Here is a 107,063-nt window from a genome sequence, read left to right as displayed (position 1 = left end):
GCCCGAGAGGACGGCGAGAGGAACGGGGCACAGGGGCCCGATCCACAGCGAGAACGGCCTCTGTTGGCGTTTATCGAGGGCGCTGCCGCTTTCTAGTCGCGGCGTCAGATGCTTCGGTGCCTTAGAGGGTGAAGCCGCTCAGCGCTCGCGAGGACCCGACGGAGCGGGCTCTGCTGTCCCCGCATCTCTCAGCGCTGACCGCCCACCTGACCCCTTCGGAGCTGTTCCTTTCCCTGCGGATTCACTGCAACTCAGGGCTGCCTCGTGGGCTTGGGGAGAAAAGGGTGGCCAAGGGCAGCCGGGCATCTGCCAAACCGAAGACTCGTGGCCTGTGTGTGGACACAGCAGATGCCGTTGAACGGATGCACAGGACCAGGCAATGACGTCATCCGGGGCTCAGATGAAATATCGCCTCTTCAGAGAGCCCTTCCCTGACTCCCTGCCGCTCCCCCCACGTGGAGCGGCCCTGCAGCCCACCCCGTGCACCCAGGTCGTTCTCTCTCCAGCATGTATCCCTCCCGACATTTTTACTGTCGGTGTCCTGTCTCCTCCCCAGAACGCAGCCCTGCCGTCTTGCTCACTCCCAGAGCAGCCCCGGGCCAGCCACACAGCAGCTCCTTAAGTGCCGGTGTTTAAAAAGGGCAGAAGGGCGCACCTGTGGGCCTTGGCAGGCCCGGGCAGACCCAGGTTTTGGTCTGGTGCGCTGCAGCCCTGGATTGGTGGCCACCCTGGCCCTGCCCTAGGTCGATGTCATTCGTGGGTGCCAGCAGCATAACCACCCGACAAAACCTGCGAAGCAAGGCCTGGTGTCAGTACCAGGGATCTGGGTGTTCCTCCGGTCAGGGGGGCTCAGACTCAAATTCCACCAGCTTCGTACGAGACTCTCCTTGGCATCGTCTCTGACAGAGACCTGGCCCAGTGCCCCCAGCTTAAGTATGGTACGCCCTGTGGCAGGGAGCTCACCGCCTTCTGCTGTGAGGCTTCCCTAAAGGTTAAAAAGGTTTCCCTTAGACAGCCGGCACAGTGCCTTCCTGCAGCGCTCCCCCGCCACTCCGCAGCTCGCTCTTCTGGGAGAGCCACCTGCCCTCCTTTGCCAATGAAGATGTTTGGAGACAGCGATGTTCTCCTCACCCATTCCTGCCCCTTCGCATCCTGAATTCTCTTTTCAGAGTGTCGTTTAGCGTTTCTGTCCAGACACTGCTTACAATGTGGTGCTCAGTCCAGGGCCCAGGGATCCAGCAGGGAGTGAACTGCGCAGATCACAGAAGGATGGTCCCCTCTTTTTCTTTTCTTTTATGTATATGTATATATTGATTCCAGAGAGGGAGAGAGAGATAGAAACATCAATGATGAGAGAGAATCATTGACCAGCTGCCTCCTGCAGGCCCCCTACTAGGGATCAAGCCCGCAAACCCGGGCATGTGCCTTGACTGGAATTGGACCTGGGACTCTTCAGTCCGCAGGCCGACACTCTATCCACTAAGCCAGGCCAGCTAGGGCTGGTCCCCTCTTCATGAACCTGTCCACTGTGAAGCTACGAGTCAGGCTGACCTTGACAGCCACCACACCACATCTGCCGAGGGTAAGCTTGTCAGCTAAAACCCTAGATTGGGTGTGTCCCAGCTCTATCCAGTTTCCTCTCCCCAGTCCTGTGCTTCTGCCAATGATTTCCCCCAGTGATTTTGTTGTTGTTAATTCTCACCTGAAGATGCTTTTTTCATTTTTTTTTTTTTCTATAGAGTGGAAGGGACAGGAAGCCAGAAACATCAGTGTGAGAGAGACACATCAATAGGCTGTCTCCCACATGTGTCCCGACTGGGGCCCAGGGATTGAGCCTGCAACTAATGTAGGTGCCCTTGACCAGAATTGAACCCGAGATCCTTTTGTCTGAGGCAAACACTCTAACCACTAAACAACACAGGTCAGGGCCTCAGTTATTTTTAAAGCTAGTAATTAATATAGTCATCTAATGAAAAACTCAAAAGGCAGACACAAGTTACGATGAAATTAAGTTCTTTTTTTTTAATCCTCACCTGAGGGTATTTTTTCCATTGATTTTCAGAGAGTGGGAGAGGGAAAGACAGAAACACATCAATTAGTTGCCTCTTGCACTCGCCCTGACCAGGGCCCCAGGCCAGGGAGGAGCCTGCAACCTACGTACATGCCCTTGACCTTGACCGGAATCAAACCCAGGACCCTTCAGTCTGCAGGCCGACACTCTATCCACTGCGCCAAACCAGCTAGGGCTGAAGTTCTTTATTTTGACCACTGTCCTCAGCCATGCAGCTTCCCTGCCCAGAAGCACCTGCTGTTAGCAGTTTGTGCATCCATCAGTTGTTTGCAGAATTGTGTCTATCCTTGTCAATTTCCTTTGGTCAGTTCCTTCCGCGCTCTGAAGACAGGAGTCTTTGGCATTTGGGGTCTGCGGTCTTTCAGCCCTCACACTGGCCCCTCTCCCAGAGGCGCTCTGGCGCAGTGTGATAAGCCTGCCTCTGTTACGGAGGCCCCAAAGCCATGGCTGCACTCCCAGCTTGCCTACAAGTTCACAGGGAGGAAACAGAATCCGGAACCCAGGGCATCTTTGGTTCTTGACGAGGCTGGGTTTCAGAATCTCGTGAAGAAACTGTTAGAAGGCTCTCCTAGAGATGGGGATTTGGTGGTGCCAGGCCCTATTTTAAAACTTCAGAGGTGCCTGTGATGTGTACCCTAGGTTAAAAGCCTGTGCTTCATTTTATAAGGAAACAGGCCCAGAAGAAGGGAAAGCAGCTGCATGAGGTGAGAGAGTGATGTTCCCCGGAAGCTCAGTGATCCCTGTCCTTCCCTAATCTAGAGTCCAGGTCATTTTGTACCAGCGTGTGAGAGACAACACTGACCGCACGGAGTAGAGGTCCAGAGAACCGAGGTCAAGGTGCTTGTTCACACCTGCACAGAAGCACAGCTGCACACAGCCTCAGGCAGTTTCACCCAGAGGCACTGCGCCTGCGTGCCACACGCACACCTCCATGTTTGTGGGTTTCTAGGCACTCAAGGTGTCAACTACACATGGCCGAGTACAAACACATATCCACAAAACCTGCTTTCTTCCCTTGTGGGTTCTCTCTAATAAAGAAGCACTTTTTCTTTAATCATCTTTTTCCAGGTGGATGGAAAGAGCATTTTCTTTTTTTAAATATGTTTTTATTGATTTCAGAGAGGAAAGGAGAGGGACAGAGAGATAGGAACATCAATGATGAGAGAGAACCATTGATCGGAACCCGCAACCTGGGCATGTGCCCTTGACGAGGATCGAACCTGAGACTCTTCAGTCTGCAGGCCAACACTCTATCCACTGAGCCAAACCAGCTAGGGCTGGAAATGACTTTTGCTGGGCTCTTGTTCTGGCCTTCCCGCTAATTCCCTGCAGGCTTTGTGGTTTCTCTTGAGATTCTCTTTGGGCACCTGGCCCTGCTCCTCCCTGCCTGCCGGCTGGAAGGAAGGCTGGGCCAGCCCTGCCGGTTCTCAGCCTCTTATCTTGCTTTCAGTGCTTGACCTTGCATGTGTCCAAGCCTTTTCAACCCTCGGCTTTTTATCTTGTCCCTGAGGATTATACTGTGAATCTCGCACAGGAAGGGACTGTAACTTCATCTGCTCTGTTCTGCACACCCCTTCCTGCCTCCCCACTCCCCCGCCCCCCCCTCCGCCCCACCAGGCTGGTCCCCTGCCAGGCTGCTGATAGGTGCTCCGTTAGGGAGAGGAAAGGAAGGAGCCTATAGTCAGCGGTGATTCAGCTCCTTATGCCATTTTCCACAGAGCTCATCGGCTCACCCCACTGGTCCCAAGCCTGGGGAAGTCCTTCTTGCTACTTTTAATATTGTTTCCTCCCTGAAAATCCCTCCCTCTGCTTCCCCAGGGGAAGCCTTGGATTCTCAGAAGCACACACTTCACTGAAGTCTGCTTTCTTAAATGATTCTTTTCCCCTTGGCTAGCTTCATGCCTTTATTTTTTTTTAAATCCTCACCCGACGATATTTTTTAAAGAGAGGAGGAGGAGGAGGAGAGAGAGAGAAACATTGACACATCAATTAGTTGCCTCCTGCACATACCCTGACAGGGGCTGGGGACGAACCTGCAACTGAGGTATGTCCCCTTGGCAGGAATCGAACCATAGCCCCTTCTGTCCATGAGCTGACGCTCTAACCGCTGAGCAAAACTGGCCAGGCCACTCCTTTTTTTGAAGTGGCTGGGGTCATCCCCACCCTGAAACATCTGGGAGTCTCCTTAAAGTTCATGTGTCCCCACGGATTGCACATCTCACTGCTTCCTGAGGGGCCTGTGCCATTGTGAACACCTCTGGTTGTCAGTTTTTTCTGCTATTGAGTCTGCTCAGAGCTCCCCTGAGAGGCTCCTGGCTCCTGTCCTGGCAGCCACATGGTAAAGCTGCACCTCTCCTCCTGTGTCTCCCCCTGGACTAAAAGGGTCCCGCCTGCTCAGTGGGGTCAGATGTGCTACGTTCAAAGCCATGTTTCTCCACTTGCCAGCTGTGCAGACTTACCCACATTATTACTCTATGTTTCCTCATCTGTAGAATGAGGTTCCTAATCCCCGATCTACCTTGTTGAGTCCTCAAGAGAACAGTGGCTCAGAGGTTGAGCATCAACCTATGGACCAGGAGGTCACAGTTCAATTCCCAGTCGGGGCACATGCCCAAGTTGCAGGTCCGATCTCCAGTGTGGGGCATGCAGGAGGCAGCCGATCGATGATTCTGCCATCATTGATGTTTCTGTCTCTCTCCCTCTCCCTTCCTCTCTGAAGTCATAGAAATATATTTAAAAAAATAAAATTAAAAAAAGAATGGCATAAGTAGCAGAGTTCAGATATTTTTATGCTTTGTACCTAGCAGACACTATTCCTAATAGTTATTATCACCATCTGTTCAAGCTCACTACTGAACAGATCCGGTGCTAGTGAGTGGACAGTGGGGAGAAAAATATGAAATGGAAGGCAATCTCTGTGTACAGTGGTGTTGGAGAGAAAACACATTCAGAACGAGTGAGCAGCAGAGAGAAAACAAGTCTGAATATAAGTTTGGTGCTGGATGTAGGTGCCCTACATGGTCAAGATGGCGGGAGCTCAGCCTGGCGGGGGGCAATCTCACCTCTGCCCAAGGTCGGCTCTCCCACATGCCAAGGAAGCCCAGCTCTCCATCCAGCCCCGATCACTCCCCTGAGCTCCATCCAGACCTAGATATTCAACTCCAGTTGGATGCCCACCTGTGAATAGCACATCACCTCACCCCAAACCTCTCACCTCCCAGGATGTCCCACCATCTGCCCATTTGCTCGCGGCAGATGGTCAGTCCCCATCCTCGGCTCTTTGTCCTGTGATTCTATTTCTTAACCAGCTTGTTGATTCCACCTCTTAAATAAGGCTCAAGTCTCCTTTTCCCACCTCTTCTACCCTGCCTTCGCCTATGTCTTGGCCACATCTTTTCTGAATTGCTATCACTCCCTTCCAACTCTTCTGGTCTCCAGTCTCATTACCTTCCACTGTTGTAGCAGGTGATCTTTCTAAAGTCCATCGCCTTACCTTTCTGCCTAAAACCCTTTCTTGGCCCCGCACTGGTCTCAGGGTAAACTGCACAGTCTAAGCCATGCACAGAGCAGTAATGATCACAGCTACAAGGCTCCTCAGTGCCCTGGCTGCTTCCTGTCCCTCTGCCCTCTCACTATCCCCATTGCTTTTCAGCCACACTAACCACCTGTGGGTCTCAGAATGGGCCAGACTCTCTTATCTCTGGTTGTTGCAAATTTTATACCCAGAACATCCATCGTGTTGGGCATCTTTTGCTCAGGTGTCATTTCCTTTGAGACATCTTCCCGGACACCCCCTCCCAAGCTGCATTAGATGCCTCGCCCCTCCCCCCGCGGGCTGCTGTGCAACCTGCTGGCTGTGTGGCAATTGTCTATTTGTCTGTCTCCCCTGCTAGCCTCGGAGTTCTCCTAAAGGTAAGGACCCAACCCTGTGTCCATCCTGGTACCATCACACCTAGGACAGGAGTGGCCCACAGTAGGACTTCATACACATAGGACACAGGGATGGGTGGGAAGTTGGGATCTGAGTTGAGTCTTGAGAGGTGGTCTGGAATCTGATGAGCCATGTTAGAAACCTGGCTCCCTCTCCCCCAGTCTGTGTGCCTTGGACAAGTGACAGAACCCCGACACGTTCTTTTAGCAAGCTGAGTGTCTGCCAGGTCCAGAGTGATGGGTGCTGGAGATGCAGCAAGAGTCAGCCCAGTCCCTCCCCGCCTGGAATCCGCGTTCTAATGTGCTACAAAGACATTATGGCAGGTGACAGCTTTGGGCTGGGTGGTCGGGAAAGCCTTTCTGAGGAGGTGATGAGTAGGTGAAGGGGGTAAGTGTGGGGCAGTGAGAGCACGTTAAGGCCCGTGTGCAGGGAGCGGGGATCTGATTATTGAAATGTCAGTGTTGGCTGAAGGATGAAACATGCAACCCAGGGACATGCCCCTGACCAGGAATTGAGCCCGTGCATGCTGCTGACACTATACCACTGAGCCACACCACTGAGCCATACCAGCCAGGGCTGATTAACATTTTAAAAGGCTCTTGTGTGCAGAACAGACTCCTGGAAGAGCAGCTGGAAGCCAAGATAATGCGGAGCCTTTGCAGTTTCCGGACAAGAGGAAACAGCCACAGTGAAAGCAGTGAGGACCCGCTGGGTTCTGGATCTGCCTTAAGGAAAGGCCGATAGGATCTGCTTGGGGACTGGCTGTTGAGTATGAGAACAAGAGGAGTCAAGGACAATTTCAAAGTTTCTGGCCTCAGCAACTGAAGAACGGAGGGAGAAGCCTGTGCAGAGGGAGCCTTCACACCGCAGGGCTGGGAGGCCAGAGGTGAGAGCCCCGAGTTGTCCAGGGTTTCAAGGCCACTGGACAGAGCACCCTGCTAAGGGAGGCCGAGGGCGCAGCTGGCAAGTGGGAGGAGAGCAGTGCTGGCCATAGGTCAAGGAGAAAGTGATTCTAACAGGGAGAGTGCGCGTGGAATGCTACTGATGGGCCACACAAGAAAACAGACCCTTGATTTGGCAGACCAGGCCATCGGTGACCTTGGTAAGAGGACTTTTAGAAAACAGCCAGAAGGAGTGGGGGGTGGGGAGGTGGGGAGGGGAGTGTGGAGAAAGGGAGAGCGAACAAACTCTAGGGGAGCAGACATGGTGTGACAAACTGAAGGGTATCAAGAATCAGGGATGTAGCTCTGGCTAGTGTGGCTTGGAGCGTACACCAAAAAGGTTTTGGGTTTGGTTCCTGGTCAGGGTACATACCCAAGTTGTGGGTTCGATTCCTAGTCAGGATGCATATGGGAGGCAATCAATGTTTCTCTCTCACATCGATGTTTCTCTTTCCCTCTCCCTCTCCCTTCCTCTCTCTAAAATCAATGAAAACAAGCCCTAGCCAGGTAGCTCAGTTGGTTAGAACATCGTCCCAATATGCCCAGGTTGTGGGTTCAATCCCTGGCCAGGGCACATACAAGAAGCAACCTAATGGATGCATAAATAAGTGGAACAACAAAACCATGTTTCTCTCCAGGAAGAGTTTCCCTAGAATGAATAAAAATAAAAAATAAAATAAAATCAGTAAAAACATATCCTCAGGTAAAGATTAAAAAAAAAAAAAGAATCAGGGAAGTGGTTGCTGCCCTGTAAAGACACAGAACATGGCCCTGACTGGTCTGGCTCAGTGGATAGAGCGTCGGCCTGTGGACTGAAGGGTCCCAGGTTCGATTCCAGTCAAGGGCATGTACCTTGGTTGCAGGCACATCCCCAGTGTGGGGTGTGCAAGAGGCAGCTGATCGATGTTTCTCTCTCATCGATGTTTCTAACTCTCTATCCCTCTCCCTTCCTCTCGGAAAAAAATCAGTAAAATATGTTTTTAGAAAAAAAAAAAAAAAAAAAAGACACAGAACATGGTCATCTGTGACCGGAGAGAGCTGTCACCAGAACCCAACCTGCTGGCACCCTGATCTCAGACTTCCAGCCTTCTGAACTGTAAGAAATAAATACTTGTTTTTATAAGAAAAAAGAAAGAAAAATCAGAGAAGTTGTTTGTAACACGGGAGCTATTACTGTGTGTTTGTGAAAGAGCCACAGAGAATGGGAGGGGCTGGTGCATGAGTGAAGCCCTGGAGGTGGGAGCAGAGGCGGTTGATGGTCACAGGCAGAGGCGGAGGCCCTCGGTAGATGCAGGGAGGCCGCAGAAGTTCATGCCTCCTCCTTCCTCTCATCTCCCCATCACCCTCTTCTCAGCTCTGTGCTGGAACCTGAGAGGGTGAGGAGCTGGGACCCCAGTCCACCTGCCCCACACCCCTCCGGCGTGGGACTCCCATAGGGCTCCCAGGTGCCCACCGCCTCCACCCCGCCTGTGCCCTCCGCTGCCTGCTCCCAGGAAGGCCTCCCGCAGGCCTGTTCACGCTGCCTGAGGAACACTCATGTTCCCTCGTCACCTCAGACACATCTGTGGTGTTCCTCTCCCCGACCAGGTTGTACACCTTGTTTGACAACTAATGTGCAGGTTGCATTCTGGGACACTTCATAGACCTCACTTGGTTGTCCCCCTGGGGAGGCAGGACTAGTTCCATTTTCTTTTCTTAAAATATATTTTTATTGATTTCAGAGAGGAAGGGAGAGGGAAAGAGAGAGAAACACTTATTGGCTGCCTCCTGCACACCTGCCACTGGGGATGGAGCCTAAAACCTGGGCATGTGCCCTGACCGGGAATTGACCCGTGACCTCCTGGTTCATAGGTCGATGCTGAACCACTGAGCCATGCCAGTCGGGCCTAGTTCCATTTTCTAGGCTGAGTTTGCATAGGGCCAAACCCCTATTAAGTCATCTGGCCACAGGAGCTTGGGGAGCCAGTGACCGCCTACCCCACTTGGCCGCCCACCCCTCTCTGGTTGTGCTGCAGGGTGTGGATGCCAAGCCCCCCATCTGGACACTTGTTCACGAGAGGAGGCTTGGCGTGCAGGCCTGTCCTGGGAGCAGGGGCTAGGGCTGTTTGCCATGCTAAGGTTAAGGGCGGCAGGCGGGCCTCATTGATGGACCCCAGCCCCACCCCTCCACCTGCAGAGGCAGAGCCCTTTGACCTCAGACTTCACCAACAGCCAGAAACTAGGAGTCAGCCTGGTAGGGGAAGAAGCCAAGTGCTAATCTTCAATCAGAAGAGAACCCGCAACATGTTGCTATCTTGGGAGGTGGGTTTGGGAATGCTGAATCCCAGGGGAAAAGGGGACTTCAGTGGGAATGGTATTATTTCTGTTTCTGATTTCTGCTTGCCCCCTAATGACAAGACACCTTCCTGCCTGTTTTACAATGAAAAACATGGGATTTGCTTCTTTCCAAAGCCAGTTCCTGGTTGATTTTGAGCCAAGTTGGCTGAACTGTGCAGAGGGGTGGGGGTTGGACAGACTCTGTCTCACAGCGAGAGGCAAAGAAGTCCAAGGCTTGCTAGTTGGTAAGAAATCAATTTATTGAATGAAAAAGGCAGCGTCCACTCAGTCCCTCCCACTCCACCCTCTCGGGGCAGGACAGTGGCACAGCCCAGGAGATGCTCTGGGTAGCGGGGCTGAGCCGTGGGTAAGGGCTGGAGGAGTCTGAGGGTGGTATGGAGAATGAGAAAGACAGTTTTCAAAAGGAAGTTATGTGCAAACTTCTGGAAGGGGTGAGGGCAACAGTAAAGTTCTGGAGGTGCTGGTGGGGGATGGAGGGACTCAGTGTGCCTCAGCCTCTTTGGAGAAGGCTGATGGTCGAGGCTGAGGGGCTCAGACCCTGAGTCCCCAGTGAGGGAAGGTATGGAGCCTGCTGGAGGGACCCCGGGCTGGGAGGCTGGGGTTTCAGCCCAAACCAGGGGCCCAGGAGCGAGGCAGGAAGTACAGGACCAGAGAAAGGGAGACAAGTGGACATGAGTGGGAACGGGGTGAAGGGGCTGGGGCCACAGACAGCACACTGTGGGGGTCTGTCTCCCAGCTCTGCAGAGTCCAGCGTTTCAGGAAGAGGCAGAGCTGTGCTGGGTGAAGGGGCGGGAGCAGAGGGAGAGTCATCAACAAGGGAAGCCACAAGGCAGGGACCAGAGCCCAGGTGCGTCACATACGCTACCGAGACCGGCGTGCAGAGGACCAAAGAAATGCTCAGGACACAGGCCACAGCTACAGGGGACTTGGGGGTGGTGAGGCAATGTGTGTGGGCAGACCAGGAAGGCCACTCCGTCGTAGAAATACACAGCATCGCCATAGAAATGCTGTCCGGGGGTGAGGGAGGGGTGGGAGCTGCCCGTTACTGGAGGGAAGGATCCCGGCGGTCAGGCTGACAGCTGGGCTATAGAAAACAGGGGGACTGGACTCCCTGCTCAGGATTCCAGGTAGCCTGTTTCCAGGAAGGGGACCAGTGCCACTGGGGAAAAGAGGTTGGAAGTCAGATGAAGGCAGGCCAGGAGGACTCAATTCCAGGGGCTGGCACCAGAAAGCAAAACCAACATGCCTCGGGCCGGCGGGAGGAAGGAAGAGGTGGGAAAAGGAGGGAGGGCTCGCCCAGGAGGCGCCTGAGCAGTGGGATGGGGCAGCATCTCCGGTGGTAGTGTCCTTCAGGACTAGGCAAGGGAGATGCAGGCCCCAGGGCCAGGAAAGGGGGTGCTGGACCTGGGCCTGCTGGCCCCCCTGCCCGCTGGCAGTGAGGCGGGTGGCAGTGCCAGGAAACAGTGCCCTTAGGTGGTCTTGCTGCCACTGAACAGTCCCACTGGAAAGTGCTTGACATGGGTGGGCCACTGGGCCGCCAGCTGGAAGAACTTGATGTCACTCCACTCGACTCCGTCGATGGACACTGGGGTGACAGGAGAAGGGAGGTGTGACCAGGACCACTAAGCCATCTTCCTAGGGTCCCTGGGGGGGAGGGCAGCACCTCCCTGCCCCACAGTCCCTTGTCTCCCTGTCCCGGCTGCACCCACCTCTCAGCATGGTCTGCTGCTGCTTGGCAGAGCAAATGAGACGACTGATGCCTTCGATGACCTGGCTCTTAGAATCTACCTCCTTTTCTCGAGGTTTCTTGCTCAGGAAGATGGTGGGAACTGGAAAGCAAGCAGGAACCCATCTGTCACAGCCCCTGGTAAAGCAGCCAATCCTCTCCTCCCCCACTACTTCCCTTTCTTCTGTGGGAAGGGGAAGTGATTTGCAAAAAGCCAATCCTTCGTCCCAGGTTCCCAGGATCTTGGAGTTCCTGCCCTGTCCCAGCACGGGCCTCTCCCACACCCCAGGCTACAACATCGTCATGAGTAATGAGGAACTGGGCCCAGATGGCCTCTGAAGCCCCTTCCAGCTCCATATCCTAGGCAGCCTGGGGGGAGCTCGCAGGCCGTGCAGGGCTGGGCTTTCTACCAGTTCTGTCCGTGTTTGTACCAGCTCTGTCTGGGCTGTGGGCCTTGTTCCATTCCTGCTTGAGGAGTGGCAAGAACCGGAGGGCACTGCTGGGCCAACAGGCCTCCCGCCTCAGGCCAGTTTCGGGGGTGCAGATGCAGGTTTTGGCACAGCCCCTACCTACCGCCCCCTCAGGGATCTCTGTGGAACAGAGGTACGAACAGGCCTAGCTGCTTTGGGGTGGAGGGAGGGTCCAGCAGATGAAGGAAGCCTCTGTCCTGACTGCTGGGGAGGTGGGGTGCTAGGAGGGCCCTAGAGTCACCTGGCCACTGCAGGTACACAGCCAGACCTGCAGGTTTACAACCAAAACTGACAGCAGTGAGTGCTGCCCAGCACTGGCTTGGTTGTGTGGATTCCTGCCTGAGTCTCCCAGAGGGCAGTACCCAGGGCCACTCTAACTCTTCCACTGGTGCCTTAAGCCAGCCCTCTTATCTGGAATGGACTGTATTCTCCTTAAGTCTCCCCCCACACCCAGGACATGTTTTTATTGATTTTAGAGAGGGAGGGGAAGGGAGAGAGAGAGAAAGAAACATCAATGTGAGAGAGAACCCAGGGATTGAACCCACAACCCTCTGGTGTATGGGATGATGTTCCAACCAACTGGGCCACTTGGCCAGGGCTCCCCTTTACTGTAAGGCTTGAGCGGCCTCCAGGGTGTGGTGTTAATGTGCTGCTCCAAGGGGTCACGTGATCTTGGGGCTGTTGCATGGAGGTGTCCTCCTCTGTCACCCCATCTATCCCCGAGGGCAGTGGCCGAAAGGCTCCCTTCCTATGGCAGCACTAGCTGCCTTGGTCCCAGAGGTGCTGATGCTCAATAGACAGGGACCAATGACTCACTGGGGACCATTCCTTCGTTACAGAGGTGAGGCAGGACCCCTGGGGACCACATGATACTTGCACTGCTTCACCCTCATCCAAGGTCTCTCAGAAGCAGATTCCTGTCCAGACCCTGAGAGAGGAGACGAGTAGGTCTGGTGGCCCTGATCGTCCCTGGCCTCAGATGTCACTTGCCTTTCTTGTTCTTTTCTTTGGTGACCACGGTCATTGCCATGGTGCTGGAGAGCTGGGCCTCCCCACCATGGGGCAGGCGGGAAACCTGCACTGAGCGGAAGACACTCTTGAGGGTGTTCTTGGAGCTGGCATCTCTCTTGTCACCTTCCCTCCTCCGCTCACCGGGGTGGCCGAGCCAGTAGTCCACCTGGAGGCCAATCACGTCCCCATATGGGCTGCTGGGGCTCCTGGAGAAGGGAGCAATAATGGAGAGGAGGTTCTGCCCGCAGTTCCCAACTACATGGCCAGGTGGGGGTGGCGGGCTGAGTGGGGACCGCCAGGCTGTGGGAGGGGTGAGAGGTGGCTGACCAAGTGGCTCCAGGGTCCTCTAGTCTCACAGAAGTGGCTCATGAGGGAGTGAGAGGCTGATCTGAGGAGAAAGCCAGGAGAGGGCGAAGACTGGGATCACTGTGAGGGAAGCAATGAGGGAGGAGGAAACAGAAGATGCTTTATGGAGGAAAAAGGTGTGTGCATACACACACATGTGTGCACAGGCACCACACACCTGCACGTGCACACACACCAAGCAAAACCGGCCAGAGGTCAGAGGTTAGGTGGGGCAGAGGCGCAGCACGGCTGTAGCAGCCCTGGGAAGCGGATGGAGGCTGACCTGCAGCTCTCTTGCTCCTGGCACTTCTAGCACAGGGATAATTTTAGCTCCAAGGAGAAAAAGAGCTGATGTTTTCTTGAAAGGAGGCGTCAGACACAATAGGAACAGAGGCTACAAAGTCATCTGACATTTCTCTCTCTTTCTGCCTGGTTTCAGTGGTGCTCGGAAGTATAAGCTTAAACTGGCAGGGGCTGATCCAGGCCCCCCAGGAAGCCTGGAACCCGGATCACTGGGACCACATGTGGGATTTCCTCCTTTTCCTGCTCTGGCCCTTCACGGAGGGAAATGAAAGGGGGAGAGGGTGGAGAACAGGGTTAGGCAGGCTTCTCGCCATCTAAGAGCACTTCAGACTCCTCAGGGGCCACTGTCACTGGTGGTTCTGGAAAAGCCGCTGGCCAGGCCTACCCTCTCTGTTGCCACAAGGACCATCATCAGAGGGAAGAGAAAGAGGCGGAGGCTGAAGGAAGGGAAAAGGAGGGAGGAGCAGCAGCAGCACCTTTCTGTTCCTGACCCAGGCCAGCTCCTCCCCCACCTCAGAGCCTGTCCCCTCGCTCCCCGCTCCCCGACAGAGCTTGCGCCTGCTCCTCTGCCCTGAGGCTCTCGGGACAGCTGCCTGCAGGGGCCTCCCTGGCATGGGCTCTAAATTCTGGATCCTAAGAAATTCCTTCTCCTTCCTAACCAACCCCCTCACCCAACATACTTCCCACGGCAGCCCCTGCAGTCTGAATTTCTGTGTTGCTTTGACCTTGCCGGGGCCCAGGAGCCTGAGCTCCAGGACAGGGGACTGCCTGTCTCAGTCACAGCGACAGCTCCATTGCGCTGATGGACAGACTGTAAACATGAAGGACAGCAGCACCTCCCCTGTGCCAGGCACACACTGTGACCCGACTACTTCACTTCTCTCACAGGTCAGAAAGGAAGCTTAGCAACTTGTCCGAGGCACAAAGATTCTTTGCTTGACCCAACTTCAGTCAGGCTCCCGAATCTTCTCTAGATCCACCTGTGCACTTCCTTATAAAAGTTTTAGCAAAAACCTTGCTAAGTCACCTAGCAAGAACCTCCATCATCCATATCTGATCAGGTTCCCCGCCCCCGCCCCCCGGAGATGTCAGATGCCTTGACTTGTCTCCATCAAGAGTCCTATGAGGTCAGTTTAGCCAGAATCTCCCACCCCCGATGCTTCCTCTAGTAACTTTCCACTCACTGACCCCCACCGCTTCTTGGCTACAAATCCTCACTTGTTTATGCTGAATTTGAGATGAGCCCCATCTCTCTCCCCATCATAGTGATTCCTATCCCTACCAAGACAGCCCCCCTTTGAATAAAGTCATAAAGGCTCCCTTACGGTGCTATAAGTGTCACTGACTATAACGGAACCGCAGCTCAAACCCAGGTGGGTCCGACTCTCATGCTCACTCTTTCCACCACGCTGGGCAGAATCAAGACAAGACGTGCGCACAGCGCTTTACAGGCTACAAGGGGCCCCTCAGTCAACCCTGCAACTGTGAGGCAGACAGAGCTGTGTGATGAGTTGCCCAGCCAGTGACCTAAGTCTCTGCATTCTGATTAGTGTTCTCACCACCACACTACCCTCTAAACGCAGTGTGCTGCCACTGTGCCACGATGCCGCAGGGTAGGGAAGTCCTGGACCCTGAGGGAGGGGCACAGGAAAGACAGGTACAGGTGAGAGCCTTACCCCACGACAGCGAGGGCACTGCTCATGGACGGGGAGGAAGGAGGGGTGGCCGTGGCATCTCGACTCAGGCCTGAGCTGGAGGGTGGGGACGTGGAGGGCACAGTGAGGCTGACCACAGGTGCGTCGTCCCCTTCGCCTGCTGGGTGACAAAACACAGTTGGCCAGAGGAAGCCACTCCTGACCAGTTGGTGGCAGTGGGTGAGGTAGCCTCTGTCTCAGTGGCAGCCTGCTCTCCTTTGGGCCTTAGAAACCTGCCCTCCAGCCCCTGCCACTGCTTCACTGGGAGTGAGGATCCAGCGCTCCTGCTCAAACTCTGACACCCAAAGTCTGCACCTCTGGCCTGCTGGCCTCACTCCGTAGAAGCAGAGGGGTCCCAGCTCACCTGTAGCAGGAGAGTCTTCCACCAGCCCCACCTTCACCACCTGGGAGAGAAGGAGACACCAAAGCTGCACCCAACTAGAAGCAGATGGTTGAGAACAACAGCCATTACTATACACTATTTCCGTGGTCGGCAAACCGCGGCTCACCAGCCACATGCGGCTCTTTGGCCCCTTGAGTGTGGCTCTTCCACAAAATACCATGTGCGGGTGTGCACGTACAGTGCGACTGAAACTTCGTGGCCCATGCACAGAAGTCAGTATTTTGTGGAAGAGCCACACTCAAGGGGCCAAAGAGCCACATGTGGCTTGCGAGCCATGGTTTGCCGAGCCGCAGTTTGCCGACCACTGCACTATTTGATTGTGGGCTTTTAAAATCTTTGCAAATCCAGAGCAGCCCAGAGCTGTGAGATGTGAAAATACCCGTTCCAAAAAACGAGGTGGGGCCCCAGGAGACCTCACGCTCTTCACTAGGGATGAGGGCCAGCAGGAACCATTTCCATGTCCTGATCTCCTTTCGTCTAAGAAAGATCACAAGGGTGGGAGGCCATCTTCTCAAATCAGAGAGAGAAATGAAGAGCCACCCTGAGAAAGCGGGTAGACAGTGTGGCAGGGGAAGAGCTCTCTGTGCCTGCCTGTTGCAGCAAGCCAAGGGAAGACGCAGCCATGTGACACCTGCTCCCTCCTTTCCAGACTTCCTGGAATCTGGAGGAATACTAATGGGGGGGGGGGGGTCCCAGCTTCAACCCCCGGGAGGCAGTGGGGTCCACTCCAGCTTCCCAAATAATTTTAGATGGCGCATAGTGAATTCTGGGAAGGATAGAGGCCGCCCTCCAGTGGCCAGAAAAGAGCATAGCTAGAGACAGACCATTTGTCACAGCTGTGATATCAAGGGACTCAAGTCCTGTGTGCTGGCAGGCGGGGGGCCTACCACCTGGCAGAGGCTCAGCAGAACTGGGAGGCCACAGAAGGTGGACCCTGAGGACTGGCGTGAAGTGGAGATCATGCCCAGATGGTCCCCTTGAGGCTGGCTGCTTAGAACATAATGCTGCCATTCTTAGAATTTCCTATGCATTTAGACACAGTAAGTAACACATCGATACTCAGAGCTTCCTGGATATGACTCCTTTTGCTTCCCTGGCATTGAAAGATGCTGTCACCAACTTTGTTTGAATTTTAGATTTTTTTATATCTCTCTCTTGGCTGTGATGATGTGAGTCAGACCGTCACCCAGGCTACAGGCCACGGTCTGGGGCCTCCAACACGACTATTGGAGCAGCTCCAGTGGCAAATGGGGACTGACTGGACCAGCCAGAAGGGAGGCTGTGTAAGGTATGAGAAAGGGCCAGTGAATATGCCTAGGGTCAGCCATCTCCCAAGACCCCTCAAGACATCTAGAATCTGGGCCGAGCAGAAGCTAGGAGAGTCCTCAAGGAGACTATGCAAAAAGATACAAGCTGATCTGGAAGGGAAATGTGAACATCCCGTACATGGAAACCCGAGTTTCAGCCATGCTTCTGTGGTATGGCCTGGCGCCGGCAGATCAGTTCTGTCCCCTCGGGGCTCCCTCTCTTGGTAAGTCTGTCTTGTGGCCCAGTCACACCAAATGAACCAAAGATCAGTACCACTGACACCAAAGAAGTCCATGACGTGTTCTGCGTGTTTTCAAAGTCCAGTGGTATGGAGGTTCTCCCTTGACTACACAGGAAGGGACAGAAGAGACCCTTATCCTCAGTGGCCTATGTGACCCTAAGGATGGGAACAAGCTACTTCTCAGACTTCTCTTCAGAATATCATTTCTCATTCCTTGTATGGGGCTGTCCTGCACACTGTGGGATGTCAGCAGCATCCTGGTCTCTACCCACTAAATGCCAGTAGCACCCCCACTCCCAGCTGTGAGAACCTAAAATGTCTCAGACATTGCCAGATGTCTGGGGGAGAACCACCCCCAGATGGGAACCACTGTCTAGATGAGTCTGCTGTGTGTGCGCACGCGTGCATGTGTGTGGCGAGGATAGGCAGGCGTGGGGGATGGGTGGGGCAGAGAGGAGAGACAGTCAGTACTCACGCCAATGAAGGGGATAAACTTCTGATACGAGTCTTCATCAGGGCTGTTGGGAGAGACAAGAGAGCTCCACAGTTACTGCGTGGAGAGCTTTTCACGTTTTATGGCAGCGTTCAGGGATCCAGACACTACTACCTGACATCTTCCCATCAGGTTCCAGGATGGCACGAGGAGCCACAAAATGGAGGCAAAAGACCCGATTCTGCACCCTAGACCCCCTGCTCCCACTTCTGAGTGTCAGTCCCTGGGATGGGCTTCTCTGTACTGAGGATGCCCAGATGGGTGTGGAGGCCCAGGGCAAGGGAGCACGGGCCTGAATGGGAGGCAGCAAAAACACTGACTCTCTCTATCTTTCACATTTTCCTGGGTTTCTACACCGGGAAATGGTAGGAAGGAAAATGTGAAAAAGCAAAGAAGATTCAAGATTGACCTAAGCCACCCCACCTGTAAGAAATGCCCCAGAGAGAAACTTACAACTTATGCCTGCAGGTCAGCATGGCCTCAGCCACAGGAAGCTGGTGCGTCACACCCGCCCCGTTGATATACTGCATCACTCGCCCCACTACGTCCAGTTGCTCTGCAGAAAAGCCAGGAGATAACACCGATGGAGTTTAGCAGGCGGATCCGACAACCCGCTTAGAGAGACCCATGGGGAGACCTGGGAGTGGAGGCAGAAAAAGGGTTCCAAAGACCTGATTTTTTTTTTTTAATCTATATATATAAAAGGCTACTATGCAAAGTGTCCCCTTGGGAATTCAATCAGGAGCCTGTGAATTAGATAGCTCGCTATGACGTGTGCTGACCACCAGAGGGCAGTGCAGAATGAAGGAAGGCCCCAATCGGCCCTGATCACCCGACAGGTCTAGGGACCCTAAAGGTGCAAGATTTTGTGCACTGGGCCTCTAGTTAAATATATTTTAATTGATTTCAGAGAGGAAGAGAGAGGGAGAGGTAGAAACATCAATGATGAAAGAGAATCATGGATCAGCTGCCTCATGTACACCCCCTACTGGGGATTGAGCCTGCAACCCAGGCATGTGACCTTGACCAGAATCAAACCCAGGACACTTCAGTCCATAGGCTGACACTCTATCTGCTGAGCTAAACCGGCCGGGGCTGATGGTTCTGACTAAATGCACGATAGACCAAAGCACTGTCCTTTCTCTTCCAACCTGTCTTGCTCTTTCCCAGGCTAACCACACTCCAGCCTCCATCTTTGCTCATACCAACCTCGTAACCCAAAGAATCCCCTCTTCTCTAGTAATCTGTGCCCATCACTTCCTTCAAGGTCTGAGGAAGCATTTGCCACCTCAGCCTCGCAGACCTCCATCTCGCTCCAATCCCTGCCACCTTACTCTGCATTTCAGGATAATATGGCTGGTGTGTTATTCATGTATCAACAGATAGCTCAGGAGCTATTTTTTGCTTCTATCTCATCTGTACAACTAGCATGCACCCCCTCCCCCCCCAGTACCCCCATGGCCCTCCTTATTTTTAGATGTACAGGAGCAGAACAAATAAATGGCAGAGACTAAAATCATCCAGGGTGGAAGGGCTGCACTTAACAAGCCTCCTCTTAATATAACTAAAAAGACAAACCTGAAGTGAGTGGGAGAGTTAGAGCCACAGGGGTAGTAAAGCATACTCTCCAGCCTCCGTCAGCCAAGACCGGCCCTCTCTGAACCAGGCAGCATTCCGTCTCAATTCCTTACAGGGGGTTGTTACCTGACACTGGGGGCTCCGAGCGACTGAACAGGTCTCTCCAGCCAGAATCAAGGAAGGTGCTGCTATATCTACTGTCGACTGAGCCCAAGTATTTGGCCACAGGGTGAGAACCTGGTAGGTGGAGAGAAGGTGAACTGATTAGCGGACAGGATGTCGGCATGGCCTTTGGTCCCCGACTGTCCCTCCCTTGACCCAACCCACCACCCTGCTTCATGAGTGGGATCTGGCCTCTTTACCGAGGGGAATGATGAGAAAGCGCATGTAGCCAAGCCAATCGGAGGTCTTGCTGGCCAATGATTTGACGAAGAACCGGAGGATGGAGCTCAGGTAGGTCTGGCTGCCCAGTGCTGCCACCTTCACCGGCCGCGGCATGGAGGAGTTGCAGTTGCAGCTGGGGAGCAAGGGGATAGTCACCACCACTTTCCGGAGGTTCGCAGCAGCCTGCTCAGAGGAAGGCTCCAAGCTCAGACTTGACTGATCTCAACAACCCACAGGGGAGAAACAAACCAACAAACAAAATAGTACAGAGAGAGGCAATAAACCAGTGCTTTTGAAATTACGGAGACATCCCGGATCAGAGAGGATGGGCGTGACCCCAGATGTCGGATGCCCTAAGTCTCCTTCCCCCGACAGGGACCCTGAGCCCTTGGGAGATCCTAGGAGGGAAAGCTCTGACTCCAAATGCCAAGCAGCTCGGCACAGTTAGGGGTTGGAGTAAAGGGTCTCTGTAAAACCCTGGGTTGTCTCTTCCTGGCTTCTTCATCTTGGGTTTAAGAGGATGAGGCAGGTCAAGTGTGGCAGGCATCTAGGATGGGAGACAGGGAGGGCAGAGACATCAGAGCACCACGCCTGCCACTGCCTGACCATGCACCAATGTGGACTCTCGGTCTGACAAGGCCAGGAGGTACTGTCACCACTTGGGAGTCAGGGTGGGAGGATGAGGTCAGAGGCACCCCAAAAGGCAGGGGAGGAGCCATGCCCTTACTAGCGCTGGATACGGGTGAGCAGGGCAGACAGTACAGCCTGGACCTCCACGGTGGAGCAGGTGCACACGACAGGCTTCCGCTGGTCCTGGAGCAGCTCTGCCACATACTGGGGTGGAGGAAAGGGGCAGAGACACTGGTAAGGCCACAGGGCAGAGACTCTGCTCCCCCACAGGAGCCAAGCTGCAGGGTCCTGTCCTCTGTCCTTCAGACCACTGAGGAGGAGGGATCTGGGCACTGGGGTCTAACTGGTTGGGCAGGGGTGAGTGGGAGCAGGCAGGGTGGGGGGTGTCACTTTGCCCCTCTGAACCACCTTCACAGACTATGGCCAACCACTGGATTTTACAACACTTTGCACTCCTCAAGGTACCTTCCTTCGCGATGCTCTCTGACACACACAACCCCCCTGGAAGAAGGTAGGACAGGTGATATTGTTGCCTTTTTTACAGATGAGGAAGGTGAGGTACTGAAAGTTAGTACTTAAGGTCCCATAGGCTGGAAAAGGACAGAAATAGGACTAGAACCCAGAGCCTGGGCTTGGTTCAGGGTAGGAGGGGCCTGAGGTATGGGGGTTATTTTCCTATTCTTCCAAGCCCTGCCTCTCATACACACCCCTGGGTGTCTCTTGCTCTCCAGAACCTTCCCTCCCCAGACCTGTGGTCTTCAGTGCTGTACCTGGCCCTGCCAATCAGTGGTGTTCACAAGGATGACATTTTCTGGGAGGGCTGCGTCTGACACCAGGATCTGGTTCAGTTGGTCATATACCACCTTTCTTGGAATCTGCAGGGACAAAAGTGTCTGTGAGGCAGTCCCCAGGGAGCTGGAGAGTGGCGCTGGGTAGGCGAGTGAGAATCTGTGGAGCAGGGGTATTTGGAGACACTAGGACTTTATGGAGGAGACACAGTATCACACTGGCCAGACCAAAAAGGAAAGGAGGACAAAGAATAAGCAGAGTGCTCAGAGAACACTCGCATCCACAGGCACAGACCACAGCAGCCTCCTGACAGGGAGGGCAGGCCGCGAGAGGAGAGGGGATGGGGAGCAGGTGCTCAACAGGAGCGAAATGAGGGCACTGGGGAGAGGATTAATGAGTGGCAATGAGTGCTGTGCAGGGAGCCCTGCTGCCACAGGAACGAGGCATCTCAGGACCAGTGATTAACCAGAAAGACAACACGGCGCCCCAGGCGCTGGGCTATTCTAGTCTCTGGTTCCTTTCCAGCTAGGTAAAACGCCAAACGCAGGAAGCCTCACTGACGTGACTTTCATATTTACCTGGTAAATAAGCAGGCAGGCTGCTAACTCCAGAGCAGGAGCTGCATGAGGGGTCAGTTTAGAGCAAGTCCTTCCCAGCCCCTGGTACCACGGACCTTCCAAAGGAAAGCATGGTCCCCAAGGCCCAGTGCCTGTGCGCTTCCCAGTTTCGCTTAGGCCTTTCAATCAAAATGCTTCACTCCCATTGATTTGGCAGCTTGAAATTAGAATAAAGGGCCCACAACAGGACTGAAGGTATCGGAGTTCAGGTTGGTGACGTCCAGTGAGATTGTGATGGCTGCCATCTTCTAGAACCGAGTCACCGCACAAACTAACGTCTGACGGAGGCAGAGGAGGCCAAACAAACCAGAGGGGTGGGACTGCCACCTGGGGCTGAAGGCAGGCTGGGTCAATGCTGGCATTTCTTGCCCCATCCCCTGCTCCCTGAAAACAGCCTGGAAGCCAATTCCACACTAGTAGTAATACAAGTGTGCTAGACTTCTCTATTTAGGTCTGTTTTCAAGACTTTTATTTAGAACATTTCTAAGTAGTCCTCCTTTCCTCTCAGCTAACTGCCCAGGAAGACGACAAAACAGAAACCATGGCCCAGCGGTGCGCGGGGTACCTGTGTGCTGTGGCCCAGGTCCGGGGACCGCTCGCTGTCGGAGCTGTTGGTCCTCTCACTCAGGGGCTTGGAGAGCTGCCGCTCCTTCAGGGGTGTGCTCCTCTTCTGCCGGGGAGTGTGCCCCCCTTCCACTTTGCTGCCAGACATGTGACAAGGAGGAGGTGAGACAGCCCTCTGACCCCAAGCCATCGCCAGCCCACTCTTCCCGGCCCCGAGCCGCCGCTAAGTGCGGTCGCAGCCGCATCTGTTCGGCCTCCCGTTTTCAGAGGCTCTGCCCCTCACGAGTACCTGGGCGAGGCAGAGCCTTGGAGATCTGTTTTGCTGGACTTCATGGGAGTTTTGACTTTCTCTGGCACAATCAGGCTTGTACTCCCATCTCCAAACATGTCCTGGTCAGTGATCTCCTGCCATGGAGGAAAGGAAGCAGCGAGGGTTACTGCTCACTAGGAGCCTCTCGGGGTCCTGCCAGGGCCCATCACCTCCATGAGGAGAGTCAGTCATTCCCTCTTTCTCTAAAGCCCCCAGCTCAGCCGGTGAGGACACTGTGGCTGTATGACTGAGCGCACCCACTGTGCTGGACAGCCTTGCTATGCAGTCTGTCCCCTACAGTTATGAACTATTTGTCAACACGCAAACCTGAACTGAGGTTGCAGCTTCTCTAGGTGGGAAGGAGAGAGTTTTAATCAGGAAGTAACATTATTAAATTTCATTTTTAAATGACCACTGTGCAGTATGGGCCAAAGTGGACAAGAGTGAAAGCTGGGTTATTCAGATTACTGGTGAATACAAAGTGCATGTTGTATAGTAAGTTTTAAATTAATCCTGATGCCGAAACCGGTTTGGCTCAGTGGATAGAGCGTCGGCCTGCGGACTGAAGGGTCCCAGGTTCGATTCCGGTCAAGGGCATGTACCTGGGTTGTGGGCACATCCCCAGTAGGAGATGTGCAGGAGGCAGCTGATCGATGTTTCTCTCTCATCGATGTTTCTAACTCTCTAGCTCTCTCCCTTCCTCTCTGTAAAAAAAAAAAAACAATAAAATATATTTTAAAAAAATAAATAAATAAAAAAAAATAAATTAATCCTGAATCAAGCCTAATGTTTCACACACCAGGATCTTGAATGCAGTTTTAGTTACAAAAGGAAGCATAGCCTAAAACAATTCCTTCTTGGCCTCCACTAAACTATCAGGTCTCACTGTGCGGCTGATGCAAAGCACCCCCCAGATGCTATTTGGTAAAGTGCTCTGCTCCCTCCCACCAGGTCCAGCCTCCAGCCCCCCTGGATGAACTGCAGCTTATCCGGCGAGGCCCAGCTCAGATGTCCTCCCCCAGTTGGTGTCACTCTGTCCCTCAGCCTCTACATGGGGTATGCACGGGTTGGCTTTCCTCTTGCAGGGCTGCATCTCGAAGGCAGAGACATGTTCTCATATTTGCATCTTCAGTAGATGCTAAGCACAGATGCCCAATATATGTGTGTGGAATTCAATGTTTAATTGAATCGTGTACCCCAGCCAGTTCATTCCATTTCGTCAGGGCTTGGTCTGCTCTCCTGGACAGCTTTAGCATCTCTCAGAGCAAGGAGTTGACCAGAATTCCTTGGAGATTTAATGGCGTGGCTGCCTAGCCATACATAGTAAGAGCAACAGGGGAGGAAGATTTTTTTTTTAGGGGAAGATACTGGTCATCATCTCTCAGAAATAAATGAGGGCGACAGTGAGAAATTATCTAAATTAGCATTTGCTCAGCTATAATTAAAGGGCAAAATGGGGATATTTCTGGTTCACTAACTGGTGAAATAACCTGGTCTCCTGGTTACATTCCATGGGTAAGGATTTCAGGAGGAAGAAAGCACAGGACATTCACAAGTCCACAGATTTCGGTAAAATTCCCGTGGTGTTCCTCAGGGTCTTTTTGCCTTTGTTTCTAAAGATACAAAAACTATTTAAACAGCTGAAACGGGAGGCTGAGCCATACATACCAGGGTGTCTGTTTCAGTCAAGCTGTCATCTTGATTTTTAATCCAAGCAGATTTGACTTTTTCTAGAGCAGCCAATTCCATCTGTAAAAAAATATGATGATTAGTCATCACCAATCCAAATGATCACCAACAACTTGTTTCCTAGGTACCTTAGAAACGTAAACATTTCACTTAATCTAAAGATCTAATGCAACCTTTGGGATTTTCATCTTATAACCATCTTATGAAGAGGTTATTTTGGTGAGAACTAAGCCAGAGGTCATTTTTGTATCACTAAATCAACACAGTGAGACATGGAACCCAGAGTTTCTGACTCTCACAAGATGTCACTAAGGAAGAGAAGCTCGAAGTTAGGGGGCTTTGCTGTGGGGCCCATAAAGTCTTTCCCTGGACTCAGTAAAGCCCCTCGCCCAGGAGGAACATATGGGGCCCCTTCTGCTTGTCCGAAATTGCGAGAAGAAAGGAGGATCTTATAGTTCAGGTTCTTGATTTTGAGAGTGAAGACATCCATAGTAGCCAAATGCTTTTGCTTGGTGTTAAACATCTAGAAAACCCTCAAACAGAACATACCAAACAAAGACAACCAATGGTAAGCTTTTTAGGTGTGAACTAATTATCCATTTGTTCCCAACTCTTAGCATTTCTCATAAATACTAAAAATTTATTTTGCCAATACAGATACACTGCCAGGATTTTCATACTTGCTAATATTGCTTCTGGTTATGCATGTACCAATGTCAACGTCATGAGCAGTTAAGAGTTATGGGACTTAGACACAGAAAAGGTATTTAGAAAACAAAAAACAAAAACATCTGTTATTAGAGTTATTTGAGGCAAACTGATGACAATGCCGGGAGCAAGATCTCAAATGCTCCAGAAAAAAGGTATTGGCCTCAGTGAACCTCTGATTCTTGTGGGGAAGCAGGAAGTCAGAAAAGATCAAGGATACCCTACTTCCTCCTAATCACCTCAAGTCCTTCCTCTGAGTAAATTAGAATATTGAAAAATATCAGATTAATAGGCTCAAGGGGTCATTTGCCAAACTACTGAACAAGGATCACAGAAGTAGGCCCCTGTGCCCTGGCTGGAAGGCTCGCTTGGTTGGAGCATCGTCCTGTACACCATAAAGGTTGTGAGTTCAATTTCTAGTCAGGGCACATAACTACATTGTGGGTTTGATCCTCAGTTGGGGTGGGTATGGGAGGAAACCTATTGATGTTTCTCTCTCACATCAATGTTTCTCTCTTTCCCTTCCTTTCTATCTAAAAGAAAAAAAAATCAATAAAGACATCCTCAGGTGAGAATTAAAAATAAGAAGAGGGCGCCTGAGTCATACTCTGAACCAGGGTTTCTCCATCGGGTGCTGCTGACAATGGGGCAGATCTTCCCTGAGGCTGGGCTGTCCTGGGTGCTGCAGGCTGGCCCCTGCCCACTAGACCCCAGTAGCAGCGCCTTATCCCCACCTGCCTCCTGTTGTGACAACCAAAAATGTCTGCAGTCATTGCCAAATGTCCCTTGGGAGATAAAAGTCATCCCTGGTTGAGAACCATTGCACTAAGCCATCTGCAAGACTAACCCAACATACTTTAAACAGACCCTGTGACCCCAGATTTTGAGATGGTTTGGTTCAGAGCCATACACAATCAGCTGCCTCCAGATTGCACAGCTAGGTCATTTACACACTATGTAATAACCACTGTTAACAGAGTAGAATCATGGCAAAGTTCTGGTCAGACTTAAGACTGAAGAGGATTTCACTCAATTTTGGGTCTCAGTGTGACAAATGATGGGTGATAACACCATTCTGCTGGAAGGTTTTTTGTTTTTGTTTAATATATTTTTTAATAATTGATTTCAGAGAGGAAGGGAGAGGGAGAGAGAGATGGAAACATCAATGATGAGAGAGAATCACTGATCAGTTGCCTCCTGTACGCCCCCACCAGGGATCGAGCACACAACCCGGGCATGTGCCCTTGACCAGAATCAAACCTAGGACCCTTCAGTCCACAGGCTGTTGCTCTATCCATTGAGCCAAACCAGACAGGGCTGCTGGAAGGTTTTAAAGTAGCATGCCCTGCAGCCACAGCATGTTTCCACAGCAAAGCTGGCATACCCGACAACATCTTTAACTTGGTTTTGGGTTGGAGGGCACCTGTCAGCTATTTACTGACTCTCCTGGATGTCCCTGGCAACCCACTAGGAGCAAACTCCAACTTTCTGAGTTTCTATTCCTGCTCCTATAAATACTAAGGGTTTTTCTCTCCGCAGGACCCTGGGACCCTGGGACCCTGGCAGTGCAGGAGCCGTGTCTGTCTGATTGTGTGGCACTGGCGGCAGATGCTAGTAGTCTGAAGCACTGTGCCCGTGGGGCGATGCTGGCTGCTGCAGAGGTGCACAGGCTCCTGTGTGTGGTGGGAGGTGTACGGGGAAGGTTTTTGGCTATCACTGTGAGGAAGTACTAGTCTCCACCACCACCATGTACAGTGCATGGAAGCAGCAGTCTTTAGCAGCAGGCAGTCCTGGCTGGAGGGCTACATCTCCTGGCTGCCCTGGCGGCAGCAATGGCAGGGCCTATTGTCATCAGCTTGCACAGCAAATGTCGCTGCTGTGTGCGCAAGTCTTGGGAAAACTCAACAACTGTAATAATTTGTATTAGCAGAAATTCCTTCTGGTTCTAGTGATAAACGAAATCCTCTAAAATTTGGGGAACAAAAAGGAAGATTAAGAAAAATAAATGACAATGATAGGATATCAGGGAGCAAGGACAAAAGGGGCAGCATATGTAGTCCTGCCTACGGAGCACAAGCTCAATATTTTTTCCTAATACACTTACAAGTTCTCCGTGTAAGAGCACAGCCTCGCTCTGTCCTTCCTTACCAAAGTGCCTTTCATACAAAAGAATTCCAAAGTTCCACACCCACATCAAAACATATGGGACTCTTCAGAATAGAAACATCACAGAGAATCATCAAAGTGAGTTTGAAATCTAGCCAAGAAAACCAGAATTTGAAGGACTCACTAAGAAGACATATAGCTTCCATTAGTTGCAGTATATCAATCCGTCATCAACCAGACACCATGCTAGAGGTTCTACCTGCATCCTCTCACTGTATCTTCACACTGCCTTGTAAGGCAGGTGCTTTATATTTTATAGAGCTACACCAATGAGGAACGAAGGTGAGGCAACTGCCCGAGTAGTTAGGGGACTGGTGAAGTCAAGATTCAAACTCAGTCTGACTCCAGAGCACATGCTCTCAACCCAGCCCTATCCTGCCCCAAATAAACGTTTTGCTTAAACAGGGACCCTTAGGCCATTATATTGTAAACACTGCTACTCAATTGACTTTTGAGCAACCTAGACTCCTATGCCAGCACCTTTTCCTTAAGAATAAGGCACCCGTGGCTCAGCACTAAGGAGATTTTTCTCAATGTTGTAAGCCATATAACAAGACTAAAGGAAAGCCTATACACACATCCCAACAACCCAGAAACACTGTCATTAGTAGAAAAGAGTTCTCTTACTGACTTAATACCAACGGTCCTTAGCATTTACTGAGCGGTCACCCTTTAGGTGCTACGCAGTGCTCCAGGCACTGCCTCAGTTAATCATTTAATTGCATTTCGTTACAGCAGAGCCCCATTCTGCATTCCTAGGACACTGAAATGCCTTCCCTCGGCAGGTCCCAGGTTTCTCTCTTGAAGAGTCATCCCTTATATTTATATTTAAGATGGAATCTGGCTCTAGTGGCCAAGATCTGTCCATGTGGACAGTGACAGTTCAGGAGGGCCATCCAGCAGCCCCGGGAGAAAGAGCAGCCACCTCCTGAACAAAAACAAAAACAGTAAAGTGAGACCGCCTCAGCTCCAGATCACAGGAGCCTGGGCTGGAGAGTTGCTGAGGGCATAGTCTGCAAGTGGCAGGCCCGAAGTTTCTGTGGCGGGATTCTCAGTGATTCCCGGGCTGGCTGCTTTCCCTTCCCTCATCCCTAACGCCACCTGGTGTCACCATCTAGGGCCAGACTGCCTGCTGTGCCTGTACCAGGAAGAGGGATTAGGTGGAAGACAGCCCCACCTGGAGGCAGCAGGCAGTAAGGCAGCACACCAGCTGCCCCACTAGCTAGCTTTTCAGGGGATGGGGCACCGCACATGCTTCATATTATTTCCCCACAATTAATATCTATTTGCAGGATGAATTTTGTGTTCCTTCTCTTAAAGCAGCAAGAATAGGAAGACTTAGACGATTCAGTTTCTTTGACCTAAGACAAGACATTGGGCTTTCTTAAATCATGCACAACGTCTTCTTGCCTTTAGTTGTAAACGAAGGGGAGAACAGCTTCCCAGGACCTGAGAGAGATATAGCACCAACCTGGGTCCCTGCCTCTGTCCTCTACTGGGAGAACCTCCCCAAGCAGGAACAGAGCACAGTCCAGGGTGATGCTGGGCTCCTGGGGTGCTACAGCAGCCAGCACCTTTCTCCTCTTGTCATTAGGCAAAACGGGAAGCTGACCACTAAATTTTAAATTATTTGAAAGCACTGCCCCCTTTATAAATAAACCTACATATGTTCCGTGTCTCCTGAATAAACCTGTGGGCTTCCGGCCCACTTTGCACCTGTTCTTTCTCCAGCCTGGAATGCCGAATCGATTACCATTTGCCGGACGCCATGCTCCCAGCTACCATGCAACAGAAAATGAGGGAGAGGTTTTGAGGCGCTGTGTGCTCTGGGAGGGAAGGCTCCAAGTGAGGGTGGGATCAGACCAAAAAGAACACCCAACCGGCTCCAGCAATGCCCTCAGACAGCTAAGCTCCCAGCTAGGACTGAGATGACAACCGAGGTTGAAACAAGAGGAGATATTCTTCTGAGGTCACAAAATGAGCCAAGAGCAGAGGGCCCAGAGTGTTAAGCCCCAACACTCCCCAGGCCCCTCTCCCCTTCCCCACAGCCATTGGTCTTGCTCACAGGGCTGGTAGTGTCTTTGCCGAGACTCCCCTTGCTGTTGAGGCTGCCAATCTCCGTCTGCGAGCTGGACTGCGACATCCCCTCAAAGAAGGGCCTGTGGTGAGGAAGCACAGCCAGGTCAGTGGCCACCAGGGCCCAGAACAGCTGCTCCTGGGGAGCTGAGTAGAGTTGGTGCTCAAGAAAGATCAATGACCTGGCTTCAAGGACACCTGGTGAGCAGAGGCTGGACAAGTAGGGACCTGGACTGAAGGACTTTTGTCAGTTAGAAGCAAACACAATGATCTTTATCCAGATAGCTGGAGGTTCAACAAGAATGAAGAACCGAGATTGCCTGGTAATGGGGGGAAGTGGGTGAGGGTCTAGGAAGGAGAGGCACGGGGAGACAATTTGCTAGAGGAGGTGGGGCCTCACTTAAGCTTGGGCTTTGGAGTGCTAAGGATGCTCTCCGTCTCCTCCATTTCAGGGCCACTGTCGCTGGGGTTGTACATCTCCAGACTATCATACAGTTCATCCAAGTCCTCCTCCACCTCACGAATCTGCTCCCGGGATACGTGTTCCAGTCCAAAGCCCACCTGCAGGGAAAAAAGGTCTTTAGTTTAGAGTAACCCCTATTTACAATTATGGTGGACGTGCAACTCCTTCCTCCTAGACAGGTACCGCTGGCCTCCCTAGCTGGTCCCTATTAAGGGACTGGCCATAGCTCCACCCTCATCGGGGTAGTCTTAATGTCCTTGCTGTGATCCAACCCTGAGAGCAGGGTGTGGGGAGGCCACCTTCCCCCTTCAATGCTTCCAACACTCCGCACTGTGAACCTGGTGTCAGGAAAAGTGGCAGTGCTGGCATCTCTCTCCCAAGGAACGGGCACAAGAAAACCCAGAAGCCATCACCCAGTGACACCTGGTACCAGGCTGGCCAGAGCCCAGGGAGAGACTGTTTCCCTTTCAATGGCCAATTCTCGGTTACCCAAGGTTTGAGCACTGAGGACACCCCTGCCTCACAGCTATTGCTCAAGATGTCCCCCTTGGAATGGGCGGGAAAGGGGACCTACAACAACTGGATTTATTGGCTGATCCCCTGTACCAGAGGCTGGATATTAAGCAATGGCTGGGTGTAACCCTGCCGCCCCATCTCCAAATACCAACGAGCCTTCAGTGCTACATGTGAAGTCTTTCTCTTTTCAAGTAGCTTAAAGCCCTTCTTTAGCTACCTTCTGGCTTGGGGGTCCTGGAATCTTGACTCCCAGTGGCAATGAAGAGTGCACCCCAGGAATGACAGTGCAACTCAGGGAGATTTACTCACCATCAACCTTGAGAGTAAGGGGTCGTACCTCATCTGAAACTTTAAACCGCTTCAAGAGGGCCACAAACTTCTGTTTGATGTTAGGTTGCTGTAGGGGCAAATGGCACAACAGTTCTTAAACAATACCCACTTGCAATGAAGTCAACAGAGGGATCAAGAGCCCATTTTGTGAGAAACTGTGGGAGGACACAAATGTGGGAAGAGACAGCTTCTACCCTCTGGCACTTCAAACCTATGACTAATTCCAGGGCACAGCACTGGTCCCCGGTGCTGTGGGCACAGGTGCAAGGAGGAGGTCTCAGGGTCCCCAGGGCCCTGCACTACACTCGCGCTGGTACATCACATGTGCACCTGCACTCATTACTTTCTCTTGTCCTTCGGATCCATGGTGCCGACCACCTGCACGTACACAGGCACCTCAAACTCAGCATTTCCAAAACAGGAACTCACTGTCTTCTCCTTATATTCCCTACCCTGGTTACTGATGTCACCATTCATCCAACTGCCCGACTCTAAACCTGGAGTCTCTCCCCTCTCCTTTCTGCCCCCAGCCCTGTGTTCCTTATCTGCTACCCCGTCTCCATCTGCAACACACTGCTTTCCTCCAGGCCTTTCTCCTCGCCTCCCTGGGATCACTGCATCAGCCTTCAGCAGGCACCTGCCCATGTCCAGCCACTTTCCAGTCTGTCCCCTCCAAAATCCAGTGACCATTCCAAATGCAGATCTAATCATGTTACTCTCCAACCTGGAGGTCTTAGTGGGCCCGTACTGCCTAGGGGACAGAGATTAAGTGCCAAACCAATGTCTGCCCTGAGGGCTAGTTCTGTCTGTCTCTAGCCTCATGTCACCCTTCAACCCCTCAACCCCACATTCAAGTGGAAACTAACTGCTTACAGTTCTGTGAAGAGCTGGGCCTCTCTGATGGTATCTTCTGCCTTGACTGAACACCCAAATCCACTTGGCAAAGTTCTATTTATCCTGAGAAACCCACGTCTCAGCATCTCCTCCCTGGAGCCCTCCTACTCAGAGTTGGTCACATTTGCCTCTGGCCACCTCTATCCCTTACACAAAGCTCTATCCTCTGGCACCCATCCCACTGAGCAGTTTAGGTGTGTTTGTGTCACTAGACACTGTGAGCTCCTTGATGGCATGGACTGGCCCTCCTTATCTCTCTGTCCTCAACTCTGGGCACAATGCCTACCTTGTGGCCATAAGTACTTCCTGCCTGAATGACAGTCTCACTATTAGGGGATGGAAAAGACCAACTTGCAAATAAGACTGAGCTACGCCTTCAAGAAAGGGCAGGGCTTCCAAAGGAGGGAAGGTCATTCACAGCAGAGAAAAAACCTGAGTTCACAGTGACAGAAGTATAAGACACCTTAAGAGCACAGCAGGTCGATTAGTGTCTAGAACAAAATGTTCTTGGAAGGGAGAGAATCAAGCATGTGCATAAAAGGACACAGAAACTAAAGAACAATTACCACGCCTCTGGAAATCTGACTGAAGTGCCTGCAGCTGATAACAAAGGCCTGGGGGGAGTGGAGAGTGTTAAGAGGAGCACTGAACTCTGGCCCTGTAGCGGGGAAGCTATGGCGACCACAGGAAGAGGTGGTTTCTAAAGCTTCAGGGGGCACCCTGTGGGGAGAAAATAGGGCCTCTGTGGTTACAGAGCAGGAAAAGGGAAAGCCTAGCAGAAGGAACTACATCAGAGAGCCACCCTCTAGCCTCGCCCACTCTCAGAGGACAGTGGCTCTGGTGACGTGCTCCCTGCTACTTTGGGGAGCCAATCAAGGACCAGCCACGCGGACTATGAAACCGGTTCACTCTCTCTAGTCATTATTCTGCAGGGGAGCCAAGGCCACAGTCTTGAGGCCTCACATGGAAGTGGCACCTCAGGAGGATTGGAGATGACAGTGTCATTCTGGGTGGAATGCCAGGCTCTGATACAACAATCCATCTGGAAGGTCTGGCCCACATTATGTCACCCCTGAAGGGGATGGGAATTTGCATCCCTGCTCTTGGGATCCCTAGACTAGGTCTTCACTAAAGAGAATCAGGAAGCCTCTGGGGAAAAATGAAACAGAAATTCTCTTCTAACAAACTCCTAACACTTTTGCCGCTCCCACCTTTTCGCACAGGAACTCCATCATCAAAGTTAATCTAGAAATTCAGATATTAAGTGTTTCAGGACTCGAATTTCACCAAAAATAGTGACTCCTGAGGAAATCTTATGCAGGAGATACATAATTTGTCTCTAAGGTTATGGACCCATAAGGTATCTAATGTAATTAAACCTTTTCAAGTCCACAGTTCTAAGTACTAGCCGATTAGTTCTGGGTCAATCCAACAAATGACTAAAAACGGTGATCCTCCTAGAGAGGACTGGCTTGCTCCATGAAGTGGACAGTACATAAGTGAACCAGCCATCCCCTGGAGGGGAGGTGGGGTGTCTGCGATGTTCTGCTCCTGGAGGAAGCATTACCTGTTACATAATTTCAAACAACAGTTCTCAACCTTTTTTCTATCCTAAGACAACTGTTACAACCATGATTCTTACTTAGGTGGTGGAGGAGGCAGTGCACAGGGGTATATCAGAACCTTGAGCAGACCCTCTCAGCGCCCCCGCCATCAATTGAAAATCTCAGCTCAAACATTCCCCAGACCTTGGAGGCTCACCCTTGTGATGGCAGAGGTTGAGGTGAGTTTCCTCCGGGTCTTCTTTACTTTCCGTAGATCCTCATCTTCATAGAACAGGTCCTAGGTTGGGAGAGGATAAAATGAGGTTGGGAAGCCCCAGGAAGTCTGGCCTTGCTTCTCAGACACTGTGAGGGGCTGTGGGAAGTTACCTGCCCGTGCAGTGGGTCATCACTGCCTTCCTGTTCTGAAGAGAAACTCTCTTCCTCTTCCTCAGAATAATTGTCAATATCAGGAGAACGATCTGGAAACAGACACCTCAGTGAGAAAACCTCGCAATGGGAAGGTCTGTCCCATGAGACTGGCGGAATCCTGGCTCTCTGAGGATGGAATAAGGCAGGGGTGGAGGAGGGCCACAGCCATGGCAGGCCACGTCATATTTTCAGGGATCTCTAAACTTCTCCTTCGTAGGGACATTTCAGGCACTATCTCATTCAACTTCCCCACACGGAGATCAGGTGATGGGCTCCTTCTTGATCCACAGGGTCTCCAGACCCTGCAAGCATCTTACCAGACAGCTTGGATTTGATTCCTTCATGGTCAATGGGCTGGCTGGACAGGGAGTAGATCTTTATTTCTGCCACAGGCACCGAGACGTCCTTCACGTTGCTGTGCAGGCCCAGCACCAGCGCGCCTTCGTTAGGGTGCTGCATCACCTGAGGTCACAGCGGCAATGGAAACGCCTGACTGCGGAGGGGTCCCCAGAGGTGTCCATTTCCATAAACCCAAGTGGATATGCAAGCCAACGGGAATGGCATTCTGCTAATACATTTCCTTTCTCACTATCTTCCAATGCATGGCTACTCTCCTATTCCTGTCAAGGGCTTATTTTAAAACGGTCTCTGGAAGTGCCAACCACCAGTCAGACCATGTGCTTAAAGATAAAAATCAGGGCCTGAGATTGAAAATGGCTGCCAAAGTCTAGGACAACATTCTAGCTTAGGTTCTTCACAGAGAAACTAGTTCTCCAGGCTGGGTGGGGCCAGCCTGCAGGTGGTGGTCACCTCACAATGAGGAAAAGGACCTACAGTACAGGAGAAAACGAAAGGGCATGACACAGCTGGGAACGCGGCATCCAGATCCCTGCACTGCCCCCAGTCCCTCGTATTGATACCAAACCTGAAGAGGACAGAAAGCTGGGCGGGACTATCCCACATGTTCTATTTATTATGGCCACATTTCCCCCTATTTAATGCACTGAAGTACAGAAATAAGTTGGAGAACTGATTTGTGGCCTCTTCTGCTTCCCCTCTGCCAGAGCTGAGAGGACCTGCCTGGCATGGAGGGGAGCTGCACAAGTGAGCAGGCACACCAAGGATCACAGGGGCCTGTTTCTCACTGCTGGAGAGGTAATCAGAAATATGAAAAGGCTAGAATAAGCCCTATGGTGCTGGATTGGAATTGATTGGAATGTAGGCTTATGATCAGATAGGTAGGTGTAGATGGGGGATACATATGTGCATATGCATATATGTACATACATTTCCTGCCTCTGTTTAGAAGCGGTGATATCCCAGCTGGGAAAATGAGCACTCCCAGTACCCACATCTTGGTTTCTAAATGCCATATTCCACTAAAAGGAACCAGGCTCTTCAGAGGATCAGTTCATTCCAAGGCTGCTTCAGGAAAAGTATAAGATGAGCTTAATACTTTATATCAGAAAGTAAAGAAGTATGTGAAGAATAAAAAAGGATAGCCTGGCCAGCGTGGCTCAGGGGTTGAGCATTGACCTATGAACCAGGAGGTCACAGTTTGATTCCCAGTTGGGGCACATGCCCGGGTTGCCGGCTTGATCCCCAGTGTGGAGTGTGTAGGAAGTAGCTGATCGATGATTCTCATCATTGATGCTTCTATCTCTCCCTCCCTCTCCCTTCCTCTCTGAAATCAATACAAATATATATTTAAAAAAAAAAAAAAAGGATATAGGAGCTAGCCAGAAGGGGCTCTCACTGGTCAAATTTGAAATAATTTGAGCATCAAAGTAAATAATGATAGTAGCAGATTAGACTTCACCATAAAGCAGGAACCCATGTCCATTACGGATTCAAATAAATGAATCAATCAATAAAATGGGGAAGGAAGGAAAGCTCCATCTTATTAACAGAAAGCCAACTAATAATACAGAAGGAATGGTGGGGTTAGAAATTCACTCTCTGCAACTTTCAATGCAGTAACTGATTCAGGCAAGAATCACAGATGCTCAAACTAGTTGGTGAAAAAGATTGATCCATAGTCTCAAAATATTTCCCTATAAAATATTTTCTAAATTGGTAAATACGGAATACTTACTAGCTTTATATTGGAAATCTTGGCAGACACCATTTTAATCAAGCAATAAAAGTTAACATCACCAGTAATGGGACAAATCACTAGAAGAACATAGCATTAATTCTATGGTAATTCTGCCAAAAAATACATAATCTGAACCTAATCTTCAGAAAACATTAGACAAATCCAAACGAGGAGCATGAAATGCCCTTAAAAAATGTTAAGGGCATGAAAGACACGGCCTGTTGTAGTTGAAGGAGACTAAAGAGACATGACAACACATAATCCTAGGTTTAACCCTGGGCCTAGAAAGGATGTTACTGAAGCATCGGAATGGGGACTGTGAGTTAGATGATAACCTTGTATCAGTGACATTGTCCTGATCTTCATGAAGGTGTGGTGTTCACATAACTTAGGAAATTAACATAGAGCAATATTAATGTGCAATGGGGCATCATGTCTGCAACTTACTCTCAATAGTTCAGAAAAGAAAATATGCATAAATATATACATAGAGGAAAATAAGGCAAATGTGGTAATATGTTAACATTGGAGAATCTGGGTAAAGGGTATATGAGAATTCCTTTTATATTCTTACAACTTTTCTGTTAAGTCTGAAATTTTTTTAAGTTAAAGAAAGAACTTGATGTGTAGGAGAAAGTACTTGAAAAAAGAGGTATAGCCTGCATTTCCAATATAAGAATTAACTTATCAAATGAAACACCTGCCAGCAGGCTGGGAAAACCATTTGCTGGGCTTTCATGGCTGGGCCTGGTGTGTCTCTCAGACAATGGTTTAAAGGCTGACCGTCTCGAGACTGTGTTCCTCTCACCTCTGCCATATTGATGAGTCCCACGGCCAGGGTCTTATAGCCCAAGATAGTCCGGTTCTTGTAGCGCTTTCTCCTTTGCAGCATGATCTGCAGTTTGTTGGCATCTCGCTTCAGGAAGTGAGGGTACTGCCAAGTACAAAATAGAGTCAAGCATGATTAATGGGCAACTGGGTCCTTGGTGGGATCGGTCCGGCTAGAGGGCACACAATCTTTCTGTGCTTCCCCATCTCCTGTCTGTTCATGGGGAAGTGACAGGGTGAAGGAAGTGTCATTGAATTGTTGCTGGGGTCTGATTCTGCTTGGTGTCTGGCTTCCACTCTGCAGCTCTGTGGTCCAAAAGAACAAAAATAGACCAAAGACAAGACCACTTGATGAAAAAGGCGTCAATTCATTAAGAAGACTTACTCCCACATGTTTATATACCTAATAACAGAGCTTCAAAATGCATGACCATGCAAACCCTGTGCCTCACTTAGGGCCTTCACAGTTTGTACTTACAGTTCCTTCTGCCCCCATCATCCTGTGACTGGCGGTTTCCTAATATCCAGCTCTCAGCTCAAATACTTCCTCCTCCTCCTACCACCCAATCCTTCTCTAGCCCATTACCCAGTTTCCTCTCCTTCACTGTCCTCTCCTCATTGGAAATTATCTTGTTCTCTGATGACTATCTTGCCTGTCTTTTTCACTGCCGAGTCTCCACTGTCTACAGCAGTGCCTGACAGAGAGCACATATTCAGTAAACTGCCTCTTTCCTTGCCATAAGCTCAGGTGTTTTCTCCATGCATTCAATTTGGCCTACTGGGATTATGATGAAAGACAGACATAAGGAGGAGAAGGGAATGGATGGAGATTACAAGATGAGGGCAAAATGGTCGTGTGCTGTGGATCATTAAGAGGTGATGGGGCAGAGCGTGGTAGGACAGGAAAGAGAAGAATGAGACACGGTGTATTTTTCAGCAGCCCATCTGAGTTTTGGCATCTTTATTGTACGTGGCTGGCTAAGTGACTGCTTTGGCCCTCCAGGCTGGCCATGGGAGCTCTAGGTGACTTTAATCCATTCCTGCTGCGGCTAATTCACTGGGTGACTTTCATTCATGGGGCTATGTCTGCTCTTGGATAAAACGGTTTCCAGATTAGAGGGCTGTCTAGCGACTAGGACTGGACATGGCATATTAGTGAGCAGATTCTCACCTGAAGGGAGAAGGTTAACTGGAGTTCTGTTTCCACCAGTCCACTGGATGGAAGGATGATCTCATTGGAGCGAAGAATCCTTTTTGAACCCTGAAACCAAAAAAAAAACTAAGTCAAAGCCGTGTCACTAAAAATCGGACTAAAAGAAATACTATGTTTGCAAACAACTTCAAAAAACTCTACACTCTTATCAGTCTTTGTTGTATTAGAATTAAGGCACCACCACAGGCATACTGTATGTTGTTACTGTACTGTATGTTTACAAAGGGTTTTCACATTAAAATGGTTTGTTATTGCATTTGAGTTTTCCCAATACTCTGGAGGAAGAGGCGAGCAGGTACCAGTCTCCCAGGGTGTGGAGTGACCTCTCCACGCTCACCTTAGCCTGCCTCTTCCTCTCTAATTGCCACTTCAGCAGCACTGTCCTGTCTGTGCGATTTTTTTCTCTTCTCAGATGCTCTTTCAGGCTTCTGTACACAGCAAATCAACTTGTCTTTCAGGTCTCAGTCCACCTATACTTTTTTTTCCCAGGAAACTTTCCTTTTAGCCCTCCCTCCCCCTCCAACTTCAACTGTATTAGACACTGCAGTGTTTTTAGCTCTAAAAAAATAATATAGTTATGCAGGAGGATCTGAGGAATGCCAGTAAATTTCTATAAACGACTTTTTTTAAGTTGAGGTTTGATCTGAACACAGTGAAGTGCCCAGACTGATGAGTGGATAGATGCACACACTGTGTAACCCACATCCATATCAAGATGTAGAACACTTCTATTGCTCTGGAAAATCCATCTGAACCTTCCCAATCCTGCACCCCTCCCAGAGGCAGGTACTGCCCTGATTTCCTTCATAAAAGATTAGCTTGGTCTGCTCTAAAATGTCACAGAAATGCAACCATCAGTATACACTGTTCTGCAAGGGCTTCTTCTGCCCAACACAATGCATTTGAGGTCAATACAGGTTGTTGCGTGTACCATTCATTCTTTTTTATAACTAAGTAGAATTCTGTTCTAGGAACATGTGTACCACACCTTGTTTCCGCATTCTCCTGTTGCCGAATATTGACATTTGGGTTGTTTCTAGTTTGGGGTATTATGGCTAAAGCTACTGTGGGGACGTGTGTTTTGCTTTTTCTTGGGCAAACGCCTAAGAGAGGAATTGCTGGGTCTTAGGGAGATGCATGTTTAACTTTATGTGAAACCGCCAGACTGAGTTCCACTCCAGCAGCCCCACAGCTTCATTAGCACTCGGTAAAGGTGATTCGTGGATTCTAATGGATGCACTCAGTGGAATATCACGGGTTGGAATTTGCATTTCCCTGACAAGTAACAATATTGAGAACATTTTCATTAGTTTATTGCTCATTTGTAAATTTTCACTTATGAAGTATGTATTTCATCAAATGTCTTTGCCCAGGTTGCTTATCTTGTCATTAAGTTGTAAGTTTTTAAACTTATACATGACATTGTCAGATATACGTACTGTAAATATTTTGCCTATTCATTTTCTTAATAATAATTTGATGAATTATTTAATTCTGATCTAGTCAACTTTATTTTTTTTTCTCTTATGCTCAATGCATTCTGGGTCCCAGCTGAGAAATCTTTGCCTACTCCAAGGTTGTGAAGTTATTCTTCTGTATCGGAGCAGATATTCTGCTATTTTTTCCGTTAGAAATTAAAATTTTTATTTTTTATTTTTAGGTTTCTTATCCATTGCTAATTTTTAAAAATAAAATGCATTTTACAATGTTTTGTAATTAGAATAGCATTATACCAATTAAAATAATAAAGGAAACTGCTTTATCTGTTAGACCAGGGGTGGGCAAACTTTTTGACTCGAGGGCCACAATGGGTTCTTAAACTGGACCGGAGGGCCGGAACAAAAGCATGGATGGAGTGTTTGTGTGAACTAATACAAATTCAAAGTAAACATCATTACATAAAAGGGTATGGTCTTTTTTTTTTTTTAGTTTTATTCATTTCAAACGGGCCCCCGTGGGCCGTAGTTTGCCCACGGCTGTGTTAGACAATGCTTTTTGTAGAAACCTCTATTACAAACAAGAATCTTGACAAAGTTTCACCTGAGTTTATTTAGGTTTTTAAGAAATCTCTGTAAAATGAATTTCAGAAATGCTGAGATAACCCAAAATGTGGTTTATATATATTTCTGCCAGGGGTAGAAGACATCTGGCATGATCTGGAGGTATTTCTAGTTGTTAGAACTGGTGTGTGTGCGCCTGAAGACCCTGCTTCCTGGTAGCCCTCTCAGATGGTGGCTGCTCTTCTCCCACAGCCCACCTATCACTGGGCATGGGGGTGGCGCAGTTATCCTCTTGCTCATCACCAGCTACAGAATGTTCTCCCTTCCACCTCCCTAAAAACTCCCCCTTTGAACTGATGTCATAAGACTATATTATCCTCTATTCCTTGCTGTTGCTGTCACCTAGAACTGCCAGTCATTCCTGCTCATGTCGTGATTGTGGCTCCTCACTCACTGTTTCTCTCCCCAACACTACTCCAGTCATAACTCTATGATTTCAATATACATATGATCTTTCCAACAGCCTGACCTCTAAATCCCAAGTTCTTCTCTTCCACTGATCTTGTCCTCACAGTTGTCCTAGTCACTCACTCACTCACTCACTCACTCACATGATATTATAAGCAATACTTAATCTCAGTTTTATGCATCCCACTCACTCTCTATTGGCACTTCCTATCTTTTCAGCTCATTCTCTCTAGTTCGTCAACAATGATAATCCTTCAGACTCACCAAAGCCTACAATCCATTGATCCTCCCATCCTTTCATTCCCCGTCATGTCCCTGTTGTTCCTGCTTTCCTTGCTACCCAGCTTCAATGCCATCATCAATCTTTATAAGCATGCCCTTGTCCATGCCCTTAACTCCTTTGCCTGCTATTGTTCTGAGTACTCATTTGGTAAATTACAACCCTGTTTAATTCCAACTGCACCAGCTGAACATGCCTGGAGAGAATCCTATAATCAGGCTAACTGTTCTGACTTTAAATTTATGACCCCAAATCTTCATGCTGCCCAGCAATCACATTGCATTCTCCAAGTCCTTCCATTTTCTAAGCCAATAACCTTGATTCCTGAGAAAACTGAAAACCAGGAAAAGAGCTCCCACAGCTCCCGCCACACCCACCCACTTCCTGACCACCTTTGTACTCACACCCTCCTCCCTCCCGGGACACAGATGAACCCCTGCTCCTGTCCTGTCAATCGTCCTCCTTGGATCTCGTCCCTTCTCACCTACTCAGACTGTTCTAGCCATTCTTTCCTCGCCTACATAATCAACTTTCTTCTCTATTCTGAATCATTTCCCTTAACAATAACATGCCATTATTTCTTTTTTTTAAGTCCTCTCTTGTCCCCACATGCCCTGCTGACTACCACCCCTACCTCACTTTCCTTTTATAGCAAACTCAAGAGTTGTCTATTTTTGCTGTCTTGAAGTCTTCTCCCATTTCCTCTTGAATGCATCCCAGTCAGCCTTCCTATTCCACCATTCCACCAAAACTGCTACTGACAAGGTCTCGGCTACCCTCCACCTGGAGGAACTGACGATCTGTTCTCCCTTCCGGAACCTATCTGCGCTTTGTCAGAGCCCATCACCCTCTGCGTCAGCTACACTTCCTTCATTTGGCTTCCAGAACGCCACTCGCCTGGATTTCCTCTTACCCTCTTACTGCTCTTTCTTGGTTTCAGGTCCTTCTTCCCCATGACTTTTTAATATTGGGGTGCCTGGCACCTCAATCCTTAGACCTGTCCTCTCCTTTATATGCACTCCACTCCCGATGATCTCATCTAACTTATGGTCTCAAATATGTCGATGACTCTCCAAATGACTTCTCTCCCCATCTCTCTCCTGAACTCTAAACTCATACATTCGACTCTTTTCGATCTCTCCTCCTGGATGTTTAATAGGCATCTCAAACATAGTATGATAACCTGAAATTTGGACTTTCCCTCCAAACCGGTTTCACCACAGTCTTCCCCATCTCGCCTAGTGGCACTTTCACCCTACCAGTTGCTTACTCAAAAATTCTGCCACCTCTTCAGAATCACTGTTGTAGCCTATTAACTGGTCCTCCTGGCTCCTCTTTCAGTCTACTCTCCACACAGCAGCCAGAGTGGTCCTATCACTTTTCTGTTCAAGCGAATCGGTTCAAGCAAAACCCTCCAATTCACACAGAATGAAAGCCAGAGACCTTGCAATAATCTGCACACATCCTCTCCCCCTACCTGTTCAACCTCATCTCCTACAGCTCTCACTTCTCCCACCCTCACTGGCCTCCCCCTCCTTCTTCTTGATTCTGCCAGACATGCCAAACACAAGCATCCCAGACACATGCTGCCTTAGAGTCCTGTCATGGCGTTTGCCTGCTTGGAATGCTCTTCCTCCAGGTATCTGCATGATTCCCTTCCTCACTTCCTTCAAAGCCTTCTCAATGAGGCCTACCTTGACCAACACATATAAACTATAATTTGTACCCCCCCACTCTCACTCTGCATGCTCCATCCTCTTTCTCTTATATGATTTACTTATTTCCCCAATAGAACATATCACCTTCCAATAGCAGCAGTCCGCATTATCACTATCCAAATATGTGCTATAAATACCTGTAAACATTTCTATCCTAAATGCATTATCTGGATTGCAAACCTGTTAAAATGAATTGCATATGCAGGTAACAGGACGTAGGATACAGTGCAGTCATGGCTCTAGTACTTTTATTTTTTAAAAATATATTTTATTGATTTTTTACAGCGAGGAAGGGAGAGGGATAGAGAGTTAGAAACATCGATCAGCTGCCTCCTGCACACCCCCCACTGGGGATATGCCTGCAACCAAGGTACATGCCCTTGACTGGAATCGAACCCGGGACCCTTCAGTCCGCAGACCGACGCTCTATCCAATGAGCCAAACTGGTCAGGGCGGCTCTGGCACTTTTAAAGCGTGATGCATTTCTGCTTCCATCTTTCCCACCTTCTCCAAAGACTAAGCCCTTCATGGGTCCCAATACTCGCTTCTTCCAGGTGCCTGGGATACCAACTTGGGTCCAATTTAAAAATTATCTTTAGTATCTTTATGTCTCATTTAAAATCTATATAATAGTATACCTTCATCTGCAGTATAGAATCAAAACAATTTATATCTGATACTATAGGACCATTACTTACAGCACAGAAAAATACCCATTAATGAGTATTAATATATTAAAAATTAAGTCACTGGTGTTTTATTTTTATTTAATTTTTTAAAAATTTTATTGATTTTGGAGAGACAGACAAACATTAATTTGTTGTTCCACGTATTTATGCATTCATTGGTTGATTCTTGTATGTGTCCTTACTAGGGACTGAACCCACAATCTTGGCATAAGGGGATGACACTCTAACCAACTGAGTTACCCGACCAGGGCATCACTGGTGTTTTAAATTCTTCTTTTTTAAATAAAACTATTCTCAGTGGATTGTCATATAGATATTTAAGAGTGCTGTAATGGGGGAAAAAATGCTCTAGTGGTATTTCAGGAAGTAGGCTGAGGTTTTATTTTGTTTTAAAATATTTTATTGATTTTCCACAGAGAGGAAGGGAGAGGGATAGAGAGTTAGAAACATCGACGAGAGAGAAACATTGATTAGCTGCCTTCTGCACACTCCCTACTGGGGATGTGCCCGCAACCCAGGTACATGCCCTTGACCGGAATCGAACCTGGGACCTTTGAGTCCACAGGCCGACGCTCTATCCACTGAGCCAAACCGGTCAGGGCTAGGCTGAGGTATTAGATGTCTGAAAATGCATTGCTATTTTTCCCATTTAAATAATGGAAGATAGACTTCTACCATCCAAATGTTTTTAAGAATGGATTAAAGTTCAAGGAAAGCCTGGATATAAGTTTTTTATTTATTATGTTTATTGTCTCTTTCTTTCTACTACAATAATTTTAAACTCTTCAGTCTCAGTATCTTTTTAAACTCTTAAAAATTAGAGGACCCATCAGCAGATGAACGAATTAGAAAACTGTGGTACATCTACACAATGGAATACTATGCTGCTGTAAAAAAGAAGGAATTCTTACCATTTGCAACAGCATGGATGGAACTGGAGAGCATTATGCTCAGTGAAATAAGCCAGTCAATGAAAGAAAAATACCACATGATCTCACTCATTTATGGATAATAAAGACCATTATAAACTGATGAACAAAAATAGATACAGAGGCAGAGCAGCATTGAACAGACTGTCAAACTACAGTGGGAAGCCTAGGGAGGGTTGGTGGGGGGTAAGAGATCAACCGAAGGACTTGTATGCATGCATATAAGAATAACCAATGGACACAAGACACTGGGGGATATGGGAGGCCGGGGGAATGTCAAGCAGGGGGGGGGGGGCGGTGGGGGGAGGAGACATATGTAATACTCTTTGTAATACTTTAAGCAATAAAACAAAATTAAAAAAAAATTATTGAGGATCCAAAAAACTTTTGTTTATGTAGGTATTTCTATCCATACTTACCACATTAGGAATTAAAACTGAGATATTTAAAAAAACATATCAATTCATTTAAAATAACTATAATAAGCCTACTATATGTTTGCATAAAAATATTTTTATGAAAAATACCTTTTCCAAAACAAAAATAATTTATAAGATGGCATAAAAATATACTGGGATATAATCCAAATGACATCCAATTCACCCATTTAAAGTATACAATTCAATGGCTTTTAGTATATTTAGAGTTGTGCATAACACAATCAATTTTAGAACATTTATCACCCCCAAAAGAAACCCCATATTCTTTAGCTATTGCTCTACCAACTTAATCACCCCCGGTCCCTACCCCGAGGCAACCAGTCATTTACTTTCTGACACTGGATTTGTCTGTTCTGGACATTTCACATAAACGGAACCATAGACTACGTGGTCTTTTGTGACTGGCTTCTTCCATTTAGCAGAATGTTTTCAAGGTTCATCAACACAGCCTGCTGTTCAGTCGTCCCTCACTAACCCCCATGCTGGCCTGGTCGCCCCACACAGCTTGCTTGTTCAGTCGTTTGGTGGTCTCTCACTAAGCTCCCTGCCAGCCTGGTCGTAGGCAGCCATATTGTGAGGGCGTGAGGGTTAATTTGCATATTACCGATTTATTATATAGGATTATTACAAAATATTCTGTTATTTCCTTTGAAGTGACAGTTCAAGAAAATATATTCTCAATACCCAAGTCTGAATAACCAGTTAGTCTGTAAGCCCTTCTCTCAAAGTGAAAATGGTTCCATGAAAAAGCAGTGACTTTAACTCGTTGCACAAGCACTTGTCCCTGAGATGACAGCATTCTTCGCTATGAAGCAGAAGTGCTTCATGCATATTACCCATTTTATCACACAGAATATTAGAAAGGCACAGAGTGCAGGGTTGAGATATAGTAAATTAGCCATTTTTACTATTTCTTCAAGGACATTCTTAAGCAAAACTGGCCCTTTTTCGCTTCCTTTGAGTGTGATGGTAAACAATGCAATAACTACTGGTACAACCTGGGGCAACTGCCTTGCTGTGCACTGAGGACCTGCTGCTTTACCCACCATTGCCCACTTCAATGCAAATGTCACCACAAGTGGAAAGAGCAAATAAGGCCACAGTATTATCATGAAGATCACTTCAACCTTCTGTCTCTCCTGAAAGGGGTTTAGGGAGCCCAGAGTCTGCAGACCTCATTTGGAAAACTGCTACTCTACCAGAACGCAAAGGTCCTTCAGGCAGGGATTTTCGTCTGTTTTGTTCACTGCTGTATCTAGACCCTGGGCCTCGAACAATGCTTCGTGTGTAATAGATGCTTAATAAATATGTATTAAATGATAACATCTGTAATTACTTTCAACTGCTTAGAAATAAAGCAATAAAATTCAGAATATTTGCAGTTTTTTAGTATAATTTAAAATTTTATAGAATGTTAAATATTTAACCAGGAAATAAATTATTTCTTTTGGCAAAGGCATTTAACTGCAGGACAGTAAGAGCAGCAGGGAACTTTCAAAACCATACCAACAGTGTCTGCGCTAGAAAGCAACAGCTTTTAGCAAAGGAAACAAGCCCTGCCCATTCCCCCCAAAGTGGGACACTGCCTGTGACCTAGAAACGGGTGCAAAACCAGGAAAGGAGGGAAAGATACTTAAAGTTCCCACCTGCACGTACTTGCCCCACACTTTCTTTTCCGCCCCTCGTGTCTGCGTATGTTTCACAGAATTTGGAAGAATTATGCACAAAATGAACAGGGAGTAAGAGTATAAGGTGGGACACAAAGGAATTCATAATAAGTAATTTAAATGTTTTAACTTTTGAGATCTAAATGAAGAGACTTTTATCTCAGAAACAAAGCAAAGGACCTCAGTGCATGGTTTACATACATACTGTGAGTGCTATAGATGTGGATGTTAATGAAGCCAATGGTAGTACAAAAATTGCTGCATGATAGTTGTTCTAATAAAATATTCCGGTTAGTAGGGAGTTACCATATAGTACACTATTTTTTAATGACTAAGAATTAAATAAATACACCACTCTTAAGCTGAAGAATTCAATAACTATTTAATGACTCCAGAGGCATTTGAGAATCTCAGTAAACTCTAGGGAGTCGTCATTAGAGAAGACTTATCAGTTAAGAAGGTCTGGTAATGGTGTTTAGTGACCACGTAAATTACCAGCTCTTTAGTTTCTAGTCCCACTTCCGCCACTCAGTAATTAGCTGGCAACAGATAAATTCCTTAACTTCTTTTAGTTCACTTTTCCCTTTTTCCCAGAAATTCAGAAATGCTTAGAATATGAAGGTATGTGAAATATTTTGGGTCCTTTGAAGATACTGAGTCAAGAATAGGGAGTTAAATGTGAAGATTATCCAGAATATAAAATATCCCAATAAAATTTTAATCTCTAATTCTGAAATAATAACCTATAAATTTCTCCTACCCTATAAAAAACCTCCAAAGAAAACCCCAACCCTTGTATCTGCTTGGCCTATAAATCCTGAGATAAAGGCCGAAACTGATACAAGCCACCCTAGCAGTTTCTGAATGGTTTACCAACTATGTACTTTAGCATCTGCATCACTTGGCCTTCACAGTAACTTTGTTAGATAGGCAGGGCAGAAAGAGCCGTTTTATTCTCCAGATGAAGAAATTAAGGTTTAGAAAAATTTAGTGCTTTAACTTAAAGAGTCAGCACTGGGATTTGGGGAGGTCTCACAAGCTCAATTGTCTTTCCACGTTGCACTTACTTTTCTGAGCGAAGGGAGACAGGTGGTCCCCCCATCAGCATTTCTGAAGCCCTAACAGTGGGCAAAAGTTATCCAGCTTCTTCAAACCCTGAACAAACAATCCTGCTCGACTCACCTGTAGCTTCACAGCAATGACCACGGAGTTAAGATCTTTGTCCATTTCTTTGAGCATGACCAGCTTCTTCAGGGTCAAGCTGAATAGCCTAGACAAGTTTAGAGAAAGAAGATCCAGTCAGACGTAAGGAACTTATGAGAAAAGTTATTGACATTCTGTCGGGCAAACACTGCTTTATCTCAAGTAAAAATGTCAGAATGCCATTCTCAGTCCAAACTGTGTCTTCCTTTAGTAAATGAACACCCGCCCCTTTTATCTAACTGTTGTACTTGAGAAATGTCAAACAGGTACATTATACCATCAACCTCCGGGGTGCCCATACACATCAAGCCAAAACCAACATGTATGGTATTGAAAGAACAGAAAACAAGATCAATGGAACAGACCAGAGGAGGGGTCCTCAAACTTTCTAAACAGGGGGCCAGTTCACTGTCCCTCAGACTGTTGGAGGGCCAGACTATAGTTAAAAAACAAACAAAACTATGAACAAATTCCAATGCACACTGCACATATCTCATTTTGAAGTAAAAAAACAAAACGGGAACAAATACAATATTTGTATTCGCATGTGGCCCGTGGGCCACAATATTTGTATTTGCATGCGGCCCGTGGGCCATAGTTTGAGGACCCCTGGACCAGAGCATACAGAAACAATCCCACAATTACACAAAAACTTGATATAAGAAAGGGCAGTATTAAAATAACTGGGAAAAGAATAAACTCTGAAATAAGAAAATTTGGATCCTATCTCACACAATATATAAAAATAATCTCTTGGTGGATATTAAATATTTAATTGTAAAAGGCAAGATTTTAGGAAAAATATGGGCAATATCTTTCTGACTCTGAGGTAAGAATGGATTTCTTAAATAAGACACTGAAAACACTGAGAAATTCAATTATATTAAAGTTAGTGGCCCAGTGTACAAATTCATGCATACGGGAAGGAAATTAATTAGAAGAAATATTTTAATATCGCTATTTGCCCTTTCTCTATAATAGAAGTGTCAACCAAATTCACGATCGATAATGACAGACCGAAACACACGTGTGTGATTGGTGCCAGCGAGAGCTTTATATGTATCGTGCATGTGCGAGTCAACTTAGCTTTATATATATATATATATATATATATATATAAAATAAACTTGCTTAATTAGACCTGCTTTCTGATGTAACTAAACTTTTCCAGCTCAGTGAAGCACCCCAACTTCTCTTTCAGGTAATTGTCAGCAACACAGCAGTAAATATCAACAAGAAGCAGATTATTATTGTAGATCACGCAGGGAGAACAAAGGGTAAAATATTTAACTGCAGTAGTGTTTGACTATGTTCTGCACAGTGAGAAACCTGAAATCATTTTCAAGGTCCACCGTTTCTTACTTCTTTTCAGTTGGTCAAGTTCCTAAACTTTATAAATCTCGGTTTTCCGGCTAATGAAAAGAAAATAGGATTCTACCGAGTCTCCTATCTACCTACTCCAGGACTTCTGTGAGGATCAAATGAGAGGAGGCACAGGAAAACGCTTCACAGACATTTGGTTAAAGTGTGAAATGTTTGCACCTGGCTATAAAACAAGCTGTGTTCCTGGGCTGAAGAAACTGCAAGGAGGCTAGTCAGGGCTAGGGAGAGGAAGTCGGCACTGCTACGTGACATCATTACCCAGTGCCCACAGCGACTGTTTCCAGGCTAGGCTGGGCTGTGGGCTGTATTTTGCGCCTTGGGGTCTCAGCAGTGTCAGCTGCGATTTGGTGGGCTGTTGGCTCTGGGGTGATGGCGGGGCCTATGTCACACTTGGGGGAAGTTGAATGTTGCTTTGTGGGCGACAGGTCCGCGGTGCCATTTCTCTGTGCGTGTAACAGCAGCTTTTGCATTGAGTGTCTGCCCCCTGGTAGTCAGTGTGCATCACAGCAACTGGTCAGACGGTTGGACACTTAGCATATTATCCTTTTATATATATAGACTGGGAATTTCTCTTCATATGGAGACACCACAGGATTAGAACACAAATCATGAACTTGGAAAAGATATTTGAAACTCATAATACTGATAAAGGATCTAGTATATAAAAAATTCCTATAATTCAATAAGAAAAAGACTGGCAAACCAATAGAAAAGTGGGTAAAAAGATATAAACAGCCGAAACCGGTTTGGCTCAGTGGATAGAGCATCGGCCTGTGGACTGAGAGGTCCCAGGTTCGATTCCGGTCAAGGGCATGTACCTGGGTTGCGGGCACATCCCCAGTAGGAGATGTGCAGGAGGCAGCTGATCGATGTTTCTCTCTCATCGATGTTTCTAACTCTCTGTCTCTCTCCCTTTCTCTCTGTAAAAAATCAATAAAATATATTTCTAAAAATAAAAATAAAAACATAAAAAAAAAGATATAAACAGATGTTTCATGTTTCCAGAAACGTCTAGCCACTAATGGCTAATAAATACTAGTATACAAAAATATGCTCAAAAAAAAATATGCTCAACCTCATTAGGAATCAGGGAATGGCAAATTGAAATCAAAATATCATTTTACACCCACAAAATTGGCAAAACTAAGTGTGGGTGAAGATGTGGCGTAATGGGAACTCATATGCTGCTAGTGGGAGTATCAGCTGGACATTAGGCACTTAGGAAACTGTCAGGCATCATCTTGTGAGGCCATGTGTGAAATCCAGGATTCAGCGATTTCGCTTTTGGAGAATGCTTGCCCTGTGAACCAGGAGACATATACAAAAGTGTCCATAGTCTGCATGAGCTATATGACTGCGGGTAAGTGACATCATCTTCCCATGCCACTATTTCCTCATCTGTAAAATGAGGATTGTCATATCAACCCAGAGGGTTGTTGTGAGGATTCATATGTATAAAAGCACTGAGAATAGTACCTGTCCCACAGTAAGCTCTCAGTAAACTAGGTATTACTTGTGTTATGCGCATCAGAACCCAAATGTGCACTGTTAGAAGAGTGGGCGATAAACTGGGGTATATTCATACACTCAAGTGCTATCATCCTGCAGTGAAAATTCAACATGCATTAATCTCAAAACACAATACTTAGTGAAAACAAAGTTGCAGAAGACTACAAAGAGTACGATACTGTATCAAATTCAAAACCAAGCAAAAATAAACTACAAATTGTCTTGGGAAGTACATAGAGGGGAACCTGTAAAGAGCATGAGGATGAAACATAAGATGAGGTTGGCATGTGTGAAGGAAACAAAGAAGGTGAGTGTGTCTGCCCAGTGAATGGGGAGAGCAGTAAGATGCGAGGTTAGAAAGGCAAATGGAGGCTGGTTTTGATGGGAGGCCAGTGAAGAATTATAAACAAGTGAATGATATAAAATGATTTGTGCAAGCTCACTCTACTGCTGTGTGAATAATGGGCCATGGAAAGGAGAGGGTGGAAACAGGAGGACCTGTCGGAGGCTGTTGCTGGGGTCAGGTGAGAAGAAAGGAGGTTTGATCTGGGGCAGTAGCAGTGGAGATGAACAGAAGGGTGGAATTCAGGAACATTCTGGTAGAACTGATAGAACTTGCTGATAAACTGAATGAGGGTATGGGGAAAAAGAAAGCTCAGAGAGGTTTCTGAGTTTTTGGCTTGAGCAACTGAGTGGATGGATGGTGGTATTTATTGTTTACTGAAAGGAGGGAAACGGGGAAGTTTTTTGGTGATTAGGGCAGAAAGTCAGGTCATTATTAAGTTTGAGACAGCTTAAATATCCAACTGGGAAAATTAAAGTAGGCAGCTAGCTATGAGTCCTGAGATCTAGGGAAAGATTAGGCCAGGGACACAGTATAAAGATGTTTAAAGCAATGGAGATCGCTGAGGTCTTCACAGGAAAGTTCCAATTTAAAAAAAAAGCTAAGACCGGAACCCCAGGCGTGTCAATGCTGGCAGCAGAGAAAGGGCCAGCGAGAGACTGAGAAGCTTCCAGTGAAGCAGGGGAAGAATGTGCCCCAAGAACCTAGAGAAGAAAATGCTAAGATGTGTCAAATGCTCCTGAGAAGTAGCCAAGGTCAGAAAATAGATCATTGACTTGGCAAAATGGAGAATACTGGGGACCACAATAGGAGATGCTTCAGTGGAGTAGTAATAAACAAAAGCTTTGAAGTATCCCTTCCCCCTCGGAAATGTGAGCAGTTGCAGATGAAGGTGAGGACAGAGAACAAGATTCAAGCTGGCAAAAAAGAGCAGTGTGGTCCCGAGAGGGAGCTCTGTGGCCATGCTGACCAGCGTGAGTCTAACAACTCATGTTTTCTAGCATTTGGCTGCTTATTAAGATGTCAGGATCAAATGGTCTTATCAAAGACCACTGTGGTTCTCAGCATTCCCCAGGGAAGAGAGAAATTTTTATCTGAGAATGTAGGGAAGAGAGGTGACTGGGGACCTGGATGGGTTAAGTCAACAAATATGTATATATTTTAATTTAAGTACCTCTGGTGTCACTAGAATGATATACAAGGAAAATGAGCCATAGCGTACAATTACCCAGAGTTTCAATTATGCCCTACCATATCATTATCCCCGGGTCATTGTACTGTTTTTCTTAATCCTTACCCGAGGATATGTTTTTATTGATTTTAGAGAGAGGAGGAGGGGGAGAGAAACATCTATCAGCTGCCTCCCCAATGCACCCCGACTGGGCATTGAACCCAAAACCTTTTTAGTGTAGGGGATGATGCTCCAACCAACTGACCAACCCAGCTAGGGCTCCTTGTACGATTTTTATAATCACATAGATGAGGAGTTGATCCATTATCTCCTCCATAATGAGACTAGAATGATAAACTGAATAACACAAGGAAGAAATCTTTACTCTGCAAAGTTCAAAAAACGCACAGTCACAGCAAGAGGCTAGAACCAAAGATCTCTGATCTCATGTCCAATTGTGGAGGCATCACAGCCGTCCAGATCTTGGCGCTTCACAAAAACTGGAGGTTCAGGATGGAAACACTGAACTGCTGTCTGGCTCCCTTCCCTTTCTTATTTGCCTTCACTTTCCTTTATTCCCACCTCGCAACATCCAGCCTCTGGCAGATTTTAGAATGTTTACACAAACAAGAAAATTGGGTAATTTGGATTCAAGATGTCTTTCTATAGACAACATTTTAAAAAGTGGGACATGTTGGGGGCTGAAACAGCTTGTCATTTTACCTTTAAATTATACATTTTTAAGTATGGTATAACCACTGGCTTCTTTTTTTCTAGAGATAATTCCATCTTTCTCTGACCTCCCTATCCATCCCACTCCTCCAGACAGGACCCACATTTGCTTCCAGAAAAAAACACACACAGCTGCTATCAGGGTACAGGATAATCCCTGGGCATTCTTGATAAGGAACTTCAGAGAGAGGAACAAACGTCATGTTATTGTTTGAAACCACAAGGCTTCAAATAAGAATATGCTCCATACAGCTAGCTATTCAAAGACCTTCTACCTTAAAAAGGAGACCAGAATAAGAATGAACATTTTTCAAGTTCATTTCCTGGGACTGCAATGTATGAAGTACAAAATTTAGAACTATGATCTGAAAAGTAATTTAGCTGTAGATTAGAAATGTTAGAGACAATAGAATAAAAAATAAAATAAAATGAGCCTTATCTCAAAGTAATTATAAATGTTACATGGGCTTGAAATACTGGGATAAGAAGAACTTCAGGTCAGACTTTACCAATAACTATTTTCAAAGGAAGAAACACCATCATTTTTTGTATTAATTTGAAAGAAAACTAACTTATATCATTTTTAGTATGGTTTTTAAGTTATTCTCTAATGGCAAATTTAATGGATATGCTTATACATTTGCCTAATACAGACACACACACTCTGTATTTCTGTGTCTCCCTCTTCAACTTTTCCAAAGGCTCCAAATAAAAAGGGTCATTTTATTTTGCTTTTTGGGATTATCTTATATAATAAAAGAGCTAATATGCTAATTAGACTGGATGGCGGAACAACCTTCCGGAACGACCAGTGGGCAGGGCCGTGAGGCAGCCGGGGCTTCGAGGGCCAAGTCCCTTGCACAAATTTCATGCATTGGGCCTCTAGTATCTATATAAAATAGTATATTTGCCCTCCCCTCAATTGATTACCTATAAAATTTTAAGATTCCTTACATGGCTTCACACAATAGATGCACAAGTCTTACAAAATATATTTTTGTGAGTTTACATAACAACTTTCCCTCCGACAACTTCAAATATGTCTTATTTTCATCTCTGACTGTATTAACTTCTGAGGGCTGTCATTTGTTAATTACCACCAACTTGGTGACTTACAACAACAGGAGTTTTATTCTCTCATAGTTCTATTGACTGGAAGTCCAAAATGAAGGTGTCAGCAGGGCTGCATTCTACCTGAAGCCTCTAGAGGAGAATCCTTCCTTGCCTCTTACACTCGGTGGCTGGTAGTCCCTGGCATTCCTTGGCTTATAGACATATCAATCACTCCAATCTCTGCCTGTCTTCCCATAACCTTTCCTCTTGTGTCTCTGTGTGTCTCAAAACTCCCTCTACTTTCTCTTATAAGGACATCAGTCACTGGATTTAGGGTCTACCCTAAATTCAGGATGACCTCATCTTGAGATCCTTAAGATCCTTAATTATATATCTGCAAAGACCCTATTTCCAAATAAGGTCACATTCACAGGTATGAGGGTTAGAACTTAGACACATCTTTTCAGGGGGCCACTATTCAACCCACTATATGGATGAATGTTCATCTGATGGGGGTCCTAAAATAAAGTGTTTGCCTCTCATAGACACTCACCATATTCTTCCTAGAATCCAACTTGACTTGGGGAAAGCTATCATTTATAGGAAGTCAACAGTGAATTGATGCTCTGAATGCTCACTTCCTAACTTATTTATTTTTATGTCCAAATAAGGATTTTTTTCTTTGGGAAGAAAATAAAGCAAATTGGATCTCTTCTTTCTTATCTAGCTGAGATTTCAAGTGGGAATTCATCCATTGTCCAATGTAATTAAAGGATCATTTTATTACTATTACCCACACTACACCATTCCTATTTCAACTTGAGTTTAAAACCTGCCACCTTTTGGAAAGGAGAGGAAGAGAGGGATAGAAACATAAATGATGAGAGAGAATCATTGATTGGCTGCCTCCTGCACACCCCTTACTGAGGATAGAGCCTACAACCTGGGCATGTGCCCTGACCAGGAATTGAACTGTGACCTCCTGGTTCATAGGTTGATGCTCAACCACTGAGCCACACTGGCTGGACTTGGGCAGAGTTTTTACTCAGATGCTGGCCTCACCATTTCTGCAGTATTTTCTTGCTTCCAGGATTTCCATCTTAAATTTCCAGCCGTTCTTCTATCCCTGACCTCTCTTCTTTATCACCTCTTACCCATAAGGCTGCAGTTTTTCATTGTTATTTCATTCCACTAAAGCCACCATGGAGTCTGGAGGAAACTCTTTAACAAAAAAAGCCATAATCTTTCAAGTTTCGCTCCTTCCAATTACAATTTTTAGGAGTCAACTTTCCTCTGGCATCTATCTGTTTCTGAATGCTTTTAGTAGTTATATTTTTCCAGATTTTCTAATTTTTATCTGTGGGAGGATTTGAGCAACCACTTCAATCTACCTTCTTTACTGGGAACTTCCTCTAATTCAACTAGGAATAATTTACAATTAAATGTACTTTTAAGGTTTTTAAGAAATAATATCTTATCTTTAAAGCATAGTGCTATAAACAAAAGATTTATAAGTGAATGTTTTAAAGTAATGGATATTAACATTTCAATGGTAAAGTCTTCATTGTCCTTAGAAATTTATTAAGTCAAGCAGTCCATGTGCCACATGTAATAAAGTCAAAGGCAGAAAAGGCTTTGGTCTGTTTTTCTATTTTAATGAAAAGGAAACAACATAAAACAAAATAGCCCAGGTCCCAAATTAAAGAAGCTAGAAACTGGAATTCTGATCCTAGAAAATTGAATCTTTTTCTCGCCTAGGAGTCACCACAACTCAGTCTGTTCTATATTTAGTAACAGGAGGACATGGGAAATAGAGCTCTTATTTGTTTTGGGTTTTGTTTTGATAGCCACAATGGTTATTTTCGGGGGAGGAGAAAGAAAGAATGTGGATTGAGTAAACTGTACCACAGATTACAGTACTAAATTCCAACCTTCGTATGAAATAATTACTATTTATATGACTAATAAAGTGTAAATATTTACAAATGTGCAATGCATAATAGGAACAGAAAAATAGGATGGGGAGAACTGAATATGAATAAGATAAGTTTTGCTCCCAAATCCTATATAATAAAAGCCTAATATGCAAATTGTCCTCTCAACTGGGAGTTCAACCTGGAGTTCGACTGCTTGCTATGACATACACTGACCACCTGGGGGTGATGCAAAACATGGTGGGCTTCAGCGACATGGTGTTGGCAGTGAGCGAGGGAGCTGGGCGGGGGCCTGATCGTCCTGCAGACAGCGACCTGCAGCAGTGGCAGGGGGTGGGGCCACAGCCTGGCTCCAGGTGCTGAGGGAGTAGGGTGAGGGCCCAATGACTCAGGCAGAGGGGGACACATGGGAGCCCAAGGGCCCAGGTGTCGCCCAGGGCCTCGAGGTCAGCTGAGACCTGCCCTTTCACACCAGACGCTCACACTTAGATCGCCGCCAGGCCTAGGGACTGCACCCGTGCACAAATTTCATGCACCAGGCCTCTAGTATTTTTATAAGGAACTAAATAGACATGTTTAAAAAAATCAATAGAAGAGGAACACAGGAAGTGGAATGGAGGTAAAAGTGCTGCTTATAGACCAGCCGTGGGCAAACTACGGCCCGCGGGCCGGATCCGGCCCGTTTGAAATGAATAAAACTAAAAAAAAGAAAGACCGTACCCTTTTATGTAATGATGTTTACTTTGAATTTATATTAGTTCACACAAACACTCCATCTATGCTTTTGTTCCGGCCCTCTGGTCCAGTTTAAGAACCCATTGTGGCCCTCGAGTCAAAAAGTTTGCCCACCCCTGTTATAGACTGAGTACCTGATTCAGTAAACTTCACAATTCCAAATCACAGTGTTATGCTATGAGTAACTTCTTTTTTTTTAACCCTCACCTGAGGATGTGTTTTTTATTGATTTTGTGAAAGAGAAACATCGATGTGAGAGAGAAACATCAATTGGTTGCCTCCTGTACTTGCCCTGACCAGAGATTGAACCTCCAACCTAGGTATGTGCCCTGACCAGGAATTAAACTCCCAACCTTTTGGTGTATGGGACAACGCTACAACTGAGCTACCCAGCCAGAGCTGCTATGAAATGCGCTATGAGTAACTTTTTAAAAAGTGTCTCTGTGTGTGTGTGTTTACAAAGTATTACTGGTACACCGCAGAAAAAATATCTAATTTATTCTGAAAATATAAAGTGAAAAGAAACCTCTAGAGAGAATTATTGCTAAAAAGTCTGGGGGGAAAATGTGTGTATGTGGGTCCACCAACCTTTGAGCATATACTAGCTCTTTTGTGCTTCTTAACCAAATGGATATTTTATAATTTACATTGATTAAATGGACATCTTCCCATGTTAATAATGTTCCTGGACTAAATCTGAAGAATCTGTCTCCTCCATGGTATACAGCCATGATGTCTCTACTCAGTTGCCCTTTAAAAAAAAAAAAAAATCTTGTTATTTTTAAAACTGACTTCTAAGGACTGCCCCTGCATCTACATAGTTTAGTGACCAGCCAATAATTGGTTAAAGATTCAAATCACACATCATGAGGCAGTTAGACTTCCAACCTCTGCCCGTGGAACTGTGTAGGGGTTATGGAACACAAAGTTCAGGCCTGACCCAACTCTTACTTTCTGCTGGGCCCTCCTGCATCTCTGCACATTTATTCAACTTCCCAGCCAACGAGGGATACGTGGATAACTTAAGACCTCTCCAGTCTTACCTGCATGTGTGCATAGGGTTCTAGTCGGTTGGGAATGCGCAGAGAGCTTTTCAAGCCTTTCTATGTCTGTGTCATTTCCAGGATCTCTGTTAAGTTTTAGCTCATGCACCAGTCTGTTACTTAACCTAACTGGGAAGGCTACTTAGGCTACCAGAACTGCCTTGTTCAGATGCCGCTGAGATCATTACTCTTACTGACAATACCAATGGGCATGGGCTTTTCACTTTCTGCTCCAAATCAAGTGGGCTTCCTCCAGCAGCCAAATTGCTAATTTTCATGGTCTGCCCCACCCTGAGAGAACTACTACACTAATGGGGCGGTGAGTAATCCCAGGCCAGAACATAAAAAATTCCCACTGTTCTTCCTTGAAGGTCAGCAGTTTCTTATGGATAAATGCTTCTTGATTTGTTGTTTGCATTTGTTCTATATCCAGAGGGCTGAAATTATTGTTTTTGACAACTCTGTCCAGCTTATTATTGTTTTTGGAGAAGTGATTTGCTGACTCCCTCACTCCATCCACCAAAGTCCTACCTCTGTGCTCAGCTACTTTTAAATCTTTCTTCAAGTGTGCCACTCTCACATGACATAAAATACATTAAAAATCCTGTGAGATCATAAAGAAAAATGACCATTCCTCATATCCAGTTGTCTTCCTACACTATTACATCACATACTTCTAGGCCATGAGAAAGCAAAACATAACTTGCTAAAAGACGGTTTTAAAGAACTCTATCTGGTTTAAAAGTAGACCAAATGACAGTTTCTTTCAAGCCTTATCTAGGTATCAGGAGCAGGTTTCACCATGATTCATTTAGGAAAGCAAGCTGCTTGACTATTTTTGTTTTCCTTTCCTATAAGTCATGCGTTCTCTCTATTGGTTCATATCTGAAGTCAACCATAAGCCACTGAAAGCTGGTTACCTGATTTCTATATTTATCTGCACAAAATCAAACACAAGAATTATTTCCCTTGCCCTAATATATCTGTTCTCTTCCTCACACGATACAGTTTCTCTCTGTAATAGAAATGGCTCCCACTGCTGTAACTTACCCTATTCAAACTGCAAAATCTCACATGGCTGCTCTGGTCATTCAGCAAACTGGTATTATATTGTTAGTCTTCCCATTCTTTGATAAGAACTCAAGAAAAAACTAAGTATAGTCAGTTATCAGAAAGAGGCAAATAGGAATCAAAGTTCAAGAATTTCTGACTCCTAGTTCTATGATTATAAACCTCCCAAAATTAAAAACATTTTTGAATCTTGCTGCTATGTTGATACTGTAAGTTTTTTTATTGCACACGTATATTTAACAATAGTTTTACATAGAATGCTAATAGCACTTCATATTATATAGGAGGATTTGAAATATTAATTTCATACCATATAGCACTTCTAAAATTAACTCCTAAATAAATCCATTACAATTTGTTTAAAGTTTTAATGGCAATAATGGGAGGAAAAGAGTAAATCTGTTTTACATAACTGTATGAAAAATAAACCAAAAACTAGTCAGTTAAGTTTAAAATGGCCTCCTGCTCCTGGAAGTGGGTGCTGCCCAATTTAGAGCGGTGATTTGACTATATCCAGGTAATCTCTGAACTGAAACTTCTGTGATGCAGGGTCATGGAATCATGGTCAGTCAGTCCCCTTTCTCCTGGACAGGGTACTGCCAATCTCCTTTACTCAGTAGCCAGGTTTTTTAATATCTGTAAAACAACTGCAAAATTCAAGTGTATATTCTTTTTTCCAGCTTCCTGGTAGACTTCTTTTACTGAACTAATCAGTTATTTCAAGGCTGCATCCATCCAGGTATAGATCTGCAGCTCCCTGGATGGCAAGTTCCCATGGGAGAACTCATCCATGCAGTGGTGGCACCCATTGTTGGTGAAGACACAGCAGCAGTAGGCACATCTCCCAGTAGACTGGCTTCACCAGTTCCTTCCTAATTTCCTCCTGGGTGACATGTGACTTCACTTCCATCTTCCTTCTATGGCCCAGGAGATGCTCGCTCTGATCTCTGACCCCCGCAGCAAGCACAAGAATGAACTTGATACTGAAGTTTTTGACAAAGTATTTCTCTTACACAACTTATTCTAAATAAATTGCACACAGCTTTTCAACCTTCTTAAAATGTTTTTCACCCTAAAAATGTCTTCAACAGCTAATGGCTTCCCAAGCTGAGTATTACACATAAAATCAGGGCAAACCCCATAGCAAATTAAATTTATTCTTCATTTCTTCCCTTGGGTTAGCGGTACCACCTGAGAGGCACACACAAAGGAGAAGAGCAAAACTGCACTAGCAAGGACTCTGAGGCCACCAGATCCAGTCCAGCTGAGTGTACACAGGGAAGGGTCAGCTGTAAGATGACCCCTTACAGGGCACTGCTCCTTGTGCCCAGCAGCTGCTCCAGGACGCTCTTCCAGCACCAGCCAGCCTCACGAGTGTTCTACTAAGGAACGTGCCACCTGGGGAAGGTGGACATGCCACAGATAATGTCTATTCTAGACAGCAAGGAGTTTTAAATAATCCACATCAAGTCTCTGGAAGCCAGCAGTCCATTACAAGTAGCGTTAACTGATAAGGCGGGATTGATTACAGGAAGGTAATTCAATTGCAAGGCTCTAGACAACACCATAATCTAATACTGCTTGGGAGGGAAATCACTTTTTCTTTGACATTTTCATTAACAGAACAACCTGAATTCAGTGTAAAAAGCTGCATCAGAAAAAATAGCCTCTTTACTAGACAGATGGACTTGATCTACCTGTAAATAATAGAATTTCTAGTCAAGCCATACAGCCAGGGTCAATGTAGACTAAATTTCAGTTTGTAATTCATTTTGTTTTCTCAGTGATGGCATGTCAGATACAAATACCGCTCATGGCTTTGGGATTTTCCAGTGAAGGTGGCTAACATGTAAGGGGGCAGAATGTGAAAACCCCAGACACCACTGGCATCAACACACATCTCAGGGTTGCTCTACTGGGAAAAGCAATGTTGGATGGCAGTTTGCATGAACCTTCTCCTTTTTTTTCAGGAGTTCCATTTTTAAAAAACACATTTTTATTGATTTAAGGTAGGAAGAAAGAGGGAGAGAGATAGAGACATCAATAATGAGAATCATTGATTGGCTGCCTCCTGCACACCCCACACTAGGGATCGAGCCCACAATCTGGGCATGTGCCCTGACCAGGAATCAAACCATGACCTCCTGGTTCATAGGTCGACGCTCAACCACTGAGCCATGCCAGCCGGGCTCAGGAATTCCATTTGATTTGGTTAAACTAACAGCTCTGAATTATAGAAAGACCAGGTTTATATCTGACAGAAATTAATTTCTTCAATGAGAAAACACTTTCCAAATCCACTAAGAACCTAAGATATAAAAATAATAACATTGCATTAAATTTATTAAAAGTTTAAGATAAACTGTAAGACTATAAAATGGAATCATACTGCTGTATAACAGATAACAAGACATATATTATACATAAAATACATGAATATGACCAATTTATTCTTTGCAACATTGTCTGTAATAGCAAGACATTGGAAACAAGCCTCTTTCCTTGTTTACTTAAAGTAAACTTCATGAAGAACTTCTCCAAATGATTGGGAATATATGGGAAGGCAACTGTTTGATGCTTCTTTCTCACATCAATGTTTCTCTCTCTCTCAAATCAATAAGCATGTCCTTGGGTAGGGATTTTTTTAAATGAAGATAGGAAGGTCGTACCTCTCAGAAGTTCTATTTAATAGGTTTATCAATGGTGATTCTATCAATTGAAAAAAAGATATATGAGCCCTAGCTGGTTTGGCTCAGTGGATAGAGTGTCTGCCTGCAAAATGAAAGGTCCCAGGTTCAATTTTGGCCAAGAGCACATGCCCAGGTTGTGGCTTGATCCCCAGTAGGAGGCATGCAGGAGGCAGCCGATCAATGATTCTCTCTCATCATTGATACTTCTATCTCCCTCTCCCTTCCTCTCTGAAATCAATAAAACAAAATAAAAAAGACACATGATATCAAGGCTGGGATTGGGAGGCACCTGAGGGAAGCACTCACTCTCAGGTTTGTACAAGTGCAAGGCTGACACTTGTGCAAATCTGAGAATAAGTGCCTCCTTAAATACTGCATCCAGAGTCTCTTGCTTAACTCACCCTATCCTTGGTCCTGCCTAATATATGTGGTCATATATTATACCCAGCAGCACCAGCATGATCTGGGGCCTTATTTGAAATACAGGCTCTCAGCCCAACCCCAGACCTGCTGAATTGAATTAGAACCTGCATTTTAACAAGATTCTCAGATTATCCCTATGCATATTAAAGTTCGAGAAAGAAGGAACAGAAGGGATAAAGCCTTGCAACTGATATTATAATTCTAAGCTCTTCCTACCATAGTGCATCTCTGACATAGAAAAAAGAGAGTAGTGGCTCTCTACTGATGTCCAAAGGACAGCTCTACACTGGCCAACATTTTTAAAAATATATATTTTATTCATTTTTTTACAGAGAGGAAAGGAGAGGGATAGAGAGTTAGAAACATCGATGTGAAAGAAACATCGATCAGCTGCCTCCTGCACACCCACTACTGGGGATGTGCCGCAACCGAGATACATGCCCCTGACCGGAATCGAACCCGGGATCCTTCAGTTGCAGGCCAACGCTCTATCCACTGAGCCAAACCAGTTAGGGTTGTCCAATATTTTTTAAAGATATTTTTTAATTGATTTCAGAGAGGAAGGAAGAAGGAGAGAAAGATAGAAATATCAGTGATGAGAGAGAATCATTGATTGGTTGCCTCCTGCACAGCCCCTACTGGGGATCAAGCCTGCAACCTGGGCATGTGCCCTGACTGGAATTGAACACAGGACCCTTCAGTCCACAGGCCGACGCTCTATCCACTGAGCTAAATCAGGTAGGGTACTGGCCAACAATTTTGTCACTTTTAATCAGGGGCCTGGATAATGACATAAAAGAGATGCTTACTAACCTGCAGGTGACACACAGCAAGAGGGAAATAATGCAAGAAGTAACAGAGTCAAACCGTTTTGACAGGCTGAACATTTAACTATAAGCATATGTACAGCTTTATATTTAGGCAAAAATTTCAATAAAAGAATATAAGATATGTGAGGGTTTGCTTGGCATCAAAATATATGAAAAATCCTGGGAATAAATCCAAAACGATGTCATGAACTTAATATAATGGCATTTCAAATCAACGGGAGAAAAATGAATAATTTAATAAGTGGTGTTGGGAGTAACTGGATGCTAGCTGGAAAGAAAATAAATCTGAACTCTTACCTCACATCTTATACTAAAAGAAATTCCAGAAGGATCAAAGATTTAAACATAAATCCATTAAAGTACTGAAGTAAATATGAAGAAAATATTTTTTAAATAACCTCAAAGTGGGTAAAGCCTTCCTAAGAATACAAAAATCCTTATTTTTTTAATATCTAAGAATATAAAATTCAGAGGCTATTTTTAAAAACTGATAAATTTCACTACATTAAGAAAAAAATCTGTATGGTAAAACACCACTGTAGACAAAGCCTAAAGACAAATGACAAAAGGGAGGGAAATTTTACAACTTATATAAAAGACATAGGGTTATTTTCTTTATTGTACAAAACTCCCCAAAATTATTAAGAAAAATAGACCAACAAGCTAAGAGAAAGCTTGCCTGGAGAGACTAAGGAGGCTGAGAGCTGTCCAAGCTGAAGGGCATTCTTGTGTTGGAGTGAAAAAAATTGAGCCATTTGTTGCTATAAATGGTTGAATCAGGCTTGATGGTAGAAATTCCCATGAGTTAAATGTCAACTGATCATACATAAGAACTTCCTAAGAATTAGAAGTCCATAAATGGATTCAGGCCAAGACTAAACAGCCAACTTCCAAAGAAGTTTTGGGAAGAGAGGATCACATTAGATGGGAAATAAGCTACATAAATCACAAAGGTTCTGTCAAACTCTAAAATTATGCAATTCTACCCTAAAGAGCAGATCAGCTCTGGAAAAGTTAAGAGCATGAAATCAAATAATGAATGATAGGCTCTCACAACACAAAAAGAATGAAAACACTCTGCCCCTCCCCGAGAAATCTCTGTGGAGATGCCCTGGAAGAGACTTTCTCAGGGGCAACACAAGCCCTCCCACGACCAGCAGATAGCCCCACCCAGGGAAGAAATGGCTCTAGAGGCTGGGTCCCTCAGGAGAGGCACTCCAGAGCCCCTAGAACAGCGGTTCTCAACCTGTGGGTCGCGACCATCGGAAAACACATATAGCGTATCAGATATTTACATTTCGATTCATAACAGTAGCAAAATTACAGTTATGAAGTAGCAATGAAAATAATTTTGTGGCTGGGGGTCACCACCACATGAGGAGCTGTATTAAAGGGTCGCGGCATTAGGAAGGTTGAGAACCACTGCCCTAGAAGAAAAGACAATTCAGAGCTGTCCGGTCTCTTCCCAGAGTGCTGCTGGTCAGAGACCCCCAGAGCAGAGACGCAGGGAGGGCCAGGAACATCCCTTCCTGGACAGGCTTCAGGGATTGCCCCCTTCCCTGAGGAGAGAAATGGCCCAAGACTGGCATACCTTAAGTACTCCCAGGAACCCTGGGGGGAACGCAGGCTCCCCAGAGACTCCCAAAAGGAGAGATTGGGGCTGGGAGCCCCCAGAGGTGAGGGATGCTCTAGAGACCTGAAATATGTCCCCACACACCTTCCCCTACCAAGCTACCTGCTCTGATGTAGGAAGACAGACTGGGTTAGGCTGGGTTGGAGGGGGTCTCCTCTGGCCAAATGTTTATTTGCACATAAAACTATGCAACACAAGGCCCTGGGGAAGGGCTTCACGAAGCTAGGACCAAGAGGAGTGGTCCTCAGTGCTGTCACCCTTGCCCACTTTTCATTTCACCTCTTAGTTACCAGGTGGTGACAGACTCAGTGCTAGATCCCAACCATGGAGATAGGGGCTCTGCCTTTACCAGGGAAAGGTCTTCTCCTCTGTGCTTCTCAGCCCTCCCAGCCATCTGGGCCACCCCTTCCTCCGGCTCCTCCATTGTGCAAAATGCTTCTCTGCCCCCCCCCCCCACTCAGTGCTCAGGGGTCTCCAAGACCAGAGCATGATGCCTAGGCCACTAGGGGTTTCTGGGGGGAATCCACTGACCCCAGGAATGCCTCCTGTCTGGACCACCCACTCCACAAAGCAAAAGGGCCTCATACAATCTTCTTGCCAGAATCCTGACCTCCAGATCCAGGACAGCCCTCGAGACCACTGCCCCACCAGCCACCACCTCATGCTACCAATTCCACCACTACTGTATCTGCCCCATTTATGCAGGGGGAAGGGGCTGTCTCTTTAACAAGCCTCAGTCACTACCTGAGCCTCCTCCAGGGAAAGGAGCCTTTAGCCAACCCCTAGACCTGGCTGCTGCCACTCCAGCCCACTCTACCCCCTACTCTCCATAGAAGGGCTGTGTATGCTGGGATGACATGAAAATGAGTTTTTATACAGGCCATCAGGGGGCACCATCAGTCAAGGACTACTTGGCTGTTGCCAGGGTATAGGGCAGTGGTTCTCAACCTTGGCTGCACATTAGAATCACCTGGGAATCTTTTGAAAATCCTGATTTCTGGGCTTCATCCTCCGGAAATTCTGTTTCTTTGTTACTAATGTTGTGGCCCCACCCCATAACAAAGAAACAGAATTTCCGGAGGATGAGGCCCAGAAATCAGGATTTTAAAAAGATTCCCAAGTGATTCTAATGTGCAGCCAAGGTTGAGAACCACGGGTATAGGGAGAAGTAACTAATTGGACTGCCCTACTTAAAGGCTATTCCCAAGTTGGGAACATTATACATAACTATAAACAATTAGAAAGGCTTTCTCAGCCAGGTTAAGGGGGGGGGGGGGAGCATTAAAAACAAATTAACAAAACCCGTTATCTGCCATCTATTTCTATATTTGCTTATCCAAATCAGAAAGGGCAATGATAAATAGTGTAATTTGGTATCCACAAGTAAGGGAGGCCAGGGAAAGCTGAAGAAACTCCTTCATGGAGTCCTTGCTGCTCTAAACTCAGCAGAAAGTCAGGATGGTTAGCTCCAGGTGTGCAGAGGGCTCTCAGGCCAGGCTGTGGTATAGGGCAGTGGTCGGCAAACTGCGGCGCGCGAGCCACATGTGGCTCTTTGGCCCCTTGAGTGTGGCCACGAATTTTCAATCGCACTGTACGTGCGCACCCACATGTGGTATTTTGTGGAAGAGCCACACTCAAGGGGCCGCAGTTTGCCGACCACTGATATAGGGGAATTAAGTAAGGATTTCAGACCTGGGACAATTTATATACACTTCAGGAATAAGTATGTTTTATGGATATGCTGCAGGTGGTATTGTGCACATCTATCAGGAGATATTCTATATAATAAAGAGGTAATATGCAAATTGACCCTCACACCCTCACAAGATGGCTGCCTACGACCAGGCCAACAGGGGCGTTAGTTAGGGACGACCAAACGACTGAACAACCAGGCTGCATGGGGCGACCAGGCTGGCAGGGGAGGGCAGTTGGGAGTGACTAGGCTGGCAAAGTTGGGGGCAACCCGGCTGGCAGGCGGGGGAGTTGGGGGCAACCAGGCCGGCAGGGGGGGCAGTTGGGGGCAACCAGGCTGGCAGGGGGGCAGGTGAGCGATTAGGAGCCAGTGGTCCAAGATTGTGAGAGGGATGTCCAACTGCCGGTTTAGGCCCGATCCCAGGGATTGGGCCTAAACTGGCAGTCAGACACCCCCCAAGGGGTCCCAGATTGGAGAGGGTGCAGGCTGGACTGAGGAGGAATGCACGAATTTATCAAGCGGGGGCTTGCACGAATTTTATGCACCGGGCCTCTAGTATATACATAATGTCATACATCCTCTCTTTGTCTCACATTTTGAAATATACAGTCTCTTCTTCAATTAAGAAAAACATTTATTATAGTGTACCAGACTCATTTAACCTAGAAAAGTGTAAAAGTATAGGCCATCGATCCCCATTTACCAGACTGAGTCTGGACTATGGTATACTTACCAAAAAAAAAAAAAAGTACTTCTTGAGTGACTGTCTGAAATACTTAGATGGCTCTATCCGTCACACCTGCGTATCATTTGTTTTAAGTTATACACTGCAGTACTCATCTTTTTGTGCTGTCATATCTCCTCAAGTATATTTTTAGCTCATGAGAGAAGACAGGTAGTCTCACACCTCTGCTCAATTCCTACCATAGGCAGCTCTGCACAGCCAGCACTCCTGAGTGATGAAGACCATGCCTCTCTCTGCTGAGGAAGGTCCTCCTCTCTCCTGATGCAGTCCAGCCTCTTTTAATAGTTCTTCACAACCTTCCTCCAGAGTCAGTATATCCACAGTTTACCAACCAGAAAGAGGAGGTACACAGAGGAAATATGAACAGTGACTCAGTGGAAGGTTACAATGAGAACTCAAAATTCACTGCTCGTTCAGAAAAACCTGCTGAGTTAAGTGTGGTTCTACTTGGATGCTCCTCCTTCCCGTCAGGGAGACCTGTGAGTCTAAGCAATGAGTGTCTGGGAGAAAGGGCTGTGGACATTGCCTAGACAGAGGGCCTGGTAAAGTGACCTTCCTGCTCTCTTTGGCAAGTCAAGTCCCTGCTTGACAAGAGCTAAGTTATCACAAAGGAAAATAAGGATCAGTTCAGTTAAAGAGATGACCCAGGAAGTTTGGGATGGGGAAGAAGAGAAAAGCAGTTTAGTTCTAACCTCACGAGGAAGCCCAGGAGAGGCATGTTATCACTGAGCTATGCAGAGGAAGTTAGAGTCATTAGCAGAACACTGGGGCCTCTCTTTCTTCCTACTTTGATAAAACCCTCTGCCACCTGCAGCACAGTGCTGCTCTAATAGCTACAGGGCCCTCCACTGCCAGCCACCTCCCACTCACCTCTGTGCTTGGCTAGTTCTTTACTGCCTCCAGAAATAAAAGTTAGATATGATACTTATTATGCCAATAATCACCACCTGGTAACGTAAGTTCCAGAAGCACAGCCTCTTCTTACAAACAGCACAATCTTCAATACAAAAGGAGAGAACTCACCCTCATCCCTGCCCCCACCCCTGGACAAGCACAGATTAAATTAAGAATTCTTAAAATTCCCAATGGTGTCAAAAGCATTTAAAGTTGCCAGGTCAAAGATTCATTTTTGCAGCAGACAACCACAAAGGATTTCAGTATTATATACAGTGGAAATGATTGCAAGAAATTCTAAATATGGACAGACAGTAATTTAAATCCTTTTTCTAATGGCAAATACTATATTTGCAGTTCAATATCTGATTCTAAGTCAGGCTCCAATTAAGGAAAGCAAGACCCAGTTTTCTGGTTCCACTGGGATTTACTTGTTCAGGGATTACCTGGTCTGCCAGTTGTGAATCTGTTTCCAGTCAGTTCTCTGCTGGAAACCCTGTCGTGACTAACAAATGTGTTTCAGAACAAGGAAACACCCCGATTACTAGGCGTCAAGGGGGAAGTAAAGCCCCAAACAAGCCACTCTCACTCCTGGCCTGGCCCTTACCCGCAGGTCACTGTCTCGAACCAGCTGTGGGAAGTTGGCAAATCAATCTACCTAGGTTTTGATTTCCTTCCCTCTAGTCCAAATGTCCATGATTGAGAGACATGAGGGAAAAACAGTCCCTCTTCTTCAGTTGGATATTCTGGTGTCTCTCTGTGATACCTGAAATCACAACACACTACCTGAGTCCATGGGGACAAGTCAATGTAGTTAGGATGGAAGGGCAGGAAGAGAAAATGAACTCGGGTTCTGAGCTGCTGAATTAATCAGCATTGGAATCACCCTATCCCCAGACTTCTTGTTATTGGAAATAGTGTGTGTGTGTTTAAGTCATTGAGTTAGCTTTCCTGATTCTTGAAGGTGGAAACATTCTAACTGGTAACACTGACCTAAAAAGTTTGGCATATCATGAGATTTATGCAGCAATGGAAGGCAGAGTTGGATCTCTATAATTTAAACAAATAAACAAAATACCCTGTTCTTGTTATTAAAACATGAGAAAGGCTTTAAGACAGGTAAAGGATAGGTTACAAGAAGTGCAGCCAGTGGATCCACACATTTAGCAATTCAATAAATAAACTTGGACTCAGAAACTAGCCTGGATAAACTAATGGTGCTTCATTTCAGAAATAGTAATTAGATGATGACTATAAAGACAGCCTTTTGTTTGTTTGTCTGTTTGTTTGTTAATCTTCACCAGAGGATATTTTTTCCATCGATTTTTAGAGAACGGAAGGGAGGGAGAGGGGAGAGAACGCGCGCGCACACACACACACACACACACACACACAACCCAGGTACGTGCCCCTGACCAGGAATCGAATCTTCGACCCTGCGATGAGAGGATTGATGCTCTAACTACTGTACCACACAGGCCAGGGCAAAAAGACGTCTTTATGTTCACAACAATGCTATGAGGTGGTTACACTACTATTCTCATTTTACAAGCAAGAGAACCAACGCACAGAGCAGCTAAGTAACCTGCCTGAAGTCACCCCATCCAGGCACTTTCCTCTACCTGGAACTCTCTAGTTTTCACTAAAAACTGCTACACATAATTTGGATTTCAACTTAAATACATATCGCTTCCTTAGAAATAGGCTTCCTTGATGTGTCCAAATAAGTTCCAAAGCTCCTATTATATCCACTGCACTCTGTGCTCTATTGCAGCAGCACTGTGTACACTTGTGACTATTTACACATCTGTCTTTCCCAGTGGATGTACAGGCCCTGAGAAGATTCTGTCTTGCCCCCCACCATACAGCATTTCCAAAACTGAGGACCAATGCCTTGCCCTTAAGAGCCTCCCCAGTCTGATAGACAGCAAGTTCCCTACAATGCAAAGTGGGAGGCAGAGAGAGGGATGCAGAGGATGAGGCAAGGTTTTGTGGAGGTGTCCCTGGAACTGAGCTCTGAAGGATAAGTAAGTCAGGAAAAAAAGTAGTGAGAAGAAAGGTGTTCTAGGCAGACAGAGCACAAGTACATGTATAGAGAAGAAAGAGGTCATGAAACTTTAGGGGAACAACCACTAGCTCACTAAGGCTGGAGTTTGTATTAGGAAGCAAAAAACGAAACATGAAAAATAGGAAGATTCGGTCCACATTCAAAGATAGGGGTATGTTGTATATACCTTTAAAATCCTATCTAATAAAAGAGAAACATGGTAATTAGCATACGACCGCTACCCTTCCCATTGGCTAATCAGAGCGATATGCAAATTAACTGCCAGCCAAGATGGCGGCCGGCAGCCAGGCAGCTTAAACTGAACATGAGGCTTGCTTGCTTCAGTGACGGAGGACTCCAATGTTCCCTGCCTGCCTTGCCAGCCTCTGAGCCTGCAGTTTGAAACATTGTAACAAATATAGAAGCTAAACAAAACCCCAGAAACCAGCTTTCAGCCAGCTGGGATCTCAGAGCTGGAGTTGATACAGAGTTTCAATTATAGAACCTAAACAAACCAGATACCTGCTTTCAGCAGCTTAGGCCTCAGAGCTGGAGCCAAGCCTCAGAGCTAAAGCTGGCCCAGAATAAAAAAAAGAAAAAAGGAAAAAAGGAGCGGTTGGGAGCTTCAGTCCCAGCCTGAAAACAGCCCTCAGCCCCTCACCCAGACTGGCCAGACACCCCAGTGGGACCCCCACCCTGAAGGGTGTGTGACCAGCTGCAAACAGCCATCATCCCCTCATCCAGGCTGGCTAGGCATCCCAGTGGGGACCCCCACCCTGATCCAGGACACCCTTCAGGGCAAACCAGCCAGCCCCCACCCATGCACCAGGCCTATATTCTATACAGTAAAAGGGTAATATGCCTCCCGGCACCGGGATCAGCGTGACAGGGGGCAGCGCCCAAACCCCCTGATCGCCCTGCGGCTCTGTGTGTGACAGGGGGCGGGGCCACAACCTCCCTATCGGCCCTGCTCTGTGTGTGACAGGGGGCAGCGCCCCAACCCCCTGATTGGCCCTGCTCTGTGCCTGATAGGGGGGAGCTCCCCAACCCCCTGATCGCCCTGCGGCTCTGTGTGTGACAGGGTGCGGCGCCCCAACCCCTCCACACCACGGGCCCTGCTCTGTGTGTGACGGGGTAGAGCCATAACCTCCCCATCGGCCCTGCCCTGAGTGTGACAGTGGCGGCGCCCCAACCCCCTGATCGGCCCTGCTCTGTGGGTGATAGAGGGCGGCACCCCAACCCCCTGATCCGCCCTGCTGTGTGTGTGACGGGGCGGTGCCCCAACTCCCCTATCGGCCCTACTCTGTGAGTGACGGGGGGGGGGAGCTCCTCAACCCCCTGATGTGCCCTGCTCTGTGCATGACAGGGGGCAGCGCCCCAACCCCGATTGGCTCTGCTCTGTGCGTGACGGGGGTGGCACCGCAACCTCCCCATCGACCCTGCCTTGAGTGTGACAGGGGGCGGTGCCCCAACCCCCCAATCGGCCCTACCCTGAGCGTGACTGAGGGTGGCATCGCAACCTCCCAATCCTCCCTGCTCTGTGCATGACAGGGGGTGGCGCCCCAACTGCCCAATCGGCCCTGCTCTGAGCTCGACCAGGGACTGCACCTAGGGATTAGGCCTGCCCTCTGCCACCTGGGAGCAGGCCTAAGCCAGCAGGTCGTTATCTCCCGAGGGGTCCCAGGCTGCGAGAGGGCACAGGCCGGGCTGAGGGACCCCCTTCTCCCCCCCGAGTGCACAAATTTTTGTGCACCGGGCCTCTAGTCTATAATAAAAGCATAATATGCTAATTAGACCGGACAGCCGAACGTCCTTCCGAACAACCTTCCGGACAAAGCCGGGGTTGCGAGGGCCAAGTCCCTTGCACGAATTTTGTGCATCGGGCCTCTAGTAAGCTAATAACAATGGATAAGATGAAAGCACTTCCTGTACATCAGACACCAGGCTAAGCACTTCACCTGTATAATTTCATTTCATCTTCACAACTACCCTGAGTATTATTATGCCCATGAGGAAGTAAGATCACACACAGCTAGTACCAGTAAGTACATGGCAAAGCCAGGCTTTGAATCGCCGGTACATTATCTGATTCCAAAGCCTGTGCTCTTAACCACAGAGTCTAATACTTGTCTAGCTTACTATGCATTGATATAATCATATATAGTTGTATGTAATTCAAACAGTAATTATCTTGATTCTACTGGGAAAACTGGCTATTTAAAGGAAGCCCATATCTTCTTCATTAAGCAAATCGTAAACACAAATATTTTATACACTGAGTTTTCTTGAAATAAAGTATATAATTAGGATTGAATATACTAGAACTATGTTACCTCTAAACCATCAAAATTATGCTAAACAAAGAAAACTCGTTGGTTTAAGTCTTCTCATCAAAACTAACCTTCTTAAGGAGAAGTAAAATGTTTCCTTAAACAACTCAATTATTAAAAATGGGTGAAAAGGAAAGAAAGTAGTTAATACAGAGGAAAGATGATATCATTTGCTTTATGCATGGTAAAAGGATAATATGACTGAATGTGTTTACAAGGCTAGATATACACTGTATGTGTCAAATAAAAACATGAGCTAGAAAATTTACCAGTTAGAGAAAGTCTTGGTTCAAAGAACTCAGTGTTTTAAGAAGACAGTTATCAGCAAAAACACAAATGTACTAAGACACAGCTAATGGATTATACTAAATCATTAAAACAAACAATGGGGAGATCTTCTTTGCTTCCTAAAATGTCTCATAATACACAGCAAGAGTTCACAGACTGATAATAATGATCATAGTTACACTAGATTAAATACATATTAGTACCAGGATGTGTTTTTTTTTCCTTCACTTTTTTATTGAATTTATTGGGGTGAAATTGGTTAATAAAATTATATAAGTTTCAGGTGTACAATTCTATAATACATCATCTATATATTATATTGTGTGTTCATCACCCTGAGTTAAGTCTCCTTGCTTCCCCATTTATCCCTCCTATAATGTCAGGAGTTTTAAGAACAAGATCTCATTTTGTTCTTTTAAGGTCCTTCTCATAATCACACTTTCAGATGAGCTACGACACAGAGTTTAGATAAAGTTGCTCAAGGTCACAGGAAGAAGTGACACAGCCAGGATTCACACACAGGTCTGCCTGATGCCAAAGTGGGCGGCGTAGTTGATTGGAGCATGGTCTGGTACACCAAAAGGTTACTGGTTCATTCCCTGGTCAAGGTGTGTGCAGGGGACAATCAATCCATGTTTCTCTCTCTCCTTAAAAAAATCAGTGAAAAAGTATATTCTTGGGTGAGGATTAAAAAAAAAAAAATCCCCATACTAAATTCAAAATAGACAAAACAAGAATGATGTCAGTGCCTGTTACTGATGTGTGCACTGAGGTGTGTACACATTATGTTTTAGGGGGAGATAGGAAAAGAGAAGTCTCAAGCATTTCCTGTGCACAACTTGCAACCAGCCAACAGAAGGTAACAGGATTTCATGCATTGCTTTGGACTACCAACGTTTTTTCAGCCTCTTGCATTTCACTAGGGCATAAAAAGCATTAAAGCAGGAGTCGGCACACTTGTTCTGTAAAGGGTCTAAATATCTTAGACTGTGTGAGCCCTACGCTCTCTGTTCCAAATACTCAACTGTACCATTTTAGGGAGGGAAAAAAGCAACTATAGACAATACATGAATGAATGTGGCTGTGTCCCAATAAAGTTTAATTTACGGACACAGAAATTTGAATTTTCACAAGTCACAAAATATTTTTTTTTCCAACTACTTAAAAGGTACAGCTGTAGACTACAGAAAAGCAGGTTGTAGGCCAGAGAGCATCTGCTAACACTGCATTAAACCAAAGAAGTACTGTCAGTGAGAAGAGATCAAAGGAACAGCAGTGAACAAAAAAGCAAGGCCATGGCCTTTTTCTTGACTCAGTTCTGGTGCTACTGATTCTGGAGACCTGCTTGGACCATCTGCCCACTCCTGCTTGGGGAAGGTGTCCCACTTTTGTGTTCTCACTAAAACTTGGGCCTATCTCTATCCTATCACTTACCATAATATATTCTGTTGATTATTCAATTGTCTTTATCTCCCCAAATCAAGAGCAAGGATGTTTGTTTATGTTTAGTCTATATTCCTAGCTGACATGGTGCTCAAGAAAACAAAAACAAAAGTTGGGAAGAGTGAGAAGGAAAATAAAAGAGGAGTAAGCTCAGAAAGCCTTACCTTTATACAGACAATAGATATCAGAACAAGGGCTTGATAGTGATTCAGTGACATATCCCTAAGGAGTTAAATCAGTGGTTCACCCACTTTTGCCACCTGTCAATAATCTATGTTGTTTATGTCCCATAATAGGCACCAACCCCTTGATCTATTCTTTACTTTTGCCTCCCTCAAGGCCAGGCATCTGACTAATTTGGATAAGAAAGATTTAGGTATTAATTTAAAATGACCATTGGGTCTCTGGAAAAGCTTCAGAGTACCCTGGGGTCCTCTGAACACAAATGGAAAAACTACCGTCCTACACTACCCTCAGAAATGAATGATGGCCTCAAATTGTTTAAAGAAAACCTGAAAAGCCACAATTATCATATATAATATGAAAATCAACATGGAGAAGTCTACCTTATCACTACATGAAACACAAAAGAGAAATAAACATATCTCAATCCCTCACGCTTGGATGGATGATCCTCTACTGCAGGGCCCTTAATCTTTTCCATGCCATGGTTCTCTTTGGCAGTCTAGAGAAGCTAGTGGATCTCTTCTCAGAACAATGTTTTTGAATGCATAAAATATTATGCAGTTTTAAAAAGGAAACCCGTGGGGGCACCGTGACACTGCGTGACATGCAGGTGTGATGGGCACCCCCGTGGCTGGGCAGCAGGCAGTGGTGAGGGGCAGGACCCCTGCTGCTGCCCCTGGCCTGGGGCTGAGTGGCAAATAAATAGATAAATCTATTATAATAATAATTAAGCCACATTACCGCCCCTATCACTTTCTGTCTTCTTTCCCTGCTTTATTTTTTTTTTGTTTAGCATTTGTTACTATCTACTAACTATACTATACATGGTATTTTACTTGTGTTCTCTCTTTTAGATGTCTCCCCAACAGAAACCTAATTTTCATGAGGGTAGGAAACTTTATCTATTTAGTTCATCACTCTATTCCCCAAACCTACAAAATGCCTGGTATATAATAGATGCTTAATAAATATTTGTTAAATGATTAAAGAAACTTCCTATGTCCTACAAACTAAACTCTAAGATGAATCAAAGGCAGTTGGACCTGTCATCCTTAAGAAAGATAATATACAATACTTCATATATACAAACAACTTCTTGGTAGACACTGGAATCCTTTTATAAACATAATCTCATTCATCCACAATAAACTTAATTATCTAATGACAGGACAAAGAAACAATGTGAGGTGAAGTCAAATGCCTTAAGGTTAGTCAATAAACAAAATCCATGAGCCAGGTCTCCTGCTTATTAACTCTGTCCCTTCACTTTACCCTTTGCCCTCTGAAGCTCTTGTTGCATTTCTTTAAAGTACAGTCTCCTGCCCTAACCGGTTTGGCTCAGTGGATAGAGTGTCAGCCTGCGGACTGAAAGGTCCCAGGTTCGATTCCGGTCAAGGGCATGTACCTTGGTTGTGGGCATATCCCCAGTAGGAGGTGTGCAGGAGGCAGCTGGTCGATGTTTCTCTCTCATCGACGTTTCTAACTCTCTATCCCTCTCCCTTCCTCTCTGTAAAAAATCAATAAAATATATTTTTTAAAAAAAAGTACAGTCTCCTTCCCACTGAAGATATCTAGTTGCACACTAACAGTAAAAGATGCTTTCAGGATCTGAGCACACTCATTCACTGCAAATAGCTACACACTTCTTTGCAACAAGGTTCTAGAATTTCCAACTTCTTGCCAAGGCAATTCTTGAATAGAGGAAATAGTTTTCTTTTAAAATTCATCTTAATCACAATAAATTAAAAGGTTAATAAGAATTTAAGCCCTTAGACATAAAAGAATGTCTCATATAGTCCCCATAGAAGGAAGTTTAAAGTCAAGACAACTCAAACCACTAGAGAAATGTAATCATTTCTACCAACTCTGTAACACCACTCTATAGTGTGTGATAAATTGGAAAGGCAAACCAGAAACCAAAAAAAGAAAGGGGGGAGGAAAGACGAGGTTAATGATGAGGTCACTTAATGTGAAAGAAAACAGTGTCCTCAGACTGTTTCATAACTAAGCAAGTAGTCAAAACCTAACAGGAAGGCAGTCTGTCCCCTTCTTGTGGCTAAAACAAATGTCAGCCTGCTCTCCACCCCATTATTTGCCAAAATGCAGAGCTGAGGAAATGCGCTTATATCATGAGAGGTTTTGAGATACTCAAGCCCCTCTGCTTAAAATGTAACTTTGTAATTCTGCTTAAACATCAGAATTTTCCATATTTGTGGATCTTCCTATACACAGGACAAGAAAATGTGAAGAAACAGGTTTTTTATGTATTTGTTTTTAATATTTTGAGTGCTAATAAACCAGCAATAGCTGGTCATCAATAGAGGATGACAGAAAGTTCCACAGCAATGATGTGTATTAATAGGAGTTCAAATTGAGATATACGGGGGGAGAGAAAACATTTTTCACATATGCTTGACTCCAGCTCAATGGGAAAATATTAAACTAGAGCCATGGTCTGCAAACTGCGGCTCACAAGCCACATGCGGCTCTTTGGCCCCTTGAGTGTGGCTCTTCCTAAGCCTTAGGAGTACCCTAATTAAATTAATAACAATGTACCTATTTATATAGTTTAAGTTTAAAAAATCTGGCTCTCAAAAGAAATTTCAGTCGTTGTACTGTTGATATTTGGCTCTGTTGACTAATGAGTTTGCCGACCACTGACTTAGAGCAAACATTATAACCAACTGCTGGCTTCTTATATGGTTCTAGTTCTAATCCTTAGAGATGTATGCTTTTGAACTAATCAAGTAAAAACTAAAATAATTTTCTAACTACTTACAGTGCTATAGCTTTGTAATCATACCTAAGAGAAAGCTCTGAAGATATTAGGATAAATAAAGGCCACAATCAGAGAACTTATATTCAACTTTCTCTTCCAAAGTTTTACAGTGTTGTTTCAACATTACAATATCAGAGAGGTACTTCTCACTTTAATAAGCTTTTTAAAATGCAGCATTAAATACATCACTGAATAAAAAGGAAATTTAAAACTTCACAAATTATTTACATTATTCTAAATTCACTTTCTGACTGACAGTGAAAATTAGAAGTAAACTAAATATTCATTTAGTGGGATTAAATAAACTGTGTTTTCTCCATTCTACGGAATACTATACAGTCATTAAAAAGAATGAGAGAGATCTCTAAGTACACAAATGGAAAAATTTTTAAGATACCTTGTTTGTTATGGGAAATGAGCAAGCTGAACAACTCTTAGTGATTCTGCTTATGCAAAACATTTCTTTGAATCTGTACATATATTGCTTTTAAATGTTTAGAACAAGATCTAGAAGAATATATGCCAAATTCCTAATAGTGATTTAGTCTAGGAGGGCAAGAGAAGTGTGGGAGCTTTGGGACGATATTCACATCATACACTATAAATGGCTTAAATGTTTTATAAGATTGTATTAATATATTGCTTATGAATTTAAAAGTCTTACTAAAGGAAGAAAGAATTAGATAATTCTATAAAGGGGGGAAAAGATGAACAATTGCTTGACAGATACTAAAGTCTATTAATGTCAGAAACAGATACAGAAAGAAATGAAAGTGTGTATGTATGTGCTACATATACATACTTACCTTTCCTGGCTTAGTCTGCTGAGAGCACCTGGAAGTACTGATATCCTATAGCAATGAGCACAACAAACTCCTTCAATTGAGAATATCAAATGTCAATTATATGTAAAGTATGCTGGGAAAGCTATAGAGATGAATATATTATAGGCCTGTCCTTGAAGAACTCACTGTCTTGTTGTAAACAGCTAACAACAATACCAAGTTGATTAAAACCAGTAAGAAATAGAGGTACATACTGAGGTGTAGTACAAGAGAAAAGGACATTAATTCCTCTGTAGAATCTGACAGTGGAACTGGAATTTGTGTCTTCAACTTTTTGTTGTGGAAAGTTTTTTAAATATACAAAAATAGGGGAAATGGGTAAAATGAATCTCTATGAACTTATCACCCAACTTCATTATCAGCTCAAGGTTGTATCATCTGTTTCCCCACTCCCTCTTCCCACTTTTCACGCCCAGATTATTTTGATGCAAATCTCAGACATCATAGCATTTCTTTGATGACAATTCAATATGTTTCTCTAAGAGATAGGGACACTTTTAAAAATACATGACAAAAAAACATGACAACAATACTATTATCCCTCCTAAAATAATTAACAGTAAATGCTTAATTTCTAATTTACAATCTGTTGAGTTGGATTTCACAGAGATGATTTTAATAGATGGTGAATGAGAGGAAGGGGATTCAGGCTGAGGAACAACATGTGCACAGCAAAGAAATGTGCAAAAGTGAAAGGTAATAAACGTCTGATTCAGGGCTGTGGCAGTGGAAGTGGAAAGGAAATGGCAAGTATGAGTCATTGTGGAGGAAAATTCAACAGGATTTTTCCACTTGAGGACAGCATGTCTATCTTCCCTGCATTTCTGGTTAACAGTGTTCAGTCATTTTGAGCCATATAGAACAGCGTCAGCAAACCAAGTCCTACTCTCATCCAGCATCCTATATAATAAAAACATAGTATGCAAACTGTCCCCTTGATCGACCAGAGTTCTTCCAGGAGTTCAACCAGGAAGTGGGCCAGCCAGGGAAAGGGAGGGAGGCCCCTGGCCGGCAGCCAGCAGCCACTAGGGACCTGTGCACTGGGCCTCTAGTTTGTAAATAAAGCTTTATTGGCATACATCCATGAGTTCACACATTGTCCATGGCTGCTTTCACCCTACCATGGCAGAGTTGAGTACTTGCAACAGAGACCCTATAGCTGCAAAGCTGCAAATATTTACTATCTGGCCCTTTATAGAAAAAGTAAGTTTCTCTAAGAATTTCTTTTTCTGTTTCATTAATATTTGCTTGTTATTTTGTTTATTGTCTTTTTCATCTCAAGGGTAAGGTCAGGGATTTTTGTGTCTGTTGTTCACTGCTCTATCCTTAGTGCCTGGATCAGAGCCAGACATTTCTTAGGCACTCAGTAAGTAACTGTTGAATGAGTGAATGCATTTGTCTTTTTGTTTCTCTTCTGCATTAGACACTGGAGCTTCTTAGGGAGACAAGGATAGGTGGCAATGATGCTATTTTCCCCCCAGTGAAATTTAGAAAATTTGTTTTTGCAATACAATGGAGTTTTAAGCAACAATTAAAACTTGTAGTTATGATGAATAAACAAATACTAATTATGAAGACCGTAGAAATGTGGGAACATGTTTATGATAGGTCAAAATCTTATGCACACTGCCTCTCTAAAACCTATCTGAATATGGACAAAGACTAGAAGATAATGCAAAAATGAAGTCATTGTTTTAAGATTGTGGATTTTTTGGGTGTTTTTTCTCTCCAAAAATTTTTTTAGTACTACAAGCATACTTTGGGGATACTGTGGATTTAGTTCCAGACCACCACAGTAAAGTGAATATAGCAATAAAGCCTGTCACAGGAATGTTCTGGTTTCCCAGTGCGTATAAAAGTTATGCTTACACTATACTATAGTCTATTAAGTGTGCAATAGCATTATGTCTAAAATAAACCCTGTACATACCTTAATTAAAAATGCTACATTGCTAAAAAATACTACATTGCTGACCATCATCTGAGCCTTCAGCAAATTGTAATCTTTTTGCCAGTGGGGGGTCTTCAATTTGTAAAAAGTATAATATCTTGCCTGGCCTGTGTGCTCAATGGTTAGAACACCACCCCTCCCTTCCATTTTCTCTCAAGAAGCAATGGAAAAAATATGCTCAGGTGAAGATTTAAAAAATAAATAAAAAGTGCAATAAAACGATGTATGACTGCGTTGTTTTCTCATATTTTTAAAATATATAATTTTTCTATGCCTTTTCTTCCCACCTCCCACCATGTCCAGAAATCTCATCTTTAGTGTGGATCACAAATAATGCAATAATCTAAAATTAGAGTTTATATGGAATCTCGGCATTGGAAAGATTGATGGGCATTATGGATCGATGTTTCACTTTATCCTATGATAAGCTGCTACAATATGCCTGTAAGCATCCTTGGCTAGAGCCTAATTTGGATTTATAAGTTTTCATTTAGACAAAAGCCCTTTTAATTAGAGTATGAACAGGCTTGGTGGAAAGGAGTAGTTTGGGTGAGAACATCTTATAGTTGTGTTTTCTCAAAGCATTGTTCTTCCCTTCTTATTTGGAGATGCATGTTCTGGTTAGCTTTTTCCATGGTGTCACAGAAAGTCAACATTTTCTCCTGGATTCAGTCATTTGGAGTAGTCATTTGGCTTTCTTCCCATTTCACTTTCAGGCTGCCTTTAAAAACATGGACAAGTGTATTCTTTGTACCTCTGTTTCTCCATGTACAAAATTGTTGTTCTCTCATCTCCCAAGGATGTGGTGAGTTTGCACCCTTTGATCTAAATAGACTTGTGTTTATTCTACCAAACTACATTTCTACGTTATACATAGTTGGATTTCCAGCCATTGCCTCTAGGCTTTATCTGAGTATCTTGTGGGGCAGCACAAAACACAATACAGAAAGATTCCAGTTTCAGAAGTTTCCTCAAGGGCATATTATCTCCCAGGTGCAGCAAATGGGAAGATGATGAAGTACCTTCTCTCATTTAATTTAAAGTAAAACCCAAAGTCCTTCCAGTAGTCACAAGAGTCTACGTGATATGACTCCCTGTCCCGCTTACTAATCTGACCACTTACTTCCTTGTAGGTCACCCCATTTTAGTCATGTGGACCTCTTGCTCTTTATGTCACAAACATTTTACTGTGTTCTTTTTTTGCTTTTTTTTTTTTTTTTTTTACTGTTCTTTTAACAGCCAATGACTTTCTTCTTCATACCCAATGAAAGTTACTGATTTTGTGTGTATGTGCAATCTCTTTCCTTGAGTTGAACCTAGCTTTCTCCAAAGGCAATTCCTGATGTTAGGTAAAAACTTCCTGTTAGAGCCTGTTTTGCCAATAAATGATAAAGGATGTTGTCAGCTAATATTAATACTCTGCTTATGAAATTGCAATTGCTGGTGCCATATTTTGTGAAGTTCTTGCCATATAAATGGCACAAGTAATTTGGTAAGTTATGGCTCCAGAGAATTCTTTACATAGTAAGCCAACATTTCTTTTTTCTTCTCAGGGGAATATATATAACATTAAATTAAGTTTGTCTTGGTTGCTATACACTTGAAACTGAGCTGGTTTTCCTGCCTGTGCTGAGACATATTTATGGGAATATAATTGATTTCTCTAACAGTATGGAGATAAGTAGCCTTTTCCTGCCTTAGTCTTGTTGATGACTCATGGTCTTGAAATAATTAAAGAGCACTTATCACATGCCTTATTGCTTCATGATCCTTTGATAAACTACCAAAACTCTTACCAAATGCCTTCAGATTTTAATGGCATGTGTTTACTACATAGCACATTCCACAAAATACTTAAAGTCTGATGCATATTCTCTTTAGTCCAAATTTCAATATTTTCCTGACCAACCATGTTCTTTTGATTCTATTCTCAAGCCTGTTTATCATGTTTCTTGTTTTTGGTTGTAAACTTCCTCAAACAGGTGATATGCTGATAGGTAAGTTGAACTCAGTTTCAATAGCTTTTATAATTATGTAGTAGAGGCTTTTAAATGTTTTTTTCCCCTATGAGCCTTCCTTTTTTCTTTCTATTACACATTTGCTTATTCATTCATCCATCTATTTTTGTTTTTCTATCTAACATTTATTGAACATTTATTAGGTATTAGTTGTGTACTTTCTTGGCCCACTTCACTGTAGCCCTGACTTTAACAATATTTCTTTTTGTTTTCTTGTTCCATTTTCCTTTTCCATCTTCACATGGAATATTTTCAAATACTCTGACAACTGTCAGTTCTAATTAGTAAAGTTAATGTCTTCAGTAGATGATTCTCTTTTTTAATGATAGAATTATACTTGCCCTGTTTTATAAATAGGTCTATTGCAAAGGCTATTATTCAAACAGGACATAAATGTGATTTTCTCCTTTTTTTAAAAAACATGTTTTATTGATTTTTTACAGAGAGGAAGGGAGAGGGATAGAGAGTTAGAAACATCGATGAGAGAGAAACATCAATCAACTGCCTCCTGCACACTCCCTGCTAGGGATGTGCCCGCAACCAAGGTACATGCCCCTGACCGGAATCAAACCCAGGATCCCTCAGTCCGCAGGCCGACTCTCCAACCCCTGAGCCAAACCAGCCAGGGCGATTTTCTCCTTTTTGCTACCTTTCTCATTATTACTGCATTTGACTCATGGTAACTTCAGAAATGGAGAAACTGTCACTGTCAAATAGAAATACAATGTGAAAAACAGTTTCATTGAGATGTGGTTTGCATACCTAACGTATCATTAGGGGTCTTGTATAACCCAGACTGCCTGCTAAAAGCACAAAATTTCTTTGAAATTCTACATTTAATCTTGAAAAAAAATTTACATTCAGCGTTTTACTCATTATGTGTGTGTTCAAATATAAAATTTATTCATCCCTACTCCCCTGACTCCAATTCCAAGTAAAACTGTTCTTGGAGTGCTATTTATCTGGTGCGATCCTATTGCACTGAGTTATATGGGTACTACTTCTAGAAGCAAAATTCTGTAATCTACTTCTCAGCTTTAGATGCTATCCCATACACTACATATCCAGCACCTACTTTTCCTCTTAGCTCCAAACCCATATATCCAAGTGCCTATTTGACATCTGCATTTTTAAACTTTATTTTTATTGTTGACATTACACCCAGTACCCCACCAACATCTGCATTTGGATGTTCTCTCAACAAATGGTATTGCCATATCTAAACCATTAGCAAGAGCTGTTGATTCTACTTTGAAGCTATCTTGAAACCATTCCCGTTTCTCCTGTTTTCTTTACGTTCTCTGTAGTCCAAGCTGTCAGCATCTGCATCATGCAGTAGCCACCCAACTGGTGTGCTTCCACTCTCCCTTCTGTTCCCTATGGGGGCCAGGATCCAACCTACAGCACAGGTACGGCCCTTGACTGAAAATCAAACCCACAAGACCCTTTGGTGTGCAGGCCAATGCTCTAATCACATTTATGTCCTGTTTGAATAATAACCTTTGCAACAGACCTATTTATAAAACAGGGCAAGTATAATTCTATCATTAAAAAAGAGAATCATCTACTGAAGACATTAACTTTACTAATTAGAACTGACAGTTGTCAGAGTATTTGAAAATATTCCATGTGAAGATGGAAAAGGAAAATGGAACAAGAAAACAAAAAGAAATATGTTAAAGTCAGGGCTACAAAAGCCAGGGCTAAAACCTAAACTTTTTCTTCTTCTTTTTATTTTTTGGGGGGGGCGGGGCGGGGATGGATTTCAGTGCTTTTATTTCAAGTTCACTGTTTCCCTTACATTTTCTAAGTTAGAACTGATAAACATGTCAGAAAAAAATCAAACCATGCATCAGAAAATAAAATTTCATTGATTTTTCAATGTGACTAAGTATTATAGGAATACTAACAAAAGTGGGGAAAAAATCAGTACTTATATATTTCAAATTTTGCAAGTTTCTCCACTTCACTTTTTTTTATTAAATCCTCACTCGAGGATATTTTCCCATTGATTTTAGAGAGAGTGGAAGAAAGAGGGAAAGACAGAGAGAAACACTAATGTGAGGGAAACACATCAATTGGTTGCCTCCTAGTCTCAATCAGGGCCCAGGCTGGGGAGGAGCCTACAACCGAGGTATGTGCCCTTGACTGGAATCGAACCTGGGACCCTTTGGTCCACAGGCCAACACTCTATCCGCTGAGCCAAACTAGCTAGGGCTCCACTTTACATTTTAATTGCTTTTTTTAAATCCATACAATCACTATATAAAGTTAACAAGTAAATGATTCAGGATATATTTCTTTATAATGTCTGAAAATTTGTGGTGGTTGGTTTTCAATTACTAAACATCTATGAAAATTTCATCTGTGCTAACCACTTAATTAGAAAAATATGCAAAGTAACATTATGATGGAAATTTGAAAATCTATTCTATCTATCTATCTATAAAGAGGTAATATGCTAATTGGTCCTAATGGTGTCACAGTCACAACTGCTAAGGAGGAGGCTGCCTGTGCATGCATGGCGGGGCATTGCTCCCAGAGATGGGGTGGAAGCAGGGAGGTGCCCAGAGGAGGCCCGTGCCTGAGAGGGCAGGAGTGAGAGCCCGTAACGCCCCCCTCACCAGTCCTTCACTACCCACCACTCACACTCATAGAGCCCCACTGCTCACCTGCCTGGGGAAGGAGCACAGCAGAAGGGAGGTTTCCACGCCCTCCTCCTTGGGCACCATGACAGGGCAGAGCTGCCACATTGCTCCAAAGACTGGGAGGAAGCGGGGAGGAGCCCAGAGAAAGCGGGACCAGCCCAAGGCGACTCAAGGGATTGAGGGCAGGGCTTGAAGCGGCCAGAGAAGGCCAGAGGGATCAGGGGGCTGGACCAGGTACGCTGGAGCTCTGCATAGAGAGGTTCGGGTGTCAAGGCAGGGCACTCGATTTCACACACTGGACTCCTAGTCCTATATAATAAAAGGGTAATATGCAAACTGACCCTAACAGCAGAACAACTGGGAATGACTGGTCACTATGACACACACTGACCACCAGGGGGCAGATGCTCAATGCAGGAGCTGCCCCCTGGTGGTCAGTGCGCTCCCACAGGGGGAGCTCTGCTCAGTCACAAGCCAGGCTGATGGCTGCCAGTACAGCAGTGGTGGTGGGAGCCTCTCCTGCCTCCTCAGCAGCGCTAAGGATGTCCGACTGCAGCTTAGGCCTGCTCCCCGCTGGCAAGTGGACATCCCTCGAGGGCTGCCGGGCTGCCAGAGGGATGTCTGACTGCCAGCTTGGGCCCGATCCCCCCAGGGAGCAGGCCTAAGCCAGCAGGTGGACATCCTCCGAGGGGTCCCAGACTGCAAGAGGACATTGGCGGGGCTGAAGGACCCCCCCGAGTGCACAAATTTTTGTGCACTGGGCCTCTAGTATATATATGGCCCCTTGAGTGTGGATTTACTTACATATACTTATATATAAAAGGCTAAGCAACCAACCAGTATGTATGACGCGCACTGACCACCAGGGTGCAGACAGCAATTTTGCAGGATACTCTTGGGGGATATTAGAGAGCTGGTTTCAGCCTGATCCCCGCAGGCCAGGCCGAAGGACCCGACCTGCCGGAGGGACCCCGCTCACTCCACAGATGCCCTTCAAGCTGCAGTGCCACCCCAGTTGCGGCCAGCCAGGGAGGGACCACAGGAGGTTGGCTCCAGGGCGTGTCCAGCCTATCTCACACGGTCTCGCCCTGCCGGCCACCTTCTAATTAATTTCCTTTTAATGTGCACAAATCTGTTCACCAGGCCACTAGTATTTAATAAGAAAAGTTAAAATATTAAGAATGGAGTATATCTCATTTAGTTAGAGTATGTGTTGCTTTCTATTCTAGCTAATATACATTTCAGTCAGCAGCAAATTGAAGCTGTATATTATTAATGATCACTCAAATCACTCTATATAATCTGTGTTATATTATATAACCTTATTTAGGTAACTGCTTTAAACATTTTGTAGACTCCAGTACTTCTTAAAGTTTTCAGTTATTGATTTTCAAATCTTCATTGTAGGTATAAGCCTCTCAGAAGGGCAAGCATAACCACGTTTCCTGCCCAGTTGGTCTTTTCCTTTGATAACCACCCATGTTACCCTACAAGCCTGTCAATAAGCATGTAATGAGAAGGCACTGTGGGGCTGGAGCCTCTACAGGGGCCTAGAAGCAAACAAAAGATTAAGTTTGCCTGGAGAAGCTGATAATCAGGTTGCTGGTTTTCATGAGCATAAGCCAGCATGGGTTTGCTTAATTTTGTTTTTTATCAGCAATGACAAAAGATGTTTTTTTAAAGGTGTACCATTAACTCTGACACTGCCCTTAAGTTGACAGAAAAGAAAATAGTTCCCATTAACTAATAAAAAATTTGTGACAAAGTTTATGTAGAATCCTGGGGTATAATAATCTCCAGAGGTTTTCATAACCACAAATCAGATTTACACTGTAAAGTACTCAGTGGATAGAGCGTTGGCCTGCGGACTGAAGGGTCCTGGGTTTGATTCTGGTCAAAGGCACATGCTTGGGTTGCAGGCTCCATCCCCATTAGGGAGTGTGCAGGAGGCAGCCCATCAATGATTCTCTCTCATCATTGATGTTTCTATCTCTCTCTCTCCCTTCCTCTCTGAAATCAATACAAATATATTTAAAAAAATAAAAAAATAAAGTATTAGATTAGTTCTTAATTATCCATACATTAGTAAAAATGGGTTCGCCCTAACCGGTTTGGCTCAGTGGATAGAGCATCAGCCTGCGGACTCAAGGGTCCCAGGTTCAATCCCGGTCAAGGGCATGTACCTTGGTTGCAGGCACATCCCCAGTAGGGAGTGTGCAGGAGGCAGCTGATCGATGTTTCTCTCTCATCGATGTTTCTAACTCTCTATCCCTCTCCCTTCCTCTCTGTAAAAAAAATCAGTAAAATTTTTTTTTTTAAATGGGTTCTAATTTTTCATGTTTTAAGAGTAAAATGTCAGGACATTTTTATGGTTTCCTCTGACTAATAAGACAGGAGGGAGGTTCTTTGTGAGGATTTCCAACCAAGCCATGTACAACCAATCTGATATACGGTAGATCCTTTTCTTGCCACTGGAAGGCTCAGGACTATAAGATTAGCAATGCTCTTGTAAGAGCTCATTCAGTCGAACTTGGTGGTAACTTTTTTTCTTGACTGCTTCCAGTTCTGCATCTGTGATTTTCTTAGCAGTTGCTAAATCTTTGTAGCTTTCATGGAGACGATATGGTTCTATCATCTCTTCAAAGACTTTCCAGCTTAGCACCTTCTCACACCCGCTTCCCAAAGAAGAGCTAAAACCCAGACTTATTGTGACCTACAAGATTCTGTTGGGCTTGATTTCTACCTGCCTCTCCAGCCTCATTTCTTATCTCCCTTCCCCCTAGTTCACTACATTTCTATCACACTAACCTTTTTTCTACTCCATGAATAGTTTCTTTTCTCTTTAAGGCCTTTGCACTTGCAGTTCCCTGACTGCAGTGCTTTGATCTCAGTTGGTTACTTGAATGTTCCCTGTGTCATTCAGACCTTAGTTCAGATAGGCCTTCCCTGGCTGCCACATCTGACTCAAACATGTACCTTCAGTTATTTTCTCAATTAATATATTACTTTTAACTTTTTTCTGTTACATACTCTATCTAAAATTATCTTGTTTATTTTTGTCCCCTTCCCCTATAAAAGACTAAATTTTATAGAAGAGGAAGTATACTTTCTTATTCATTACTTTATCCTTGATGCCCAAACATTCCTGGCATACAGTATGTTTTTAATATATGTTTGTTGAATAAGCAAACATTTTGTATGTTTTTTTATACGGAAGACCCTCCAGCTGTGAAGATTAATCATTTGCTAATTTTTAAAGTCTAGATTATATCAGTAGAGGGCAACATGTGAAACTATTGCCTTACTTTTTTAGGTTTCTTCCTAAAACAAACAAAAAGTCAAACACACTTGAGGACATTCGAGCAGTTTTACCTTTGTGGATAATAACTGTAATAAAGGCAAAGTGTCTTAACAGTGAGTCTCAACAAAGTAATGGTAGTGGTAACGCCTCTAGGGTGCTTTCTGGATTGTCACAATGATCAGGGACTTCACTGACATTTAGTGGGTGGAAAAACAAGGATGCCAGGCATTCTACAACATACAATTCCTTTAAGTCCTGCACAATTAAGAAATAACTAGCTTCCTTCACAATTTCCAACATTCTTGTAAGTGAAAACATTCCACTCAGGGCAGAACCAGGTTTTGTAGAGCCTAAAGCTTATATAAGCTGGAGGGTCATCTATCTCTATATGAAAAAGCAGACAAAATTACAATGTCAAAATTAGGTCTAGGATTTTAAAATATCAAATATTTAGGAATACATCTAAAGAAAGATGTACAACAGTTCTTTGCCAAAAAGTGCAAAATCATTTAAAGAAGATCTAAATAAGTGAAGGGACACACTGTGTCCATGAAATTAAAAACTCACTATTTTTAAAATTTTCATTCTCTCTAAATTAATCCACAGAGTCAATGAATCTTAATAAAATTCTCCAAAAAATTTATGAAAGTTGAAAAGTTGATTCTAAAATTCTTTTTTTAAATGCAAAGAGCAAAAGCGAGTCAAGGCAATCATGAAGCACAAAGTTGAAGACTCAGACCACCAGGGAACAGGCTGGTTACAAACAGATAACAGAGACAGGGGACAACAGTACAAATGCTGACAAACTGACCAATGGTACAGAGCCCATAGTCTAAAAGGTAAACTGTCACATGACTGATGATCAACGTGACAATGCAGAGCAGGGGGGAAAAGATCTTTTAAATAAACAGTGCAGGGTTAATTAAATATCCACATGGGGGAAATCTATCTTAACCCCTCAGGCACATGCAAACATCAATTCCAGATGGATTAGATATAGATCTAAATGTGAAAGGTAAAACCATTCAGCTTTTAGAAAATATAAGAGAACATCTTCATGATCTTAAAATAGACTAAGATTTCTTTAATGTATCTTTATTGTTGAAAGTATTACAGCTGTCCCCTTTGTTTTTGTGGGGGTTTTTTCCCAGTTGACCTCCACCCTACACCCGCTCCTCCCAGGCCTTCGTCAAACTATTGTCTGTGTCCATATGGGGGCTATGCATATATGCATGTAAGTTCTCCAGTAACTGCCCCCTTTCCCCACTCCCCTAACAATCCCCCCCATAATCCTCCTCACCCCACCCCACCCCCCACCCCCATAAAATAAGGTTTTTTTAAAATAGCACATAAAAGGCACTAAATATAAAGGAGAAAATTGGACTAAACTAAAATTAAGAATTTCTGTTCATACTAAGACACCATTAAAAGAGTAAAAAAGCAACTCACAGAGTATGAGAAGATATTTGTAAGAAAAAAAACCTCCTACAAGTCAATAAGAAACACAGAAAACCCAACAGAAAAATGGGCAATGACCTGAACAGACAATTCATAAAAGAGGATATTCCAAGAGGCTTGTAAGTTCATGAAAAAGTACTCAACATCATGAGGGAAATGCAAATTAAACCTACTGGAGAAACTGATAGATCCTCCCTTCCCCCCAACTGGTGGGTGGAGTATGACGTAACCTGCAGCCCAGAAATACCTGAGTGACTAACCAGGTACCTTATATGGACTATACATTGGACCACCAATCCACACCTGCCAAATACCCTAAGCCCTTGTCCTATATGGACAATGCAGTAAGCCACCAATCAGTGTGCGCTGAGTACACTAAGCCCCCCACCCCTTCCCATTCCGCCCCTCAAAAGGCGTGCCCACCCCTGCACGTGCTACTGTCCTCCCCTTGTGAGACAGCCCGGGAGGTCCTTCTCCTCTAATAAAGCCTGTAGTCCTGGTTTTCGGCCTCTGTCTGATTTTTCAGAAACCATTTTACCTCCAACCAGAATGACTAAAATGAAAAAAAAAAAAACAACAAAGAATACCAACAGTGGGTGAAGATGTGGCACAACTGGAACTCTCACCATTGCTAAGCTGAACATACTTATACCCCCTCATCCTACAATTCCACTCCTGGTTATGAACTCAAGGGAAATGAAATTAAATACATGAGAGTGCTTATATCCACCAATAGACATGTAAAAGAATGGTCACAGTAGCACTATTCATAATAGCCCCATACTGGAACTCTTCCATTCGGCCATCACCAGCAGAATGGTTAAACTGTGATATAGTCACACATGGAATGCTATACAACAATAAGAACATAGGAAATGCAACTACATGCAACAACTGAATGAATCATACAAACATCTGGTTGAGCAAAAGACGTAAGATGGTCCCTGACTGGGTAACTCAGCTGGTTAGAGCATCATCCCGATATGCCAAGGTTTTGGGTTCAATCCCTGGTCAGGCCACATAGAAAAATCAAACAATAAATGCATAAATAGATGGAACAATAAATCGATGTTTCTCTCTTTCTCCCTCCCTTCTTTCTTCCTTCCCTCCCTCTCGCTCTCTAAAAATCAATTTAAAATTTTTAAAAATAAAGTTAGATGCAAGAGTGCACATTGTATGAAGTACAAAAGGAGGCAAAACTAAGTAATGCTATTAGAAGTTAGGATACTAGTCATCTTTGGGGAGGGGAGAGGCAGTGATTAGAAGGGGGCAAGGCAATGTTTTGGGATATTGGTAATGTTCTGTTTCCTAATATAGGTATATTCAGTTTGTAAAAATTCATCAACTGTACTTATTCTATGTGTACTTTTCTACGTATTAAATTTCAATAAAAAGTTTTCTTTAAAAATGAGGTATAGACCTCACCGGCATAGCTCAGTGGTTGAGCATCAACCTATGAACCAGGAGATCACGGTCAGGGTATATGTCCAGGTTGTGGGCTCCATCCCCAGTGTAGGGCATGCAGGAGGCAGTTGATCAGTCTCTCGTCACTGATGTTTCTATTTCTCTCTCCCTCTCCCTTCCTCTCTGAAATCAATAAAAACATATTTTTATATATATATAAAAATGAGGTAAAGGGCCCTGATCAGTGTGGCTCAGTTGGTCGGTTATCATCTGCGCACCAAATGGTTGCTGGTTCGATTCCAGGTCAGAGCACATAGCTATGTGGTGAGTTTGATCCCTGGTAGGGGTCATGCAGAAGGCAGCTGATCAATGTTTCACTCTCACATTGATGTTTCTCTCTCTCTCCCTCTCCCTTCCTCTCTCTCTGAAAATCAATAAAATTATTCTAAAAAAAAAAAAAAAAAAAAAAGATGTAGGGCCATTAAAGTAGCCTGAGTACATGTGTACATGAAGGGCCATAAAGCTTACACTTCATAATAAATCTGCCTTTGATCCTGCTGAACACATACATATGTAAATAAAAAGCAGTTTATAATTATCTACGCCTAGAACTAAATAGATTTTTACACTGAAACTAAATTTTCCACCATGCAATATACACTGAATTTTCCAGGAATATACTATGTAAATAAAGGAAAGACTGTTTTAGTTTTATGTAGAACTTAAAGATTTATTCACCATTCTAGAAAACCATACATGGGTGGCATTGCCACATATCATGAGTCACCCACGCAATACACCTGTATCAGTCTCTATCTATGGGTCATGTTCACAGAGATAAGCCAGGTGTACCTGCAAGCACCTGACGGCTACAGTTACTAATGTGCTTTGAGCATTTACAAATGTCTTCTGGGAATTGACATTTGGAAATACATATTAGCCCTCCTTTCATTTCTCCTTTATATTACAATTAAGATGTTGTAGACATGTTGGTAAATTCTATTGTCTGGGAATTTCGATTTAAGGATGGAAAACAGGCCATAAAGTCTGGGAATGTTGAGAACCAGTTACAAACCATCAGCCTATCAAAAGAACTGCAAAAGAATTCTAATTCTTGAACTCGGTAGCTATTCTTTTATGCTACTTGTGTTAGCCAAATGTAATAAATTTATCTAAAATGTAATAAAATTTTAAAAAAAAGAAAAAGAAAGAAAAGAAAAACCCAGCTGCCATTTTCAAGAGCAATTACCTGAATATATCTATCATAAACTAGACGTGGTAAGCAGAACAAGGGGAAAACAAGAGTTCAAATTACAAGATCTAACTGAGGCCTTTTCCAGTTAGACCCAATTTGGCATTCACAAGCAAAGGGCTCCATTATTTTTCTGTTCTCTTTCAAAAATAGCTCCACCTTCAAGATTACACAAATTAGCTCATTCTGCAGCAAGAGTCCTTACAGAGCAGCTCCTAGGAAGCACAGACAGGCTGTCTACTGTGGGAAACCAGTCATTTAAAAAAAATGAAAAACAAAAAAACATGTTTTTTACTTTTCAGTTTCACTGGGTTAGTGATAAAGGATATGTTCTATTGTTGGTAATAGCTACTGCAATATATCTCCCTCATCAAGAACCATCAAACAAGTAAGGATCACAGAGGAGATACCAGATCAAGCAATTATGAAAGCAGAATAATGAGGGATGTTAAGACTCAACTGCTCCAATAGCTTCAACATGGCCCACAGCATAAAAAAAATTCATCTAGCCTTAGCCAGTGTTCTCAATGGTTAGAGCACTGACCGTCTCACCAAAGGGTCTCGGGTTCAGTTCTGGTCAAGGGCACATACCTGAGTTGAGGGTTCGCTCCCCACCCTGAGTCAGGGCTCAAGTAGGAAGCAAACAATTGATAGACTCTCTTAATTGATATTTCTCCCTCCCCACCCCCCACTTCCACTCTCTCTGAAAAGCAATGGGAAAAATATCCTCATGTGAGGATTAACAAAACAAACAACAACAAAAAGGAATTCATCTAGATATTTAATACAATCAGTTGCCAAGCTATGGATTAGCATCATTCAGTAAATTCCCAAGGGAATTCCCAGTAGCAAAAGTAGAAACAAAACATCCTCAACAACTTTGAAGAGTTCTATAACACAGATCTCTTTCTCAAATAATGTCACTTAAAGAAATGACAATTATAATTTTTTTTGGTAAAAAACTTTGAAGTCATCCTTGAATCATTTTCTTCTATCATACCTCAAATCTAATCCATAAGCAAATTCTTTAATCTTGAAAATATACCCAGAATCTGAAGACTTCTCATCTCTCCACCTCTGCTATCCTGGGCCATGCCAACATCAGCTCCCACTACATCATCATAATACTCCTAACTGGATTCCCTGCTCCCACTCCTGTCCTTCTTTAAAGGCTATTCTACACATAGCAGCCAGTGGACATTTTAAAATAGAAGTCATGCCTGGCCACCAGGGTTCAGTGGTTGAGCGTCGACCTAAGAACCAGGAGGTCACGGTTGAATTCCCAGTCAGGGCATATGCTGAGTTGCAAGCTTGCTCCCTAGTGTGGGGCATGCAGGAGATAGCTGATTAATGATTCTCTCTCATCACTGATGTTTCTATTTCTCTCTCTCTCTCCTTCTCGCTTCCTCTCTGAAATCAATAAAATTATTTTTTTAAGTAACTTGAAAACATCTTTAAAAAAAAAAAAGGAAATAAATAAAAATAGAAGTCATTACCATGCCTCTTTGCTGGCTGAAACCCCCTATGGCTTCCCATCTCACTCAAGGTCAAACCAGAGTCCTCTAATGGCCTACAAGATTTGGTCCCATTTACCTAATTTCCTCTTCCACTACTCTCCGCCTTGCTCACTTGGCTCCAGTCCACTGACTTCCTGGATGTTCCTGGAATCTACCAATACTTGCTGTTTCCCTCTACTGACTTGATTAAATGTGTGCTCCACAAGAACTGCTCACCACCTGAGGTCTTCTAGATGTCCTTATTCAAAACCCTAAAACTCCCTGCCCTGCTAATCCCCCTTTCCCACTTTAATTTTCCCATCTTACATACACTTATCACTGGCTCACTCATTTGCTGCCCACCCTGCCCCTGGAAGGTAACTCTCAGGAAAGCAGGAGAGTTTGTTTTGTTTGTTTTCTAGGTGAAAGCTGTTTTTTAAATTTATCTTTATTGCTGAAAGTATTACAGATGTCCCCTTTGTTGTTGTTTTTTCCCGTTGACCCCCTCCACCCCACCATACACCTCCCAAGCCTCTGATTTGTGTCTATTTTATTGACTGCTCTCTCCTCGGTCAATAGTATATGATGTGCAATGTATCTGCCGACTAAATAAAATTACTATTAGATAGAGGAAGAGTTACAGAGACATATCCAAACCCACATGGTGAGGTAAAGCCAAATAAGAGACCAAATTCTAAAGCCAAAGCATTTTGGACTCACGATTTTAAAGAGATTATAGCAACTTGCTGATATTTTTCCTCCAGATATAAGAATAGGGGGAAATTCTTGAATGAGCATCAAACAAAACAAAGCAAAACAAAACAGAGCATCATTCCAGTCATTTTTCTATAAAATCATCTCTTAAATGAACTCAAATAAGATGATGCGTCACCACACTGAGACATGGCATTCATTTATCAGTGAGGCTGCCTGAGAACTAAGTAAACATATCACTTGGCCTAAGTCCAAAGCATACCAAACTAATCTTATGCCAAATCTTAGTTTAAAAGAGCATTTCCCATTTCCAACCAAAGTTTTTATTTATCCAATGAGATTCCTCTTTCTCCATGGAGAGAAAAATCAACCCAGAAGATTAATGGGTGGAGTGCTCTCTCTCCCGAGAGCACGCCCGAACTTTTCCCTTCTCCAACTCCTTCCCCCACAGGGATGCATTTCCTAAACTCTAAGGAAACCCAGGACACCTGCAACCGAGGAGCAATGGGCAACAGCAGCCTTTCCCAAACCCCCTGAACCTGTCTCCAAGGCTCCCTTTTCTCTGATTTGCCAGTGAGTCAAAGCATCTCCACCTATGCTTGCCTATTGCTTCTTCCACCCTAAGCTCTTTCTTGTTTCACTGTCCCAGCTTTGATAAATGTACTCTCAAAATAAAAAATAAAAATAAATATGAATGGGCAATGTTTAATAATATTACAGCTATTCCTGCCCGGCTGGATTGGCTCAATTGGTTGAACATCCTCCTGTGCACCGAAAGGTTGTTGGTTCAATTCCTGGTCAGGGCACATACCTGGGTTGCAGGTTTGATCTCTGGTTGGGGTGCGGACAGAAGGCAACTGATCAATGTTTCTCTCATATCGATGTGGTTCCCCCCCCCCCCCGCCCACCCCATGCATTACCTCAAATGAGGATTTTTTTAAAAAATTAAAAATAAGTTATTTCTATTTATAAGTGTTGTTTTTGTTTTTTGTGTATATTGTGTGTTTTTTAAGGAAAGATAAAGTTATCTATAACAAAAACAAAGCGATAATGATATTACATACAGTTAATGAATAATTCTCCCCATTAAAAGCAAGGGCATAAACAATTTATTGCACATTTTGGTGGCAGAGAGGAAATACAATTAAATCCATTAATAGCCACAAGAGTTTTTATGTTCCCAGAGGACCTTGGTTTCTACAGTTGCTTATTCATTTTCATCCACAGCAAACATGGTGCATGGCAGAAATGACAGAATGCTGCAGACTACTTTCCACATCTTTTAATTTTGATGAGACAATTTTATTAAACAAAATACTTAAGGTAGCCCTAGCTGGTTTGGCTCAGTGGATAGAGTGTCGGCCTGCAGACTGAGGGGTCCCAGGTTGTGGGCTTGATCCCCAGTAGGGGATGTACAGGAGGCAGCCAATCAATGATTCTCTCTCATCATTCATGTTTCTATCTCTCTCTCCCTCTCCCTTCCTCTCTGAAATCAATAAAAATAAAAATAAAATTTTAAAAAAATAGTCTGCCTCCCCCTTCAGTCACCGCTGATTCCTTTAAAAAAAAAAAAGACTTAAGGTAGATAACACTGCCACATTCCACTGGATATGAACTAAAAATGCCAAACAAAAACCTACCTGTGAAGACATTGTAAATGATAACTCATGTGAGTCAGATCTACAAATATACTATCATATTCATAGCTTCACTGTAAAGATATTAAGGTAATATGTCTATGAATATAGATGCTTGCCCTAGCCATTTGGCTCAGTGGATAGAGCACTGGCCGGCAAACTGAAAGGTCCTGGGTTCGCTTCCGGTCAAGGGCACATGCCTGGGTTGTGGGCTTGATCCCCAGTGGGGGACTTTCAGGAGGTAACTGATCCATGATTCTCATCATGGATGTTTCTATCTCTCTCTCCTTCTTTCCTCTTTGAAATCAATAAAAAAAAAAAAAATTTAAAAAAAAGAATATAGATGCTCAAATATTTTACAAACCTTTTATTTCTCTTCATAGCAAATCAACAAAGCAAAAACAAAACAAAACCAAAAAAACAAAACAAAACGGTATCCTTGCTGTTTCTTCCAGGAAGAAAAGTGACTTGCCCAGAGGTAATCAATAAAAATTAGCTATAGGGCTCTGGTGCTTTATTTACTAATACATAATACTCCAATTCAAATGTAAAATTTTACTTGTATCTCTAACTGTATATTCAACAGGGGTTCTGATTCCCTAAGACTTTAGAAGATTAAACTCCGACCCTAAACTCACCAGCAATCCTCCCTCTCTGGAGCACAACCTAAACCAAGTAAGGAGAATGTTTCTTCTTCACTCCTAAAACACCCAGCTGTTACTCTCATGTTCTCAGATTATACTGCCCATTACTCTTAGTCTTATATTCAGAGCCTATTCATTCTTGCTTAGTGGTTAGACAATATAGTTTACAAAGTGATCCCCCGATATTTCAAGTACCCACCTGGCACCACACATAGTTACTACAATATCATTGACTACATTCCTAATGCTGTATTTTACTGCCCCTTGATTCAGAGCCCATTCATTCCTTTTTTAAAAAATATTTTTTATTGATTTTCAGAGAGGAAAGGAGAGGGAGAGAGGGGGAGAGAGAGGGAGAGAGGGGGAGGGGGAGGGAGATAGAAACATCAATGAGAAAGAATCATTGCTCGGCTGCCTCCTGCAAGTCCCCCACTGGGAATCTAGCTTGCAACCTGGGCAGGTGCCCTTGACGGGAATCAAACCCAGGACCCTTTAGTCTGCAGGCCGACACTCTATCCACTGAGCCAAAACAGCTAGGGCAAGTCCATTCATTCTTAACATTTTTTATTATCCTGTTCTTCAGCCCATGGTATATTAGTAGAAGCAACAAAGCAGAAAGGAGGCATAGATAGCCATGGAGAGAAACAAAGACAAAAACAAAACCAAAACCACTGTGATTCAGTGGATGAATGCCGACCTATGAACCAGGAGGTCACAGTTCAATTCCCTGTCTGGGTACACGCTTGGGTTGTGGGCTCAAGCCCCACTGTGGGCTGTACAGGAAGCAACCAATCAATGATTCTCTCTTATCATTGATGTTTCTACCTCTCCCTCTCCCTTCCTCTCTCTGAAATCAATAAAAATATATATATATTTTTTTAAAAAAAACCTAAAACAGCCAAAACCGGTTTGGCTCAGTGGATAGAGCGTCGGCCTGCGGACTGAAAGGTCCCAGGTTCGATTCCAGTCAAGGGCATGTACCTGGGTTGCGGGCACATCCCCAGTAGGAGATGTGCAGGAGGCAGCTGATCGATGTTTCTCTCTCATCAATGTTTCTAGCTCTCTATCTCTCTCCCTTCCTCTCTGTAAAAAATCAATAAAATATATTAAAAACAAAACAAACAAAAAAACAACCTAAAACAGCAAACATGAGTTCAAAAATAGCTACGCACCAGGTACTAGTCTGTACTCTTTATTTCAAGATCTGATGTTCATTATGAGGATCGCATTCATCATGATCCACACTTGAGGTTAATCTGCTTAATGTATTAAGGAAGAACTAAAACATATAAATATATTTGTAGATTTCCAACTGAAATGGGAAAATAAAGTCTTGAGTCTTACTAATGGAGAAAACTAACATATATACAAAGATCCAAATGTTTCACGATAGGCCTTTAAATGTATTATCAGGTTTCTCCTGTGAAAGGACAGTACAGTTTCTCTATAATCTGAGACATAAAAAGGAAAGCTTAAGGAGACAAGAGAACAATATCAACTCTATTTAAACCCAAACCCTCAATTTTCCTTAGAGTCGGTCAGCTTTTATTGGTGACACATGGCTAGCTGTAAACCGGTTTAGTTGCTCTTCTGGCTGCCAAAGCAGAGCTAAAGAAGTCAGCAGGTGGAATAGGGAAGCTGTCAAGTCAAGTCAGCTCAAAACAAAGTTGTGGTTTGCAGGCGGGGCCTGCACCATCTCTTCCGTTCATATAAACTGGCAGGATGTAGAAACAGGATCCCAACTCAGCCACTGCGTCAGAGAACCAAAATATTTTGCTTTGACTTTCTAATCTATTAAGCTTAGGGTTTGGCAGGATCTGTATCTAAAGTGAACTCAAGACCTTGTAATCAGAATATCAATAGAACTGCCCTAATTCTAGAAAGAAAGCAGTTTTTGGAGGGTGTGGAGGAGATAGAGAAGCTGAACTGGAGGTAAGATAGCAATAATAGCAGCTAATATTTTTAACTATTTCCTATATGCCACATAAGCACTGAACTTTACTAATCTCATTTAACCCTCAAAATAAATGAGGGGTAAGGATGATTATTATGCCCATTTTACAGATCAGAAAATTGACGCATTAGAGAGATTAAATAATTTGCCCAAGTCACTCAAATGGTAAACAACAGAGTCAGGATTAAAATCCTGGCTACTGGCTCCAGAACTGATACCCATAGTCACTATGCTATGAATCATCTCACTATCTAAAATCTGGTAATAGAGCAGCATTCTGTAATTCTAATGTGATAACATATAAAGCATTAGATATTATGGGTCAACTATGAGAACCAGACGGGACTTGGGGGACACCAAGTTTAAAAAGATAAATAGCTCTGGTGTCAGACAATCATGAGTCATGAAGACAAATCCCTGTTCCACCTACCTCTAAACTATGTAGCCTTGCAAAAATGCCCTCACCTCACTGGACTTCAATTTCCCTTTCTGGAAAAGGGATCTCAATACCTGCCTCTGAAAGTTCCTGTGGTACCTGGTAAGTGCTAGATTAGTCAGGTTCACGTCATTCAGGCATCAGACCAAATGTTGCCTCACCAGAGGTCTCTGACCAGCCTATCTAAAACAACCTTTCACCCAGCTGATATAGTTTAGTGGATTAAGCATCGTCCCATAGACCAGGAGGTCCCGGGTTCGATTCCACATCAGGGCACATGCCTGAGTTTCAGGCTCAATCCCCAGTCTCTTTCATCGATGTTTCTATCTCCTTCTCCCTTCCTCTCTGAAATCAATACAAATATATATTTTTAAAATAAGTAAATCGCCCTAGCCAGTTTGGCTCAGTGGATAGAGCATCCACCTGTGGACTAAAGGGTCCCAGGTTCGATTCTGGTCAGGGACACATGCCTGGGTTGCGGGTTTGATCCCCAATGCGGGGCGTGCAGGAGGCAGCCAATCGATGATTCTCTCATCATTGATGTTTCTCTCTCTCCCTCTCCCTTTCTCTCCGAAATCAATAAAAATATATATTCTAAAAAAAAATAAGTAAATATAAAATAAAACAGCCTTTCTTCCAACACTCTCAATGCCCAACTCTGCCTTATTTTTCATCATGGCACTACTCACTACCTAATTGTTAAAGATCTAGTTATTTGTTTATTATCTGTCTCTCTTCACTAAGATGTACACTAGGAGATAACGAACTTTGTCAGCCTGTTTGCTGCCATTTCCCCAACACCTAGAGCAGTGCTTGGACATAGAAACATTCAATAAATATGTGTTAAATGAATGAATTGTGTAAAATAGAATTTCACTCAATAAACATTATAAATAAATAGGCACTGTTCAATCAACAAATGTATTTATTAAGCACCTACAAAGTAACTACATAAATGAACAGGATTATTTCAAATGATAACTAGTTGTGAAGACTTATAAACCCCCAGAACAGACTAGGCAGATGAGAGCAGCTTTCAAGGTGGCAGGTCAACTGAGTGATGACCTTAATGATACCCAGGAGCCAGCCACATGATGATCTGGGGCAGAGCATCCAGGTAGAGAGAACAGCAAGTGCAAAAGCCCAAAGGCATGGGTGACAGTGCCTACACCCAGCTTGCCTGGAGCCAACTGAGGACAGGGGAGAGTGATAAAAGATGAGGTCAGGAGGACGGGGCCACAACAGGAAGCATCTCCTAAGCCATAAAAAGGAGTTTTATTCAAAATATGATGAAAAGTTATAGTATCTCTTATCTTCACCCACTAGAATGTATACTCTATGAAATCAAGGATATGGTTTGTGGCACATACTAGTAGGTCTATAAACATTTGCTAAATGAGTGAACTGGGAAGATTATGAAGAGGAGAGTGACATGATCTGATCTTCATTTTTAACTATCACTCTGAACTGCTACCAGGGGTCACCTTCTGGGAGGAGACTAGAGTAGCAGAGGATGGGTAGAATTACAAACAGTACAGTGCAATATGTTTGAGGAAACAAGCTACACTCTAAATCTTGAAGCCATTTGGTGTTTTTAAAGAAGAGTCAGGAAAAGGTAAGGAGGGATCAAATAAATGACAAGTGGCTCCTAAGCCTTTTGTGTTTTCTAAACTATTAAAAAAATAAAACAAAACACTTGCTACAAAGAATATCTCACCTATGGAAAGAAGAACCAAAGGAACTCAAAGACAGACAAACACACAAAATGCTTTGGAAAGAAAAAACACCTGCCTATATCTAAGCACAATAACCAGTCTAAATTTCTATGCTAATTATATCCAAAACTAGAGGCCTGGAGCATGAAATTTGTGCACGGGTAGGGTCCCTAGGCCTGGCCTGTGATCAGGGCCAATCTTCCCACCCCTCTGTGTGTGGGGTGACCGGTGGAGCGATCAGGGCCCCTCACTTGCACCCGCTTTGGCCTGGCCCTGCCTGCATCCACCGCCACCCAACCCTGGTTCCCCGTTCCCCGTTCCCCATTGGGCGAGCAGAGCCTGCTGGCCAGGGGGAGGGACTGAGAGGCCAGGGGGAGGCACTGAGAGGTTGGCTGACAGGCCTTGATCAGGTGTTTGGGGCCTGCTGCCTGGGGGCAGCTCCTGCATTGAGCAGCTCCTGGTGATCAGTGTGTGTCATAGTGATGGTCATTCTGCCGTCAGGTTGATTTGCATATTATGCTTTTCTACATGTCTTAATAGACAAACATGTAAATTGACCGTACCTTCGCTACGCTAACCAGCCAATCAGGAGAGTATGCAAATTAACCTAACAAAGATGGCGGTTAATTTGCATACATAGGCTCCAAGCAGTGGAGCGAAGCCTCAGCCCCGAGGCCGGCTCCAGCCGGAGCCCGGCCAGAGCGAAGGCCTGGGTGCTGGGTGCCAGAGGAAAACCGGTGCCAGCAGCCAGGGAAAAGGAAGGGCTATTGCACGAATCTTTTCATACAACAGGCCTCTAAAATATATATATATAAATAACCTGGGGGAAAGCTTGTTCACAATAAGGTTTTGAAATACAGACTGTCATTTAGGGAAGTTTTACAGCAAGTTTAGAAATCACCAAATAATATAAAAGGACAAAAATTAATATCACACATACTCCTACCATCTAAACTCCATTTTGGAGTTAATGCTTCCAGGTAGTTTTCTCAAAGATATTAAGATCAAAATTGTGGTGAACAAATGGCAGGGAGGCACCAGGAAGACATGAGCAGACTTAGAAAGTGATATGGTTTAGAGGACAAAAACTAACAAAGGAAAACTAATGAGTCCTTAAAAGAGGGGAGAGGCATTTTAAAATAATCTGGAAAAGGACAAAAGTATTCAGTTTAAATGAATAAGAAGAAACAATAAATATTAATACTAGAAATGCCATATTTATACAATTTTCTCCCTAAAACGAATAGAACTTTCTGGAAATGTCTAGATCTGCCCTGTCCAATATAGAAGACACTAGTGCAAATAGTGTAACAAAATATGGCTAGTGCAAATAAGGAAGAGAGCTTTAAATTTTTTAAGTTTTAATTAATTTGAATTTTAATTGCCATATGCAACTAGTGGCTAATGTATTAGGGCAGCTTTAAAGATAAAACAGCTTATGACATAAGACATAACTGAATGTGGAATGGAATGTTTTAAGGAAGGGTTTTCTAGAAGATATATGTAAAATATATAAGCTAAGTAACAATGTATCATTATTTACTGGCCTTTTCTTCTTGTGTTACTCAAGTTAGAGGTCAGGTACTGGTGAGCTGTGACTACAGCTACTCTTTGGTTTTAATAAGAGAAAAGATTGGAATGTAAGTCCAGCAGGCTTTCAAACCAGAAAGCTGGTGTACGAATGGCAGTAAGAGAGAAACACTCTAGAGTTGGTACCCAGGCACATCTTGGTTTTCTAAAACCCTCAGAGGCTTTGCTGGTTATTCTTCTAACTATGCCTAGAGAAGGGATGATTCTGTCAGTGCTTGCCAATCTAGAACCCAACAACGTTGCTCAATTCCAACCCAATGGGCCTCTGAAGGATGATATAACTTCAACACCTGTCTTTTCTCAAGAGCCCTTGATACCACTCCAAAAGCAGTCTGGGGGAAAACCAGCTCTTGCAATCATTCCCACGTCACTCCCAGAATGTGATGCGGCAGATGCAAGCCAAGCTGACTCCAAATTTCAGAGGACCCACTGAGCTGTCAAGTCCAGGCCAAAGCAGGATGAGGCTTCCTGGGGTGAAGGAGTGAATAGCCCACACATTTTCTGACTTGCACCTCCCTCATGCACACCCAGGCAAGTACCAATAATAACAGGTGGCTTACTGGCTCAGCTAAGAAAATGAAAAACTGGTTTAAAAAGAAATCACATAACCACTAATGTGTCCAAAAGATCTGTAAATCAATCCATGTAAAACGGACTCTGTGAAAGTCATTCTCTTTCTGCCTTAAGGAATCTGAGCTTCCACAGGGACGATGGATAATATTACCCCACCAGAGAGGATATCCTATTTCAACACTCAAAATGTGACATTCAAATCATCGAAGGTACAAAGACTTTTAATGCTAGGGAAATAACAGAAATTTCATCAGGTCTCCCTTATTTGATCCATTATATTTATTTTATATCTATCATTTAAGTACTTTCTCCTGTGGATCTACAAGTCCTATTTTATATTTATTCCCCCCACATCTTAGAATAGATGGTGAATAGAAGTATTCCTAATCAATGGGTGAAAAATCTCAAGTATGGAAGCATTTTCCCTATGTACAGTAAGAACACAGAGGAGCATATCCTGGCTTGCCTAGTCCGTGGTCGGCAAACTGCGGCTCGCGAGCCACATGCGGCTCTGTGGCCCCTTGAGTGTGGCTCCTCCTAAGCCTTAGGACAGTGATGGCGAACCTTTTGAGCTCGGCGTGTCAGCATTTTGAAAAACCCTAACTTAACTCTGGTGCCGTGTCACATATAGAAATTTTTTGATATTTGCAACCATAGTAAAACAAAGACTTATATATTTTTTTTAAATATATTTTATTGATTTTTCACAGAGAGGAAGGGAGAGAGATAGAGAGTTAGAAACATCGATGAGAGAGAAACATCGATCAGCTGCCTCCTGCACATCTCCCACTGGGGATGTGCCCGCAACCCAGGTACATGCCCTTGACCGGAATCGAACCTGGGACCTTTCAGTCCGCAGGCCAACGCTCTATCCACTGAGCCAAACCGGTTTCGGCAAAGACTTATATTTTTGATATTTATTTTATATATTTAAATGCCATTTAACAAAGAAAAATCAACCAAAAAAATGAGTTCACATGTCATAGATTCGCCATCCCTGCCTTAGGAGTACCCTAATTAAGTTAATAACAATGTACCTATGTATATAGTTTAAGTTTAAAAAATTTGGCTCTCAAAAGAAATTTCAATCGTGTACTGTTGATATTTGGCTCTGTTGACTAATGAGTTTGCCGACCACTGGGCTAGTGCTTTTTGGTTAGAGGGGAAACTGCCCCCAAGTGCCTTCATAAAACATTCCTACTGCAGGCCAGTCATGCCAACTTAGCCATGGCCACCTCCTTCGGCTCTAACACTTTTGTACAATAAGGTTTAACTTCAGTACCCACTAAAAAGAAATAAAAGTATAAGGAGAAATTGTGACTAATAACTACTGAACTCTTTCCCTAAGTACACGTACAAATAAGGATATGCAAATGTGCTTTGCTCAAAGATAAATGTGATATAGTCTATAAGTGATGCAGGAGAGCACTTTTTGACTCCTAATAATTTACACTACCGAGAAAATGTTGTATACTTGCGAAATTTAAAAAATTTTTTGCCTCTCCTACTTAAGCAATTCAAAAACGGAAAACATCAGGAAAACTTCACAAAGACCAAAGAGAAGGGATAAATGTGTTACATGGTGTCACACCACTATACATACCATAGATGACAGGTAGAGAAGTACTACTTACTATGGAGGGAAAACAATGCCAACTTCAATAGCTGTAAATTTCATAAAAGAACTATAATAGACCTACCTGCTCATAAAAAAGCTCTAATCTTATCTCGGTTCTCACTCTCTAGAGGTGATCACTGGGAAATACAGTTGACTTTTATGATTTAAAAAATTACTATAGGATCTAAGGGAATTTAGTAAATGTTAAATAAAGGCAGAGTATGTAACTGAGAAACAACTACATTGCTCATTTTGATTTAAATCTCTAGCACCCTAACTGGTTTGGCTCAGTGGATAGAGTGTCAGCCTGGAGACTGAAATGTCCCAGGTTCAATTCCAGTCAAGGGCATGTACCTTGGTTGCAGGCACATCCCCAGTAGGGGGTGTGCAGGAGGCAGTTGATCGATGTTTCTCTCCCATCGATGTTTCTAACTCTCTATCCCTCTCCCTTCCTCTCTGTAAAAATATCAATAAAATATATTTAAAAATATAAAAATTAATAAATCTCTAGTAAAGGAAAAGGGATATTTTTCAAAAGCAAGTTATACTTCTGTAGGAATCAAGAAAAGGAGCATGACCACCCTAACACTCAACTTTCCAACTCTTCTCTGGACTAAATAGAGAATCACATTTCACAAGACTGAATCCCACAAAATTCTTATATATAGTTAACCTTAGATCCACAATCATGTTTACAAGTCTTAAGTGCAGATATCTCACGTTTGTCTCAGTGAGTTGCACGAGACAAGAATGTAATTCTAGACTATATACAGAATGCACACTGCCAGTATATTCTAAACAACATGAAGCATACCGAGACTTCAAATTAACCACATGACTCTAATAATTTGAAGGGCTATTTTCTCCCCACTGGGTGTTATTTGCCATCCTGCAGATAAAACAGCATGCTTCAAAGAGCACAAGTGTTCCACAAGGAGCTGGGAGGCACAAGGATGTCGGCTGAAAAACAAAGTCGGAGCAGGACAGCTGACAATCTCAAGGATTGGTCAGTAGACATGACATACTGCAAACTCCCTGCAGGTGAAAACAAGGCAGCCTGAGCCTCTCACGCCAAGTCAGCATAATAATTACAGACTTGATCAGAACGTCTGGCTGTTTCTTGGGCTAATAACTTAAAACATGAACTTTTCCGTGACTAAATGGAGCAGGTCAAAAATCAAAAGCAACTGGCGATTTTATTTACATCTCCCATCCTCTCTCACCCTCACCTCCCACCCCCGTTGCACAGCAACTTCTTTCCAATCAGCTTATTCCTTTTCCATCTAACCAGCTAGAAAAGGCAGCTGTCGAAATATCACTAAGCATAGTGATAGATGTGAAGGAAGCACGGGCAAGCAAGTACTAACACACTGGTTCCATGTGGGAAGGGCACAGACAGTGCTTGTGTGTTTGAAAGACGCAGATTAGAATACTTCAGCTAGAGATGGGCCTATAAAAAAAAGAGAGAGAGAGAGGCCTGCTTAGGACCAAGAGACGAACACTTGAGTTTGGTGTTGTGGTAGGGTGCTGGCCAAAGCAAACTAAACTAACGTGGCTCCTTGATTACCCCACAGAGAAAAAAAGTGTAAATCAGTAAAGTGAATCAGTAAAGCTCAAACACGAAGGACCTGAAGAGTAGAGTGGGGCAAATGGAAAACAAACTCGCATAGTCATTAAAAGTTCCAGCTGTATGTGCCCTGCGAAGACATTCCATCCCTACATATGAGGACAACTGAAAGAAACTTTTGCAAGGAGCACCAGGTGTCCTGCACAAAAATATTTAAGTATGACTGTTCATGTAAACAAACAGGAAACAACCCAAATGTTCACCAAAAGGAGAGTTATGACATATTCATATAATTAAATTCTACCCATTAGTGAAAATATTTAAACTACAATTACCTTAAAAGTGATTCTCATAAATCTGATGTTAAGTTAAAAAAAAAAAAAAAAACCTCACTAAAATAGGTCACAGAACACATACAGTATGATGGCATTTACATAAACTTCAAAAACATTCCAAATTTGAAAGCATTATTTAGAGGTGCATAAATATAATAAAATTAGTTTTAAGAGACAAGGGAAATGATAAACACACAATTCAGAATAATGTTTAGCTATGTGGGGGAAGAAGGGGATGTGGTCAGGAAGGGGCATCCTGAGGCTTCAACATACGTGGTAATAATGCTCTATTTCTTAAGCTCAGTCAACTATAGAGATGTACTCATCATTTTTTAAAATATATTTTTATTGATTTCAGAGAGGAAGGGAGAGGGAGAGAGATAGAAACACTAATGATGAGAGAGAATCATTATCAGCTGCCTCCTGCACACCCTACACTGGGGATTGAGCCCAAAACTCGGGTATATGCCCTGACCGCTGTGACCTCCTGGTTCATAGGTCAACGCTCAACCACTGAGCCACCGGCTGGGCTCCTCATCATTTTTTAACAGTCTATCTAGGGTGTGTGTGTGTAATTTTATGCATGAAATAATTCAAAATAAAGAGGGGGGTAATGGGCTAACAGTAAAAAGTGAACCCAAGACTCCAAGGCACAGAATCAGCTCAGAGGTGACAAACAGATCGCCTCCAGGCACTGGCGGGGCTTACTGAGCAAACCCAGCCCCAGTTCTATTCAAGGGGTAAACGCCAAGACACTGCATACTGGCCCCAAAGGGTTGTAGAAAGATTCCCTTGCTGATACAGAAATAAAATATCCCAAAGTCGGGCAAGTTCTACCAAGGGAAGGAAAGTCCCAGATGGTTTCAACAGATAGGAATGGACTGAATTTAGGAACAAGGCAGTCCTCTGATGTAGCCCTGCAGGGCTAGGAGAATATGTGACCAGTTACTGGAGGGGGGGGAGGGGATGAAAAATACACTTCCAGGCACACTAAACAGAGAGGACTTTCACAGGACCACAGAGGCAGGGGCAGAATGTGCGCTGAAGACTGACCAAAGGCCCCTCGGGCTAGCATACATGGGCTTTACCGGCAGAAGGTGGCCGCCGGGTTTGGCAGATGCTGGGCATATCGGGAAATATCGAGAGACTGACACCACATGTATGTAACGTATGTACAGCCCGCGGGCACCGGCAAGGCCGGGAAAGAGTCTGACTGACGCGGGGAAACTGACCGTCAGGGAGGCCGGATTCGGTCAGTCGGCGGGAGGGATGCCCGGCTGCGAATCCAGGCCCCGCCGAGGGAGGGAAGAGGGTGGTCCCGGCCAGAGGCGGAAGGTGGGGCTGCCAGGAGAGGGCGGGGTCCCGGCAGGAAGAGCCTGGGAGGCCAGGCCCGGGCCGGGCTGGGCGGCGGGCAGCTGGGGGAGCGGAGGGAGGGGGCGCCCCCTTGGGCGATGGGCCGGGGGGAAGGGCAGGGCGGGGGCTAGCACAGTCCGGCCCGGCGGCCCCAGGGCCCGACCCCGTCCCCTCTCACCTGGGCACGCAGCTGGCCGAGCTCCGGTCCACCTCCCAGGTGGCGTACAGGTTCATCTGCACCGGGGCGGGGGGGCGGCCTGGCCCCGGGCCGCCGGGGGTCGCGGAGCCCGAGGCCACCGCGACGGCCATGGAGGTGGACGTGGACGAGGACGAGGAGGAGGCGGCCACCGCCGAGGTGGACGTGGACGACGAGGTGGCCTGGGCCAGCTTGGGGGGCGTTGGCTGCTGCGGCGTCGGCTGCGGTGGCGTCGGCTGCTGCTGCGGAGACTGGGCGACCCCAGAGCCTCGCTGGCCGCTACCACCCCCCGCGCCGCCGGGACCACCGCCCGCCCCTCCACGTTCCGCCATGACCCGGCCGGGGGTGAGGGGCGCGGGGGTCACAGGAACCGAAGCGACGCCGAGAGGACGCCCAGGCTTCTCCCCGGCGGCGGTGGCGGCGGGGGCTCGACCGGTCTCCTCAGCCCGCCCGCCGAGCGCGCGAGCGAGCGAGAAGCTGCACGCAGGCGCGGGGCCTCCCGGCGCGCAGCCCTCGCGCTCGCCCGCCGCTGCCTGTTGCGGCTCGCGCCGCCGAGACAGTGAGTGGGCGTGTCCGAGCGGCCGGCTCCGCGGCCCCACCCAGCGCCGAGGGGCGGGGCCCGGGCTCGCGCGGGCGCCTCGCTGCCCAGGACGGGGGTCGGCGGCCCGCGCACAGGCCGGCCCCGCTCCTCAGCTCCGCGGCGCGTCGGCCGGCCGGCCCGGGCCCCCTCCCCCGCCGTCCTTTCGGCCCGCGGAAACCCCGCTTTTCCGGGGCGCGGCCCCGGCCCGGAGAGGGCTGTGGCGGGAGCGCGCCTCGGCCCCTCCGGTCTGCGGAGCCGGGAGAACCGCCGCCGTCCCAGCCCGCCTTCCCGCCGCGGACCTGGCCGGGCTTCTCGGCCAAGACCTGCGC

The 107,063-nt window shown here is 45.0% G+C and overlaps 1 protein-coding gene across 2 annotated transcripts; it reads right to left on the bottom strand.

Annotated features, from left to right (window-relative positions):
- Positions 1-9,498: 9,498 nt before the first annotated feature.
- Positions 9,499-106,719, bottom strand: PACS1 (phosphofurin acidic cluster sorting protein 1). 2 transcript variants are annotated; one of them, XM_081099848.1, is made up of 24 exons: positions 106,137-106,719; positions 46,474-46,561; positions 37,059-37,148; positions 35,868-35,993; positions 33,279-33,423; positions 32,920-33,011; positions 32,750-32,830; positions 30,102-30,161; positions 29,186-29,346; positions 28,775-28,868; positions 23,815-23,895; positions 22,126-22,241; positions 21,838-21,973; positions 20,637-20,741; positions 19,964-20,070; positions 19,215-19,369; positions 18,979-19,089; positions 17,728-17,830; positions 17,257-17,299; positions 15,194-15,233; positions 14,812-14,950; positions 12,467-12,693; positions 10,990-11,109; positions 9,499-10,865 (listed from the first exon to the last, which is right to left on the bottom strand). In XM_081099848.1, the coding sequence occupies exons 1-24, from the start codon at positions 106,484-106,486 to the stop codon at positions 10,750-10,752; spliced, it is 2,886 nt and encodes a 961-aa protein (XP_080955974.1). In that variant the 5' UTR covers positions 106,487-106,719; the 3' UTR covers positions 9,499-10,749. The 2 variants fall into 2 exon arrangements, with proteins under 2 accessions (XP_080955974.1, XP_080955975.1); XM_081099849.1 differs by having other exon boundaries at positions 14,812-14,947.
- Positions 106,720-107,063: the final 344 nt, after the last annotated feature.

This window comes from Myotis nattereri (genome assembly GCF_964212035.1).
Source record: "Myotis nattereri genome assembly, chromosome: 9".
Classification (NCBI taxonomy): Eukaryota; Metazoa; Chordata; class Mammalia; order Chiroptera; family Vespertilionidae; genus Myotis; species Myotis nattereri.
The sequence above is the reverse complement of the archived record's forward strand: the minus strand, read 5'-3'. Positions and strand labels throughout refer to the sequence as shown.

Excerpts from the sequence above, each read along its gene's own strand:
- PACS1 (XM_081099848.1), bottom strand. The coding sequence starts at position 106,486 with ATGGCGGAACGTGGAGGGGCGGGCGGTGGTCCCGGCGGCGCGGGGGGT. Across the intron at positions 19,090-19,214 it reads CTTTCTCATCATTCCCCTCG|GTTCTCACCCTGTGGCCAAA; the intron begins GTAAAGAGGCCA and ends TCCACCTACCAG. Across the intron at positions 14,951-15,193 it reads GGAAGACTCTCCTGCTACAG|CAGGCGAAGGGGACGACGCA; the intron begins GTGAGCTGGGAC and ends TTTGTCACCCAG.